The sequence below is a fragment of the Parasteatoda tepidariorum genome, chromosome 3 (genome assembly GCF_982258835.1).
Source record: "Parasteatoda tepidariorum strain Cologne lab strain chromosome 3, Ptep-v5.0, whole genome shotgun sequence".
Lineage (NCBI taxonomy): Eukaryota > Metazoa > Arthropoda > Arachnida > Araneae > Theridiidae > Parasteatoda > Parasteatoda tepidariorum.
In genome coordinates this window covers 56649219-56793397 of record NC_141757.1, presented here as the reverse complement: position 1 = coordinate 56793397, position 144179 = coordinate 56649219, and the positions used below count along the sequence as shown (strand labels likewise).

General features: G+C 28.6%; 1 protein-coding gene across 2 annotated transcripts; it reads left to right on the top strand.

The window, feature by feature from the left end:
* Window positions 1-29438: 29438 nt before the first annotated feature.
* Window positions 29439-124384, top strand: LOC107454516 (uncharacterized). Of its 2 annotated transcripts, XM_016071728.4 has the most exons (4): window positions 29439-29811; window positions 79032-79101; window positions 80524-81077; window positions 121936-124384. In XM_016071728.4, the coding sequence occupies exons 1-4, from the start codon at window positions 29743-29745 to the stop codon at window positions 121957-121959; spliced, it is 717 nt and encodes a 238-aa protein (XP_015927214.1). In that variant the 5' UTR covers window positions 29439-29742; the 3' UTR covers window positions 121960-124384. The 2 variants fall into 2 exon arrangements, with proteins under 2 accessions (XP_015927214.1, XP_015927213.1); XM_016071727.4 differs by lacking the exon at window positions 121936-124384 and having other exon boundaries at window positions 80524-82660.
* Window positions 124385-144179: the final 19795 nt, after the last annotated feature.

The window sequence follows — 144179 nt, the reverse complement described above, 5'->3', positions numbered from 1 at the left end:
TCTGTATTAATAATGATATATTTAATTATTATTATATTACATTATTATTGTATTAAATTATTATTATTATAACTACTACTATTGCTAATAATAATAATTTAGAAAAATACTGTTTAGACTCAAACCTGGTACCAGCCTATGCCATTGATCTTTATCATGCCATCTGTAGATTACTTTTTATTCGTATTATTTTTTAATTATTAAATTTCAAAATAATAATAATAATAGTAATAATTTTAGTGTTAATTAAATTTTTGCGTATTTTGCTGTATCTCGAGAACTTCTTTAGCGAATTGAAAAATTTTTGCACACAATTGTAAAATTCATTTATCCAAAGATTCCGTGCAAGAAACAACTTTTAGTAGATATTTATTATTTATAAAATAATGGTCAAAAAAATTTGAACTGTAAGGTATAAAATTTTTTACATCATTTTAAAGATTGCAATTTTAAATGGCAAAATACAAAATTTTAGTCAAATTGGTCGAATAGTACCTGAGATATTAAATTTCAAAAAAGTCAGATACTTAAAATTCAATTTCTAATTTTATAACGAAAACCCATAATTTTTAAAACATAGTTGATTTTGTTTTTAATTAAAGTGCCAGAATGATCTCTTCATTTAAAGTGCCAAGAAAATCTATTTGAAATTTATTTTGGAGATCAGGTGTTAGAAACCCCATAACTGAAAATGTCTCCAACTTAATATTTTTTGCAACTTTTTTGTAATAGTGTACTCTTATAAACAGTAATAACGATTCCTGGAATGTTATAAATTATTTCTTGTAGTTACAAAATATTTCTTTCTTTTTCTAATACAGTATTAGAAAAATATATCTTTCCTTATGTTTTCTGCTAAAATTATGAAATATTGCCTTTTCTGGCATACAGGATTTGAGGATAATCTTCTTGCATTTAAAGAAAATATAAATAATAATTTATTACCTGACATGAATTTACAAAAGAAATAACACGAAAATGGATATTGAAGTGAAGGTACTAACAGGCATCATCATGGCATCGTCATCAGGGGGACATATCATGTAGTCAGTACAGGAGCAGTTTCTGTGGTTGGCGTTGGTGGTAAGATACCGCAAGCAACCATATCTCCGACTGACCCAAAAAAGATAAGATAGAAACCAAAATCAAGTTAGAAACCAAAATCAAGTTAGGTGAAGATTATATACTGAGAAAATTAGCATCTTGGTGCTGTTGTGACCTGTAAATGAATATGTTTTACTTTTTTAATTTCTCAACTTTCAATCTTGTTTCATTATGTATTAAACTGTATGAAATTTTATTAAACTATGAAACTATGAACTATGAACTATGAAATTTTACTTAAAAAACCGGACAAAAAAAGGATATAATCTTTTCCTCAGCCCACACGACTATATCCGCAAAACAGAGTGCTTTCTGATATTGTATCAATAAAGCCAAAGCAAAATTATTAATACAATAGTGTGAGGAGCACTCAGAAATTTTTTTTATAAAAATTACAACAAATAAAATAGAACACAAAAAGAAAAAACAAGTAAAAATAACATGTAAAAACAGAAAATAAAATAAAATAAAAAGAAAAAACAGTAAAAATGGACTATAAAGCGAGTAGCGAAATCAGATCAACTTACATGGACGGGATATTTTTCAAGAATGATTTAAAAATGTTTTCGCAGAAAGATTGTATCACACTATTGTATTAATATATTTTGCTTTGGCTTTATTGATACAATATCAGAAAGCACTCTGTTTTGCGGATATAATCGTGTGGGCTGATGAAGAGATTATATCTTTTTTTTTGTCCGGTTTTTTAAATAAAATGTCATCCTTTTTTTTTTTTTTTAAACTGTTGTTTGTCATTTTTTTTCTTATTATTCCCCCCCCCCTTTTTTCACATTTGTTTTATTCTTCATTTCGAATATATATATATATATATATATATATATATATATATATATATATATATATATATATATATATATATATATATATATATATATATATATATATATATATATATATATTAATGATATAAATAAAATGTGTCTACAGGCAACTAAATATTTCATTTTATTTTACTCTCAAAATTTAATTATTTAATTCGAAACTAAAACAATAAAATCATATCTATTAATATAAATTATAAATATGATAAAGAAATATAATATACTTATAAATTATAATTTAAAATAATGATAAATTCTTCAAACAAGTAAAACGTAATAGTACATTAATTATAGGAACCCTAATTTGCCTTATAATGGGTCATTTTATTTTTCCTTTAAAACAATAAATCAGAAAAATGACCCTAAGGCATAAATGAATTCTATTCATAACTCTCAATTCATGATATTTTTATAAAATTATAAATTAGTACTTCGTAATATTGTTATAAAAAATAAATTTGGTTTCTGAACTGTTGAATATCAGAATTAAAAAAAACTGCTTTAACTAAAACTTTTTTCTTCTGATTTATTGCGTTTGCTCTTAAGGAAAATGAGAGATAATCTGTCTTTTTTTTTTTTATAAAAGGCTTTCTTGTTTAAAAAAATAGGATATGTTATAAGAGAGAATTTTCGTTCCCCAAATTGTATTAGAAATTTATTAATTGGTTAATTAATTTTGTTTCCTTTTCCTCTTTTTCTGACGTTAAAGATAATCCCCAATTTTATTATTTTGTTTTATTGCAGAAGATTTAATGAGAATGTTTTGTTTTAAAAAAAAGTATCAGAATGCTTTTAAACATAAAAGTGTCTGCAAAAACAAGATATATCATAATTTATCAGATAAAACTTAATATAGGTAAACAAATGCATAGTAATTTGCATGTTCATGAAGATTCGAATTATAATAGAGCTAAATAATTTATAATCATACCCTGCACAAATTAATTTTTAAATTTAAAATTAAATACCTAATTTTTATCTAATTTACTAATTGACCTACTTATTTGCTAAGTGAAAGAAGCAAAGGCAGTACATTCTTTTTAAATATGCTATTGAAAAGAATATGGATAATATATTCTTTTTAAGCATACTTTATTTATTTGTTCTGTTTAGAGCAAATAAAAAACAAGTAACAAGATTGTTTAAACAAGTTATGTGTTAAGCATAGATGAATTAATATTTAAATGAATTAATACATAAATTGAAAAGCAAATGCTTAAATTGGAAAGTAAAAATCTAAATTTCACCTAATTTTTTTATCATCCTATTTATTTACAAAATCAAAAGAATTGAGATAATACTTTCTTTTTAGGATGCTATTGTTTATTTTTTTTCTATTTCGAGTTAATAAATAAAAAAAAAAGAATAAAAAACGAAAGAAACAAGTAACACGATTGTTTACATAAGATTCCTTTTATGCCTGTATAATCTTCTTACATAGTTCTTTTTTTTTCTTAACAGTAATATGATTGCCGCAGAATGTGAAACTCACTTTTTCATTTTTACTTGAATTTAGAGTGATTGCCAGCGACCTTGTTCAAAAGTTAGCAACGTTGCCAACTTTTGAAATTGAGACTTTTAACTCTTTCAAAGAGAAGATATTTTCAGACTACAGGGGAGTGTTTTTCTTTTTGTTGCTTTCTTTTCTTGTTTACCAGCACAGGTGTTAAGTGAAAAATGTTATGGCATCTGGATTAAATCCCGAAACTTGAAATTTATGTTTTAATTTAAGCACCACCTAAACTACTTCCGTTTTTCACGCTTTGAATTGAAAACAGGACATGTATGAGACTTTTTTTTTAAAATTTATAAATCATGGTGAATAGAAGTAATGGTTTTAATAGTTTATACAAGGACGTCTGGTTTGTTTCAGAAATATTGAGAATCAGCAGATGATGGGGGAAAGAAAATTTTTTTTTGAAAAGCTCTTTTTTAAAATGTTCTAATTTTGAAATAACTCTAACTTGAAATTATACGACAGGAAACAAACATTTCTAAATTATTTTTTTGAGGTTTTCTTGTACGAGAATTAATAAAATTTCAACTATTCTCTATCACAATAAACAAAAATACAAACTGAAAAGAATTGCTATGCAATTTTATTATTAAATTTATAAATAATCTGTTTTTATTGCCTATTGTCACATTAAGTATAAAGCCGATTATACAGGGTGTTCCGCAATGACAGCTCTAAATATTATCAACCTATTACACAGGGTGTTCTGTAATGACAACTCTAAATATATATGCTTCGAATCCATGTTAAAATAAAGTAAAAATACACCTAGATCCTACTTTTTAAGGGTTTCTCTAACGCACTTTGTAAAGAAAAATAAGTTTTATAATAAAAGCAAAGTCTTTATTTTAAACTATAAATATTTTCTAGCTGGGAGAAAAATTTTCTAGAATATAAAAAACGCTAACATATTTTATTAAAAAAATGTTTAATTTTTTAAACAAAAAATCACCGATTAGGCGACATTGAGACTTTTCCACATTGAGGAAGAAAAATTAATATCACTGAATATTTCTTAATCTGTGTAAGTATTTATCAACCCAAACAAGGCAGTGTTGGGAATTAGTTTTAAATTATAAAAAAATAGATCATAAATACTTTTCCCAGAAATAAAAGATTTTGGTGTTTTTTTTTATGTAGCTGCTTTGCACTATTTTACTATTTCCATAAATAACGTAGAAAGCTAACAAAAGTATGGCCAAAATTACTAAAATATTTATTGTGTTTCTGGTTCTATGGGAACACCAAAAAACTCAATAATTTTTACCGAGGCACTTTGGTAATGAATTTGTTTAATAATCATGACAAATAGCATTAGAATATTTCATAAAATTTGGTAAACGTGGCAAAAATTTGCTAATTTTATCATGATACATGAGCATGGCATAAAAAACATTTATTGAGTTAAATTTAAATAAATAGTTAATATATGAAGGGAAAAATTACCAAATGAATGGTTTATAAATACCATATATTTCGGCATTAAAACCAGAATTATGGTACTTTTTTTTACCAGAATTACCATTACCGTTAAGTACGGTAATTTTACCAGAATTTTGTAGAGATAAGATTAATAAAACTTAATCAAACTTTCATAAATATATTTTACAAACTTACAATCGTTAAAAAAACATTAAAGGACTATTTTTTAGTTAATTTTTTTTTAAAAGAACATTCCTAATTTGTAAATATAATTTACGAATAAAGTATAAACTGATGTTTAATTGTTGGTCGATGCTATTTTATAACTATTTTATAAACATTAATTTGAAAAATTTTTCCTCAACTAAATTGAGATTTTTATTAAACTTCCATGGCATACTAGTACTTTATACGCAAACAAAAACAAAATTCATGTCACAAACTTTTAAATTAAATGGAACACACGAGAAGACGGCGTTCCGCTTATCGTAATGTAGATCAAAAAGTTGTTTAATTAATTTTGCAAACCTGTATTTAACTTTAAGTCTTTGAGTTTCATCTTATACATACTTTCACGCATTAAACGTATTCTAAACCGATCGTTTACCAATTACTAAACCAATCGAACCAATTACGTTTTGTTACAATTAATTAAACTCAAATTCGATTAGTTACATTGAAAATTTAATTTTTTGATCAAACTGAGCATACTTGGAATTTATAAAATAAGCATTGGAATCAAAGGAAAATCAAAATCAAAGGAATTTAAAATGATTTATTATGCTTCGTTTAATATCTTAACCTTGCACATAAGTTTCAAAATAGCTAAGCAAATTTTGTTTGGTAAATGAAAGCCAACTTTTGTAGCGTCGTAACTTAATTCCACGAGTTTTTTGGAAATAAATTAAACTTCTATTCATTACATACAAGTCTTTTCCGATGTACAAACCGTTAAATGTACGAATCTTAAAAGTTCAAGCAAACCTGAAACTGATACTTGTTTTTGTAAAAATTGCAGTCAAGTTGTGCAAACTAGACATAATAGAGTCCAGAATTTATTGAACAAGCTTAAGTGAAGCATAAAAACACTTTTCAAGTGGGGGTAATTACTTCAAGTTGTTAGAAGCTCTTCTGATTGAATAAAATGCGAAAAAGAACACAAGTCTTTTAACAGTTAAGACGTTAAATTGCAACTCCTTTTACATTATTAGCGAGTCGTGTAAAAACATGCATATCACAATTTGCGCTGTTTGAATCTTTGCTAAGCTAAATCGATCTGACGCTGTTGATTCTGCGAACGGTGTTAAGAAGTTGAGTTCTTGTAAACAACGAAGTGTTCTAATTGGAGTGCTTGTTTACCAAGCACATCTCATCAAACATGCTCTAGATGAAGTAAATTACAATTAAAGAGAAAGGATTTCAGCTACAAAATGACTTTGAATTGCGAAATCTATTAGTTCTATGCTTACTTAAGCGAAAAACGAAATGGTGTGGTGTGGACTTCGAACCGTGTAATTATGCTTCTACGTTTGTACGATGCAACAAGATTAAATCGAATTTCTCTAACATTTTCTTTTATTTTTCTGTTTGTGGTCTTATGTGGATTTAATCTTTTTTTCATTCCAAAAGCAGGGACGAATGCTAAACTCAATTACCAAGCAAAGAAGCTAGCAGAAAAGTTTGTTCTTTTCTACAGGCGCCGCCATATTGTTAATCCCGCAGACGTGCTCCTTCTTCCGTTTCGTACACTCTTTTTCCGGTGTTGCCATTTTTATTTAGGGAAAAGTTTATTTTTATTTTGTGATTCTTTCTTTGCTTTGCCATCGAGGCAGATTTAATACCGCTTTAGATGCTTGAGATACATTTTCTTGTTTAATGAGAATTCGTCAATTAGGAAGGCTTCCATTGTGTTCGGAAAGTTAAATCCTTGGAGAAATAAAAGAGAATTAATTCATTTGCAACATTATTATTTTTACGTAACTATTTTTCCTTTTCCTAGTTTACCGATGTAATACATAAGAGAGAGAAAGAAATCAGCTTTTATTATAAGTCTACCATTAAAATTTGCTGACATTGAACTAAAGTTTGCTTTCATTAATTAAAAAATGCTTTAAATGCAGTTGAAAGATTCGCCATTTTTTCCGCGATTATTTCAACAATAGGTTAGACCTTTTTAATACTACTAAACGTACAATTAAAATGAAGTATCTAACAATTTGTAAAAAGAAACGATTAAAAGAAGAGCTTGTTAAAACTTATTGAAATTTATTTTAAAAACTCATTTTAAATTAACTCTAGCAGATAGTAAATTAATTAAACTTTAACAGAGAATTTTTTATGTTAAAATGTTTTCAGAAGAATTAACAATTAAAAATTCTATAAATTAGTTTAAAAGTTTACTTTTAAAATCCGCCTTAAGTTAATGGTTTTTGCATATTTAAAATAATTTAATTTGAAAAAAAAATTGTCGAAAAGTGTAGCAATTAAAAAATAATGAAAAGATTAAGGAAAAAAAAGATGTAAGTATTATAATGTATTTGAAAAACTAAATGCCTTGAAATAGTTACTGCAATTTAATTTTAAAAGAAACCTCTATTTATAATTGAGTTTAATGAATTTAAAATAGCCTAATTTTGAAGAAAATAGGCAAAAAGGTAGCAATTAAAAATATTTAAAAAGTAAGGAAAAAAGAAGTAAATATTATAAAAGTTAGGAAGTTTTTCATGTAGTACGACTAAACAATTCTATATGATTCTAATTATATAAGTTTTTGATAGTCATTTCTGCATTTCTATAACGAAACATATTTCCATGTTAGCAGAAATATATGACTTAATTCGATGAAAAATCATGAATTATTTAAATGATATTGATTTTTGGCATACATTTCCCGATATTCTGTAACAAAACACCTTCATATGTATAAAAAACATTTAAGATCTAATGCGATGTAACAATTATATAAATATATGTAATATTGATGATGCGCATTAACGTTTGAAGCAAATTTAAAGTATTTTATAACAAAACATATAGCATGAAAATAGAAATTTCCAATCTTAAACGAGGAAGCAATTATAAATGATTTTAGTGATATAAATTTTTGACACACATTTCAAGATGTTCTACAATGAAAAATATTTTCTTGTATGCAGAAATTTGTGATCTAATATGATGAAACAATTACAAATGAATTTTATAATATCAAATTTTGATAAACATTTGGATATTCTTAAACGAAAGATATTCACTTATAAACTAATATTTATTTGTGATGTTACATACTCACTAATTTTGCTGTACTTGATTTTTGCATATTCTGGAAAATATTCTACAGCAAAACCTATTTATTCATCATCATGAATTTATCAGCTAAAAATATGGAACAATTGACTCATTAGATATGTATACTAGGTATTCGTATAGTCATGTTTATCGACAAAACAATAGTATCTTTTTCAGACAAACGAAATTAAGGGAAAGTTTTCTTTTCGTTTTATTTAAGTGATTAAGAAAGTAATAAATAAATAAAAGTGTATCGAAATGTGTTTCCCTTTTTAAACAATTTAGAGGTTGGAAATTTTCCTTAACGGTTTAAATTTTTGAGATTAACAAAGAAACATAAAAATTTTAGTACCTCATTTCTAAAAAAAAAAAAGAAAAAAAACTTTGGATTAACACGATAACATTTAGTAAGTACTATACTAAAAAATCTGGTTATTATCTGTAACGAGTTTCATAAAGTTGTAAATTTAAAACAGAAAACTGCTAAAAAAATAATAAAATTGCAAAATAAAAAAACGAGATGCTCCATTGAATTTTAAATCAATAAATTCATGATTTTAATGGATTAAAAATGTTTCAAAATTTATTCGTTAAATTAATTTGAAATTTCTTGATTGTTTAATATAACTTAAAATATAGATCTGGAGCATATGGTGCAGTTCAGTCAATTAGTTTTTTTTGAGACACCACGTTATTTCTTCGTATTGTACGGTAAATGATGAGATAATTTAATATCCAACCCATATAATGTATTTTACAATCTGATGAGAACGCAGTTACTCTGAATAATTTAGAATAACTGTTACTCTCCTATATAAACAGTATGCAACTTTAAAAAATGCATATTTATAGTGTTACTGTTATTATTTTATAATTATTTCTAAAAACCAAGAGTAAGGTACCTATTAATTCTAACTCTGATATAAATTCTTTCCAACATCACTTTTGCCGTTCGAGTGACTTTATGAGATCACATTTTAGAAGTGTTATGATTCAAAATCGCGTGGTTAAACAATTCTAGTTTGTAACAATTTTCGGGGTGATTTAAGTATTGCAATACTTACAACTATCTTTTTTAAGCCCTACTATTAATTACCTTGTAGAATTGATACTTATTAGTACTTATAATTTCCACGGTTTCACTATTTATTATGCTTAACGGAGAATAAAACATTTTTATATTCATCATAACAAGTTTTAAGTTTTCGAATCACAAAAAAAGTCAAAAGGTTAAGAAAAATATTTATTTGGCACAAAAAAAACTATTGTAACCAATTTGTAGCAATTAAGCAGTTTTCCCGATCAAATAATACTCACATCTTTAAAAAAAAATTAGTTCCCTAGATTTATATTTAAATTCATAATTCAACTACGTTTCTAAAGCATAACTTAAAATTATATAAAATTGCGAAAAACTACTACGAAAATGTGCAAAAAAGAAAAAAACATATTCTTATATTAGAAAACTTGCCAGCAATACGAAAACTTTACCGATTATCATGATAATGATTTTTGACATACACTCAAACATATTCTACATTCTTATACAAAACGAATTTATCAGTTCAGTAATACAAAAATGCAATTATTACTGATTATTATAATGATTTTTGACAAACACTCAAAGATGTTTTATAACATTCTCATATAAGAGGAATTTACCAATAATACAAAATCCCAATTATAACTGAACATCACGATAATGATTTTTGCTATACACTCAAACATATTCTACAACATTCTCATATAAGAGGAATTTATAGACAATATAAAAGAACAATTATAACTAATTATCATGATAATGATTTTTGATATACACTCAAATATAGTCTATAACATTCTCATATAAGATTAATTTATTAGTAATACAAAAATGCAAATTTGACAGATTATCATAATAATGGTTTTTGATATATACTTAAACATATTCTATACCGTCATATTAGAGGAATTTATAAGCAATATAAAAGATCAATTGTAGCTGATTATCATGATAATGATTTTTGATATACACTCAAATATAATCTATAACATTCTCATATAAGATGAATTTATCAGTAATACAAAAATGCGATCTTGTCTGACTATCATAATAATGATTTTTGATATACACTTAAACATATTCTGCATTTTCATATAAGAGAAATTTATCAATGATGCAAAAGCACTATCATAACTAATAATCAAGATAAAGAATTTTGATATACACTCAAATATATTCTACAATTAAAGACATATTTTCAAATAAGATGAATTTATCGGTAAGAGAAAGACACAATTATAACGGATTTTGATAATATTGATCAAATTTATTATTAATACAAAAATAGAATTATAGCTGATTTTGATAACATTAGTTTTTAATTCCTATCTTTTCTACGAAACACATTTAAAACGTCTCATATCTTGTATTTCTAAAAATGAAATAATTTTCCTTACATTTAAGAATGGGAAAGCAACACTCGTTTTGTTAATAAGTTTCTAAAATCATTTTTATAAAATCCGCGAAACAAAATAATATTTATTTCCCAAATATGTCGTAAATTTTCAATTTTCTACTTGTTCCTGAAGAATATATCTACCAAATAGGCGAAAAAACTTTTTTTCTTTCACATCAGTCTAAATTCATGACCAGGGTTGAAATTTGATGTAAAGAAAATCCTTATGTATACAGAAAATACACCCACTAAGAAAAGGAATTTATATGAAAGATCTGGGACAAAAGGAAGAACACTGACAAAAGCAGAGTTTCAAGATAGAAAAGAATACTTAGATAGTAACATTTCTGATGCATATAAATCCCTGTCAAACACAGGAATCTATATTATAATATTCTATCGCCCCTTTTCTTCAACGAGCACAAAATAAAATTGCGAAAGACTACAAAAGGAAATGAAACGAAAATAACTTGCTTTCATACAGAATTCAAAGATTACTATCATTGAAAGTATTACCTTGCAATAAATTGAAATCTTTATAGTAGTTAAGCATTACAAAGGAGTATATAATTATATTGAATTCAACACGTTATTTTCACTCCTATTTATAATGAAATAAACAGTGTAAATGTTTCCTGATGAATTTATTTATCGCAAGATATTATAAAGCGCATTTTATATAATGTAGAGTTACTCTGTGCGCTCCCCTGTAAATCAGTCGAATAGTTTTTGAAATATTAAAGCTTAAAAATAAGCTTTTTGCAAGTTTTATAACTCAGAAACTATTCAATCGCTTATTCAAATTCTGTAGTTTTTCATTTAAAATTAGATAGATTGTTTAAAATGTTATAAAAATATGAACTTGTGTAAAATAAAATGGTAATAATTGAAAAAAAATTATTAAAAATTATTTTTTCCATAATGCAATTTTTATGGTAAACAAGTTACATAAGAAGTTGTAAAAAGCTCTTGAACTGAGCAAGTAATTTCACAGGTATGACTAAAAATGCGAAAAGTAAAATTTCCAATAATAAGTCCTTATTTTTGATTTTTCTTCTGAACTAATATTAACACATTTTCCAAATTAATATTAACAAACCTCCATATTTTGATGGTCAAAAGTCCGAATCCTATAAAAAAAAAATATTGCTGCAAAAATAATGTATCAATTATGAGCGCTCCTTAGCTGAAAATTGCTATTGTTTTTCATTGCAGAAACTTACAAGAAAAAACAAGAAAAGCAAACGTATTATCATCTAAGAGGGAAAAAAAGGCGACCGAGATGGCCTGTTAAGTAGGACGCTGGACTCTTCTTCGTGAGAACTGGAGTTCAAATCCAGTCTGTCAAAGACTCCCTGTGTAATAAATGGGGACTGGTGCCTGTTAAATCTGTCGGGGTCTCAAAGTCCTCCATGTTCTCAGAACAAATTATATCTCTGAGGGCACTGAATTGGACATTGATCGTTTGCTGGTTCAGATCAAAATTGCGATTTGTGGATGAATGAAGGGATGTTTGAATGGGTCTACCTTATAAACGGGTGTGATATACGGGTGTGGCAGAGGTCGAATTCTTGGCCATAGATGGCACCACTGGAAAAACAAGAACAATCGTACCCCCTTGCCTTAATGGCTGAGGACTACAGCAACATGAGGGGGAAAAGGATTTATAACAATATGTTTCTTTATTTATGTGTTCTCTTATGTGTCGTGCTACTTTAAATGGAGGTTTCCTTCAAAATCACTTATTATTAAATTGGTTATTGTACGCAAATCAAAAAAGAGTTATAAAAATAATTGCTAGATACGAGTTAATGATAGGGCTGTTATTTAGGGTCTTTGCTTAAATTTTTAAAACAAATGTAACACCTATAATTTATCAGAATCAGAGCACCAGAACAACTAATAACAGAAAATGAACTAAAAGAACTTTTTTGAAGCACTGACTTACGCTCAGTTTGTCCAAAAAAATTCTTTTCTGTTTGTTTAGGTTACTATTTAAATTTATTTTTTCATTTTATTCACATCTTTGGAAAACAGGATTTTATGTTTATCAGAATATTAACTTTCTAGCAAGCTTGAATTCATAGGTCAACTCATAATCAGAATGTAAAATCCACCATCTTGAATAGTATTCTAATCATACTCCTGATCATACATTGTAAAAAAATAGCAGTAAGTATTTATAATAATAAAAAACATTGCATTTGTATTGAAAATATAAAGAAATAATGTTAATAACCTTTATTTTATTGTTTATTATTTTACTGTTTCTGCCAATTCATCAACCATCCCATTGTCTAAAAATAATCTTATTTTTTAAAAAAAAAGTGTACAAAGGAATAAAATATATTAAGAAAATTCAAAACAATAAAATAATTTAAACATTTTGATCATCATTTATGATAGAATTAGTATTCTGTGAAACACAATACAATTCCTTCCCTCTGCATATCTGTATTAATACAGTTTGTTTTATGCAGACAAAATTAGATTTGAATATACATTAACGATAAATAATAAATTCAATACAAATTCCCAGAATTAAATGTAAAGTGTATGCCATTGATAGTCTTCCGAAACTATTCTCCTAAAATATGTTTTCCACTTTTCATTTAAGAGATTATTTACTATCTAAATGTTAAATCCTACAATCAAATTAACAGCCCGCAATCTTCCATATAAATTCATTTATATTCGTCTATATATAGAGTTTGCTTCATTTAATTTTATCCACTTGAATGAAATTGGATTCGCACAGTCTGATACAAGTCTCTGTCTCATAATTTATCCCACTTCACAAGGCTTTATAATGTCAGAATAGAGATTATTATATAATCCTCATCATCAATATGCATAGTGCATCTCTCTGTGTGTAATAACCTTGAAGAATTGTGTATTGCTTTTGGGGAAAAGTTAATACACGCGATAAAATTTAGTTATTATTTCTCACATTTCGGTTTTAAGTTCCTGTGGTAATTGTGAGCAATGAAAAACTATAATTTTAAACCATTTTCTGATAATGGATTTATATATAATTATACAATAATTTCCATTCTTAATTCGTATTATATTTTGTTAGTGTTATCGAAAATAGGGTTAGCGGGAGAGCAAACAGAAAAACGCCTTTTCAGAATTTGGATAAAAATTTAAAAAAAAAAAAAAATTTCTACATTAGTAATAATATTACAAATATAAATATCTTGAACCGTGGTGGCTCAGGGGATAGAAGGTTCGCCTCACATTAGGCGACCCAGGTTTGAATCTCAGTGGTGGCTGGTTGATGTGAATTCAGCTCGGTGCACAGTGGTGGACAAATCATGGGTCAGAATCCCCATGCCGTCAAGCTAACCATGGGTGGTTTTCATTGTTTTCTTCTCCACTTAACGCAAAGGCGAGTTAGATCTAGCATATTGTCCTTCACGAAGGCTTGTTTGTCCATATGCTTGATCTAAGTGTTCCCTTGTCTTCTGGGTTGAGTGATTGTCTTCCGAATATTCCAAAAACTCTGGTTGTCTGCGGATTAATTCCATGAACGAAACATGGATTAGAATCCTCTTACCGTCGGGCTACCTATGGGAAGTTTTTGAGATTTTCGTCTCCATAGTACGCAAATACGGGTAGGTTTCATCAAATAGTCCTCCACGAAGGCCAGTTTCTCTCAATACTTGATCCAAGAATCCCTTTGTCATCTGGGTTGAGTTCAAAATGACAAGGTTTAGGGATTTAACATTGATAGTCATAAACTCAGAATCGGATCGGCTATCCAATGCCAGTTATAAAATAAAATGAAAAATATATATCTAGAGCCGCTGTGGCTCAGGGGATAGAGCGCTTACATCCCAATGAGGTTACTTAGGTTCAAATACCAGAAATGACATGTCGATAAGCATTCTACTCTCGACTCGCTCCGACCACAATGCTGATGCAAAATATCCTCAGAAGTAGGCATACGATGTGATTAGATCCCCTTTCTTTCGGACTACTCGTAGAAAGTTTAAGGAAACAAAAATCCAATCATATCTACTGAATAACTAATGAGGGAGGTGGGATGAATACATTTATGGTGATCGCTGAAGTTAAAGAACAGTTAAGTTATTTTTTGCTACAAAGTCGATGTCAACATAAAATGTTAAATCACAATAGGTTCTCATACGGAATCCCAGAATCCTCATGAAGTTCCAGAACGCATATCATGCCTAGAAGCTATTACACATGTAACTGGAAATACTTTCTTCTTCTTTTTATTATATAATGCTTATTCCAGTTGTATTTTTGAAACAAAATAATAATTTTTACTCTTAATTCTGTATTTTTTTTTTAATTCTTTCAGTACTCTCTTTAATTCTTTCTGTATTTTCTTTAATTCTTTCTGCATTCTTTAAGAAAAAATAAATGGAGACTTTCATGAACAAACAGGTTTTGATAATTTCATTCCGCCGCTCTCGCTTCGTACTGTGCGCTTTTTTTGCTTCATTTTTAACACGAAATTATATTTTTAAAATTCAAAACTGTTTATTAAAAGCTATTATTACGAAATCTCCCTTATAAATTAAGTAAGAGCATTTAAATATGAGACTAAAAGCTATTTTTACAATCCCTGATTTAAGCTAGATATAAAAACTAAAGATTAATTTGTAGTTAAAAATAAATCAATCATAATTTAATCAAGGGATAAGGAAATAAAATAATATTTCATCTCATCAACAAGTTGGATATAATACAAAAATGTTTTCAGAAACTTTATGAAATGAATAATGAAAGAACGAAAACTGTTTATTTCATTTTTACGAAGCGAAATATTTGCTCATCTTTTGTTTTAACCATTCCGAGGTGTATGGAATACTTTGTTTACTTAGGAAAATTGTAAAAGAAGAAAAATTTTGCGAGCAATTATTTTGATATCAAAACAAAATAACAATATTTTTGCACTTATTAATATAGGATGAATATCAGTTAACCAATTTTCGCAAACAATTTATTTACAGTTGTGTGTTTGATTTAGTCATGCAAAAAAACAATAATAATCTTTTATCTTATACAGAATACATCTCTTAAATTTGTTACTACTTTTCTGCCTCTGACTATAAACTTGTACTACAATTTATATTACTATTATTAAGGAAAAGAAGGTTTGCTAAACCAACTTATTTATTAAAATAATTTTTTAAAACCAATAGCAAGAAAAAAGGAGTAAGAAAGTACAGATAGAATTCGGAAGTAAAATATTAAAACTATAAATATAATTAAAAAAAGAAGAAGAAAAGATGTTTTCTCTGAAGAACTTTAAACAGCTAGTAGAAAACTGTTAGTTAAATTGTTATATTTGCATCAATAATGTTAGCTCGATTAAAACTAATCTCCAAACTATAATTTGCATTAATTTTATTTTTTGAAAAATATAATTATTATATATTTAACTTAAGATACTATTGATTTATAACTGTTAGCACATTTTATAATCATGTGAGAAATTTTTTTTTATTCGAATATATTCTCGAATTTGTTTAAAATAAAACTTATCAAGTAAAACAAAATAGTAAATAGCATTTTATGCTTGTTAAAAAACAAGTGTTGATTAAAATTCTTTGTACAAGCATTAATTTTTAAAAAAAAAGACTACCTAAAAGCATTGATTCGTCTTTGCTTCTTTGAAAATTAAATTTTTTCTTATTTACAATAATTAACTAATTTATTATTATTTTTAAAAAGATGAAATATTACTCTCTCCTTTTCTATGTGTCGCAAAAAATACTATTCGAGTTATTCAGTAAATTTAACCGGTAATTGTTAGAGCTTTTTTGTAATGATAAATTAGGCATATAAGGAAAAAAATAAAAAGTGATCGAGTTTGGAAATCTAATTAATATAAATTGAATTTTAATACAGGAACTATATAATTTATGGCGGTTTTTTTGTAAAGGTACGAATTTATTACGTCGTAATCTTTTTCACTTATCACCAAAAATTAATTTTAATTAAAACACGCATAATTTCTTCATCAAGGCATATTCTTTTTATTAAAAAGTTTTTTGAGTGCTCACAAAAGTAACAGTTCCCTGTAACAAATTCGTCGTCTCTTTGTTCTCTGATAAATATATATATATATATATATGTTACCGGCAAAGTTTGGAATCCGGCATTCTATAGAATGATTGGCGTTGTATATATTGCCTAAAACTAGCCGGCAATGTATGAAACGATTTATATTTCACACATTTCTTAGGCATTCTATAGAATGCCAAATGAGAAACCGGCAAAGCATAAAATACATCTCCAATTCATCAAAATGACATTCAAAAATGACAAATTCAAAACGTAATTCAAGTCTGTCATGTTACAACAACTAGGTTAATTTCTTATTTTTTATATGAAAGTTTTGTTTCCCTTAATAAGAAAGGCATAAATTATGTTTTGCACAAAGTTTTATTTTTCTTTACACATTTTGAATAAATGTTTTTTAATGGCACTCTCAGTATTTTTTCAGAATAACATTTTTATTTTTGAGAAATGCATGTTACTGTGAATGACCGAAATTTGGAGAATGTCGACTTTCACCGGTGAATGTCTACAGTCGCTTTGGTGAATGTCCGAAATATTTATTAAATCCTATTTAATATTAATTTATTCCTGGATATAATTACATTTATTCGATATTTTAATACTTAGAGACGGTAGATTAGAAGTTAGACATCAGTGTTTGGAGTATCGGGTAAATATGTACCGGGCAATGGAACTTGACCTTAAAAAGAATATCAGTGTAGGGTGTACCAGACAGTGGCACTGAACCTTAAATAGATAGATATGTGTAGATATGTTAGAATTCCAGAAATATTAGAATTCCAGCAAATTAAATCACTGACAGTAAATGAAAAATTACTTATTTTATAAAAAATAACGATTTGAATTTCGGACGAGTTTAATATCATATATAAATCAAGGAAGTTAGTTAAGGGATAAGTTAGACTAAATAGTGTTTACCAGTGTAATTCAATAGAATATATATTGTTTGTATTATCAATAAAATTATTAATATATTAAAATCAAAAATAAATCTGAAGCTATTTTGTTCTCAAAGTAGTGTAAAAATCGCTAATCTCTTTCCGTCAAATTTACATACTACCATACAATAGTAGAAGAGATTTTTCAGCTTTAGACTTTTTTTCTTCAAATTTCTCAAAAGCTTATGGAATTATTTTCAATTTTAGAGGTGTTTAGGTCATGCAATTTCTCATACATATCAATAAAGTTTAAGACTTTTAGATATTCTAGGGACCAGCAATAAATAACGAACTGAAATGATTGTGTTTGAAAACTTCGTCCCAAAAATTCTACCAATAAGTTCGTAATGTGAATCAATTATTTTTGTTATTATATGCAGTACAATAACTGCACAAAATTTCGCAAAAATAGCTTAAATATTCATTGAAACTACAATAAACTCATTTTTATCCTTACGTTTTCTGACAATAACTGTAGTAATTTTTAATGAATGAAAAAATTATATATAATTTTAAATTTAAAAAATACATTGAAAACTGTGCGAATTTAAAGTTTTTATTTTATACGCACTTACTTGGAAAGCATTTAACTTTTGTTCATAATTTTGTTCTGAATCGTATTTGGTAACTTATGAGAAAGTGCCGATTTGAATTTGTTGAAAATTTAAAAAGTTACTGGCAATTTTCGAAGTAGTTTTCATAAATTTTAAAGAAAGCTCTGAATGGGAAAGGGTTTTCCTTAAATTTCATTTCATAACAGAAGACAAATTTTTGAACAAATGATAATACCTACAATAATTGTCCGGGAAACTAAATTTGGTAGTAAAAGGGAAGAAAAAATAGAAAAAACATACTTTAATAAGGGATAGTCCTCTATTATACCAGTGCAAATTTAAAAGAAATCTTGTTTAAGGTACAAAATAAAATTTGTAGGAAACCCTTACCATTCAGAGCTGTCTTTCAAAATTTATAAACACTACTTAGATAACTTGCAAGAACCTTCTGAAATTTTGTAGATTTTCGAATCAAAATTTTTACATAAATTACCAAACATGATTCGGAACAAAGTTCTGAAAAAAAAGATAAATGTTTTCCGCTGATGCGCAGCTTGAAAGAATTATTTTAACAGCTTATATCTTGCGCAAATTTCAAATTTCAAAATAATACTTTTGTAATTAATTAAAATTCACTTAAAAATTATGTTTAAAATTGTGAGTATTTTTACAGTTACAGTCAGAAAAAGTACAGCAGTTTTTTTTTATAAAAATGTCCATATATCCATGAATAATACCCATGAACGTACCGCTTATGCACATAATAGCAAAAGTAAATAGAATGTGTTGCAAACTTATTGAAATGTTATCTGGTTTAAGTTCTTAATTTATAACGATATCCTCATACCTCTAAAAGCGATAAATATTATTGTTACATATGAAAAATCACATGTCTAAAACACATCTACATTTATAAAATTATTCTCTAAGTATTTCTTGAAAAATTAAAAGCGTCTCCTCCATTATTGCAGGTTGGCATATATAATTGATAACAAACATAATATAAAATCACTAATTATATAATAACTTATTTACTAAAATTTAAGCGTGTTTCTTGCCCATATGTAAACTGTAACCAGCATAATAGAAACGAAGTGATGGTAAAACCTTATGTGATATCTGTGTCTTAAATTTTTGTGATGGTTATATGCTTTCAAATTACAATTTAACAACATGATTTGTGAAATATACAGTGCTGTCGAAATTGCCATAAGAATTTTTTTTTGGTTGAAAATTTCTAGTTCACAATGACAGTTGCTAGCAATAATTCTATAATAAATCAAGATGCACTTTTAAAATGTTCATGTAGATGTCTAAAGGATATCTTTATCACTTAGTTTTATAACTCTATTTGTTGGTTATAGTGCTGAAATAGGTTAATTAAGTTTAATTCTGTACTAGAAAAAAAAGGAAATAATGCTTTCATTACATTAATTCGCTTTGTAAATATGAATTAAAGACTGAGAATAAAAATAAATTTAATCGAATGACAACCTTAATCCGGGCAACAAGGCCCCTACCACATATTGAAATATATTACAGCGAAACGTTAATAAATTATGTTTAAAAGTAATGAATTCTTGTTTGTGCCCATATTGCTAAACTGTTTTTAAAAAAAAACACACAATAATTCTTGATTGATTGAACAATTGATTCATTAATTATTAAAATAATTATAATTTATTGGCATCTTAACAGTATAATGCTATCAGTACTTGTAATAAATGTCAGTATTTTATTGATCAAAGAATATAGAAAGATTAAACAGATTGGGCTTATATGAATTTATATAAGTAACAGCTTTTTTTAGTTAAACATATTAATAAGGATATTAATTGCATATTTAGTTTCAAATAATATTTGATGTATTTTTGCGGTTAAAGTGCAATTAAACCAATACGTTTTGTGAGAGTTTGAAAAGTAAAAGCAAAGCTTCAAAAAAAGACTCGATAATCTACTCCAAAGAAATTAATTCCTGCTTACATTGAGAAATCCTATAATAAATACTGCTTAATTTCTAGAATGCTATGAATGATACTTTTCTTGCAATTAGATATTAAATAAAACTAAAATCAAGTTATAGAATATTTCATTTTTTTTAAAAATATTTTTTTTAAATATTATTTATAATTGATACAATATTTCATTTTTAGAAAGAACGTTGTGACTTATGGTACTTAATTCTGTTAATAAGTATTTTGCTATATATTTTGTACTATTTAGAGTGATTAAAATAATTTTTCATATATAATATAAAGGATAAATACAAAATCATTTTATTTATTATAAAAAGCATATCCCTTTATTAATCATACTTATATCACTAAATTTAAAAAAAAAAAAAAAAAAAAAAAAAAAAAAAAAAAAAAAACTGTTAGATAAAAATAAGAATCGTTTTTAAAATTTAATCTAAGTTAAATATAAATATTGAAGTTTTATCGCTCTTTCCGTCAATTTCATTTTTAAAATATTCTAAACGAAATACATAAGGATACAATATTTTCAGATCAGTAAAAAATTCAGACTAGTGAATACGGGAATAAGCTTAAGGGAATATAAACGAACTGAATACGGGGATAATTCTACAAAAAAACTCGCCTGTGAGTTGTTTTCCAGTCATGAATGTGCTCAAAAGGAAAAATCACTTTTACAGTTTTCTTAGGGTTAGATGTCCTCTACTCTTCGAAATTATAAAGCGTGTTACTTAGCGTCGGTATATTTAAATTGGCCCAAATGTTGTAATAACAGTCTTGATTTTCTTACTTTATAGTTTAACAGTGAAAAAAAATTGATTTAATTTTTAAAAACTGCAAACAAAATTAATGTCTTCGCGTGAATCTAATTTTTGCCAGTTTTAATAATTTTTATTCAATCATGTAAAATTTAAATTTTCTGAAACAATCCCTCGATAAAGCATTTGAATTTTTCACAAACATTTTTTTCACTTTAATTTAAATTCAAATTTTTAAAACGATTCACTTATAATTATGATCAATATGGTCCACAGATTTTGCACACTTTCGTAAAGTTTTAGGATAGGCTAATAGATGGCGCTGTAAGTCTACTTTTCGTTTTACTGGTGAAAGCAACTCTATCTGAAAGAGAAGCACATAGGGGAGAGTCGGTTACCCCCGCCCACTGTCAATTTCATACGTATAGAATATTTTTTCAACTCAATGGCCCATCGGACATTAATTGTTATATTAAAAAACGATTATTTTCAAAGTTTCAAGTATTTATGCAGCTGGTAACATGGTAAACAATAGTTTTGAAAATATGTTGAATGCAGTATTCATGAAATTAAGAAAAATTGGTTGAATGTTTTGATTAAACTTCCTTTTAATACTAAAAAAAAAATTTTTTTTCTAAACATACAGCATTAAAGTATGCAGTCTTAAGATTAATTTGCACAAAGAAAGAAGTTTATATGTGAAAAATTGTTCGAGTAATTACAAATTTACAAAAAAATTAGATTTCGGGTAGTCCCGCTCACATGATAGTCGGGTTTCACCGCCCAATTTTATTTCATCGATAAATGTACGGTTGCAAAGATTATTATTTTATTGCTTCAAATTTGAATGTTATATGCATTTATAACAACAAATATATGTTTTAATATTATATGAAACATAAATTTATATATTTAAAAATGCAAATTAAATATTTTTAAAATGTAATTGATATATCCAAATTAAATTTAATATCAAGAAATCATAAATATTATGATAAGCTATTCGCTTACTTATTTATTTTCACTTATTTGCGAGCGAATCAGTCTACAGAAGCATTTGAATGCAATCAAAATACAAAGTGAATTTGTAATTTTATAAGTATTTTATATTAAGTTTATAAGAAGAGATAAACCAAATAAGTTTATATTGAAAAACAACTATTTTTATTAATTATTGTTACCTAAATTAAATTATTTTCGTTAAATATTTAATATAAATATATATTAATATTAATAATATATTAATATACATTAATAATGATAAAAAGTATGACATTTGTTGTAATTAAATGATAAAATTCACTAAAAGTATATAAATATGTAATAAATAAAATAATTTTGTGATAAAAATGATAAATGAGGTTTATCTATTGTCAATACATTGGTCATTCTCATTTACACCTGAAAAAACAGTCAAAAAACATAATTTTTATAACTGGGCGGGGCTACCCGACACATTTTGAAAAGAGCTGAAAAACATATTTTTTTAAATTTCTATTTTTTTAAGTTAAACTTTTCTTTTTTTGGTTTATTCTTTTTGCATTATTTAATTAGATGATAAAACAATAGAAACATACAAAAATATTGATTATTACTCAATATTATACAGAAATATAAGCAATACTCTTTAAGTGAGCGGGGCTACCCGACTCTCCCCTATATAACAACTCTTTTAGAATAACATATACGATACAAATTAATGCAATTTTTCAAACTTTTAGTTTTTAAAATTATTTCATTTAAAGGAAACTCAACAGAAGTTATAACCTTTAAATCTCGCATATTATATGGCAAAAATATTCTATATTTTATTATATTATTATTTTTGTTTTTCATTTTCGACAGAGCTATTTTTTATACTTCTTCATAAAACAAATGCTAATTAGATAAATATTTTTTATAATTCTGTCAAATAACCTAAAATAAGTTTAGTTGTAGTTGCAAGTATTAAAAAACAAAAAAAATATAGAAACAATACATGCTATAATAAAACCAAATACCTTATAAAGAGAGGAAAGTTACTCAGTATTCACGACTTTTTGAGAGTAACACTTAAAACTTATTTGCTTAATTTTTCAAAGTAAATTTTAGAGCATAACTGTGCCTTAAAACAAAATCATATGCAATCAGGTTTGAGGTAGCTTTTCTTTTTTAATATACTTGCTGCTCTTTAGTTTTTCTCCTTTTTAAATAAATAATTTGAAGAAGCTAAAGAGGCATAATATTACCTGATTAAAAAATTTATTCACTCCAAATATATCTAATTAAGAAAAAAAAAACAGTTTAAATGCTTCAAGCACTCAAAAACAGGCGCCCATTTTCAAGACTTTCCAGACGTGAATGAGAAAACACTAAAGTGATTTTAAATATAAAATGTAAAGTTGCTACAGAAAAAGGAAAAAATGAAGATGAGAAACAAAAGTAGAAAAACCACAGTGGTCGAGAGAGAAAAAAGATTAGAAAAAATAGCGGAGAAGGGCAAATTAAGGTAAAATGCATTTTCACGAGCTATGGAGAGGTGGAGAGGCGTTAACAAGGGAATCAGCATTCATATAAAGATTCCAGAGCATCAAGATGAGCTGATGTGACTGGGATGGAAATAATTTTGGAATTGTGGAGATTGAATTATTTATAATTAAATCTGTTATTAATTAGTTAGAATTTATTCACTGTTAAATTAGAAATAAATTGCCATGCCAAATTGCCAAGTAATCGCAATGCAAAAATGGCTCCTGTTTTGAAGCATTTCGACTGTAATTTCATATTTATATATTTTTGAAGTGAAAGAAGTTTTTAATTGGGTAATAACTCATTTTCAATTTAATTAACTGCTCTCAGTATATAATATAGTCAAATGATTAAGATTCTAATCAATTGAAGAAATATAAAAATGCTTATTGCATTATTAAAATGACCAAATATGCAATGGAACCATGAAAAATTGTTTAGCGAATGAAAGTAAAACTAATGTATTTTTTCAGTCATTGAATAACAGTTACACTAATAAGGGAATAAGGGGATTCCTTATTAAGACAATTAACAAATTAAGAACTATTATAAAGACAATTAACAAATTTTTTAAAAGAAAAATTGTATAAATTTATTTAAAAAAATCTCGAAACATCGACGTAAAATTCAACCATCCCCCTTCGTTGGATTCTGAACCCCGCAGTCAGTCCAGTTATTTAGGGTCATTTAAAAAGTTTTTTGGTCACTTATTTTAAATTTTTTTACTTGCTTGGTTTGTTTCACAATACACGTATTGCCAATGAAATCCTTTCTGTTAATTCGACAAAATCTCAAAGCAAGTATTTTGTTATGTTTGCTGAATAGCATCAACTCATTTTTGATTTCGAAATCAATTTTATATTCTATCAGCTTCAAAAAAAAAAAAAAAAAAAAAAAAAAAAAAAAAAAAAAAGAACCTCTAAAGATGCAGTTCTCTTTCAGATGCTCTTTTTAGCAGTTCTCGAATCCTAATTGATCAAGATTCTTCCTATGGAAGTACATAAAGACAATTGTGGAAGTTTAAACTTGTAAAAGACCGCTTTATATTAAAAATATAAGAAAAATAGCATTTTTTTTATCGTTTTAACATTAATAATCTTGAATAAGGTTTCAGATCCGACAGTTAAATTCACAGTCCTGGAGCTGAATCAAGCCTAGTAATTAATTTGTTTTTGGCGTATAAATATAACCTGAAAAAGAATGAAGTAAGCAGAATTATGGTTTTCGTTGAAATGAAAACTAAAATGAAATTGTTATAAACGTTGAAAACTGTTAGTAGAGAAACGTATTTTTTTTATTAATAATCAAGTTGATTTATTTTGGTTTAGAAAGAGTGATTGGGAGTATTTATGTAAAAATTATAGGCATGTATGGGCTTCTCATAGTTTAAACAATAAATTGTAATTTTAAAAATTGTATATTTTTTTCAAAATAAAAATTGATATTTTTTATTGGCATTTTTAAAAAAAATAATAGCGTAAAAGAAACCAAAATATTAAATAAATAATGGATTATTGACTGGATCTAATTATAATTACTGGTTACAAAAAAGTTAAAAAAAAAAAAGAAAGTTCTAACTCAGAACCGATTAAAATTTTCTACGGAACCTTGGGGAACCGCGAAACACCATTAATTAATGAACCACTGGTCTAATTGCAAAAGAACATTCCTCTTTTATGGGGATGCAACTTTTGCTATAAGTCACGCTTGTTGTTTTGAAATCTAGAATCAAAAATTTAAAAAAAATACACTATGAGACTTTTCTCGTGTTGTAGTGATACTCGAGAAAAAAATAACTTTTTTTTTTCTGTTCAAATATTAATCGGTATATGTATATAGACATATGAATCGATAATATTAATCTTAGTAAATGAAGTAACTTACGTCAAAGGTGAGGCAAGGATAGTTGGCGGAAATGCCGGCCCCCTTGTGTTATAAGGAAAAGGATGTAACGATTGTTTTAAATAATTATAATTTTTCATTTCAATCTACGTAACTAAAAACAATTACCGCTGATTAAATAATAGAAAGATTTTTCTACTACCCTTTTGAAAAAAGAAAAAATTTTGAGTTAGTTATCTTCTTTTTAATTCTCTCTATCAGTGCTATATATATATATATATATATATATATATATATATATATATATATATATATATATATATATATATATATATATATATATATATATATATATATATATATATATATATATATATATATATATATATATATATATATATATATATATATATATATATATATATATATATATATATATATATATATATGTATATATATATATATATATAATTCTCAATTTTATAAATTAAAAAAATGAAAAAAAAAAAACCTGGGAAGAAAGGCGGTTATGCGTTACCTTTATAAAAACTGTTATATAATGATACATTATTTTTGAGAAAATACAAAGTTTCAGTGGCTGTTTATTTGATCACCTTTCTACAGTGGCACCATCACTCGGAAAGTAATCGATTAATTTTTTTCTTCTTTTGTGTGGTGAAACATTTTGTCAAAGCATTAAAGTCACGTATTAAATTCAAAGCATTTAAATCATTAAATTTGCTTACTCTCATTTTTTATAAATATAAATCAATTGAATGTAAAAATGTTTTAATAACTTTAAGAAAAATTTTTAAAATTAAAATTTAATAAGTTTTTTAAAATTTTAATTTGTTAAACAAAATGTTTATAAATATCACAAAAAGTTATTGAAATGAATTGATTTATGTTTGAAAATGATAAACCAAAACTCATACTTTTATAAAAAACAATAGTAATATCGTTGATTACTCCGTGTAACTATATTAATCCGTGTCACTATTTTACGGTATCACGAATAATAAAAATTAGGCATATCCTTAAGTTATAATTCATCCTTTAACTTAATTTAAAAAGATACTGTTCTTGTAATATGAAGTATTAAAAAATTCTAATTAAAATTTATAAAATTTTCAAAATCCAATCATGTTTAAACTGTCAGCTAACAAAGTGAGTTTTAGTTAGCTCTTACTTTAAATTTTTATTAAATAATTTTGCATCTTCATAATTAATTTTAATTCCATGCATTCATCATTTTTATTGAAAACACACACATCTAAGGCATACTTGTTTTAATATAGAAACATTCAAAGAAGCGAATTACAAAATTATATTTTTCGTGATATTTAAATACAAACGAATGCTTTAGAATGGAACTAAAGTAAAAAAAAAAACTTATTTTTTCTTTGAGTTGTATTGCTCACTTATTTATTTAAAGTTTTTATTAGTTATTTACTGCTTAAATATGTTTTGCAGTGTTTTAAGTACACTTATGAATATTTTAATCATTAAAATGCATATTCTAAATAAATAATAATATTAAAAAAAACTGAGAACTTTAAATTTATTACTATTTTTCAATTATATTAATAAAAGATTTTTATTATAAAATCCGATAAATTTTCGAGTAGTTAAAACATCGTCTTATTTTTCTTAACAGTCCGTTAAAGCAATTTATTTTAAATCAACACCATCAAAAATATTCATTCGGGCGGCTCGAGCAAACGAAATAACAAAAAAAGAACTTCCCACAAGAGAATATGCCGACCGCTCGGGTTCATTCTCCGTTACCTCCGTGCGGTATATCCTCGAACTTCTCTGCCTCCAAGCAGTCTGACTGTCCTGCTATGTACGCACTCATCCTCCATCCCTCTTTTTGGCATCCTGCCAACTCCTCCCCATCTTCCTCTATCCTCTAATGCAAACGTCATTGCTACATTTCGACCTTCCTTCATTCCTTACTCTCTCACGAGGAAAGCCTCTTATAACTAGTTAATGTTTCTCTTTTTCGACTAACTAATCCATGATACAGTCGCTTTCTTCGATAAGAAAACTCAGACGATTTTGAGGATCGAATGTTTTCGACGGAACATTTTTATAAAGTGGAGAGGTGGCGTCGATATTTAGTGGCTAATAAAAAAATGATTTTTTTATGATTTTTCATTTTATTGTATTTCTGTTTCTTTTCTTTGGGACTGTTTCGATAAAAACCATTTTTTTTAAAAAAAAATTCTTGGAAAAGTTTGTTAATGTCTTATTTTTGCAGTTGTCTTTGGCATGCTTTTCTTAATTATGTCGCTTGTTGGCTCCCAAACGATCTAAAACTTAAAAATTTGAGTGACGCTTATCATGTTTTCAAACAGCACGTTGCTAAACCTTGATATTTGAATGCTTTCAAATATCGCTTAGCTTGTTTTTAAACGACGTGTTGTTAAACAGGAAAATTTAAATATTTTCAAATGTCACTTTACATGTTCTCAATCGGCACGTTGTTAAACATGGAAATGAGAGTATCTTCAAAAATTACTTGACATTTTCTAAAGCAACTTGTTGTTAAACCTAGAAATTCGAGAGTTTTTAAACATCACTAAACATATTCTCAATCGGAAAGTCGTTAAACCTGGAAATTTGAATGATTTTCAACGTCACTTAACACGTTTTTTTTAAAGCACTTCAGTTTTTAGCTAACACTTAGAAAACTGAATCGAATGTACCCTAACATGCAATCAAAATTTTAAAAAAAAATATTTACAGAAAATTTGAGTAGTTTGACAAACCATTGTATTAAATCAATTATATAATTCGCTGTATGAGATTTTAAGTTGACGTTAATTTTTTGTGTTTATTTTCAATGCATCTACTCAAACATATTTAAAAACAGAGCAACAAAAAATTCTGTTGTGCATTTGTTATTGTAGTTGTGTATTAACATTAGAGCACACTGTATAAATAATCCTGCGTTTTTTAGAATTAAATGTTTCTTTATAGAGTAATACATAATAATTCTACAGTCGTGTTCACATTAAAAGTCATAATTACATTATTTATGTACAGGTGCAATTTTTTTGTTAAAAAAAAATATTGCTTTCAAACTTAAAAAATATTTTCGACCTCTAGGTTTTATATCAATTATTTTACTTCCGTTTACTTAAAACGTAACTTATTACAAACTAGTAAACACATCAACCGATTTTACAAAATAGTATTTATTTATTAAAAAAACCCACTTAAATCTGGCATAATTTAACTTTTTACTGAATTGTTAAGCTATGATCTTAGTAATAATTATTAAAAAAAATATGGTTATGTCTTGCATAATAAATTAAGAAACATTATACTAAGAATAAATGAATAAGTTCATATAAAGGAGATGTTCGTTTCGATGCTTTACAGCTATGCAAAAGAATTAGAATAAAAGCCAAGGCGAAGGTACTGCTGAACAGCACCAAAACGATCTTTTGAATCAGTTACTTGTGCTTACTTTCCTTATTCTTGTAGAAACAAATAATGTAATTAGTACGTGTGAGTAGGCTCATAAAGCAGACGATCATTTCAATGCTATACAAAAGAATTTTCATTAATGTCAAATAAGGTATTTCGGTACAGTACGGAAACGTTCCCTGCTTGTTTGTTTTCATTTGTTTACTTCCATTTATTTTAAATTTTTAATTCATTCTTATTTATCGATTTTTGTTTATTTATTTATAGCAATTTGTTCCACGACCGGCACAAATATATGGCTTATATGTATAATTTTTATTTATTTTTTTTTTTTGGAAAAAAAAATTAAAACCATATTAATTGAATTAATTTATAATCAGAAGTTGCATGAAAAAAATTACTGATAAATTTTTCTGTTAAAGATTATAATAAAATTTTGCTGTTAAAGACTTCACTGTTAAATTTTAACATGATTATTTACACTTAACCACTCTCTTAGCATTCATTCTTTCAGTAGGACTAGCAAGAAATATTCCATTAGATTTATAGAACATCTCTCGAAGAAAAAAAAAAGTGTCACCAGAATTCGAGTCAAATATATCCCCTTGAAACGTTGCCATTGAAAAGTAAATGGAGGAGACCCAACTCCTCTCGTAGTAGTGGAATAGTCCGCCACGGCTTCCGTTTGTGACGTCACACGCCGGTCGAGTAGTCCCTCGCCTCTCACGGAGCAGCGTAGAAATTTTCCCCTCTGTACTTCAGATGGACGAGAAACACGGACGTGTAAGGAGCAGTATCTACTCCGGTCCGCAATAAGCCGCTCTTCACTTGTAAATATCTATATGTAGCAGGCTTCTTTGCGACACTTCACTATTTTCACCAAACTGAATTCTCGAACTGCTTTTCCGAGATGGTTCTGGGAGCTGTTGCTGTTATTGTGGTGGTACCAGCTGGAATCCTTTAATGTTATACCTGCAACAGAAAAGGTGCTTTCTTCATACTTTAGAACCACTGAGGTATTTGACCGGTGGTTAACAAAAACTGTGATTTTGGTTTTCTTTGAGATGCTCAGATATTTAACGCACAAACTTCGCACACAGTCTTTGAATGAAAGTGAAATCTACCATGTCAAGGTAAGCAAACGATATTTTTTTTTTCAGAAATGAAAATAAAATCGTCTGCGAAGTAGATCACTGGATATTTTAGAATAAATAAAGAAAAAATATTGATATCGTTTTCTAAAACACGTTTCTGCGTAAGCAAACGATATTTATTTGTTACAAAAATTTTAAAGAAAATAGTCGTTTGCAAACAAGTGAGATTTCCGTATAATTTAGAACAAATAAAAAATAATTAGTGTTCTAAAACGTATTCCTGCGGGATTTTAAGGCAAGCAAGCGATATAAAAATGTGTTTGGAAAAATAATCGTCCTTAAACAAATGGGAATAATCATAAAAGCAACATTTTCAGTTAATTAAAAAATCATTCCTTTTGGGATAGCGATTTAATTACATTAAATTTAGATTTTGTTTTGCTTGATTTAGTTATAAATATTCGCTTGGTTTCTTTTGTGTTAGGAATTCATTTTCATTGCTGTTTCCTCTTCTTCGCTAATCGTGACTTAGAAACTAGATGCCACATTGATTATTGGATTTTTAACGCCAATGGTCGGTTGATAATCTGTCGACGAGTACTTTGGTCTTAGCTGTACGACAGCGATATTTAATTTCACTTATCTATCGTCTTTTATTTCGAGGTTACAAGTTAGACTAATCTAATTTATCTAACACGTACGGAAAAGTTTTATACTATTATACGCATCCATGAGATATATATCGTATAATTATAAATTATATTCCGATATCAAGTTGTAATGAATTAAAAGTTATTCATAGAATTTCTAACTAAGATATTCTCTCATTGAGTACTTAGTGAACGCAATCTGGTTCTCCAATTTTTTTTCTTCTTTCCGACTTAGTTTTTTATTTCTTCTCTTATCAGCTTATATCTGAGCATTTCATAAAACGTTTTGTTGATCTACTTATCTCAATTTTTTTCATTTATTCCGAGATAAAATGTATCTTTTTTATCTGGAAAACACAGTTGGATTTTTTTCTTTGAGTTTGCTGAACTCGATTATATCCAAAATGCACTTAAACAGTTTTTTTAAATTTTATGTTAAATGATTTTCACCCTTCAGTGAAACTTTCTTTTAATCAGCATTTCATAATTAGTTTTTGTGACTTTTTATGACAAATTTTAATTCTACATTCGAATGTTCACTTTTTTATGTGCGTTTTACTAGATTTAAAGATTCAACTTTTGTCCGAATTATCGTTTTTATTTTTTTGTGAATCTTTTGTTCGCATGCAAGTGCTGTAAAATGGAGGTAATATCTCATTTAGCAAATTTGTTTGATAAATCTTTCGAAATAATTTTATACATTTTTATTCCTTTAGCTTTTGCTACTAATTAGATCAGTTTTTTATAATTTTCTTTTACTAAACAAGATTGCGTTTGTGAAAAACTGCTTATAAATATAAAAGAAATCATTATATTATGATACGGTTCTTTTTTTAAAAAAATTAACACACATGTTAATTTTTAACGTTCTACTTTAACGCTTCTCGTAGTGATACTTTATATTTTGATATTATTTATATTATTTTTGAAGAATGGTATGAACTTGAATCGAATGCGTTGAAAACTGTCAAAAAATGTCTTCATCATTTTAATACAATTGGTTTTAAAAAAGATACACGATTTTTTAATTAGTTTTGTCCAACTAAAAGTTCTTTTTTTCGTTTCAAATTCTTACTTATTATGAATATGACAACAAAAAATCGCTGAATTCATAATGAATATTCATTGAATATATCAATTAGTGGAAAACAAAATTTAAAATCTCCAACTATTCATATACGTTTGGTTTCATTAGCTTATTTTTCGATAACTTTATCGCTTATTTGTACTAATATTACTTCTAAAACGATTGCTAAGCGTATTTTTTATAAGTTTACATTTTTTATTGAAACTATCTACAATCGATTAGTATTAACGTGTTCAGCATTTTGCTACTTTGTATCAAGTTCATTGAAATGCTGTTACCTCTATATTGCATTGTAGCATTTTCAGGAATAATCGTTTCATTTCGTGTTTCGAATATTGTTAGACTTTGTATTAAGTTTCAAGTATATTATAATTTAACCTAGCTATTTATTTTTCTTCAATTCATGATAAAATGGAACTTTCGTTGTATGAAACAATTCTTTTTACACTTGACTGCACTTCTCCTAGAATTTGCCGTTGTATTATTACGTACTCATGCGTGGAATTCGTTTCTAACTACTTATCTTGCAATTTAATCGATTCACGTGAAATCATTATTCATCGTGGTTTACTACAAATTATTATTTTCACCATTACTACTCATTTATTGCTATATTTTTAAGTTATATTTTTTTAAATCTTTTTAATTCTCTACATTTCTATCCCAGTAGCTTTCTAACACTTATTTTATATCGTAACTGTTTCACGATGTCAATATACATCGTATTAAGTATTTTAACTGTTATTATTCGACATTTTTTTTTTTAATTTTGATTTATTTTGATTAAGTTATGAATAATTTTTTTAAGAAAAGATATTTCTAGTTTCATTACTTAAATTTAATTAATTAATGATCTATTTGGATAATTTATTTGAATCTACGTAAAGAGATAATCTAGGCGAAAAACGTACTTCATATTACCGATATTTTGTTTAATAAGTTGCAATTCCCTGTTTTTAACATCTTTTGCGCCTGCTTATTTTCTAATCCGGGGGAATTTTATGATTTAATTTTAATTATTATTTTGCAACAATTTTTTTCTCTTTTTTGTCGTTTGAAATTTTGGATAAAATGCTTCATTGTACTAAGCACCTATTTATTAATGAATAATTATACTGTTCCAACGTTTTTTTAGATTTTTCTTGTCTTGAAAAATCAAATATTCATATTTATTTGTTCATTTACTCATGATGAAAGTCCATTTCAGCGTTGTGGCTTTTGAAACAGTTTTAAGAATTCGTAATTTTATCTGATCTGGTATTGATTCTAGGTGTTCAAATTGATTATTGTATCCTATCTGCATGATTGTGTAGTAGTTTTCGCCTGCACTGTGAAACGCAAAACTGCTCGAACTTATCGATACTTGAACTTATATTCATTCGTCTGTTACAATCCGTTTTTTTTCTCTTACGTTTTGAAGAATGCTGAATTTTCTCAATTAAATCGTATCTTTGCCGGTGTGATTAAAAATAATAACATTCCACAATTAACTACAATGATCTTCATTATTTATCGCTTTGATTTAGACTTATGTACATTGAATTTTATAACATTTACTGATACCTATTGATTTTTGAATTTTCGTTCTTATTTAGCTTAAAAGTACTGATTTTTCACAGTGTATGCAGTATGAGTACTTATTCGCAATGAATTTCATGGATAAATTCTATTAATATCCAATGAATTTCAAAAAGCTGACTTCTAGATTCATATACAGATTTTTAATTACTATGTATAGTCTTCTTTTGGAAAATATTGATTTCCATTAATTAAACCTCATCATTTTCATCGCGCTGTGATTTCTATTCTTAAGAAAATGTGGAGCGTGTTACAGTATATAACCATGTTGTGCACATTTACTGTAACCTTAATATGTTGCTAAGTTTAACCATATCATTGTACTCTTTTAACTTGGTGATTCGACATGGTTTGCAAAAACAGGGATAAATTTCACGTCTTAGTACGCTTGCCGTAATGGTACGGCTCAACGTAAATATTATTACTGATATCACTTTTTTCTTATTATTTAAAAAAGTGACTTTTTTGTATACTTAGTTATTATCAGAAATTAAAGTTTTGGTGCATTTTCATTCCGTTGGTATTTTCCATTTCTATTCGCTCTGGTAAAGATTACACCAATTCGGTTCCAGAAACAGCTGAATTCCACGACTTTATTCTATTTGGCATGATCACTTAGTCATTTTCCGTGATTTCGAATTTTCGGCTGCACGATTATCTATTTTACGACCGTTATTGTTCGTCACGCATGATGCCTCTGACGAATCTTCCCGATTGTAATTTGTACTCACGTTTGCTTGATTTTGGAATCTAGAAGCTGATGTTGTATTCATTATTTTGTTCGTAATGTTCCTTTTGCTGATCAAACGAGAATTCCTCTTTCTTTTCTTTCAAGCATTTGTTTACACAAGTACTGAAAAAGTTTTCATTGCAGTTCATTTTAATGTTTTCATAAGTCGCAATTCATGCCTTTCGTCTTTTTGTCTCATAATGATAGTTTCTTCCTATCTATTTAGCTGTCTTTGTTATTGCTATCTGGCAAATTTTTTTTTTGAAATCTTTATTAAATCTCAAGCTAAAATATTTCTCATCGAAAACATAATATTTCTCGTCTTGTAATTAAAAATGAAATATTTCGCGTTATTTATTTTTCCAAATTAACATACATTTTTAATTTTAAAACTTAGATTGTATTATTAATTTATATTTGTGGAATTTCTATTCATTCCTGTGAATTTATTTATTCCATTCCCGTGAATTTATTTATTCCATTCAAGCTTATAAGTTTGATCCTCATCAGTATCCAATTATTAAACATGAATTTATATTATTCCCGTGCATAAATTCAGTAAGCAACATTTAATAATATCCAATTGTTGTTTCCTGTGAATTTATATCATTCCTTTCTATGAATTTGAAGAAAAAAAAAGTATTTTCCAATTATTATTTTCCATGAGTTGAAGTGTATCATTCTCGAGTATGAATTCGAGCAATTATAGTATCTAATTATTATTTATGGTGAATTTATTATTGCAATAGCGCATCATAAGTTTTACTCAATTTCGTTCAACTAAATCGTGATTAAACATTATATTGATTCAGTATTAATGTATATGTATAATGTTTTCATTTAAGGTCTTAAAACGTTAAATCGTTTGGTAAAATAGTCATTCATATGAAGCAAAAATTTCCTTATTTTCTAATGAAAAGCATCATTTCAGCTACATTTTTATTTATTAACTTTATTTTTATGTAACGAACATATAAATTTTTAATTTTCAGTAATTATTTTAAAATTTTGCTGTGTAAACAAAATTTATATTATATATTATGTAATTTCAATTGGTTTTAAATTAATTTGCCTTTATTATGGTCTAGGCTTGCCTACTCTGATAACTTTTTGTGAAAATAACATTCATTAAGCATTGCAAATAAATCCTTTTAAGTTACATATTTTTTTATTTTTTTTAGTGTAAAAAAAAGATTTTAACAATATTTTTTTATAATTTTTTTATAATGATTATGCGTAGTTTATACGATATTTAAGAGGAAAACTTTCTCTTCTCCATTTTGAGCTTTGTGAATTTCGATAATTAAAAACTGAAAATTCACTGTTTAACCAATTTTTATCGTAAACTCCGATGTTTAGTTTCATTAATTTTGATTGGACATTAATATATTCAATATTATAATTATTCAAAACTGTTATTATAATTTGTCTGGAATTTTTAATTTTTGGTATTTCGTATCAAACTCTATTCGAGATCAGCAACTTGCTTCTATCAATTTAATTATTCAAGATCCTTAAAAAAACATTTCAAATAACTTATTTTGGCGATAATTTTTATTTATTTATCTTTTCATGTACTGTTATTATTTTATTTGTTAATGTATTAAATTTAAACTATAGTATTTGATTTATAGTAATTCAATAAAAAAAAATTACATTTATATTGTTAAAAAATGTTGTATCAAACATAAATCACAAACCAATGACTTGCGCGACTATGAATTTCCGCAGTAAAACTCGTTTGACTGCAATTCAGTTTTTCGGCGCATCATCTGAAGTAAACGACTTTGCCCCAATTATCACTTATTCAAGTCTTTTTTTCTTTATGTGACGAAAAGGTGCGATAAAAAGGGTCATCATCCATACCTGTAGCCTTTATCGTATTCTACTTACAGATACAATCATTCGTTTTTTTTTTCTCTCTTCCACCTACCTACCTGCGCGCCCGATTGTGCAATCGGTGATAATGAACCACGAGTAAGCAGAGAGAACGAAGCACCTGCCTAGTTTTGTCGCATGAAGTAGAAAAGGTATTCTGAATTTCGTAGTAAGATAGCATTCCTAGTAGTTGTAGTAAAAATTTTTTTTTCTAAAGCTAAATAAGGAATCGTCTGCTTTGTATCTCAGTAAATGAAGTTAATTTCCTCTCTTGAACTAAATGTAAATAATCGTCTGCTCCTATCGCAGCTGGCAGACAACTAACAGACTAATTAATTAATAGTTATCCTTTTACATTCAATGAGAAGCCATATATTTCTGATTTATTTCATAGTTTGTTGTAACGACTTTCTTCAAAATAAGTTCTTTAATTTCAGAAAGGAACTTAGTTGCAATTAATGTATTTATTAACTGTAACCATTTACACGTTCGTTTGCATTTTCATTTTATAAAGTTAACGGTTTTTGATTATGTAATTGAATTTAATATTAAAAGCAGTAATTGTAATCATAATTTATATTGATTTTATTTTATTCACTGTTCTTCAAACATTCAAAATAAAACTTTTAAAGACTTATTGTGTAAAAGATACCGTATCAAATTACGGTAAATTAACGGCACTCAGGCTGCAGGTACTTTTTTTAGGTAAATTCCATTTATCGATATCCATTATTTTGCAGGTAAAATCCATTTTATCTGGAACATGTTACGGAACAAAGAATCTGATACATTGTAATTTTTACAGTAATAATTATCGTAATCACTCACATTACTGAAAAAATTATCTTATAATATTTTACGGTGAAAATAGATTTTACGGTAAAAATAGATTTCGCGGTAAAATAGATTTTATGGTTAAATGGATTTTGCGGAAGATGCAGATACTATATACCGTAATTTGATCCGTAATTTCTTATAGTGTAGAGCTGAATAACATTTTCACATTAAAATACACTTTCAAGGGATGTATAATAATTTTTACGGATGACTTTTAATGACGATTAAATTTTCTGAAATAGATTTGACTGTTACGTTTTCTATTAGGTAAGGCGGATTATTTACAATTTGTTTCATTGTTTGACTAATTGAGTTAATTTTATTCTTAAATCAATGCAGGAGTTGAAACAGTTTAATAAATGGCTATTAAAATTACTTTTTAAAGTATTTGAGCCATTGTTCTAAAATGTTAAACCGTTACACTACTTTTTATCAATGAAAATTTTTGTCAATGTTATCGCTGATGAATTTTCGACGTGTTACGTTATAGGATGTTCTGTTTCCTTGTTTAATTTCCTTTAATTGCATCATTTTTACATACGTATGAATTTCTGTTATAACTTTATAGGCTTTTTTTTATTACCCTGCTGCTTTCCATAATTCGAGAGCTAATTTAAAAACGAGAGAAAATCAAGTAGCCTGATAAAAATTGGCTTTTTATCTTATTTAAAAGCTATTTGTATAATTTAAAAGCTATTTTTGAGAAATTGCATCTTTGCTGTGTTACTATTTTAAAAAACGTCGATATTAAATTTTATTATTATTTTTTTTATTATTACGAAATCAACCTAACTTTATTTAAAATAGTTCTCAAACTATTAAAATATGCTTAGACGAGTTTATTATTTTCTTTTTTTTTTCAAGAATTATTGTCAAAAATCATGTCCCATTCCCAATAAATTCAGCCTTCTCGTTTACAAAAATCAGGTTGCATAGCAAGCAAATGTATGAAACTAGTCTTATCGCTTGCTTATTTATTTATTTCCATACAAATCGTCTGGAGACATGAAGCATACACAATACGCCGGCCTTCATAAAATCGGACATAACTTCAAACGATATTTCGCGCTCTCAAATCGTGTAAATCCTCCCAGAGATTTCGAAGAATTCTATTTCGTACGAGATTTTTTATATCGAACGATGATCAAATTTCCTTTCCATATAACCCGGCCATTTTGATAACCCCCTAGTATATATATATATATATATATATATATATGTATATATCTATTTTTTATATCTTCTTTTTCTGTGATCCAGTTTTCCTCCACAGTACTGGTCCAAAAAATGTTAAAGTACGCCTTTATATCTTCTTGAAAAGTCTCATGCATCGAATACGTTCGAGTTGCTGCAGGATGGAACAAAGGCGCAAGAAAGAACGTGCTTTTTCTTCTCTCTCCCTAGTCTTTCTTCACTTGCTTTCTTTTTCTGAGAAAGCTTTCTTGATGGAAAAAGATTTTGTGAGCGGACTTCTAAACAAAATATCGCCGGAGGGTGGGGTGGAAAAAAAATCCGAGTTGCAATTTTTCTTTATTCAGATTTGAATATGTTATATGGCTTAAAAAAAGTAGGGACCTTTTTTTCCGAGTGTGATCTGTGGTGTTTGCGTAATAAATTTTTTTTCTTCTTGTTCTTTTACATTAGGTTCACGTTTTGGAGTGTCAGCGTAGTGAAATTGTAACAAGATCTCGGCTTGAAAATACCAATAATTGTTGTGCTGGCGCGTTGCCCATTTCTGGGTTAACTCTACGAAATTGAAAACGTAAACATGGATTAATTTTCTGTTTTTCGAAATAATGAGTTCTCTTATGTAATCTGAGTTCCAAATCGTGAAGACTGACCTCTTAAGAGCTTTTAAAAAGATAGTAAAAATTATTTGCATTATGGAAAAGTATTAACTATCTTAATTGTTTCAGTTTTCATATTTTGATGCACGTTTTGATTTGGTTTTGATATTTTGATAGCATCAATCATCAAAAATCATCATGGGTGGTAAAATAAAATACCGATATTTATGCAGATCATGGGTCAGCTGTCCATTATCGTCGCCAATTCTGATGCATTTTCGTAATTTCAATTTTGCTGAACCCAAATTCAGGTTTAAAGCACTTTTCTTAATAAATTGGCATAAAACTCTCATTGTCCTTTGTGTTGCGTTAGAAAACAATAATAATAAAAACAGTATTTAGTTGTCTTGTCCCTGAAAATCCAAAAATTTAAGCATTGGTTTATCTTAAAACGTGTAACATTAATAAAAATAATAACAATAAGTAATTTGCACTTAAATAAAACCTGCCATTCAATATATGTATTACTATTTAGTATCTATATAATATCTCATATTTCACCTATGACTCATCATTAATTAATAGCCTTAACTTCCCGCCTTAGGAAGAAAATATTCCAAATTTTTCTACTATTGTGTGAAAACAAATGATGTTATACACAAAAACGGGAAAAATTCATGCGGCTAAGACCTTGCTTAAGTATTAAACTGTATTAAATATCCGTGCAACCTAATGTAACGCGCATATTTTATTCACGGATATTGTGTCGAGGCGTAATTTTGTCTTGGCACTTTTAGACGCGAGATTTTGTCCAATATTTGTCACTACCTCTGAAAACTCATTTTTTAACAAGCTATATTTTTAATTACTCTCTTATTAGTATTTTAATTTAACGATATCCAGTATTTCACGTAGATTACAAATTACATTGTTTTTTTTGGGGGGGGGGGGCAGAAACGGCATCTTAGTTTTTTATCACCAAAATTTGGATAAAATATTTAATGGTCGAAAAATCAGGAAAATAAAACTTCACTTTTATATTGCTGCTATATTTTTAATTACTCTCTTATTAGTATTTTAATTTAACGATATCCAGTATTTCACGTAGATTACAAATTACATTGTTTTTTTTGGGGGGGGGCAGAAACGGCATCTTAGTTTTTTATCACCAAAATTTGGATAAAATATTTAATGGTCGAAAAATCAGGAAAATAAAACTTCACTTTTATATTGTAGAGAATTAAATATAGTTGGAACTAAAATTTATTATAATATCCACAAAAATTAAAATATCAGAGCGTGTATTTTTTCTAGCAAATTTTTGACGTAAAATTTTGCCCAAATGTTTTTCTAAATGCTCATTTTTTAACGTTTTGCACCAGTAATACTGCTGTTTATTAAAAACACACAGTTATTCAGCATCGAAGTTATTTTTGAATATAAATTTTAAGTGTGCTTAATAGCAGAGTCTACTCCTAAAGATTCGAATGACTCGCGTGACTATCGACTTTTTGCGATATAATTTTTTTTTCCTCTTCAAAATGAATCCGCTGTTTTTTCCCCCTTTTGGTTTAATAGTTTCACAATCAATCCTATAGCATCAGCTACTGTATCAGAATAACAATCATTATGCTAACATCGTAAGTTTAGTTTGTTTATTGGTCGAACAACCAAATGACATTCTGTTATTAGCCATTGAAGCATTGTAGTTATGGAAAAAATAATGCATTAAAAAAAGTTACTTTCATTTGGAAAAACAGAATAAACATATGCCTGATTTGTTTCTTTCATGGGTAACCCAATTAACGGTCGAGTTCTTCCATGCCTTGGTTAATCCATATGAGATTAGAACATAACGTCAGAATGCTTCACTTATTTCTTTTGCTCTGATTTGGAATAAAAAATTGTATACAAATCTATTCTATTGAATGGATATCATATGGGTTATTATATGCAAGTACCTAACTTTGCACTGAAATCGATTTTTCTTTTAATTAAAAAAATGATAGTTGATTCGTTTGTTGTCACATAGAAACTCTACAATACAGAATACATTTAGTAATAATGCATTATTGTATATTGCAGTTCATTTTTCTAAAACCTTACGAGTGGATTATCTAGGGTAGAAGTTTTCAAATTTATGTTACGGTACCACTAGTGGTACAGTAAAACCGTAGATGGAACTTGAAAGATTTTTTTTTTCTCACTTTGAATATTTTAAAAGATAATCTTTGTGAAATATAATTTTTAGTTGTTACTAGGTCTACAGTTATACCGTTTATTCATTTAATTTTCGTACCTTGGGTCAATGATCCCGATTAAAACATAGATATGGCAATATTTTTGTTAAAAATAAAGGAAATTAAATCTTTAAATTACTCGAGCTGTAAAGGGTTAAATATTAGTTTGCAATCTACCATTTGCATATCTTTTTTAATTTCCTTTTTAATAAAATTTCTTACAATACATATTAGTGGTTTACCATATGTGTTACACTATACTGTGTTAAACTATATTGTATTTAATGTTAATAGCATAATATAATTATATAGAGAGAATATGTATTTAATGTAAATACTAGTTGCTGAAAGTTAATAGAACTATAAAAAAAACAATAGAAACGTAATACTATAACTATAATACTACATTGGATCTAATATTTACGTTTGTAAACTATATTCAAAAAATTTTATATGTGTATATGTAACTAAATGTACATACAGAATGTGCAAAAACATAATTTTCAAGTCTTTTGCGAATAACATAATTTATTTTATTAACAAAATTACTATTTTCATTTCAAAATACGAAATTTTTATTTTATTCGCTATATAATAAATTTAAGCAAATATTACATTTGAAAGGCTCTAAACTTCTTCTCATAAACAAGCGTATGGTGTTCATGCAATAATAATGATTACTTAAAAAGTCATGATTAGTTTAGAATTCTACTTTATTTGAATTATAACTAGAGCGGGGAAAATAAACCCATTCGTCCTATTAAAAATTAAGATAATGTTAATTTATCAATGAATGTTTTATTAATTTTACGGGTTACAAAAATATAGCGTAATTCCTTAAGTGAATAAATTAATTATAAGCATCAAAATTTTGTTTCAAAAATTTTCAACGTGCCAATTCACACTGCCGTTATTAAGGAATTAACAAGACAAAGCTAATTGTTGCGATCTATTGTAATTTCTACTCTTATGTATCGCCATATTTACTATTTACACTCGTTACAAATTAACAAAAGAAGTATGTCCATTGTATATTAATTTAAATGTATATTGTTATCGATTATTAAATCTTACTGTATTGTCATTATAGATTTAAATAAGACGAAACAAAAACATTACTTGCCGACGCTAAACACGACAATTATATTCTCTTATCCTACTAAACGCGAAGAGTTTTTTTTTTATCTTTACTATTGACGATTTAGTGTTTGATTGGTAAATACAATGTGTTCTTAATCAACGCGAATGAAAGTTATAACAATCACTTTCTCAATCGTTTGCTTATATCGATCGTTTGCATCTCACAATTCATTCTATCAACGCAAGCGTAATGGAACAATAAAAGAAGGGAAATATTTTTCTTGCCAAATGATAATGTTTTTTTTTTTTTTTTTAATTTTTATTTTATTTTGAATAAATCTCAATCTCGTTTGTTGTTTTTATTCCAGAATAAATTATTCTTTTATTGTGATTTAATTAAAATAATTTACATGTGTATTTGTTTAGAATCCCTTTGAGTGCTATAGATTACTTTAAATATGTTGACTATAATTAAAGTAAATAATTTATTTTATTTCTTATACGTTAATTTTGTTTTAATTTTTCTTCTGCAAATGCACTTGTGTTAGCGTATATATTATGTTATCAACGGAGATCCGGTTTTCTATGTACTGAAATGGCATCATGAATAATTTATATTCTAATTTCGTTTTACCTATCAGGTTTTCTTTTGAAGACGGTTCTGCATTTTTGGTACCTTACAGGAATATTTTTAAATAATAAACCTAATTGGTTTAACAAATATAATCAATAGAGCCTGTGCTTTAAAAAAAAACGATATTCGTTGCCGAAAAAAAATAACTATACTTTATTAAAAATTAATTTAAACTGTTAATCTCCGTGGCAGAATTTTATCGGGCTTTCTACGACAAACCTCCCTAGCGTTAATATTTTTCTGCAAGATACTTTTAATAATAACAAATATACATGCGAAAAAGAAAACCAAAATTTTTTACATTATTATCTAAATTAGAAAACTTCTTTACTTCTTTATTTTCAAACTTCTTTTCTTCTTTATCATTTAGAATAGAAAAATCACGATAGCTTATTTCCCCCACCAATGCCCGAGGAAGACATCTTTTGAATATAATTCTAGCGGGAAAAAAAAGCTTTCAAAAATTTCTGCATAAAAGAATAACAAAATGAAAAACCAAAGGAAAAATCTCTTTGCAGGAACTCTGTAACGTTCTGCGACAATGTCGCCGTGTCGCCTCGATTCTACCACGGGGCTGTTAATGATTAGTTAATTTATTGATGCCATTTCAATGAGATCAAATTTTATCTTATTTTATAACCAACCTTGAAAAGCTAACCCATTTGTTAGTTTACGATCACCTATGTTCTACTTCGTAGCCTTATAATTTAAAAACCAACCCAGAAGACATGGGAACGCTTTGGATAAGCATTGCATCGGACTAGCCCATGTGACGAACCACGAAAACCTTCCATGGTTAGCCTTACGACAAAAGAAGTTTTAACCATCATGCACCACTGAATTGTTTTGCGTCATCATTGTGAGCTTAGAGCTTAATTCGTATCGATTAGCCATTGTTGGAATTCGAACCTCGGTTACCTCATTGGGAGACGAGTGCTCTATTCCCTGAGTTACCACAGCAGAATAAAATGATTGAATCGAACAGTTCAGACTCTGTAATTTGGAATAGAGAACGCTGAGAAAGCTTTGCTTTGTGTTCCTTTGCTGCTTACGATTCGATAGAATACTGACAGAAATTAACTCCACCGATAGAAAAGCGGTGGAACAGGATCACATTGTCATCAGGCTAACCCCTGGAAGTATCCGTTCCCCCCCCCCTTGGTACAAACGCGGATTAGTTACACTAATATGATCTCCCTCATAGCCCATGTCGCCCTATGCTTAACAAAAGAATTTCTTTGTCCTTTGAGTTGGATTCAAAATAGCAAGGGCACAGAGGATAATGTCATTGACACTTAAATTTTAAACATAAGTTGTACTTAACGTTTATTAATAGTTAATACTGTGGCTCCAAAAATAGGAATGTATTGATTTACATTTGATTTTATGCTACAAAATCCATATTGGTTATAAATTTGTGTAAATAATTCAGTTTACAATGCTTATAGTATAGCTTGTACGTTATTATAAGTATAGCTAAGTACCGTATCCATACTTTTGATTCAATAATATAAATTTGAAAAAATGCCCGTATGTATTTACTAAAACATTTAATTGAATTTCGTAACACTAAAACTTTCCAGTTTTTTTTCTTCCTTTTTTTTTTCAATCATTATTTACTAATTATACCGTTATATAAGCACAATCAGTTTTGGAATAATAAACAGTACAAAATAAACATCCCTATTATATAATTGCAGATTTATTAATTTTCCTTAGTAAAATACGAATAGCTGTAGAATTTCGTTATTAAATACATTTAATGGTATTAAGTATTTTGATTTATGTTTTATTTATGAGAGAATTCCATACAACTAAGAAATGAATACAGATGAAATTTTACGATACTGTTTAGACAAAAGCTGAATAACATTTTCGTTTATTTCTACTGAACTATTATATTAATGTTATTTTGCCCTAAAATTTCGTTACAGGACATTGGAAGGTTATTTAAAGAATCCCTGTTAAACCGGTTTTTCATAGTAGAGATTCACATCTAGCAAATCTTATTTATGCTATTCTAAGAGATGTAAGACGAGACCCTCTTTTCCACTCTTCTTAAAATTATCTTTCATAAATGGTTTAAACTTTTTGGCGATTTTTTTTCGGAGTATATTAAAGAAATAAAATTGCACGTTGCTTTGGAATATTCATTACATAGTATGTTATAAATTTACTTTAGTTATTTAAAATATTTATTCAAATTGAATCGTCTATTTTTAATATATATATATATTTTTTATAATTTACGGTGAATTTTGTTATAAAAGAAACCAGTTGAAAATAAAGTTAAAACCCAAAAAGCAGTTATGTTATTTCAATTTAGATTTTTCGTTCAATACTTTGTATTTGATATTTTTAATAACTATCATGTATTTTTAAATTTCATTTTGTATTATATATTATTTTTTAAAATTAAAACTATAACCTTTTTTTCCGCTAAATTGGAGAAAACTATAAACGTAAAATACAAAATGCATTGTTTAGTCCTTTATTTATAAAATAAGTTGCAACTGTAAACAATAGATGGCGCTCTAGAGGTTCTAGTGGAGCTGGTTTTCGGATTTGACTGAATTGAGGGGATTATTTTATTGATCATGCTTTTGGATGTGAAATGGGGAAATATATCTCTTCTATAAATTAAATAAAATATATACTTATATTTGGTGATTGTAATGAATATTAAAATCGTCAAATAGGGTTTTGAAGAAGTTTGAGTATTTGTTTTTTATTCAGAATTGGGTATTACTAAATTTCCACATTTTAACGTTACGCTTGCTGACTTTGCTTTTCGTGGAGTTCATGTTTTTGCTTTATTATACAATATACATATACGCAACGCAAAAGAGTGTGATTAAAGAAAACTTTCCGCTTCTGTTTTATTTTTTAAAACACTATAATCTTTAGAAATATAGAAGTAATATTCCTCTTCTACGTAAATGTAATCACTATAATATTTATGTAAAATTTTTCGATAGCAAAAAAGCTTACATATTCTTAAAGAGTAACAAGTAATTATTGCACTTTTATAGAATCTTAATTTTCAAATATTAACATTTAGTTTATTATAGACAAGTTTATTATAGTATGTATAAGTAATTGCAAAAAAATTTTAAATAAACATTTAACTTGCATTTTAACCATTTTAAACACAATAAGACTCTTTAGAGTAAAAGTAAAAATTTTACAAATTACCATTGCTATCTTGATGTTTAATACCACCTAATATAAGTTTCCACCTAATATAAGTTTCAAATTTGAGTATATCACTATTTATTAAATATTTAGATCTCATGTATGTTTTAGAATATTATGCAAAATATTTAGATAAAGTTATTTAAGTAATTAGGAACATTTTTCACAAAAATAAGAGATATTAATATTAATAAAAATAAATTTAATTACTTTAAATATTTTTTTAAAAAAAGTTTGTGTTTATTTATATAATATGTTTATCACTAAAAAAGTATTTATCGAATATTGTTAATTTTAGAAATGACTTCTAATTAACTGTATCTTGTTTCTTAAAAAAATATTTTTATTTTATTAAACGGCAATAAAGGATAATTTCATTGTATTTTTTTTAACCCTAACGAAATCTATTAAAAAAATCTTTCTTATTAAAGTTATAGAAATTTTACTATGTTATTTTTAACTTTCTGAATTAAAATAAATCAATAAATAAGAAAGGGTATTTCCAAATCAATTTATACAAGTAAACACAGCTGTCATATTGTAGAAAATTGCAATCTGACGGCTACAGTTTTGATGTCGACTTTTCAATTCGTAAAGACCACATTTGGGTACGCCACTTCCAATTTTAAATTCAATACTCGAATTCAAAGACTATTCTGTCTTATTTTATGACAAGAAAATTGCAGATCTTATTAAGCAATAACACCAAAATCGGCCGGAAACTGGGCAATTAGGTAAATTTCCCCAATGCGATTGTGACAAGTTTTATTTTTTTTGTCCTGGCATTCACAGTTCTCGTCAATTCTGTTTTGGAGTGGGCCATTACATTTTCCGCATCATCACCATTCAGAAAAGCAGGAATTAAGCAAACAAGCAGTGGCAACGCATCAGTAATTGTTCGTTGTTCATGCAGGTGATGCGCTCTTATGAGTAATGGTTTCGAACAATTGCAATAAAACAAGTTCGTCGTTCTCTTTGACATTTTTCACGCAATTACGATTCTCTAAACATCTTGCTTAATTGTCCCCTCACAGAAGCTCCCATTTCGTTACGGGCAGCAATCTCTTCTTCTGCGCTTCAACGAATAATAGAGCTTCTTGAAAGATCTTTTATATTGTGATAATTGTTCTAATTTCCCTTTCTTCTGCCAGAAAGACACTGAGTTTTGTGCTTTGTGGTTTTTGACAGTTGAAGTTAAGGAATTTTTCTTTCTAATTATGTAGAGAAATGATTTTTAACGCATTAGAAAGACAACCACTAGATATTTAAACAATTAAAAAACACATTGATGTCTATAATTTTGGAATTTTGGTTTCAGACAATTCTCTTCGTTAAAAACGTCAAAAGAAGTAAATTAGAGCAAAGCAATGTATTGCACAATACCGATATTTTGTACTGCAGTTGAATCTGTTTAGCTCAAAATTTCTAAAATTCCTTACTTTTCCTTTCTAAAATCAATGTATTTTCCATGTTAATCTCGATTTTTTTTTTTTTTTTTTTTTTTTTTTCAAAACCTGTTTCTCGAATTTCGAATAAGCGAGCACAAATGCCCATACAACATAACAAGCGAAGAAGGTTAGATGTCAAAAATCTTTAAAAAGATTATTCTCAGTGTTAAAGGAATGTTAAAAAGATTTTATGTAAATAGATGTATGCGGTGTAATTAATTTGCAGAAATGCCTATATTTTTCTACTAAAAACAATTAAAGCACTTTTAATCGAATTTCTTAATTAAATTTAATTTTTTAAAGTCCCTGTATAACTCGAAACCTCTATTTCAAATTTTTCGCCTTTCCTGTGAAATTCGAGATAAACAGGTCCGACTGTATTTCGAAAATAATATTGCATTTTGGCGATATATCGTGACTATCATCTCTGACGATAAATATCAAATGTATGATAATAATCATCAACATTAATATTGTGATCAATATCAAGCATACCATAATATTGCGAGCAACTTTTAATCTAAGATAATTATCAGCAACGATAATATCGTGACCCTTTTTAAAAATACGATAAAAATTCTAGTCAAACGTGTCAAAAGAAGTAAATGTAAAATAGACATAAGCAATATGTCATGCAATATCTATATTTCGTACTATTTCGATAACAATATTATATAAATTATCTTGGCGATATATTACGACAACCATCTATCTCTTACGATAAATATCAAATGAATGATAACTATTGACAACATTAATATTGTGATCAATATCAAGCATACCATAATATTGCGAGCAACATTTAATCTAAGATAATTATCAGCAACGATAATATCGTGACCCTTATTAAAAATACGATAATAATTCTCGTCGAAAGTGTCAAAAGGAGTAAATGTAAAATAGAGATAAGCAATATGTCATGCAATATCTATATTTCATACTATTTCGATGACAATATTATATAAATTATCTTGGCGATATATTGCGACTACCATCTCTTATGATAAATATCAAATGTATGATAACAATCGTCAACATTAATATCGTGGCCAATATTAAGCATACCATAGTATCGTGATCAACATTAAATTCAAGATAATTATCATCAACAATGAAATCGTAATTCTTATTAAAAATAGAATAATTAGCGAAAAATGGCATGGTCGTGATGATAAGCGATTAAAATAGTATCGTGCGTACTATCGATAATGGCAATCAACAATATTATTTTAAATTCACAGAATGCATTTAGATTTTTGTACTTATACAACATATATTTATCTAGTGTATGCAACAATGTACAAAGAAATATATATCACTAACACCCGATATAAGAATTATGGTATCTTTATAAATATAACGCGTGAGTACAAATATTGATGAATATTGGAATTTTAAAATTGCTATATATCGCCAGTAAATATGGATATTTCATTATAGATTGTGAAATTTTCCATATTAACCAATTTACATTGGTCAAAATTTTCGTTAATAAACATGAAATTTATCAACTCTTTTAATAATGTCATTATCGATGTAGGTCTTGGCATTATCGTATATTCGATAATGACCGTATTTTCGTTACTTACCGTAAGTCATGATATTCGCGATATATCTCTCGAAAACATTTAAAATAATCATTGCGATAATGAAGAAGATATCGATCTTTTACAATAAATCAATTTTATCTTCTGACTCCAGTGAAAGTATATTTTAAAAATGAAACAGCATTGGGAATAAGTATTTCTAGAGAAACATCTCATGAGTTTCAAATCTCTTTTAAAAAAGCGTTAAAATTGATGCTCACTTATAGTTTATTTTCTTTGCAAGATCGACTTCAAGAATATATTCTTTGGAGGGAATTAAAACCGCGCTGTGGGCGTGTATTAAATCATTTCCTTCTTTCTTTTGCCTTAACGACTTAGTCACATGTGGCTGCACGGTGGGGGTCATTCTGTCTAAATTTAACCTCGAACCCCCAACATTAACTTTTGGTTTGTGTGTCAACGCGGGATCAGTTTCTTTCTCCTGACGCGGGTTTTTTTTTTCTTCCGTTTTTTATTGATGTTAGAAAGAAGGGGAACTATTCGTAATCGTATTATTTTCAGTTTATTTTATAACACCCGATCTGTTAGTCGCATAATCTCTCCCACATTCACACTCGGTTTCTCAATTTATCAAAAACATAAAATTCCTTATAAAATTTTAAGCACTTTTCTAAAATAATCAATAAAAAACTTAATTACATTTAGTTATTGAAAATTATGTTATTTTGGAACTGTTAAGCATGAATTTAATATGACAAAATTAATGTAACAGAAATGGTGATAAAGTCTGTTTGGGATATATTATTTGGCCTTTAATTCAGCTAAATTATATTAAAAAAATCTGGCTGTCTAACAAATGAAAGCAACCAAGGTTCGAATCTCTGTGATGGTTGATCAATTTGTTTACTGCACTCGGTTAGAGCTGCCCTTTCAGTGCAAGTCGTATCATGGTTAAGATTTCTTGGTTAAAACCGTAGAAAATTTTCGTGGTTTTTATTTTCCCGTAACGCAATTTCTGGCAAATTTCAGTTAAAAAATCCTTTACGGAAGCACTTTAATCGAAAGTTCCGTTGTCCTCTGGGTTGGGACAAAAATTGCAATGCTAATGAGTTGATTCTTAGCCATTGTTTAACAGTAGTTATAAACTAAAATGAATTCACCATGAGATTACAATACCGAGTTGATCACAGAAAATGTACTCGAAGAATCATCGATTAGAATTCTATTTAGCTTGGAATTCACAAGGATGCTTCGCCAAAGTTGTCCTTCAATTCCATTACCAATGGTGAATCGTGATACCTGTTTTATCTCTATTTATAATTCATAAACTTTTCCTTTTGATTCATTTTTTATTTTATTTTTGAACGAAAAAAATTGATTCAGTTAATTAATTTTTTATAATTAAAATTGTTCGAAAATTGTTAATTTTTTTTTATTCCTTTGTTCGTTGGCTCTCCAAACAATTTTCGGAGACAAAGATACTGAAGCGGAATAAAATTTTAAAAGTAACTCTTTTAGCTCACATTTTTCTCAACAGTATCTTATTTGTTACGGTGGAATGATTCTAAGTTCAAATCTGACACTTGTTCTAATGCCCGGACTAAAAAATTTTTTTATTCCACATTCTCCCATTTCTAATTTTCTAAACGTTAAAAAGAGCAGTATGCTATAATTTTTTTCTTGTTTAAATAAAAAAGGTATTTCTCCGATTAGTAATATTTAGCGGTAGGTAAAAGTGGATGTAAGGAATAAGAACAGTGTTGCCGTTAAATTACCTACGTGGTAGTCTAAAAATTGCTGCTTGAAGAAAAGAATTTCCTGCTGAGAGCATGCTGCGTGAAATTGACTTCCAAGAAAACCTTTTCTTTCAAACATATTTCATTACTTCTTTTTTTTTTATTTTCTTGACCTCCCTCCTCTCTTCATTTCTTCCACTCTCTACTTAGAGGCAGCTGTTCGTCTTGTCTGCCACTGCCACCGCTCGTTTCTTAACTTTTCCTTGCATATCGTTTGGTGAGCAAGATCATCTTCCGCCATGTTGCTTTTCCACTTCCAGCCAGCTTTTCGGTTATGTGGGCTTAAAAATTTAAACCTCGCCGCTTTATTCATTTCGCCGTAGTATTTTTTGTACTTCTTTAAAAACTTTTTTTTTTCTCTCCCTCTCTCCTATCTCTTTTTGAAGCGTTTGCTCTTAGATAAATGCATAACTTCGAAAAACTGCTTCAAAGTATCTTTCAAGAGGTTCTGCTATAGAAGATCGTTTTTCTTATGCCTCGGCATACTTAAACCACGTTGGTAAGCTTATCTAGCTTTATATAAAAGGCAGGAATTTTCTGTTGCACTGTGTGTTGATGCTATTTGGAACGAAAAACTGAAAAAGGAAAGAAGAATGATTCTCTCAAAGATTCTCCCAAAATACTTCTCGTCCAACAATTTGAGATTATTAAGTTTTTATGTTATTTTGCATTTATATTGTTTACTAACAAAGAGACCTTGAACCATGTTACAAAAAATAAATAAAAATTTGATATTTACTCGCGTAATTTTTTTATAAAAAATTTTGAATAACTTTTTGGTTAATTTACATCGCAAACGAGTTCTCGTATCTTTTGTGTCTTTGATGCATCTTATAAAGTATACTTTGAAAGCACGTAAACATTTTTAACAAATGAGAAGTGTTTTAATGTTATAGTCAAATTAGAACATGATTTATTTTCCCAAAGATTTTGTTAGTTAACAACAAGCTTTATTAGAGTTTTAATGTTTATAAGGCAAGTGGATTATTATATATATATTTTTGTGTGGGTGTTTTAATAATCTTTATTTTTATCCGCCTATTCTGAGACATTCTTCATGCTTACCTGAAAATTCATTTGTTATGATAAAATTATTTTACTATTTAATCGTCTAATGTTAATTGTAAGAAAATAATTTATTTTTAGTGTATTTACTTTTGTTAAAATGCAATATGAAAGGTTTTTTCTGCAAACATACTCTTAACTTTTAACGACAACGTTAGCTTAACGAAAATCACTAATTTTTCTTGTTAGCAGTTATAATCCGCAATCTAAAATTTAAGTAAATTTTCTAATCACCATAATATAAAGTATTTGTATTTAACTATAGAAATAAATTAAATGGGAGCTAAAAAATACACTTACGTGTTTAAACAATAGTAAAACTTAGTGCCTTAATTTATCCTTAATAAGTGCCATTGCAGTATTTTGATTTCTAAGAAATACCCTCATGAGTTTAACATGACTGAAGAGACAAAAATTTTATTTTAAGTATTTAAATACAATTCTTTTAATCCACTGGCGGATTAGCAAATGGAAAGAATTATGAGAATGTTTCTCACTAATTCACTTCTTCCCCATTTAATAACATGGAAAAAATGGTTTTGCTATGCGCAGAAGACTGCAGATTTAAATACCACTTTTTACGTGTAAAACCATCAGTGGATAAAAGAATACGTTCTATTATTTAACCTTAGTTTTTTTTTAATTTCTAAATTATTTTTTGGATTACAAATGCAAATTATATTTAGTCGGAACTAATAAACTAAAAAATATTAAAAACTCCTAATAGAATAACGTGTTGATCCTATGGGGCCGTTAAAGTCTTATGCAAGCACTTAAAGAGCAATGGCTATATTTTTGCTGATAAATTGGTGATGTGTAAGAGAGACATTTTTGTTCCAATTATTTAAAAAAAAAATTCAGCTTAATTTTAAAAATAACTCTCTTAATGGAGGTAAAAAATTATGTTGAGAAGCATATGAGTTAAGATTCTCACCAAAACTATATGCTGAAATATCAATTAAACGACAAACGATTTTGTTATTTTATACATAAGTTAGGCTTAACTAGTAAATAATTTGAAGTCATTTCATCGAATGTTTAGCCTTTTATCTATTTAAAATTGTAACTACATATAAAGGAAGTTTTGGGGCAAAGCTTAAATAAACGGAAACTAGTAAAAACCAATTAGATTTTTAGATTATTTCAGAAGTTAGTCAACTTGAAAGACGTAATTTTCTCATCTAGAACAACCTTGACTAATCAATCTTGCCACGTACTGAAAGTGGCAGTTTCTAATTTGTTAAACTTTTTATCTTACCTCTTCCTTCTATGTTTTTTCTCTTTATTCCGATATTCCTACAGAAACACTGCCTGACATTTTTCTCAGATCTATGCACCAGTGAATTTTAAGTATTCATCTGGAGTATTAACACAGCGATAACAATTATATTTCCACCTAATTTCAGGATTGCAATTGTAGATAAGTAATTGCTTACTGATCGTTTGTCATGGATTAGTTTTTTCCAAACGATCAAAGACACCTTAAGGCGTTTTAGTTCTTTGGAAGAATGGTGGCTATCAATTATCAGTCCATGTTCTTTTTTGTTCAAATTTGTATACTGAATGAAATATGACCGATATCAGGTGTTTTTTTTTTCTTTTTACATATGCGCGAGTTGAATATTGATGAATGCAATTTGGAATTATCTGAAACCTAAGATAAAATCATTATCATTCTGTTACCATGAGCGAATTAGTAGAGTTAGCTTTTCTTATAGATCAATATTATCCGCACACGTTAGTTATTGTATTGTTAATATAACCGAGCATACGTGTTCAGAAAAATTGATGTTCATGCCACTACAATAGTTCATTATAAATACTCTAATTGAATCTATTAAATCATTTCATCAGATACTGTTCAATTATGCCGATTTGTTTACTATTATAATAGAGGAAATGATATTATCGTTGGTCATTTTATAATTTATAACACCTAATAAAATATTTTTATTGATTGAATCTCGCTATTTGTAATTTGGTTAAGTTATATCTCAATTCACGAGGTTCCTTGTGACAAATGAGAATTTAAACTTTAAGCCATAAGTTTGTGAATATGATGATTAGATCTAGTTGATATTTTAAACTACTCCTTCAAATTTTAATAGTTTCAGTTGAATATTTTTTTAATTTAAATGATATATTTCCTTTAAAATTGTTTTGTAGTAATTTTCATGTTCTTTTTTTGTCAACACTTCTTTTAAAGCTAATTAAAAATTGAATAATATTTCAATAACACTTTTGTTTCAATGAAGTTTTAAAAAAAATGAGCAACGTAAAATGTGAGCTTGTTTATTGCAAAAAATTCAATTTATTAAAATTTTGATGTGTAAAAACGAAAATTATTGTATTTGAGAAATATTTTATGTATCTTACGAAAATGTACGCAAAATAATTTCAAAGCACAAATCTGTTTTGGCTCTTTTTTTTCCTAATTTAATACATTCTTTTAACTTAAGTGATTTTAAACTTTCTATTACGTATTATCTCAGAATTCTATAAAACACCGGGTAAAAATAATCAATTTGACCTTTGTAAAAATAATACATTGTATTCTTAGTTTTGCTTTCATAACGACAAGCAAATGCAACATATAACTAACAGTTATTTGCACTAACCGTTATTTGCATTATCCGTTATTTGCATTAAGTTATTTGCATTAAAAATACCAAACAAATATCAGTTATGAATGCACAAATAGAAATTCATCCCCTTGGAAGGACTATGCGAGGTCACGCTAGGAATTTTTTTTTTTTTTTTTCACATTATCGTATATAATCGAAATGTGATGAAAAATAAATTTATATCTGTTGATGTAGTTGGGTTAAAAACGATAATTCAACAATGAATTCTTATTTGTATTTTCAATGGAGAACATAATGCTTTCTTGCAAATTTTTAGAGAACATAAAACTTACATCACAAGTGTAACAATAGAATATAACACTGTTATAAAGCAAAATAACCTTTATAACCTTGGTTTTATTCCTCAATGTATTTCAGCGAGCTCTTTTGGAGGCGTATTTTATAAACTTTATTTTGCAAACGATTTCAAACCTACTGTGACTATGAATTATCACAAATAACTCACTACCTTTAATACTTACTCACATAAAAGTCCTTCCCTAAAGCTACAACTGTAATAGAGGTCACGCTAAAAAACGTTTTACTTTTCTTTATACCTTCATCTAATCAAACAGAACGTTGTGTCACGAGTTTTATTCTTGGTAGAACGAAAAAAGAAGTTTCTGAATATTCTTTTTAAGCACCGCCTGTGACGTCATTCAAGGAAGTTCTGTAATGCAGAGAAAGTGTATTTTAGTGCCTCAACATGGCATAACGGATAAAGATTTGCCAGGCGAGAGAGTTTTGTTGCACTTGCTATGCCTAGGCGAAGGTCGTTTATCTAGTTGTGCCATTGAAAGTCAAGTTACTATACAACTCTACTCCTCGGGAAATAGGCGGGAAGTGAGGGCGCTACGGATGCTAGTGGTGCCATTGTAAAACGAAAACAACCGGGTTCATTATATTATTCTGTTTAACTAAGTGTATAAAGCTAGTCGATGGAGGGAAATTAAACTTACTTTTTTGGTGTTCTATACCCTGCAGTGTTTGTGTTTTGACCTAATTTTAAAACAACATACCGCACTTTTGCGGTTTTGGAATTTTTTTCCTATTTAATTCGGTGAAGTTATACGAGTCGTTTCGAATGATTTTCTTTTTGTTTTTGATTATTATGAAACATATTCCTCTTGTAACAAACTATGTAACAAGCAAATGATTTCTTTTGAATACTTAATTCTTATTCTGTGTGCTATTTAATAGCTCAGTTCATATTTTTCAACTAACCTAATTGTAGACAAAATTTCATCAATAGAAACGTGCTTAAAAATAAGAATATTTCTTCTTCCAGGAACTTTTCCAGAGACGTTTCAAGATTTTACGGGACTCTAAAATATTAAATTACATTTTTCTTCTTCTTTTAATTTTCTCTTTAAAAACAATCAGCTTAATGCTCTTTATTTCATTTATTTGTAAGTTATATACTATCATAAAATTTTCTAAATGATTTAATAAGCATTACATCATATAAGTAAAACATTTTGCGTCTATGTACCCATTTAAAAAAAATCATCTAAAATATCTTATTTTATTTTCCTAATTCTATAATTTGAAGTTCCTTTAATGATTTTTCTTGTTTGGGTGCATCTCAAATTGTTATGATTATTTCACTTCTATCAGATGCCATGCCTTTTGCTTATCATTAACTATGATTGCAACCAAAATAAAGTTTTTAAATGTTCAGTATTAGAAGCAAAAATTCTTGGCGTGGGGCCTCCATACAGTTCTAGCATGCAATTGCTATTAATATTGGCACCCTGCGAATGCCAATAGACTATTATTAATGCTATTTTTAAAAGAAAAAAAAAGTTCCACTGAATCACTGTTAAGTCCTCCACGAAGGAAAATTCTCCCAATACTTGATCCAGGAGTTCCCTTGTCTTCTGGATTGGGTTCAAAATTGCAAGGGTACGGAGTTGAATATACTTAACTGAAAATTCGGTCGGCTGTTCAACGGATGCTATAAAATAAAATAAAATGAATCCTGTTGAGTCGTGGTGGCGGAGGGGATAGAGCATTTGCCTTCCAATGAGGTGAAACGGGTTCGAATCCCAGCGATGGATGGTCGATACACAATCAATACCAGACTCGCGTCGACTACAAGTGCTGACGTAAAATATCTTCAGTGGTAAGAGGTAGTGGACTAGTCCACAGGCTGTCACACTAACCGTGGGAGGTTTTCGTGGTTTTCCTCTCAATGAAACGCAAATGCAGGCTAGTTCCATTAAAAAGTCCTCCACAAAGGCACATTTTTCCAAATGCAGGGACCAAAAGTTCCCTTGTCTTCTGGATTGAGTACAAAATTACAAGGCTACGGTGTTGAACATTAGTAGTCGTAAATCTTAAAATTGCGTCGACTGTTCAACGGTGATTATAAAATTAAAAATATGAAAGTTTATTACTTAAAGTTTTCTGCTGAAAAAATTGGGAAAAAATTTTAAGTTATTCGTTTTAAATTAATATTAAGTATTCATTTAAGTTAAATTCGTGTAAATGATAAGTTATTAGTTTAAGTTATTCATTTCAACGACGGCTATAAAATAAAATGAATCACCGTTATAAAATAGATAGTTGTAAAATTTATTAGACATTTATTTTTATTTATTTAGCAAATGTATTTTTATGAAAATAAACATGCCAACTTTGTTTAAGTTTGTCTAGAAGGTTCATACAAAAGTTTCTTTGGAGACAAATTGATAGACACCATTTGAATCTGATTGAGTTAGTGGAGCTCTATTATTTTACATAAATCAAAATATAAAGTTACACATTTTAAAGGCGGAATGAAACTTGGTGCAAATGTTTTATTACACCACTTAATAATCCTTTCCAAAAAAAGACAAATAGTTTTCTATAACAAATTCACGTGTAAACAGACGGTTGACAAAGAATTCCTCTCATAGCCCCAGTAGTTCCTTGTTTCTAACAAATGTGTTTATTGCTTATTTAATGTAACCTTGCTCAGGGTTGGCACACTCATATTTTAATTTTCTCTCTTCTTAGTCCTTCTTTCTTTTGATTATTTTAAGAAGACAAGTTGTTGAATGTGTTTACGGAAAACATCGGAATGCTCGTCTCGAATAACAACCCCATTTCTCATTTCAAATGCAAGACTGTGATAAGATAATCGCCCAGATTTTTCAGTTATTTTTTTTTTTTTTTTTTAGTCTTTTGCAGATGTGTGTTTGTTCAAGTAGTAACTCTATACTGTTATTTTTCATTTATTTTTATTATTTTTTAAGAATTTTAGATTAAATTTATATATTTGAAAACTCGTCGATTATATCATTTTGCTACCTACCAAGAAAATTGCTTTGATATTTCTATAGATTCTAGATTTTGCAGATTGCGGAAAAATTTCCAATCGAGATTCTAACGTTCGACGAGCAAATTCAACAGGCAATTCCCTTAAGGCAGTGTTTATCAAACTTATTACTTTTGTGTACCCTTTCTAAATTTTTCGTAAAGCTGTGTACCACTAATAAGAAAATGAATGTATTTTTTACTATAAAAAATTGCACAAAAGTTAAAAATCACAATTGGCTGTTGACACCACTAATTATTAACTGTTAATTCTGCAAAAAATAGCCAACAGAAAAATACGTAATCGTAAATTTTCATGGCTAGCTTTGTTTTTAAATAAATTTTTTTGAAATTTTCGTTTGTTGCAAGATATTTCGCATAAGAACGCGTACCCCCGCTAAACTGTTCCCGTACCCCTGGAGGTACGCGTACCACACTTTGGGAAACACTGCCCTAAAGGAACAAGAAATATCACATACTTTAGTTTAAATGTGGGAAAACACCCGTAATTGAATTTTTTTTAAAGTCATTTGCAGACATGTGCTTGTTCAAGTAACTGTATACAGTTATTTTTCGTTTATTAATTTTTTACTATATTAGATTAGGTTGGTATTTTTGGAAATTCGTCGATTATATTATACTGTTGTCTATCAAGTTTTTTCGCTATTTCTGTAGATTTTAGATTCTGCAGAAGGCGAAAAAATTTCTAATCTAGAATCTAACGCCTGACAAGCAAATTTAAAAGGAAATACTCTAAGGCAGTGGGTTCCAAAAGATCTTCCGCAGAACCCTAGGGTTCCGTGCAAGTTTTAAGAAAGTTTAATAAGTTATTATTCTTTTTAACCAGTAAGAAATTTTGAAAAATCTGATATTTTTTAGAAAAATATTCGTAGACAACGTTTTTTTTTAGAAGAAATTTGAACAGATTTTATAAAGAATAATCTAAAATCGTATTTTTTGCATAATACATTATTTGAAACATTTTTTACACATATTTGTTAAGTTTCTAAGACTTGGTAATTTATGTTCTAAAAGACAAATGGTAAAGCGAAACTTGATGAATTGAAACTTTATACTGAAGTAATAAGTTTTGTATTGCTGATTTTTAAAAAAAAAAATTTTCAGACATGAATCTTTCGTCATTTTTTCAACACATTTTTTTAAAAAAGAAATTAGAATTTGTTTTGTTAATTTCGTTTTTGTTATTTTTCTGTTATAATCATAGCGCAGCATTTTAACGAAGCGTTTCTTATAGACTTAATTCTTTTATTGTCACTTTTTTACTGTAGGATAAGACAGATAGAAGATTAAAAAAAAGTGCGATTTTCAACGTTAAAGTTGCATTTCAGACCTAAGAACAATTTTCTTCTTTTGTTTCACTTTTGTTTTTTTTATTAACTTTTCTTTATCGGCGTTTTTATTATGATCAGCGTTTTTAAAGAGCGTTTCTAATAAACGTTGTTGTTCTTTTATGGTCCCTTTTTTCTGAAAATACGGCAATGTGAAAAAGTTAAATTGAGATTTGTGACGTTTAAATTTTTTGTTTAAACATTGAGAATGATTTTTGTTTCGGTTTCTGTCAAGTTTTTTCTTTTTCTATAGGACGCGGCAGTAAAGAGGGTTTCTATTAGACTTTATTCTTCGCTTTTACAATAATTGGATAACTGAGATGTTGAGATTTAAAATTTTCTTTCTCAAATTAAGATCGATTTTTATTTTTTCTGTTTCTTTTGTATATTATCTTTTTTATGGTCATATTTATGATAGCACTGCATTTTGAAAAGCGTTTTTAATAGGCTATCTCTTTTAACGTTTTATGATAATTATTTTACCGGAAAATATTATTTTTAGCATTGAAGTTTTGTTTTAAGAATTAAGACGATATTTTCTTCTATTTCCCTTTTTTCAACTTTATTACTTGAGTTTTATTTTAAATCGCGGTTGCTCAGTTTTTGATTTATCTTAAATATTTCTAATTATCTTAGTATCTAATTATCTTTATTATCTTAATTATTTCTATTATACTTTTTTCCCATTACCTACCGCCAATAACATAGATAAGTAAATATCAATTTTCAGTAATTACTAAACTTATTTACGTGCATATATGTAAATAATCATCAATAATATCTATTAATAAAATAAATGTTGTCATTTGGCCAAATCACTATTCATTAACTTCCTCATACATATACTAAAAACAAATTCATAACTGGACTAGATATAGCACAAGGAATTTTTTAAAAATTTAGCCATCGGACATAAAACCTAATTTAGGAATATTTAAGATAAAACGATGAAGAATCTTCATTCTTCTAAGTGTTTGTTTTAAAAATAATCTTTTATGGTTCAGAACGTTCACAATTACTTTAATAAACTTTATTTATAAAGTCAGGGTTGCGTCGAAAAAATTTTGATTGTTTAAGGTGCCATAGAAGTAAAAAAATGGGAACCGCTAATCTAAGGGGTCAAATATATCAACAACATGCGTTTTATTGTTTGAAAACACCCTTATTTTTTCGTAATTGGTTATTTTTATTGTAATTTGATGTTGTGTGTTTATTTTTGTATCAGTATACTGATATATTTAAAATAATTTTAGTTTTTATTGAATTGATAGTTCTGAAAAATCGACGATTTTTATAAAATCGCTAGATTAACAACTAAGGATTTTTCGCAATTTCTTTAGTTTCTGGATTTCGTGAAGCACGTAAGTAATTCCAATGTCATATTTGGAAATTGGTCTTTGACAAGCAAATCCAGAAAATAAATCAGCGGAAGTCGTATAATGTCGTCTTCACGCTTTTTTTCGTGCATAAACACTTATCTTTACTAGTCATTTTCGTCAAAAAATAAATAAATATCGTCCAAAACACTAAGCGCGATTTAATCTATCAAAACATCATTGAAACAGTATCTCGCGCCGCAAGCAAAACGTATTTAAAAATTACATTTATTGTAGAATTACGTAAACGTAAGAGCTCCTCTTAACCAAAAATATGTATTTATTGCTTATCTGATTGTTGAACACTTTTTATCAACTATAAAGTAAAATAATGTAAAGCATTCCCTCAATAGCCCAAATGGGCATAGGGGTCACGGAGGTTAAGACTCCACAATTTCATGACCAACGGTATGATTGTGACAATGCTAAAAATTAATGATAACTTTTCCTTTCATTAAATTGTATTTGTTGTTATGATTAGGTTGTGTACATAATTTTAACGTAAATTGAAGCTTGATTGTGGGCCTCTATCGTTATAGTAACTAATACTCCCCTATAATAATTTATTCTTGTTAATTCACGTTTTAGTGTAAATTAAATATTTTTAGTTTTTGTTTACATTTGTTTTTAATTTAATAAACAATATTTACATTGGCATAAAGATTAATATAAACTTGTAAAGTGTCATACTTTATGCCATGTTTTAGAAGAAAAAAATTATCAAATGCATGGAAAATTTCTATATAAAATTTAACCATTTCACAAGAACAGTATTAGATTTAAATGCAATTTAAACTTATTCAAGATATTACATTTATGCGCAATCATAAACCTAATATTTGAACATTCAAAGTAAACAGTTAAAATCATCAAAGTAATGCATTATTCCTGAAAGAGATTTGATTTAATTAAGGATAAACACTAATTCATTTCATGTGTTCACTTTTAGTGTCAATTTACATGGTTGAATCGCTTTTGCTTACGTTTACTTTATTTTGGTGTATTTTCTAATGCGTCAACCCTCCTGTTGTTTACTAATTATCCTCTGTATTATGTAAACTTACAAAACTATTAAAAGCTGTCCGAGACGGTCAAATAACGGTCTTTGTTTATACAGTCGATGTAAACGGGGTGAGAAGTATTTGCTTGGGATCGCTGTAAACATTGTGACGAGATCACGCGTTTTCACAAAAGTTGCGCAACTGTTTTCGAAATATTTTGACACTTCCAGCAAAACTTATCAATCAACCAACTATGTTAGTATTTAGAGCGTGCGTGTGTTGAAAGAGATAAAAATTTTTTTTTAATTCTATCCTTCATCTTGATGAATGTTTCATCAACTTTTCTAAACATTATTTTTTTTTTAGATTAAGTTTTAAAAAACAATAAATAAGAGGGCTGAACTCTTTTTATCCAACTGCATATCGCATTGTAAACATATTATGCATCTTTGCAAATATTGTGTACAGTATAAATATGCAATAGATGATGCATACATTTAGTGATCTTTTAATCAAGTTCATAATTTTTGTTAAGTTATGACACACTTCAAAGTGGCTTTTCCCGATTTTGGTGATTTGGTTTATTCTTTTTAGCTCTTTATAAAGGTTTTCTTTTTTCGTGATTTTAAATGCCAGTACACATTTCAATCTCTGTTATATTTGTGTTACTTTGTAGCACTTGTTTCTGGAAGCTAGGTGTTTTGAGTTTCTAAATTAGGCAGACCTTAATCTTATCTCTACCTATAGACGTTCCGTTAAAACTAATTATGAAAAATTAAATTTTTATTGAAGAAAAATCAAACGTCATTTTAATTACTTGTAAAAAAAAATCCGGAAATTACGGTAAAAAGTACTAGCACTCAGGTTGTCTGTGCTTTTTACCGTAACATGTTACGGAGCATAAATTTCATTTACCGTAAATTTTACAGTAATAACCACCAAATTACTCTAATTAAATAAATATTAATGTAAAAGTTACGATATTATATTTTACAGTATAAATGAATTTTACAGTAAAAATAGACTTACGGATTAAGCACCCAAAATGCCGAGGCTTTATACCGGAATTTTTTACAGTGTATATCGAAATCCGTTTTAGTTCCAATTCTTCGCAATTCTATTAAATAGATTAAATTTTTTCACTTGAATTTTTACCTAATTAGGTGTTAAGATTAATATTGTGTTTATTCAATACAACCTTGCATGTACAATTTATTTTTCTTGTTTAAAATCCGTCAGGCATTTTAAAGTCCTTTAGAATAAACGTTATTAAATAGTGGGAATAATATAACGTCATTAAATGGTCTTCCTTAAAACTGTTCAAATTGAACAGTGGCACTTATTAATTTGTGCAATTGAATGGTTCGGATGGGTCTCCTGCATTAGGCATCTAGGACGTTCCATGCAACAAGCTGCTCCTAGAATATAGGATGATCAGAATTTTCTCTTTTCCTCTTGTTCCATCCTGAAGTTCGATTTGCACGTGCACCCCAAAGTAACTTGGCTGGTCGCCAATCCCCTTCCCTTTCAGAATAACAAGGTTAAATTATGTATTAACGTCTCCTGCTAAATTGTTGCGAGCCGCTTTTCCTGCAGCAGTCATTTGGTTCTCGCCATCATTTATTCTCCCATCGATAGAGTTGCAGTTACAGTTAATGGCCATGTTTGTGTGAGAGCTGCATGACTGTTAGCAGACGATCTGACTTACCAGAAAAGCTTTTATTCATTTAGGTACAAGTTGTAACGAATCCCAGCTTGTTTTTATAGGTATAGAGTTACAGAATATCCTAACTCTGGAAATGTACAAGAAGGGCTCAGGAAAAAAATATCTATTTAGCTCAAACTAGCTTGTTTTCGTATTAGCTCAAACAAAGCATTTCCTTTTCTATTTTTTTTTTTTTTTTTGGCTACCTTTCTCTAAATATTATTGCGTTTACTTCTTTGTTGTACCTTACAAGTTTAGTGTTTTGTAAGTCATCGAAGTTGAATTTTTTAGCTACTTAATTTTTTTCGTTTCTTCGAGCTTTCTTAGCAATCACGCTGTTTACTGAAGCATTGTGAGGCCAAAAATTGACAACACAACTGGTTAATCATCTGCATTTGCTTACCTCAAACTGCGGATATTAAGAGGAGGTTTAAATACAAAGTTAAGAAACTCCAGCTTTTATTTCTCATGAGAATCCGTACCTTGTTACCGATGAACCTTTTCATATAGTGGATTTAATGTAATAAACGTTCACTTAACAGAAAAAACGACAAATTTGTTTTTGCGATTTATTTTTAAAATGAAGGAAATCCGACTAGAAAAATATGAAAATATTTTTAGATTAGAGAGACGGCAATAGGACTTTTAACAATTATCCTTGTAAAAGTTTTTACTGAATCGGGATAAATACAACACTTCGTGCCATATCTGGATATAAACCAGGGTCACCTGGGTCGAAAGCAAACATTGATCAACTTTGGATCATCAGGGCTCTCCAATCGGTAAATTGTGATTGCGCAAAATTCGCGTAAATAATCACGATGTTTATAGGCGTGTCAAATACGTGTCACTAAGGCCAGATTGCGCTAATATTGCGTAGCTGAATTCACTTTCTGCCTCAGTTTTTCGACCTCCAAGCTTAACTCTTCCTGTTGCAGTGTATCCAGCCTGGCAAACCCAAGTCAACGAGTGTTACAAATCACTAGATTGTAAAACTAATTGGTATTAACGTTTGGCAGCCACTATTCTTTAAGAGTACGTCGCATCAATTAAAATGTATAGTTGAAGGTTGCACTTGCCTATGTGCAACACGACAAAAATGTTCAATCGAAATTTGTTGTTCCGGAGAGGGTTGAACGAATTATTGGTAAGGAATTCTGAGTGTATCTCATTTTCGTTGCCTCTTTGATATACAACTTCCTCCTGAGTTTCAGTTCAAAATTACGATGCTACGAAATGATAAAGTAAGATTGTTTGTCGAATACTGATAATAAACTGTTGCAGTGCTTCTGCTTTCCTGCATTGAGATTTTTCTTTCTATTTATTCAACACCATAGATTCGAAAAATGTTGATTTTTATACTCCTAAGATACGGAAATCAAATATTAACTTTTTGTGAAATTATGAAAATGTACTCATAATTTTGCGAATTCGTGAAAATAGTGGCTTAATTTTGTGTTAAATCACAATAACCAGTGATCTGTTCTGATTGTTTTGCAGAGCCTATTTTTATAGAAATGTAAAAAATCTACTAAAAGTTTTGTGAAAATAATATCTTGATTTCGTAAAAATTTATAAAAGCCTGTGACTTGTTCATACTTTTTGTAAAAGGTCTGTTTTTGAGAAATTTGGAAAAACCATTTCGTAGTTCTAAAAATCTTTTGAATGGTCAGTTGACGGACTTTTGATGTCTTATAAAATGACCCCTAAATAAGGAGGCAAATCGAGATAAGTCACCTAAATAGTTTGAAAAATTTAGCATTTACGGTTATTATATAGCTTTTGGTTACGATAAATATATGTTAAAAAGTAACACAAAAATATGCACTCTACAAATGCACGTAACTTCAGGCATTCAAAACTTTTATGGCTTCCTCAACGGCCCCGCACATAACAATCTAACAATGTTTATTTAAGCAGCCTATTCTCACCGACATTCGTCCCACTAAAAAGTATTGTGTAATTCTTCTAAATCTTGTGATACCGTCATAAAGTGTTGGGTATTACCATTTCAAGGTAACTCTATTGTGATCGACACAACACCCATAATGACAAGCTGCTCACTAAACTCATAATGATTCAATTGATCTCCGAATTGAATATTCGACAGACTTTTTGTCAGCCATTTTTACGACTTGTTCGGCGAAATACTGTGTGATAACATCGCTGGTCGTGTTATTTTGCCATTACAATCTAGCTCTGGATATAACATCAACGCTGTAATTTTTGTACTAAAAAAAATTTCAGTCTGTACTAAATAGATTTTTCCTCTCACGGATTCACATTAACACAGGGTTTTCAATAGTTTTCGCTTTTTCTGTCAATGTTCGTATATGTGTTTTATTTCCTGGGAAATTTATACGCGTTTTGCTTTTAGCGTGTCAGACGGGATTCCGTTAGATAATCAGAGAAATGTTTTGAAAAATAGACTTTTATTTTATTGCTGATTCAGTTTTATTTCTTCTAGGTTGTGTTCTACGGTTGCTGAAAATTGTGAAATAACAATCTGAAAAGGCAATGCGCGTTAATGTTTTTGCCTCCCTCATTTGTCATTAAATAAAAATAAAAGATACTGCCCTAAACGTAAATGGTGTTATTGCATCTAGGTAAGCATATCAAACAGTGATATAAGCTGAATTTGAGAAAAAACTTTTATTACTAGGGTCACGATGTGGCTTGATTACGTTTAGATTGATTTAAAAACATTATAAGGGACTAATAAGAAACAATATCCATGTGATAGGCTACGATTTAAAAGATTCGTTAGGACAGTCCCGGGGCCCTGCTCGTGACTCTAGAGCCAAAAAGAAGAGAAATTAACGATTAGATTTAAAGTTGAAGTATTTTATTTTAGAAGTATGACATTTAATAGTGATCTATCTTAAAACACCAGGTTTCTGTAATTGCTAATAATTTAATAAATGTAGAAGGGGATCTATTAATTAGATGTTAAGAAAAGTATATAATTGAGTATGGCCAGATCGATGTACTTAATAAGATTGTTATTTCTGTTCTTAATTTATTATGTAAAACATCATTATTTAAAAATAGTGATATGAAGAAATTGATATTTATTTTTATTTAAAATAATAGTTTGTAGCAAATTTTATCATTCCATATATATGAACGAAAATTAACATTAAATGATAAAAGGGCAATAAAATTCCCCCTAAAATAAACCTTTTATAAGATATCGCTTCTGAAATAGCAACATCATTGCTAAATGGCGCTGCTAAAATGGTAACATCAACTTGAGTATATTAATAGTTTGATTTGTTTTTTCTATAAAATTTTGAACTAAGAAATGGGTTACTAAACTGATGTCTATCTTGCTTAGCGCAAATTGTGCTTAAGATAATGTTAGCGTACTTAACAAAATGCTTGAGGTAGTTCTTTTCTAAGATCAAAATGCAATTGAACTTTACTTTTCTATAATTTTTTCAAATTGACTTTGCAACTTACGATCGAGTATTGATTTAAAATAATTTGTTACTCCAAAAACGTAGAGATAAACGTCTATGTATTTAATAAATTCGTTAAAAAAAGCTTTTTCGTTACAAAAAAAGAAAACTATTACAAAAAACTATTTATAGAATTGTTTTCCCACTAAGTTTTCTTCTTTTTCTGACTTATTAGGAATAATTATTATTCATATAAAGGCTATCTGGTTTACATGATTAAAAAAAAAGTTCGAATTTAAGGCATTTTTTTTTTATGTTACTGTTTTAAAGTGCACAAGATCGCTTGTTTATTTATGTTGCTTTTTAGTTGTCATTTAGTTTTATTGAAAGTAAAAATAAGGCCCTTCAATGCTTTATTTTATTCTAATGATCGCCACTCTTGTTTAGATAAACAATCGTCTGAAATAGTTTTTGTAATTGATGGTATACGTGACTTGCATCTCGCTTCTTGTCGCCAGTACCACTTGTTGATTTCAAATAGAATTTTCATTCCAACATTTCCTAATAAAGACTGTTTATCACTTTTTGTTCTAAGAACAAATCGAAATGCTCAAAGCTTTCGCTTACTGTCAGCAATCATTCCCTGATTGCATCTTCGAACTTTTGTCTTCGGAAAATCCACTTGACTCGACGTACAACTAGACGACGCCAAAATGAGCACTTTTTTTGAGAGAGCGCCACGCGCCCAATAGTGAAAAGTCTCATTTTAGAATCGTTACCAATGTGCTTAAATAATAATTATTCTTATAAATAGTCTGTCTGAGAGGAAAAGTGGAAAATTGTCTAAAAATGATTGATTCAGCTCTAAAGTGGTCATAAAAGGATTTAATAAAAGTGTAACCTCTACTACGGCTATGGCAATATGAAGTTTTAACTTCCCACTGCCTTTTCGTTTTTTTTTTTTCCCCCTACTTCTTTCGCAAAAGATTTTATATTCTTCCACTTGCCACTCAACTCTTAACTCTTGAAAAATTAACTTTTTCTCCTTGGGTGAAATGCAGTGACATATTAAAAATTTAGCAGAAATGTTCAAGGGCCTATTGTGGCACACTCTTTATTTCTTAATTTCACTTTCGGGGAAAAGGTATGGTGCACCAGGAGTTCTTTTTTTCTTTCTTCTTTCGTTAGATTTAAGCTCACTTTAACAAGGACGTCGAAGCACCGAGTATGAGGCCTGTCACAAACAATAGCAACTTCTTCTGTAATGAAACAGTTGATGAAGAAGACCTTGGTTCTTTTGTAATTATATTTTGAGCCCGCTCGTGTGTCTAATAGTTTATAATCGCTTTGCTGTTTACTTCAAATTTTTCTGCGTTTTAATGAGTTGCTCTCTCTTCAAAAGTGTCACACCTTTTCTGTTCTGCTGTCGGGAATTAATTGGAAAACTTTGCATTGTATGCTGTTTTTAAATTTAATGCTCTAATTGTCTACTGTCAAAATTAAGTTTTTTTCCTTCCCTTTCGTATTTTATTTTCTTAATTGCAATGTAGATTTTTTAAACATGATTCGTTTCAGTGATTTATTTATTTAAATTGTTAAAATAAGTAAATAAAACATTGATCATGGAAATTTTAAAATGAATTTAGTACCACTTTAACTTATTTTACGAAAATGTAACAATATATTGATTGAATTTTAGCTCATTATGTACATTTGACTGAAATTAACATTTTGAAACTTTTATTTTGAACTATATTTTTATTGGACCAAATTAGTTGGAAAGTTTTGCGTGGGATACCTTCAAATTTTCTCTTGTCGAAATGAATTTTTTTTTTTCATTTTCTGATATTTAATGTGAATTTTTAAATATAATTATCATGATTTATTTACTTAAACCGCTTAAATTTAAAATTTTTTTTTAATCTTTTTGAAACATAATAATTTTAAATATTGCTAAACAATTTCAGTGTATTACATAAAATTCCACCAAAATATAATTTTCATCTTTTAAAAGATAACTCATTTTGCATTGTTTACATTATTTTTATAAATTTTCCAAAAAATTTATCAATTAAATTTTAGAATATTATTTTCTTATGTTTATTACAAAAATAAAATTTGCCATTTGAGAAAACAATTGTGGAACTAATATTTATTAAAATATTTTTCAAGTTTGCAAAAGAAATCGTTCAGATCAGCTTCATGAAATAAAAATTAAATAATTAGTTATTGCTTTTGCATTTAAAAAGAATATAAAACTGTAAGAATTTTGAAAATATTTATTGTTAAGAAACAAATTGTTAGAATAAGTAATATTTTTTTCTCAAAAAAATTTTTTTTTTCAAAGTTGTTCAAAATTTTTATATTTATATTCAGGAAAATGAAATAAAATGTTCATTCAGTTTTTTTTAAAGATTTAAAGTCGGTTGAAAGTGACATGAAAGATAATGAGATGACGTTTCAATTTTAGAAAAAAAAATTAAAAAAACATAATGAAATTTAAACGTAATGTCATCTTATAAAACATACCTAAAATGCTTTCAAATATGACGTAAATTATCCAATTTTAATTTATCTTCTAGCTACAACTAGGTCACATTACTTATCAGATCAAAGGAGAATTTTATTCAAAATTCCTAGTTTATATTTCCTTTTATGATAAGAACAACTATTTAAAGTGCGAGTTAATTTCTTGCACCACGTTTCTATTCTTAATATTTAAAGAATAAAGCATAAATGATATATTATTTAAGATAAGAGATTCGCGACATTTTTCCACAATCATAACGAGATATGTGTACTACGTCATCTTTCTCTACACTCTTATATTCATGGAAAGATAGTTCTTTGGCGCCTTTTTCTACTTGGCATTCTTGGCGATTCTATATCAGAAATTTTCACCTTTTTTTTTTCTTTTTTTTTCTGAATCTTTCTCTCTCGAGATGTCCGATGCTTCCTCTTATTTTTCTTAATTCTTTTTTCGTTATCTTTTTATTTTACTTTTCTCACTTTGTGTCGCTCTTATTCCTTTTATTTATTTCCTGCGAATTGCTTCGATTACAAATGATTTAGATTCTGAGAGTGTGTGGCAGATGTTGCTGTTTTCGCTTTTTTTTATTTTATTTTTTATATATTTTTTTTCCTTAATAAAGCTGCTGCGAGGAATGGCCAAGAAGAGGAAAATGTTAAAATAAATAAAATAAAATAAAATTGCTTAAAAATGTAAACAGGCTAGTGATTTATTGTTTGAGCGGTATTGCAGTTAGAGAAATTAATGTTTTCTCCTGTTTTTTGTGTGCTTTGACTTCTAATCAAAAGTAGTGTTATTCTTATTGCGAAGTTCTGCTTTTAATCACGGTAATTTAAATCCCGCGTGTTCTGTTAACTCAACTAGAACTGTTAAATCGTTTTGAGTCTTGCCCAAAACGTTTTTTTTCTCCCTCAATCAAGCGTTGAAAGTTAACACTGTTTAACTTTATTATTAACAAAGTAAAATATTCTTTTTTTTTTCGATAATGAATTTTGTTTTGGTATGGCAACGATTATGAATAAATTAACAAATCTTCTAATGCGTAACTACTAACTCTAAATTCATAACTTTTTTTTTATCTGTACATTATTCTTTGGAATCCCCTCAGTGTTTCCCAAAGTGTGGTACGCGTACCCCCAGTGGTACGGGAACAGTTTAGCGGGGGTACACGTTCTTATGCGAAATATCTTGCAACAAACGATAATTTCAAAAAGCTTTATTTAAAAACAAGGTTTGTTATGAAAATTTACGATTACGTATTTCTCTATTGGCTATTTTTTGCAGAGTTAACAGTTAATAATTAGTGGTGTTAACCAGCCAGTTGTGATTTTTAACTTTTGTGCAATTTTTTTATAGTATAAAATACATTCATTTTTTTTATTAGTGGTACACAGCGTTACGAAAAATTTAGAAAGGGTACGCAAAAGTCATAAGTTTGGGAAACACTGCCCTAACATATAATCGCTCTTATAAAATATTTTCTAAATCCTTGTGCCAAACATCATGTATTAAAAATAATCAGATCGCACAAAAATATTTAATCGTGGAGAAAGAACAAAAAATGCTATTGAAACCTTAAGAAACACTAGTGAGGAAGGCGGGATTTAAAACATCAAATTTTTTATGAGTGCTGGAATAATAAGAATAAGTTTGAAAGGGGATTACTCTAATCAGGCAGTTGAATTGGTTTTGATGCTTTTGGTTCCCCTTTCCTTACTAGTCTTTTTTCAGAATTTGTTGATTTTTCCACGATGAAATATTAATTTACATACTTTTTATTCCTTTAGAAAAATACTTATTATATATTTTACTTATATACACTACTTATATTTTAAGAAAGGAATTAAAGGTCAGATAAAGTAAGAATTATATTTGTTTTTAAAATTTAAGCATTATTTTTCTACCCTGATAAATTTGTTTCACACAAAACTCATATGTTGAAGGTTAATACAGTAAGTATAAAATATACATATATAGATATAGTATATTATTTTGAAGTATTTGGTGATTGTTAAAACTACGCGGCAGTGTAGTTTTAATAATCACCTAACGTTAGTTAATAGTTTTAAGAGTATAAGCAGTTTTAATACCGATAGTGTGGAAATAAGCGTCTTATTAATCCTTGAAAGGAATATGTACCGGAGAAAATTACTTAATAGTGGTAAATTTTGATTAATTGACCTTTGAGCAATATCTTCATGACAAGTGATGCTGAATACAGTTAATCTCTATAGATGGGATAACTATAAAAATCGTGTTTTGCTTTTAACAAAAAGCAACCAGGAAGGGCGACAAATAATAATAAATAAATTAATTAATTAAATTTTTATTTACCACTGCTTAATTTTAAAATAAAATTTATTCAAGCATACTAATAACTAATTTGAATTAATTATTTTAAGATAAAAGCAAAACAAAAACGATTCTGTTACATTTGATGTATCCATATTGAGGCAACCACTTTGTTATTTTCACTGATTCATTAATACCCCAAAAATGTCACTTACTTGGTTCTTCCTCTAAGGTCTTCAATAGTGTCATTATACCCGTTTCAAATTTGTGCATGATTTTTTAGTGTTATTCAGTACTGATTAATTTTTTATTTTTTATTTACCCCTTACAAAAAAACGAGTATTATGCTAGTATATATATTTAAATAGCAAGCAAATTTAAAGGTCATTATTTTTTCTAAAATCAAAAAATTAAGTAACATTATTAACGAAACCATGCCATGGATCTGCCTAATTTTAGTTATCTTCTGAAAAGTCACTCTATTTCGGTTTTAATCCCAAGTTATAATTTTCTGTCCTCTTTGATTTGTTTAAATTCTGAAGTAACTACACCAGAACAAAGCTTTATACCAGTGATTCTCAACCTTTTTTTTGGTGCGGCACACTTTTAACGATTTCGAAATTTGACGGCACACAATAAAAAAAATAATTTTGAATGTGAAATAAAATAATATGTACAACAAAAGCACATTTATTAAGGGATTAATTATTTCTTTCGACCAATTTTTTATTAGTTAGTAACAGTTATTTTTTTGATAGTTATTAATTGTTAGCCTTTTTTCTATAGTTATTAACTGTTACCTTTTTTTTTTAACAATAACTGTTATTTTTTTATGATTTCTTGGTAACTAGTTTTTTTGCTGATTATTATTTGTTAGCTTAATTTTTGTTAGTCATCTTTCGTTAATTTGTTTTTTATATATTTGTTTTGTTAGTTATCCTTTGTTAATTTGTTTATTAATTGCATAGCTTACTTTAATGATTAGCTCTCAAAACCTTTTTTAAAATTGTGTGTATATACAATTTAAACAATTCCATGTTATTTTAAGATTATCAGAGACAAGACAATCGCCGACAAAGATGTCCACGCTGTTAAAGCGTGGAAAAATTACAAAAAGTATATATATATATATATATACTTTTGTAATACATTATATATATACATTGCCAAAATTATTTACTTAATAATTTCTTTGTTAATTTATGTAATTTTTCCATGTGTAAATCCATTTCGGGCAAATCCGTGGCTAAAATTATGTACTAAAATTTTTTCTTTATTAATCTTTCCATGTGCAAATCCATTTCGGGCAAATCCGTGGTTAGAATTATTTACTAAAAATTCCTTTGCTAAATAATTTCCCTTGTTAATCTATACAGTTTTTCCATGTGCAAATCCATTTCGGGCAAATCCGGGGATAAATTGTTTGCTAAAAATATCTTTATTAATTTATACAATTTTCCATGTGCAAATCCATTTCGGGCAAATCCGTGGTTAAAATTATCTGCTAAAAAAAATTTTTTTTTTCTTTGTTAATTTTTCCATGTGCAAATCCATTTCGGGCAAATCCGTGTTAAAAATTATCTATTAAAATTTTTTCTTTGATAATTTAAATAATTTTTCTATGTGTTAATCCATATCGTGCAAATCCGCGGCTAAAATTATTTGCAAAGCAGGCAATTTATGTTTCTCTTTTCTATTTTATATTTTTTCTTAAATAAACATCTATCTTCTAAAACTATTTATGATCAATTTTTAAAATTATCCAGTATAATATTACCTTGCGCACATCCATTTCGGGCCCATCCTTGGTAACTAACAAATCAAAACTCAAAATAACAAATCACTTCAGCAGTGCAGTAAGAACGACACTTTAAAACCCTCTTGTTACACTCTATTTGCGCTTTTGTTTTCATCTTTTGTTTTCATATTTTGTAATCTGGCAATCTTTCTGCGAAAACATTTTTAAATCATTCTTGAAAAATATCCGTCCAAGTAAGTTGTTATGATTTTGCTACTCGCTTTATAGTCCCCCCTTTTTAATGTTTTTACTTTTTATTTTATTTTATGATCTGTTTCTACATGTTATTTTTACTTTTTATGATCTATTTTTATGTAGTTATTTTATAAAAAATTTTTGAGTGCTCCTCACACTATTGTATTAATATATTTTGCTTTGGCTTTATTGATACAATATCAGAAAGCACTCTGTTTTGCGGATATAATCGTGTGGGCTGAAGAAAAGATTATATCTTTTTTTTTCCGGTTTTTTAATTTACATTTCACTTTTTTTTTTTTTTTTTTTTTTTAATAAAATGTTGTTCGTTATTTTTTTACTTATTATTTCCCACCCCCTTTTTTTCATATGTCTATAATTTTTCTTTGTTTTATTCTTCATTTTGAACTTATATATATATATATATATATATATATATATACACACTTTAATTTAAACTTTACTCATAATAAAAAAAGCATTATAATTTTTATCGTATCATTTCTAATATTTGGCGGCACATTTTAAGAATTTTGCGGCACACAAAAGTGCCGCGGCACAGTGGTTGAGAATCACTGCTTTATACAATAGCCGAATACGGAAAAGTTTTTTTTAAATTTTTATTGATTACTCCTTATTTCCTCTTTTTATATCTCTTATATAGTTATATAGTTATCCTCTTTATATGCTCTATCATATTATCCTCTTTATATAGTTATCCTCTTTTTATATCTCCTTACATAGGCGTATATATTGATATCCATTACGGCTTATTATAGACAGCAAATGCCTAAAACTTGTCGATATTAGCTTTATAATTCACTGAAGTTACCAGAAAATACTTTTCTAAACATATTAAAGTAACGAAAGTGACTGATTAAAATCTCCTTAGTTGACGTACTACCCATATTTATAAATTTTTACATGAATTTTTTCATTACTGATTGAGTTACGAAACTTTTTTTTTCTAGTTATTGCAAATGATGTTGTACTTTATTAATAAATATTCCGGCATTAGACGTAATTTCCGTGCTATGTTAGATAGCTTTGAATGTATTTTCTGATGAAAAGATGATTTTGAGTGAAAAGCATTTATTTAATAAAATTAGCTTCTTGGACTTTTAATTTTCAGATTTTTTTTACAATAATCACATCAATCTATTTCGTTCCGAATCTTGTTCGTCTGCTTTAAAGGTAAATTGCCCAGAAAATTTCATCATTTTCCCAGTTAATGAAAAAGATCGTAGATAAGTACGTGTATTTTAATGTTCCCCCTTTTTTTTAAATGCCGAAAAGGCACTCAAAATTTAAACGATATTTCCCCGTCTTAACTGTAAATATTGGCTTTAATCCATCACCGAATAAAAGTATAAAGGAAAGGGTAAAAACTGAAACTATTTATCCTACTTTTATTGCAACGTTTTCTCCACCCATCTTAAGTGGTAGAAGGGGGGAAGGGGGATAAAAGAAATTACTCATCCTGATGAAAGTGGTCTTTAAAATATTCCATTAAAACCTCTTATAACAGAAAGCTTTTCTTTTTGTGTTGTTCTTTATATTGTTTAAAATCTATAATGGATGGGAGACTGGCTGGCGATGGATTGTTTTAAGTAAAGCAAGAATTCAAGGTAAATGGTACTACATTGTTGGAGAATCAGTTATTCCATTTTTGTTCTGCTGGGGTAAAGTTGGCTTCGTTTTAGAACGAATTTAAAGCATCCGAATCCAATAACTCGTGAGCTTTTGCGATTGGAGTTTAATATGTCGATTTTAATGGTGAATTCTCAAGCCTGGAGCTTTGTGGAACGATGATGCTAATGTCTTTTAAGATTCGAAACTAGGATTTGTATTGGGAATTAAAATTGAAAACAAGTTTATAGTTCCAATTTAATGTCTTTTTTGCCATGTTAATCTGTTTTCTAGTGAAGTTTTTTTTTGGACATAATTATTATTTTTTTTATTTTGTATTTTAGTGTTATCTGAAACAAATGTTGCGTTTTAGAAAAAAAAGTTTATACAATGTTTGCTGCTTTAAAATGTTAGGTAGTTTGAAACGTTTTGAACAAATTTGGAATCTTGCCAGTTTTTTTTTTCTATTCGCTTGAATTTCAAATACGAATCGTGTCGTAATCATCGGCCTAAATATATATTTTTAGAATCATTGTCAAATAATCAAAGTCATTAGAGCCTACACAGGAGTATCAAATTAATACTAATCCAATTAATATCAAGGATCGCAAATTAATGACAAAGACTGCAAATTAAAACTTGTTAAATTAATATCAGGGATCGTAAATTTGTGCTCACCCTGATTAAAAAAGTGGTCTTTAAAATAATCTGTTATAACCTCTTATAACAGAAAATTTTCTTTTTGTGTTGTTTACATTGATTAAAATCTATAGTGAATGATAGACGAGCTAATAATTAATTATTTTAAATAAAATAAGAATTCACGGTAAATGTTTAATGAACACTGGATGCATTTTTTTCCGTTTCAGATCAAATTTTTAGAATCTGAATACCAATGACTCGTCTACTATAATACCGAAGTTTAATATGTTAATTTTAATGTGAATTCTCAGGACTTGTTCTTCGTATATCAAAAACTCCAATGTCTTTTATGATTCTAAACTAGAATTTATGTTGCGAATTAAAATTTAAAATAAACTTATCCAGTTGAATGTGGTTTTTTTCTGTTTTAATTTGTTAAGTGACATTTTTTTGTTTGTTTGGTATATTTTCCATTGTGTTTCCATGCTGTTTAGAGCAACAAAAAAGAGAGAAAAAAAGTGTTGCTTGATGCTTTAAAACATTATGCAGTGTGAAGTATTTTTAATATATTAGGATACTAATATTTTATGTTGCTTGAATTTAAAATACGGAATTTAAAGTTGTTTTTAGTTATATTTAAAAAAAATAATATCGATTTAACGCAGTATGATTCAGCTAAATTTAATAAATGAACTAGATTTAATCTCGTTTTCATTTATTTTTTTAACATCGTTTAACTTTTGGAACATTTGCAATTGTGATAATTCATTCAATAAAAACAAACTAAATGTGTCTTAAAAATTTAGGTTGTTTTTATTTTTTATTGAAATAAAATTAATGAACCGCAAACTTTTACTTCTGCTTGTTTTGCTACGGAGGCAATTTTTATAATTCTTACATATAAATATGATTCGTAAATCTTTGCGAACTGCTTAATCTAAAAGAAAAACGCAAATGGAAGAAGAAAAAAAATTAAATCAAAATGGGTTTTAGTCTTATTCCTCGACTGTTTCCCCCCTTTGAAAACTAAGCACGACGGAATTAGCTCAATAAGATTGTACATATTTAATTGACGAAACCTTGGGCTTGAAAGTTAGCCTCTTAATGTGCTCTAAGAAAATTTTTATTTTTAGGAGAGTGTATATTAGAATCATGTACGGGTCCGTGCTTTTGAAAGGGGATTATTGGATTATATTCCGTCGCACTTGAGAAGAGTTGAGCGGTTGAAGAAGCAGAAATCGCTTGCCAAACGATGTTTTTTTTCCACGAGTTTGTTTCTGTAATCCGCTTTTCTAACTAGATTTCGTTGTCTATCGTTGTTGCTGGGAGCTGTTATAAATGTTGTCTACCCAAGCAAATAAAGGGAAGTTAGAAATATTGTCTAAGGAAACTAATGAATTTAACTAAGTATGTGAATATTATTCCCCCATGTCCGAACTGTTGTACTTATTTTAACTGTTCTATTTCACGGTGCATTATTTAGGCATACAATTACCCATTTCGTCTGCGTTTGGGGAAAATAATGGTGTACCCGCTCCAATGCGCCTTCAGCTTTTACAGCAGTCGGAATTAAAAAGAAAAGTAAAATCTAGATCGTTTTTTAAAAGTACATTTATTTTATTGAAACCATTAGCTTTGAACGAAATTCGTTTTATTTTCAGAACTTTGCTCTTTCCGTTAATTTTTTTTAAAAGAACGGAATGGATGGCATAAATTTTTTAATTGGAAGTTAAATGATTTCGTTTTTATGGTCGAGTCCTAATTATCAACTATCTTACCGTGTAATTCTGTAAAAATCTAAAATTCTTTAATTTATGTGTTTATATGAAGTTTTAAATTGTGCGTAATTATGTTTGGCGTATTTACTTCTAGACATATATGTTTAAAGCAAAGCACAACTGTATAAAATTATATTTTGAGCAAGTACAATTACAAAATTTTTTCCTGCTTGTGCATTAAGAGTTTTTTTTAAATATACTTCACTATTACTGTATTGCAATTAAATATTTCACTTCAACTATTACTATAATTTACAGTTTTAAAAAATTTTAACTGGTCTGTTGTAGAAAACTGTAAAATGCCTATAAATATTGTCACTATATCGAAGTCTTGTTAATTGTTTAGTTCAAGACATTCACTTTGTCATTCCTTGAACTAAATAAATAAAAAATACGAAATAAATTAATAAAAAATAAAGATATCTATCTCGGGATGTAAGGAAATTATTATGCCCAACCATGTAATTATAATCATATTTAATTGGATACTTGTTAGTGACGTCATGCGTGTGTGCCGAATCTGATTGGCTTCTGAATCAACAAATGCCAAGATTAACCTACAATCACGTCATTTGCAAATATCCATTTAAAAGTCTTAGAAAAAGTTAGAAAAAAGAATCGTTTGAATCATTTGAATATCGTTTTTAATTAAGATACTGTGGAAAACTTACTTAGCTTATTATCATCGAAAAAAAAAAATTTGTAAAAGTTAAAACAAAAAAAAAATTTAAAAATGTGGTACTGTTTGTTTTTGTTGTTTGTGATGTTGTACTGAAAGCTGTTTATCTATTAAATCTCTCTTCTGATTTCTCAAATTGTGCTAATGTAAATATATAGGTACTATTTAGTGTTCAGCACGTTTGCACATTAACAAAATGAAATTTGCAAAAATTAAATTTTGTAAGATTTTAAGTTAAGTTGCAGAAATTAAGTTTTTCTATTTTCTTTTTAAAGTTTAAAAAAAATAAATAATCGAAATAGAATTAAATCAAAAGAATAAAAATAATCGAAACATTATTTTTTGATTAATTTAAAATAAAGAATGTCTCTCCTGAAAGAATATTTAATATTCGAATTCTGTATGTCGACCCGCATTGCACTGTGTGAATAGTATTTTATGTAAAAGTATTCCATTAATTCTTTGTGAAGAATCAGAAGGAAATACAATCATAAAAAATAGAATACCAAAAGAAAGACACATAAAAGAAAGAGAAAAAAAAGGGGGGATAAGAGACAAGGAAAAGAGGATACACAAAATCGGCATTCTGTTCGATTTACGTCCTTTTGTTGCGAAGTCCTATTCACTTAGGCTTAGCTTCTCATTATATTTCTAGGTTAAAAAAATAATACCCACAATACACTCGCAAAAATAAAATACCCCAAAAGAAGAAAAAAAATAATCCTTCAAATCTATGGAAGGAACAAAGGGCAAAGTTTTCGTATGCTGAGTCACAAAAGACATTTGCTTTTCGCTCCAATGGGGGGGAAGGTTTGGAAGAGAAGTTTGGAGAGCGACAGTTAAAGTAGCTTTGATTGAATAATTATGCAAAGCAGGTGACTCCAAGTTCATTAGCGTCATTGTTCCCGGCCACCCCTTTTCAATGGTGGACCACGGAAGCTCCGGAGAAGAGAAAAATTTGTGATGGCGGTCGCAGTTAGCTGGTGAACAAATATTTCAGGTTTGATGGATGTTTTAGGAAATCCAACAATAGCCCTAGCAGTGGAATTCATTTTTAAGTTCATTAAGCAATTCGCATTCAGTAAGATCGTTTGCAGCTTTCCTCATCGTTTGCGTTAGTACTGAGTTCTGAATAACAAATTTGTTAATTATCGAATAGCTGTCGCGTATATTCCTAATCAAGTTGCCATAATTTATTGGTTTCTTCTTTTTTTTTTCCCTTTCTTGTTTAAGATATTTTAATTAAGAATGGATAGATGTTTTTCTAGAAAAAACTTCTGTTAATGAAATTCTATTGAAGTTCTATTGTTTTACAGTTTTCTTGAAATTGTTTAAAATGTGTGCATGGTAAATTTCTATGAAACTGTTTTCCCTAATGTATTTTGTAATTTTTTTTTTGTATTTACAGACAGACGATGATCGAGATTCTGGGACCGAGTCAGATGATGAAGGTGCTGAAATTGAAGAGCTACAAAAATGTAAGTTTTCGCCAATAGTACTGATTTTTTGAATTATTGATATCAATGCATTTTTTTTAAATTGAAGCTGTGCGTGGGCAGTCCAATGATCAATCCGTTTGCCGACGTACTTTAGTTTGATCCCCCGCCCCCTAATTTTTTCTGATTTTCCTCTTTGCTTATCCAGCCACAAGTGATCTGTTAGTCTACTGTTAATTCTGAATCGGAATGTGGGGCAACCTTAATCTAAACATATATTGCGGTAGAATTTGGATGTTCTTACTACAAAAATCTGTAATGTTAGCGGTTAGTCCCTTGCATGAAAATTTAAAAAAAAAATTTGTGTTTAGCACACATTTTTTAACACACACATTTCAAATTACATAGTAAATTTCGGAAAAGGAAATCTACTTGAAACTTCACTGTTAAAAGATACATAAGTGAAATTAAATTTTAACTGCAACAAACTAACAAACCTTATTTCCTTGCTGCTTTTGATGCTGGAACACAGGAGAGGATTGAATGACAATTTTGCCACTAAGATAAAAATTAATGTTCTCCCTTTATTTAACAAACTGTTTGATTTAGTTATTCTCCAGAAGATAAACTAGTTTAACACTAGAATGTCGTTTGACGAAACGATTGTGTTTTAAAGCTGTTTCTTAGACTCCATTCACCAATTTTAACTGCCAGCTGTAACTCTGTTTTCGAGTTCAAATTACATGGTTTTATCAAGTTTGAAATGTGGTATAGCTATTCATTTTTCTTGTCATTCTAAATTCAAAACTAAGTTAGCTTTAAGATTAACTGAAGTTGAAATCAAAGAATAATGAAGGATTATATATAGTAGTTCCCAACCCAATGCGGACCAAAAATCTTGGAATAAACAACCTTGAAGATCACTAATTATGAAATGCACGAGTAAAAAACGTATGACGAAGTAATTAGTAAAAGCTACTATACGAGAAAAATAACAACTTGCGGGACTTTTATTTTAATTATTGGTTTCGGTCTGTAGAGAGCTATTGAATATCATAATACCTCACTAGGGTTAATGAATCAACCAGAAACATTGATATTGGATGGATCCCAAGATTCAATATTCGCACCTCGGAATATCGCTGTCTGTTATCCACTTGTGGCCGCGACCCATAAGTTGGGAACCAACCACTGGTTTTGGATAATTGGAAATAAGTTTGTATTATTTACTGAATAGATGGTCTGAAACAATGTATACGTAACCATCTCAGAATGCTAATCTGTATGCAGTACAAATATGCTAAAGAGAGTGTGACATCATCCAAATGGAAATAAATTTACTAAAATATAAAGTTTTTCAGAACTTCGATGATTAAGCGTGATTTTTAATTTTTAAAATTGCATGTGATGTCTAGAGTAGCTTGTTATGAAATTATTCTGAAAATTTGTTCGATATTCTTTCAGACATGGAGAGCATCATCCACATTGACAGCAACCACCACAGTGAGAAACGACGTTCCAAAAGACATCCACTGCCCCATCAGGTGACGAACGGGGATGAAGGTGGAGGTGGTGTTAGCCCCGACCCTCCGCCCAGACGTTACCACCACCATCACCACAGACGGAGGACGAGCAGCAACCGCTCCCCCGATGCAGCGGCCTTAGACTCTGCGCTGCCCTCGGACAGCGACCACAACTTTGACCACCACAGCTCCGAAGAGGAGCTGGAGGTGATCAACAGTACCAGTCCGCGCCTTCAGCATCCAGCAGCCGAGAAACGTAAGTGGGATTTTGGCGGTGGTGCTGATGATGAGGACGAAGAAAGTCTTTACTTGTGCTGTCCCGTTGAATTCAGGACTTCGCCCCCCGCCGACGTCCACAAACCGAGCAAGTGTCTGCGCCAGGCGCACATCCCCCCACACGAGCTGTGTTCGGTGTCCCCCAGGAAAAGGCATCGCCGGACCCCTACAACCAACGCCATCCAGCGGCCATGTCTGGACTTTGAAAAAATGCAACAGGTAATTGAATATTTACCTGTTTGTTATACGGGAATCAATTAAAAAAGTGATCCGCTTAAGGTATGGCAAGCTGTGATGAGCACATCTATGTAAATATAATTAATATCATCTTTGGTCAGATTTTTATTCTTACATGTGTTCGATGTTCTTATTTGCAGTATCTGATGGTTTGAGTAGTTCATTTGTAAAACGCGTTTAACATATTTTTTTACTCGCAGTGAAAATATTTTCTGTAAAAGAAACTTATTTCTTATCTCGTGAAAAAAAAATCTAGCAGGTTCACAACTATCTATCGTTTTTAAGCAGGTGTTTTCAATCTTTACACTGCCTAAATTTATGCTACATGATGCTAAATTTCATTATGCTGGCTTTCTGTTTTAATTGTTTTTGTTTTCTAGTCAGATGAAAGGGAATGATTAGATCTTAATAATGTTTGAACTATTACATTCCTATGAATTGAAGAATATGCTGGATCAGAATGAAAAAGAAAAAAAAAAGTGAATTCAGTTCGTTTTGAGAAACTGTTACGAAATACATTAACCATATACATAAACCTGATTTAATCTGGTATATGTATAATTGATTTGTTTTTATACACTCTTCGAAGTCCAATTATATTCAGTTGACACAAATATTAGACATGTAAGCTGATATGCTTGTAGATCAACTCTAACGATATACAAACCTTAGGCGCGTAAGCTGATATGATTGTAGATGAACACTCGGGTAAGACAAATCTTAAGCACGGAAACTGATGTTTATCAACGCTCAGGTAACACAAATCTTAGCCGTGTAAGCTGATATGATTGTAGATCAACACTCATTTAACTCAAATCTTTGGTGTGTAAGCTGATAAGATTATAGATCAACACTCGGGCAACACAAATCTTAGGCTTGTAAGCTGCTATGCTTGTGGATTAGCACTCGGGTAACACAAATCTCAGACGTGTAGGCATGATTCACTTGTTGCATAACTAGCTCTTGCAATAACACTCAGAGAGTACTAGATTCTATTTTAAAAGTTCGTTTGCGTTGGAAAGGAGTGACTAATTAACATTTCAGGCAAAAGGAAAGAACCCACATTATTACAACTGGGTACACCCAAAACACTGATATGCAAATATTGTTACATATTCGCTTTCCTTAAAATCAGTCGTTGCGAAGCTTAAAACTAAAAAAATGTAGTAAAAAAGCAGCCTATTAGATACTCGCGCTTCAGATACTGCAAAAACATCTTTAAGTTTTTTTTTCGATTAACAATGGATCCAAATTAACTACTTAATTATTCGAAAGAGAAAAAATACTTGTGATTAACATTTTTATCAAATTAGATTTCTGATACTGACACCTGGGCCTATTTCGAATTTGGCAATCGCTTTAACTTTGCTTAAGGAGACGATCAAAAGAGGATTTTCACAGGTTTGGCCAAACCTTACAGTTGATAATCTACTGGTGAAAACTTCACTCTTAAAGATGGATGATACTCTCTTTGCTTTAAAAAAAATATTGTGATGTACTTATTGTGTGTCTATATTTGTTTACATGTTTATAGTAATTATTGCAAATATATCAAATATTAGTAATTTACGTGTCATTCTTCGCATTTTCATCATAAAAATCACAAATGGCTGTTTCATCCTGAAACAAAGCTAGTCATTCACATTAGGTATCTATTCAATACACATAATCTTCCATAGTACTTACAACATTCTTTTACAGTTATATGAACAGTTGCACCTAATGTCCGGAAATTTATGTATCCTGTAAAAGTTAATAATACCGTATATTTTTTTAAATCTTAATTTACTTTTTCGCTTTAATTTTTTTCACGTTTTTTTTCTCTCTTTTTTAAGTCTTGCATGTTTTCTAGGGCTGTTTATTTTGTTCATTTAAATACGTATAATTGTAAGTTTATTTTGAGGTCGGTGCATAATAACGACATTTGGTTTTTATCCATTAAATTGTATGTGCATTAAATGTATTCCAATACAAAGAACCATTCAAATCTTACAAGATATACATTCATTGAATTGTTTCCTTACGTAGTACTCTGATTACGTAAACAATTTTTCACGAACAAAGTGTACATTTAGTTCAATCCAAAAAAATAATTTCAACAATCAATTTAAAGAATTGTTAAAAAATTTTTACTCAATAAATTATCTTTTTTTTTCTATGCAAGATTATATAATTATATATTGGTTATTTCACGGATTAAGTAGCTTTTCTGCTAGTAAGCATAATACAGGTTATTTACAAAAACTGAATGTTCGTTTTTTTTCCTTCCTTGAATAGAATTGTCATGTTTTTAAAAAGAGATTCAACATCGATTATTACATTTAGACTACATTAACAATCGCCCATATTATTTATACGAAAATATCCTTTTGACTTGAGAATCGTTTCTAGTATTTGCCCTTTTGAAAAATCAAGATATCACAACCCAGGATTTTCTTTTATTGAATACAAAAAGGAATATTGAAAGAAAATTGTACTTCGTCCAGAGGACATCATAAGCACGTCCAGACGAACTAAATATTACATCATGCGACCAGAATACCAAAAGCTACAATTTTTAAACTTCTTTTCCCTTTCTGCAAACTTGGAGAAAGAATACTGAAGTAGGTAGGGAATAAAAAAGTACGTAGAATATATGGAACTATTTTCTTACGCGAGTATACGTTAGTTTGTCCGAGCACGTACATATCGTAACTGAGTAAACTTCATTCCTTTAGATCAGAGATCTGAGTTTAGAAAAAGATGCCATTTTTTCCCTTTTTTATTTGGAAGGGATAAAGAACCCACTCCTTTCGGCGGTGGTGATAGAATATTTTGTTATAGAATTGGAGAAAAGAGGGGAATATTGGAATTTTGACAGTTCATGCGCGTATTTGCATGACAAAGAATTTTTCCCGTTCTCATTTTGAGAAGTTATTTTCTTCCCGACGTGTGTTGATAAGGAAGGAGATAGCTTCATCTATTTAGTAGTCACTGTTGCAGCTTGTTGACGAGTGTAGTTGTAAGATTCCTAGAATTACGATATATTTCCACCAAATTTCATCTCGTTTGTCTTTTTTTTTTTCTGTAACTTCAGGTGTATAATCAAAGAAATAAATTGTACGAAGATGTTGCATAATCTTGTTCTCATTCTAGCATGATTTTTGAATTTTCGAATGATTATTCTGCGATTTAATATCGTACTATTCTTTAGATCGTTTAGAAAAATTGAATTATTAATAATTAGGATTTTTACTCAGTTTTCCTTTGCGAACAAAAGCAAAAATTTTATCGTGTATTTATGATTTTTACTTTTAACAAAATTTTATCGTGCAAAAACATTTAATATTTTTTATGCTCATTACATTGTTCTATATCATGCACGTCTTCAGATTGTTTAGTATTCTATTGTTCATAATGCTATTTTGTTCAGTATCATAGATTGTAATCTATTCTTTAGATTGTTTAGAAAATTGACATTTTGAAAACGAGAGTTTTAACATATTTATCATTTCCAAATATATGCAACGATTTTAACGTGTTATATTATTTTAACATGTAACAACAGATATTTAACGAACAAAAATATTTAGTCTGTAAAACATTTCTTGTAAGAACCAATTAAAGTTTTTTTTTCAATTACCATTGAACAAATAATAATATAAAATACATCACGGTGTACAGTATTTTGTTCACTATTATGCAATATTTTAGATTATTTTGTTTTCTGGATTACTCTTTTTTCCTTTACAAACACATAAAATTACATTAACGTCATTTAAACGTTAAGTATTGACATGTAAAAATATTTCATTCATAGAACATTGCTTGTAAGAATCAATTATCGTTCCTTAAAGAATCAATTATCTTTCCTTTAAGAATAATTGGTGAAATTATCTTTTTAACCCGTTTTACCTTTTTGAGCACTTTAACAATTTTAATGTTTGTATTATGTTCTCATCTGATATTAGATTTTAAAATACAAAAAAAATCTCATTTCTAAAGCAATGCTTGTAACAATCAAAACTTTTCAATTCATTTTACTAATAAGGTTGAAAAAACTAACTGAAGTATGAATTACCTTATTTACAATTTTTCGAATCACAATTATATTAAAAATATAAATTAGCTTCGCGGGTTATCAAATGTATTATTGAATGTTTTCAAAAATATTCTAGCAGAAAAGCTACTTGCTTAAGGAAATTAGTTTTTCGTATGATTGAGAAAACCTCATATTAAAATATATCTAGTTACAAATTATATTGCATTGCTCTAAAAATAATTAACATTAATTTTATATTATTACTAGCAACATATTTGTTCTTTAAATTTAAGATTAAAAATAATTCAAATTATATTCACAAATATCCAGCATGAATTGTAACAGCTAATGAAATTAGTTTTTCGTAAGATTAAAAAAGCTTTTTCATAAAGTATGTCTAACTACGTATAGTTCCTTACTTAAAAAGTAAGAAATCCACCTTAATTACAGGAAATAATAATACTTTTTGTTTTTTAAATTTGCTGACGTCTTAAATAAGTTTATTGCTTTTCAATAACAAGTATTCAAGACGATATGCGTTAAATTCAGTAACTAAAATACATAAAAATTCTTTTTAACTAAATTTTTATCCATTAATCTTTTAATCGGTATTATACTACGTTTAAGCGTTAAAATTCCATCATTATTATGAAGATCATGTTAGTTTTTTCTTATATATATTCATAGATTTGTTTAAGACCTAAGATTTATAAAATTTTCATTTTATGAAGCGATAATTATTCGAAAAACGTTATTTCGGTTTCTCATGAATATACGGAAAATAACGACGTTTTTAATTATTTTCTAATCTCAACTTAAGCCTACTACCGTTGAAATGGGATATAAAGATGGAGTGTTAAACTATCATTTTTCTACTTTTACCATCCATTAATTATCACATTACTTTGTAAATATCAAGAAAGCTTTAGATTCAGCATTTTTTGGCGAATTTCAGAATGCTTTGCTAAGAGTTTCAATTGAGCTGAAATATTTTTTGTTAATTTATGTTTTAAGTTTTTGTTCCACGATTAGAAAAGAATTCAATGTGTAAAAAACGTTCTATTTAGCGAATATAACAAATTTTAATTAAAGCCTTTTTTTTCCAATTAACTAGTATTTTAATAGTTAATTAAAAATTTCTGAAATATTTTTGAACAAATTTTTAATTTAAGTGCAGGAATCAGTAAATATGTTTTTATAAAAGTATCGTAATACATGAAACATATAATTTAAAAACGAATTTTTGAATTATATGTTTCCTTTTATTTGTTAAATTATAAAGAAGCGGACGAACAAGGAAGTTTTTTTATTGTTATTTTTATTTGAAAATGAATCATTTTTAAATATGTGCATCATGAAAACCATTCTTCATTTTTAATATTTCCAAATCTTTTGCACGATCATGTGAAATTTTCAAAATCACTGAATGTAATCTTATTCAAATTTACGCCTCTTTCTCTTCAACTGTCCATAACGCCTTCAGTAATTTTGCAAAATTATCGAATGATATACTTCTTTGTTTTGCTACAACGTTTCTACTTTAATCTCGTGAAAAACGGAAAAAAACTCATTTACTTTTGGCAGGTTCTCTAAAATTTTTATTTTCTTTTCTTCGGTAAACAATTTGATAATGTATCTTGATCTTAACCCTAAACTTTCATTGTTCTATTGTTTATAATAATAAGCCTCACTTTTTCGAAAAAGAAATGCTTGAATTCAAATAAGTAACATTGTTTTTAGAATTAATTTTCGAACAATGGTACCAGGTTCGCCAAAATTGTTTACATTTCCTTAGGTGTTAGTAGAGCAAAAAAGAAAGAAAAAAAAGCTTTCTGTTTGCTAAATTCTCGACTATTATTTTTTCTTGACAGTAAATAAGTTATTTTGTCTTTAATTTTGAATGATTTATCAGCATTTGCGACTATTTTATTGTAATAGGAAATTGTAGCAAATATTAAATTACAGTTTTGTAAATGTAATTGCATTTCAGTAAGTGTTTTCGAAAAAAAACAACAACATATTTTTTAGCTATTGAACCTTCACTAAATACTAAAACTGTATTAGCTGGTACTACAGATTGGGATATTTTCTGAGATTTGAAAATATGATTACCACCTTGCACATTAAAGAATACGAACCATTCTTCTATTGTTTAGTTTAGGAGCTCTATCTATTTCCCTCTCTTTTCTTCTTTTTACGTATTTCTTCGTTCTTCGTTTTACGTAATCCATCACTGGGATATACCCTTTGTACTTAAAGTTTATATAATTCTTGGAATTCGTTGATAACATTCTGCAAATGAAGATTATTTTGTCAAGTTTTTATATTTCGCAGATCTCTGTAGTTGACGTTATTTAAAGACTATCTACAACATAAAATCAATTATAACTTTTTTTTATATTTTATAATGGGCGTTGAAAAGCCGTTCCAATTTTGAGTTAACGACAAGCCTTGCAGATTTGAGGAAGACAAGGGAACTCCTGGATCAAGCATTCTGACGAACTAGTCTTCGTGGACGACTGTTTGATGCGACTAACCCGCATTTTCGTTAAACGGAGAGGAAAACTACCTTGTAACTTTTAAACCAACCTAAAAGACAAGAGAACTCCTGAATCAAGCGTTTGGAGAAATCTGCCTTCGTGGACGATTTTTTAATGGAACTTACCCGCATTTGAGTTACATGGAGAGGAAGACCACGAAAACTTTCCACTGTTAGCTCGACGGCAAGAGAATTCTAACTAATGATCCGTGTACCATTGAGGATATTTTACGTCAGCTCTGTGGCTGATGCGAGCCGCGAGCAGAATTCGTATCTCTCAGCCACCACTAGTTTACTCAAAACCACTAAAATGTCATTTAAAACATTTATCCACCAAGGTTTTAAAATATCATTATACACTGTTAGAGATTTTAAAACCAGTTGAACCATAAGTAACGCTCAAATTTGCTTCATCCTAATCTGTTGCTAAGTTGGCCTCATTATTGAATTTTTTTTAAACTTGATTACACAATACAGTTCAGTTTGAATGAAAGCAACTCAGTTTTACACGTTTATAAGGTTGCAGCAAATTTCCACAATATTGTGGTTCAACGAATGCTTACGATATTATGGTTCACCAAATTTCACCTATTTATGGTTCAGCGAATTTCCACTTCATTATGCTTCAGAGAATTACCCCTATATTATGGGTTCAAGGTATTAAAACAATGGGTAAAATTTGAACGGATTTATCTGAGAGTGTATTTCATTTTATGGTAGTCTTAAAAAATATTTGCATTTAATTTGTCAGTTACGTAAAATTTTGCCTTCAAATGCAGTTTTCATGTATGTTAAGACTTATTTTCTTAATGTTCAATCAAATCTTATTTTTCTCCTGAAAAATGACTTCTTTTTTTTATTTATTTGTTGCCATTTCCAAATGGAGGAAACATAATTCGCTTAATAACTGTACTTAAAGCTCAACTCGAGCTGACGTTAACAATGATCTTAGTAGAAATGATAGATCTAGATTTTTTTTTTCCTTTTTCATTATGAGTGATTTGTGGCAAGCTGTAGTTTTCTACTCCCTGGTCACGTGTTATTCGGGGTTATTTGTAGATCGATTCTTTATTATCCCTGTCCTGTCTATTTTGGCGAAAAGAAAATGCTCCCTTATTAATTCTCGTTACATCCATTGCAACTTTCATCAAAACAAGGACTGAACGTAGTGTATTGTTTTCGAGTGTGCAAAAGCAATTAATTTTTCTTTCCACCCATTTCTTCAGGTCAATATAAAAGGTTTGATAATGGGCCTTTCCCCTATTTTTTCTAAGCCTAATGCTTTGTATTTTTGTTTTGACAAATTCATTAAAACATTGATTTATTATTGAACTTTTAGGTTATGAAATTGTTGTCAAGCCTTTTATCACCGTCCTATTCATTTATTTTAATTGTTTCATCACAAATACCCAATTTGATAAATGAACTTCATTTATTCATTTTTAATCGCTTCATCAGTAATGAGTCGTTTGAAAGTTATATATTTATTAATCTAACTGCGAAAATAATAATTATTTCATTATGTTATCCTGATCTTTTGGCATTGATCTCTAAAATATTAGCATGAAAACTACGGCTCTTGTTATATATTTAATTAAAATGTGAATGTAAAGTCATTTAATGTTTTATTTCATTTTTTTGCACTTAATTTTAGCTGAGGAATTGTGCATTGCATTAAATGTTTAGTTTAGATGCATACAGAATCATCTGCATTGTCTGTTGAGTAGCCCTGAGTGCATCGTCTATCGAGAAGCTTGAAAAAATTTCGAACTTTAACAGCCTCACTTTAAGATATACTTGCATAATGATATACTTTTATTCAAGCTGTTTTTACTTTATTTTGAACGCCTATTTTTAATTGAGGAATTTTGCATTGTATACAATGTTTAATGTGGATGCAACAGACTCATCTGTTTCCTTAGTTGACTTGTTCGAGGCACGTCATCGATTGAATCGTTCAAAGTGCTTTGTGTGTTGAGTTGCTCTTCGGCATAAACAACGTTACTTTTAAACAATTCATATAATCATAAACTTTATGCTGTTTTAGAGCAAGTCACTGTCATCAGGCAAATGGGAATTTTCGAGAAACTTAATTGCTTTCATGCCAATTCATTTCTGCTTTTCCGTTTCAAAACAACGAAATGTTAAAGAAACTTCCAAATGCATTTGAGACCTACTTTCACACTGAAAACACTGTAAGAATGTCACTAAGTGTACTCTCCATTAAGATAGCTGAAATTTAATGATTTTGCAAAATAAATCAATTTAGTCTAGGTATAACGATTAAAATAAGATCTCTCCCCCTGAAGTCTCAATTATTTTAAAAATGTCACTTAGAGCCTTCTTTCATTTAGGCCCTCTTCAATTAAAAACTTGTTTTTCTAAAGATAATTCCATTCAAAAACAATCTCTTATGAGATTTTTATTTTAAATTTGTTTTCTGAATAATTTAATATCTAATGTATGCAATGTTTTACGTAACATAATAAACTGTAATTTTAAATGACAAAATCCAAAAAGCTACATTCATGACTATCAATAAATTAGTGAAATCCATCATAATTCTTCCTAATTAGTTTTACCTAAAGACCACAACATCATTTATACTTGGAAACATTCAAAGATAATAGAAATTGATCTTAGAAAAGTTTTTCCTCCCCAAATTCGGCGAATTTTAAAACTAATACCAGTTCCATTAGTATTCTCTTTTGCCGAACTAATCTAATATTGCGAAATAATTACTTATCTGTAAATATGGAGAATTAATTTTAAATGGTCTTAAAGGTTAACAGAGTCTCTCATTAATCAACCAAGTAGGATTCCTCTGCAAGTTAAAGCAGCTTTTCTCTAGAATTGGGCCTTAAGAAGACTTCGTAATTAAATGTTAATAATGTATAAATCTGCCTCAACTGAATCTACTATTTCGACGAGGATATGGATTAATTTCAATTGTTGTGGTTCGGAAAATTTCTTGCTTCGATGGAAGTATGCATTTGCGAACGGGTACGAATTTAATTACGAGTAGTTTCCGTTCCTTAATTAATGAAGGCGTGGTTTTCTTTTGATGATCAGGAAGTTTTTAATGATTGAATTTTAATTATTCATTATGTTTTTCAAGTATAAAATAAAACTAAATTTTAATTTTTAAGATGTTGGAATAACCAAGAATGTGTAATGCACGTCTTTAACACCGGTGATAGATACAAGTATGTTCTTTTGGATTCTTGAATCATAAAGATCACGGTACTATGCCATGAAATATTCCGAATTGTGAATGTATCACCTAATGATACAAAATCGCACACAAATATGCTTACTTTATACTTGAACGAACCCTTATACATCCAATCATCGTGCGTATTTGATGTAACTTTAATAACGAATTAAACTAAACCATTGTTTAAGTTCAACACAAAACCAAATTATTGGTACTTTTAACCAAAATGTATGCTGAAATTTTAAAGAAAACAATTGAACCATGTCTTTGTTTACGATGAACCATAGTATTATGTAATAAAATTTAACTAGGATTAATTTCAGACATTGAAGCTAAGGTTCCAGCAAATCTGCTGGTTGGTAGGGTTCAAAGCACCCCTGAACTTCTTACATTGTAATTGTTTGTTTCAGGCTGCTCGTTTTTGTTAAATCTTCGAACAATTTTATTTTTAAAGCACTACATTCAAACATTTGTGTGAAGCAAACAGCTTAACTTCATGCAAAAAAAAATTTTTCTTCTTCATTTGGCGAAATATTATGAGGTTGGGAAAATAAGTGAATGACCGCATGAGGTTAACCCCAACTGACTCTACTATTTCATCCAACATCGCCAGTTCAGAAGATTATTTCGAACCATGAAATTAAAACAAATTTAAATTGCACCTATATGCACTACTTCTCTATAATTAGGGTTATCCATTAGAATGAAAAATAATTAGAAACAACCGTATTGGACTCCTGGAAACATTTAAGAGTGTTAATCAATCCACAAATAGAGAAGTTGAACTTAGCTTGACCGTGACCGTGGCTGAGACAACTCATTCCACCATGCCCAAAAGCTGATTTGTTTTTCTAAACCAAAACTACTTCGGCTGGCAAGGTCACTAGTTCGGTCACGTTATTTACAGCTAAAGCTGTTAACCATAAATACTATCGGATCACGTGACATAATCGTTTATTCTTCTAGAAAACTGTATTCAATGGCCGTGTTTTTTTGAAAGCTTGAATAAGGTCGTGTATTTTGTAATCTTAACAGCCGAAGGCAATACCACATATCCATGATTTGAGATATTAATAAGTGGTAAAAAAAGGATTAGAAACGGGTTTGTCATTTATTAAAGAACAGCTTCACAATGAGTAATTTGGCGTTCTTTTTTTTTTTTTATCTGGCTAAGAATCAGAAGTTAAAACTGAATTAAATGATCACCTACGGGTATCAATTGTGAAGAGAACAATAAGTTTATCGTTTCGGCTGCTGTAGTTAATTCAGTATTTAATGTGTTAACATTTTTTTATTATATAAATCCTTGTTAGATTCATTTTTCTTTCTATGACTCAAGGTTTAAACGTATTACTATATATTTGAAATTTAATTTCGGGTAATCTTATTTGTTTCAAACGTTATATATTTTTGAAGGGTAGAGTCACAAAAATTACTAATAAAATATTTGAATAATGATTAATTTGTCATAAAAACGCACTTTTTAGATAATACAATCATTTACAGTTTCATAAAATAAAAATGGGTTAATCTGTGAAAATACTTTTAGATGTATTACCAATTCATCGAAACTATAAACACTGTCTTACCATAACAATTAACCATTCACAATGTCTTATAATTCGAACATATTTCGGCGAATTTGCACTAATGTCCTATTTGGAAAATGGCTCATCAATATATTGCTTAAACTCTTCAATTATAAAGATAAATCTTGTTTATTAGAAGAAGTAGGCTAAGTAGTAGACTAAGAAGTAGTTGTAATTGTCAGATTCACCCGATATTTTATATTCATTTTCAGCCAATAAAGGCTCCATATTCACTCCGTAAAGACCAATATTGGCCCTATATAGGACCAGTATTAAAATCTAGGCCTCCCAGTATTGGTCCCTTAGTGCATGTACATAAGGGACCCATATTGAGCCAAACTGGAGCCAAAATAAAATTGTGGCTAGGGCTATGATGTTGATAATAGATGTATTATTAGCATTTTTCGTTTTTTTCCCTTTATAAGGCAGTATTCTCTTTTTTTCAAGTCATTTTTAAAAATATAATTTTCCGTTTTTAGATAGTTTTTAGGTTTTATTAAGTTTTTATTTTTAAAGGCATTCTTAGGAATTTTAAGGTCTTAATCGTTGTTGCCCTATTTATTAAACATTTCAATCATCCTATCAAAAAAGAAGTCTAAACTCTGCTTTAAAATATATCTTTAGGTATATATTTTGTATGGGCCGAAAAATAAGAGGAGTAATTGCTTATATTTTTATTTTTAAAAGACTAAATTTTATTATTTTAGAAGCAATTCATCGCCATCTCATTTAATTTCTCATTGTATCACTTTTACGAATTGATACTTTTACGAATTGATACTTTCATAACAATGCTTTACAACATCACTGCACGCTCGGCAAAAAAAAAGCGGAAAAACTTCAGACATAACAAAAAATACCTTGACCTACGCACCCCAACTTCTGAATACCGGTGCAAAAGTTAAAAAATAAATAAGATTTAAATCAAAACATTCGGGGCCTTTTTTATCCAGCCCACACTTTTTGCCAGACCGGTTTCAAGCGGTGCTTGAAGGTGACCTAGGGCTTATATTTCTACAAATATATAGTTACTGTCCCATTTAGTATTTATTTTATATTTCTATCAGACACTAGAAAAAAGAATCTTATGATATTTTTTATATATTTTATTTTGTGGAATTTCTCAAAGAATGCAGTTATATTCTATATCGTGATATTCCCCGTTTAAAGATTTGTCTGTTTTTTTTTCTCGTCGAAGTAACTGTCCTTGAGTTTGCGAGATTATTATTTTTTGTTCTTGTTATTGGATGTGAAGAATATCATTAATTTCGTTCGAGGAAGAAAGTGTCATGAATTATATCATGATTACAGTAATTTTGCTCCTCTATAGCCACCGCCTTTTTATAGAGGGTAGATTTAGATGTATCGAATAAGAATTACGACTTTAGTGAGAACTGCTACAAAATTTTAAAGTATATATTCTTCGTTTGAATGATACGATAAAACTTTTCTACTCGGAATCTTCTTTTTTTCTTCATGCAAATGTGATTCTTTAAAATATTTAACTGGGAAAGTGGTCAGTTAACCAAATCCCGCTATTGTTTTTCTTTTATTTTTACAGGATACACAGAAAACTAAATTCACATTTTCGTTGTTCATAAGAAAATCGTACACGGAGAAAAAAAAAATTGTAGTAAAATTACACTACTGTATGGTAATGACATTTCTAATAAAACAAAAATCTGGTCAATCAAACCAAAATGTACGGTCTTTTAACCATTCATTTAGTAAATTTTCCCCTTTATATGCTGACAGTTTACCGGAAATTTTGGTTTTCAAAATCTAATTCTTAATACGCACATTTAGAAAAAAATACAAAACCGACAATTTAACAGAATAAATGGTTTTTATGCCATGCTCTAAGGTGTCATGATAAAACTGCCAAATTATATCCTGTATTATAAAATTATATTTTATTGTTTTATTTTCCAAAATCATTACCAAAACGCTTCGCTAAAAGTTACTGAGCTTTTTGGTGCTGATATAAAGCCAGAAACACTGTTAATTTAACCAAGTTTTGGTTGTTATGCTTATGTATATTAGTTTATATATTAGTTTATATTATTAGGTTATATTATTTATAAGTTTGGAAACTAATGCAATTTTTTAAACAAATGATCCGACACAAAAAACGCTTTGAATTTTCGAAATCATTAAATATAAACCCAGTTTCATTGTTTTAAAACTTTTATTTTGATGTATAATAAAATAAGATTTTTGTAACCGAATACCGGGTCTTTCGGAAATTTTTTATTAAAGCAGTTATTATTTAAAGATTTATTATTATTTACGATAACTATATTTGATATATGAAGGACTTTTGTTTGGTCTTGTTTGTTTATAACCTTGCAGGGATGAGACAAGACTAAAGTTTTTTTTCTTTTTTTTTCCCTCGGAAATTTGGAAAATTCTCAACTATAGGATAATTCATGATTTACTTTTCACAGATTTTTCAGACGGTATGTGAATTTCTCCTTTTCTATTGTGCAAATAGTTTCAACTATTTATAATCGTAATTGGCTCCTTGAGTTTTGTGGGGGGGGGCGTTACATTTTTGGGTACTGTTAAATAAGCAATGAAACGATCATGAGGAAGCAAATTTTTTTAAAAAAAAAAAGATTGGGATTTCCTCAACGTGGTAAATGTTATTCCCAATCATTTCTTGTCTTTCTCTTTTGTTTAAAAAAAATAATAAAAAAAAATAATAAAAAAAATAAAACATAAATATTTTAAAACGTGTTTTTAAAACTTTTGAAGTTCAATTTAATAAATTTTAGTCTATTAATAACTGGTATCATTGTTTTATTTTTGGAAGTATGTTGATAATTTTCATTTTTAATCGTCTTGTACGTAAACTTTTATTTAATAATTGAATACGATACGACCTGCAAGCGGAATTGCATATTGTACAATTTACAACGCATTTGGCGCTTGTACAAAGTGAAGTTATATAAAATATAAATTTTAGTATGCTTATAACTGTTATCAATGCTTTATTTTTGGAAGTATGTTGATAATTTTCATCTGTAATCGTCTTGTACTTAAACTTTCATTTAATAATTGAATATGATACGACCTGCAAGCGGAATTGCATATTGTACAATTTACAACGCATTTGGCGCTTGAAAAGAAGTTTGGCTAAAGATTACTTGGAGAAGATATTTGTTTTGAGCAGGCGCGATAGGTAGCGAAATCTACCTACTTTTCATTTAAACACAAATGGCGATTAAACAAAAGCGATTGCCTGCACTGTGCTTTAAAACAACGCTCAAAAAGAGTCTTTCATTTCTCTCCACTGATATCTGTGTAAAATTGTAGTCTTAAAAAATGCTCCTAATTTCCCATTGGATCAGACAGCCTCCTAAATTCTTCAAACACTTCGAATTTGCTAGTGTTATCCGCTTCAATGGCGAAGATTTATTTGCGAGAATTTATTGCACTCTCATCCAAAACAAGAAAGATGTCTAGAAATTATGAGCGCAAAAATACTGTTAGCCCGTTAAAAGTTCATTCACTCGCTTTTTGAAAAATAAACAAAACTTGTCTTTAAAAGCGCTCTTAAAACGCCAGGAAGAAGAAGGGGGGGCACTCTAAATTATTTGTAGCTTCGCCATTAATCTAGGTTTTATTTCCTTTCCATCTGGTCCTCTTCCCATTGCCACAACACCATTGTGAGGCTTCTTAAATGCCTTCTTTTTGCTAGCTTTTTATGTTTGACAGAGCTTTGCGCTCACGCAGAGACACTCATTTCACGAGTGACCCTGCTTTTTTATTTATTCACTAGATGCGATGGAAATTAATGAAATCTAACTTTCGGTCGAAGCTATCGAATTTAATATATTGAAAAAAGATACACGCTGATTACACAAAGGACCTTTTTTTTCATCCCTATTTGTATTTATCTATATTTAACGGCAAGCAATGTAAGGTGCCTCGATTCTCTGATCCATTTTCAGCCAAAAACATTCATTTAAATAACTTAATTTATATGCTTGATTAAAGAAAATTGATAATTGAAAGGCTTTATCAATTTTATTATTGGGCATGGTACCACAATAGGCCAATCAATATTCGATCGAAAATCTCCGTTAATAGGATTTCATTAAAAGTAACTGAATTTTCATGGTTGATCATGGAAAATATGATAATTGAAAGGCGTCGGTAATCATCGGTTTGGTATCGGCAATCATCGGGTGGTCCAATCCGTTTTCAACCGAAAACGTATTTAAATAAAGTAAATTTTTATTTAAAATATCTCATTTTTGTGGTTGTTTAAAGAAAATTGATAATTCAAAGGTTTCGGACATATATCATTGGGTTTGGTACCTCAATTGACTGATTCATTTTCAGCTAAAAACATCAGTTAATTAAAGCAGGTTTTCATTTAATGGAATTCAATTTTAATGGTTGATTAAAAAAAATTTATAATTTTCGGCACTATATCATCGGGTTTGTTACCTCGATTGTCCTATCCATTTTTAACCGTAAACCGCTGTTAGTTAAAGTTGATTTTAATTTAAAATAATGAAAAAAAAAAATTTTATAAAATAAAATTTATAATTGAAAGGAAGAAATATGATAAAAAGTCACATATGCAAATTGTTCAGCAGATAATTTTTAGGAACATTTTGGGAAGAGATTAAGATTTCTGTGTGGGTGATAACGTTGTTTTGATTTAATGCGAAAATTCTTAAGTATGTTAAGTACATAATTAAAAATCTACGGAAATAATTTATTAGAATATCACAGACTTTTATTAATAAATCTACTTCATTAATTCAATTTTCATTAATAAATTTACTATATTAATAATATATAATTAATTCAATCAGATTTTGATATGACTTAAAACTAAAACAAAAAATTTTTCCCTCCCCAGCATTTAATATTTTTCATTTGATTTCAAATAAAAATTCCCCAATTATATCAACCGTAAATTTGCCCTATTTGCAATTCTCTTTCGCGGGGAACATCAAACAAATGTCCACTATACACTACACACTCATCCACAACGAAATAATATTGAATCCACTCCAATTCCACCCTACTAGTTCGATTTCACTGACATCATTGATAAGTACGTACCCTTCAATTTCGATTAATCGAAAATCGGACACTGACAGTTTTAGCATTTTAACTAACAATAGCCCTTCGATCCCACATCAATGAGTGTTGTGTGAAGTCATATGTATCGAACTGGGGTTTGAGGATAGGCATGCCAATCCTGATTGGGTTGACGGATATTGGCCTTTTAAGCACTCATTTCCGTTTTGTGGAGAAGGAGGGGGGCGTAAGAAAGCCCCTGTCGAAAATCTAATAACAGTTTAGGGATGCAGCTGACACTATAGAGATAGGAAATTGAAGAGGAATGCTAGCTGAAAGGGTCGATTTTCATCGATTTGTGATTTTCGTTTGGCAGGGATTGAGAGCTGGGGGGTGAATACTTTTCATTTGTTTAGTTTCTTTTAGTAGATTCTTTAACTTATTTCCCTTTATTGTGTATCGACGTTGTGATGTGCTCAAATACTATAATAGTGGACTAACTTATCGTTCAAAGTTGCCTTAACTTTAATTTTATGCTGAGTTGATCCATATTACCACGCTTCTTAAAATTGATTACACTATTTATGTCTTATTGAGGTTGTAACGTATTATGGTTTAACTTTGAACCGATTTTTTTTTTTTTTTTTAGCACCTGAAATGAAGCAGTTGAATGTAAATGTGTGATTATGTAAATAGAAATTTGATAAGCCTTCGAAAGTGTGAAAAATAAATAATATTTTATTAAATACTTATTATTATAAAAAAGAAGAATATTTACAAAATATTTAAAAACTCAAATGAACTAATTCAGCTCGAAATTGAACTGTGTTGTGGACTTAGTGGGACATATAGTATTCAAAATAATAAATAAAAATTCACATATAATGGTTTCATAATATTAGCTTTGTTATTCACATATGATGTTTTATATGTAGAAATATAAATAAAACACAAGTTACTCGTGAAAAAAGAGTTTAACGAATTGAAAATAAATAATTAAAAATACATGGATATTCATTTAACTAAGTTCAGTTTGACGCCTTTAATTTATGAATGGAATCGTCTTTAAATTTTAGAACCTAAAATACTAATTTTTTCTGGTTCCAGTTCTATTTGTGTGATCATGATTATACGGAATACGAGTAGATATTTTTTAGTGGTTTGTTAAAAAAAAAGATTTTAAATGAAGTCTAAAGTATTTAAATTTTTGCAGACAGTGCATCGAAATATTATATTTTTTGCTAAAACAATCATGGGTTACATAATTCTCCTTTGTGTCTAAGAAACACACACGGCGCTTTATACGCGACAAAACAGTAACAAAATAATTTATTACATTTTATAAATTAATTACTACATTTAAATCATTTCTATAAAAACATCTAAAATTAAATGAAGGGCTTGAGAATATATCGTTATAAGCCACTTATTTTTTTTAAGAAAAAGGTGACGTGTTTAATTAAAAATGTTTCTTGGTAAGGTTTCCAGATGGGTACTTTAAAAAAATCCCAGAAGTTTTCCATAGATAACAACCCAATACACTGAAACATCCATTTGTCTGCATGGACCGTAGTGGTAATTTTAACCAAACTGACACTCCTGAACTAAGTTTGATAATGTGACTTATCATTATATTATCTTAGACAGTCGAAATATTCAGAAATTGCAAATCATAGCAGATTTTTTTTAACGCCATTAAAATTGTCATCAATTCGAAGTTGTTGCTGAAGTCATAAGATTTAATAAGTAATCCAAAAGAGTAAACGTTATTTTACATTACATTTTACATTATTTTAGCCCAGAGGTGTTAACTCTACTGGATTTATCAGTAGACTACTGTTTAATAAAAATTCACCTAGTTTGTGTACAATTTAGGAAAATTCCTAAAATTGGGTAAATTTTTTTAAAATTTTTTTTCTATTGAAATTGGGTTTTTACGCTATTTATTGCTTGCTTGAATATTCAAGTAAGTACTATTACTAATACATAATGAAGTGAGCCTCATTTATAGTTATCAGCTTAAAGCTCTTCTAAAATTTTCAGTTTATTTTAATTAAAATTTATAATTAATTTAAAATTAATTCCCTATTATAAATTTAAAAAAAAAATCTATTAAATATCAATAATGAATTACTTGTCGATTACCATTTAAAATTATGAATTTACATTAAAAACATTTCAAATTTTAAGTTCATTTAATGTCAATCATAAATCGGATACATTGCAGACCAATTATAAATATTAGTGTAATCAAGTTTTTTGTTTTTTTACGACAGTAAAAACCCTTGAAATTCCCTATATGTAAAATATTTAGTAAATTACTCACTAGTTATCATGAAATTTATATTATTCGTAAAATCTCATTGATTTTTCCTATCCTTGTTGGCAGCTATTTTTTAGCTTTTAGTGCTTTTATTATGTTCAAATAATTATAAATATAATCCCCCTAAAAGTAAATTGTACACGATTTTTAATAAAAATAATCATTAATTTAAACTAAAAGAGAGCCGATAGTGCTTTTAGATCACTTGCCTTTCTCTTTATTAATTTACATCTGTAGCCGATAATGGCAGTTTAGTGAACTGGGCGTTGACGGGTGAGGAGCAGGTCATGTAATTGTTATGATGACTGTTTCATATGGGATTGGCTTATTGACTAAAACTGGGGACGCCTACTTATTCTAAATTGTCCATTCATTTAAGAGCAGAAGAAAAAAAGAACATTAAATATATCTATCAAGTGCTATGCTATATATGCTTTTAACTCTTTCTCGAGTGCTTTCTTTGGAGTAAACAATGTATTTTTAACCCATTGAACCTTTTTACAGAAAATCACTCTTTACGGCCATTGTATTTGTCATAAATGGAATTTTTTTCATTTTTATTTTTTCGTTTACGCCTTCAAAGTGTAGGTATATTAGGAAATGACTCTCGGCTATTGAACGCCCATTTTTACTTAAATTAAGCGAACTAAATTAATGTTCTATTGCTGTATTGTCTGTGTAATAAAGAGAAATTTATTATCATCATTCGGTGTTAAATGTATGAAGAAAATAATTCTTTCCGCTTCACGGGCTGGCGCTTTCAGAAATATGATTTCTATTTTTTTTTTTCACCCTTGAAATTAATTCTGCATTATGTGTGATTTATTTAAACGTGAATTTTTCTTCTATTATTTGGTAAAAAGATTTTCTGTTTACCTGTTATTGTTTTCGTGATTTTAGTGTAGTTTGTATAAACGGCGTTATTTATGTAGATAATGTAGAATACCACTATAGAAGTACGAGTTTGTATACCCGGAAAAATATTTTCATTTTCTCAATGTCACATGTCATTTATTTGTGCGTGAATAATAAAATTAGTAAAATTTTCTAATAATTTAAAATAAAAGTGTAACTATTGTTTAGTCATTGATATATTGTGGGGAAAAAAGTAACTTTTTTTATAATCTCTATTGTTTGTTTTGTAGTATCAAAAAAATTTAAATTGGATTTCGCATTTGGTGGTCCGAGTCTGAACAATTTTAATCCTAGATTAAGATACATAGAAATATTTAAAGACCAAGTCCGCCCGAGCCCAAGATAAGCGTCTTAAAGAAAATCAAAGCCTTAAGCTAAATAAAAGTCATTTGACAATTAGTATTAGCCTCCCAAGGCAAAAGCAATCAACAGATGTTGCAATTAACAGTTTATAAATTTTACATTTTATTTAATTTTATATCCGTCGTTGAACAGCAGGTCCAATTTTGGGTTTTCGACAACTATTGTTCAACTCCGTAGCCTTGCCTTTTTGAACGAATCCAGAAGACGAGGAAACTCCTGGATCAGTACCCCTCAGAGGTATGATTTGTTATGAGAACATGGAGGACTTTGTGACTCCACAGATTTAACGTGCATCAGTCACCATTTACTACACGGGGAGGGAGTCTTCGGCAGGCGGGGATCGAACCCACGAACTCTTGGACATGAGCCCAGTGCTATACCAACCATGCTATCCCAGCCTAAATTTTGCATGTTATGTTTATTGGCTCGGCTGTTCAACGACGGTTATAAAATATAAAATATCTTAACCATACGTTTGTTTAAAAACAGTGAAAAAAGTGTATAAAAATTTTCATCATGAGTCCGAGCCCGTTGCCCTAACACGAAAATTTCTTTCAGTAAACGAACCAGAGTCTGCGTCGGGCTCAAGCTAAGGCCGTCTCATCTCTAGATACGTCACTTATTAGCTTTTGAAAAAAATTTTGCGCGAATGATTGTAAATCTCAACAATTATGGTTACAACGCCGCTTTATATAAATGCCTCGTCTTGGAAAGTTATGGAGTTAATAACTAGTTCAGATAAATTTTGATTTTGGTTAATTTTTAACTGCAAAATTTATCACAAAGTAATTATAAGCCATCGCTAGATATGCAATTAAAAATTTTGATGCATGAAAAAATATGCAAATTGCAACTATTTTTTTTTTCTTCTCCTGCTTAAGAAGTTTTGAAGATTAATCTTAATACAGTGTTCTATGTTGAGCCATATTATCCAGTATTTCAGCGTGCAGAATATAATTACTGAAGGTTTAAAAATATTTTAACTGTTACCTAGATTGGATCTTCTGCTATGAAGTACTAACATCAAATTTAAAAGTTATTTTTTGACTTTCCGCCATAAGTTTCATTAGTTAAATATGCTTTTATCCATTATTGAAACCAAAATACAGTTTGTAATTTCTTACATGATTTGGAAAAATTTTATTTACAAGATGGTTTGAATTTCGAAAAGTATAATTTTTATGCAAATCTTCTTCCCATACTGACGTAAAAAAGTAGTAACATCCCCTTGCTTTTTACTTTACTGTACAAGTAAAATTTTAAAATTAAATTCAAATAAAAAAAAAAAAACGTTTTATAATTCATTTTTATATTTTGAAGAATAAATTAATTTGCAATTTTTCCATCTATGCTCAAAGATCTTGACCTCTAAAACTACCTGTAGAATTTTATGACTGACAATTATGACTTATATTTTAAAATTTAAATTTTTCAAAGTGTAATTTTCTTTTTAAATATTTTTGTTTTTGCTTGATGAGATTAAAAAAAAAGTTTTTTTTTTTAATGTGAGAGGATTTTAATGACTTACATGATATATTGTAATGTCATGATTCACGAATATGAAAACATTGCTTATATCTCTTCTCTCCCTCATCAGACAAAATAAGCAAAACGCATACCTTCTCCCTTATACCTTATATTTGATCGGCCCCATATAAAATGGACTGATAGATTTTAGTTTTGGCTCTCTGATAAAAAATTTTCTCACCTGCCAAATTAAACCATCAACACGCATTGTATTTTTACTCGAATTCTGAAAAGTTCAATGCATCATCCAAAAACTATTGCAAGTGATTCACTTTATTTATTAATTATTTTAAATCTTCTATTCATCATTTCAAATAATCGCATGCAACTTTCAAAATGGTAGTTAAGAATTCAAATGATTTCTATCATAAATAAATCTGAATTACAGCATGAATATTTATTTAAAATTTCACAGTCGATTTCCGATAATAAACTACCATCTACATCTTCGCCAAAGCTTATACAACACTTAACAAACGGCGTCGGCCTACTTTTCCTTATCAAGTCTATTTGGCGATTAAATCTTAAATTATTCCTTAGCTTCTGAATACAAAGTACGTCATTTGTCTAGTATGGTGAAAGCGAGATTTCATTAGTAGCCAAAACAGAGCCAAACTGTTAATGGCTTTGAACAGCTTCATATCCATAATTTTACGCCACTGTCTCGTAGAATTAATATTTTTCGATAGTTTATTAAGTTTTTGAATCTTTTTAAGGAATGAAAACTAAATTACAGGGAAAGGCTGTACGATTTGAATATAAAATTAATGAATTATTATTTTTATCCTTGTGATTTGGCTGTTAAATGATGACGTTCGTCGTAGATACAAAATTAAATTTTGAATGAGTAAAATTAAATTTTGAATTAAGTTTTTAATGAGATTTCTTATATGTTACTAACCTTGAAAAAGACATTAATTCGACCAGAAATGGAAACTTATGATCATACATTTCTGCTAAGTAATTATTGCTACCATTTTTTGACAGCTTTAAGCTGCTTATCATAGAAAGTCGACAATCATGCCTAGGTCTGTTGTAAGAAGAAAAAAAATTACCGTGTAGGATGCAAGAATGATCAAACGATTTTCCTAGAAAAAGTTCAATGATAATAAGGCTGGAGAACTTACTTATTTTTATTTTCTATCAAATATAAATTAAGACTGATTTGTGGTTTCAAATGGAGCAGCCATTGATATATTCAATTAAAAGGAACATAATTGGTCACGATTTGTTCCAATTTTGCGCGGTATGTCGAAAACAGTTTTGTGGTTAACTTATAGTTATAGCTTGTTATATAATCACGTGAACATGGATTTATTGTATAACGTAGCGTTCGTGTATAGAGATGTTCGCGTAATAACGTTCGTTAATGTGCGAATTTTAATATCGCATTGTATTGTTAAAAAATATAAATACTTAATAATACATATCGTGATATATTCCCCATAACAAATTTTTGTTAGTTTTACATAGGTCAATATCTCTGTTTCTCAAATAAAATTTATCAAACATGGCAATAATATCGTATTCAATAATTATCGTATAATATTTCGATATTATCTTTCTAATTTGTTAACTCATCGATAAGGATCGCGATATTATCGTTTTCGATAATTATAGTTATCAATGATGATCCCAATGTAATCGTATTCGATATCGATTGTTCATGATTTCGATATTGTCGTATTTGATACACTTATGTGTATCTTTGGTAGCCGGTGACATTCGTACATAAAAATCAGGCTTTTTAAATTTTTTATTTTTAGACTATTTAAACTTCAATGTCCCATTAACAATTAGTACCGTTGTCAGTTTAGTTTAAAAATAGTGCAATATTTAATTTCGTTCACTAGGATATTTTTAAAAAAAATTATGTGACCATATGATTTTATCAAACATTAAATTTGCCCATGCGAAATTTTTCGTGGAATATTTTTAACTGCCATTCACACAAGGTAATTTTATAAGGCAACGAAGTAGAATCAAAAAAATTTATTTGTTACACAATGCATTTGTTTACGATGTACTTGTTTGCAATGTATGCGAAAATGTATTTGTTATAATGTATTGCTATTTCTGAAATATGTTCTAAAAATTTGCCATGCTAGATTGTAAATTAAATATGTTACAAAGTTTTTTAACTTTATTTAACTAGAGCAACATGGATGAATTTTTAAAATAAATTTTACGTAAATAAATTTTTCATTTAAGAAATATAAAATAAAATTCTATCAGAAATATATTCCATATATTTTAGTTATTTTTGAAAATAAATTTTACTTTGAAAATAAATTTTACTTTGAAAATGAACTTTGAAAATAAATTATACTTTGAAAATAAATTTTACTTTGAAAATGAACTTTGAAAATAAATTTTACTTTGAAAATGAACTTTGAAAATAAATTTTACGTAAATAAATTTTTCATTTAAGATGAAAGATAAAATAAAATTCTATATGAAAATCGGTGAATTCCATATATTTTAGTTAACTTATACTACTTAGTAACCTAAGTTAGGCATGAAACGTGATTGCTAACAAATGTCAAAAATTTTCACAAATGTTATGTCACAAATTTTCTTGGAATTAATTAAATTTTAAACCTGGTAAAAAGATTTTAAACTTGAAGATAATTATCAAATAAGTTTACTGAGATGATAGATGTGCATTTGAATTTTGTTTTGGGGAAAAAATATCTGCCATTAAAGTTAGATTATTTGCTAGATTTCGCTCATATGTCGTGAGACAAGAAATTGATCTTTGGTTAATGCATAAACGTAGCAGTATGCTTGTATATTTGACTGATTTCTCTTAACTAATGTCAGAAAAAAAAACTAAATAAAAGGGGCTAAAATAGAGGAGAAAAACAGCATAAGATTGTTGGGGTAGTTTGTGAAGGGAGGGAGCTCGGTTGAGGAGCGACGTGACGTCCGATCTTTCTCAGTTCGGAATTTCCTCTTCACAGACGTAGGAAAAGAATGAAGAAAAAAAGTGCTTCGCCAGCTTTTTTTTTTATTTTTATTTATTTTTTTTTATTTCTATTCGCTTAGAAAAGAAAAAAAAAGGAGCGGAGTATAAAGATGGAAAAAAAAAAATTCCACGCAAAGTTGAAAACAAGGTTCCAGCTTATGATGATGAGCGTTTTCCTATATCCGCGGAATGACGTCGAAATGCCAAGCTCTGCGTGTGGTTGTCTGTCATTTATGGTCATCCGGAATCAATGAAAACGCGCGTTTTAAGAACTTTAGTATTTGATGTAAAATGAATGTGCAGAATTGATTTCTGTCTACAAGATACGAATTTAAATTAGTTTTTGACAGCAATTCTGTATATATATATATATATATATATATATATATATATATATATATATATATATATATATATATATATATATATATATATATATATATATATATATATATATATATATATATATATAACACAAAAAATAAATTGAAAATTAATATAAAGAGAAACTAAAAATGGGGAATCCAATAGTCGTTATCAAGGCACATCTATTGGTATAAATGCGATATTTCTGAATACGGAATAATTATCCTAAGATAAAAATTATATGTGTCGATATCGATAGATCATGAAATAAAAGAAAAATGTAAAAAGTAATCAAACTTACCGGCGTGTAGCAAAATACGGTTTAGGTTTAAAAGTACAATAATTAAACAGTTTACAAAATCGCGAAGATATATATATATATATATATATATATATATATAGTTGGTGAGAAATGATATATTTTGTGGTTATTGATCATAGTTTTGGTTGTAAATTAAACGAGTCTTTAAAATACCTTAATTTGGTTGCCATTGTAACATTTTTAATTTTTTCTCCCTTTTTCTCTTTAAAATAAATTTAATTTTCTACCTACGACACATTTTAATGGTTTTAAAACTGAGATAGTATCTTCAGAGTAATTTAATTTTTTTAAAGGTATATAATAAATTTATTTTGCATTGTAAATACATTTCTCCCACAACGAGAAATTTTGAGATTTATTTTTTTATATTTTTAATGTCACAAAAGCGACAGAGCATATACTTCGCTAGAAGACGTTAATATTTATAAGCTACCTACAGCGATGTTAAAAAAAGCCATTTAATTTCAAATGATAACAACCTTACGCATCAACTTATAAATATGTTTATACATGTCCATGCCGTGAACGTTTTTACCCCAGAGTTATAATATTTTCAAAATTTATTTTATTTTTTTTTTGTTTACATTTATGTAAAAAATAATACAAGTCGAACTCATCTAAAATCTGTTTCTGTTAGATTATTAAGAGGACTTATACTCGATACTTTTCTCTCTATTTAGACATTGTGTTAAGAAAAAGTTATCTTTGTACGAAATATTAAACTTTAATATTAAATTTTATTATCATCGTAAGTCTGTTTTAATTTATGAAAATTTGAAAATTTTTAACTAATAAAATAATATAAATAAAATTATATAAATAAAATTATATAAACTGTCGAATTAATTGCAAAAAAAATCGTAAAAGTACATAAGTGTAGATAGCGTATACATATATCGTCCACCACAACGTAAAATTATTATTGTTAAATAAACAAAATATTTAAGACCCCCTTTTACCTTTAAAAACTTGTGGTCTTCTATTTAAAAATATTTCAAATTAATGTAGTTCTTATGACTGGAAGCATTATTGCACATTGTTCAAAAAATAATGTATTTGGCAGTGAAGTAAATTGCTGGCTTTATATTTTGGATACATTTTGGTTACATTTATAGGTAGAAATGACTACACTTTTTTTCAATATGAATACATAAAACTTAGCATATTAAAAAGCTAATGATTATTTAAAAATATTTCTGATTAATATGATGCTTATGATTACCTTGTTGCTCTTGCTTAAAAAAATAATGCATAGAATTTGCTGCCAATAAAGTGTCTATTTTGATTATATTTCGAAGTAGAAGTAATTTATTCTTCAAAAACAAGTTATATATTTCTTTGAAGTAAACATAATGGATAGTTAAGTTTTATATTCACAAAAACTTTTAAAAATGGTTTACAGAAATTTAAATAATATTGTATTAAGGCTTAATAAGTTTTTTAATGATTTTATTTTGGTTTCTAGAGTTTCCCTCAATGCTTTATTCGTCGTGTATTTTGTGCTTTGATGTTTGCCTGCATAATTCTTTTTGTTTTTATATTATAACATGATTAATAGCTCCTGTCCATTATTGAAACTTTAATCTAAGTTTCAAAATCAATGTTTTATAGATATAAAAAAAATATATACAAAAGCCAAACTTACATGAAATTCGTCGTTTTAAGGTAAAATATAGATTACCACATACTTGTCTCCTCTTTTAAGTAGAATTTGTAAAATTAGAAAAAAAAATTGCAACTTATCATTTCTTATTTAAGAGCGGTTGTTTTTATAAAATTAACGTAATATTTTTTTAAAGGCTAGGTTAACTAATACGTTTAATTTACATTAGATTCCCTTTCATACATAATTTTAATTCTAATGTTTACTTTTCGCACTTATGTTAATAAGTGACATTGGTGTTTAACTTATTTGCGAGTGTAACTCTTATGCATCACTCTAATCTATTTTTTGCATATATTCTCATATAATTATTATATTGTTAACTTGTTTTAAATGCAAAATATTCCATTGCTTCAGCTTGTTCACGTGGTTAAACATGGCGTCGATTCTTTTCTCTTCCTGGCTCTTCGCCAAAATCGCCAACAGTGTTCTCAATGTTTTCTTTGTAAGATGCTCACACGTTGGTCTGTTGGTTGCTTTTCGAATCATTTTCGTTGTGAAGCGTGTCACTGCCTCAAAAGAAATAATAAAAAAAGCTATTTCTGGCTCAATTTTATTATTTTTTTATTTAGATTTTCAAGGTCAATTGTTTCTCTACTCTTTACTGAAATGAAATTTTTTCCCACACGGGAAAATTACTCTGATGTCACCCCCTTCTGAATTAGTGAAGTTTAGTCTTTCAAAATTGCTTTAAATACTTGCTGATAAATGATAACAAATTTAGGATAAATTGTTATTTTTTAGATACTTTTAAGATACATCATTCTGGTACATCAAAAAGATAATATAACATCTTTCTCTTATAATTTTATTGCAAAATAGTTTATAGATTTTTTAAATAAATTTTTTATATGCTCTAGCGAATTGGAATGTTCATAACGTAATAATTACAAACAGTGCTTATTTAGTGTCATATTGTATTTTCTCCTGTTCTTAAACTGAGCTTTTAATTTTGCGTCTCTAAATTTAATGTTATAGTTTTTTTTTTTTTTTTTTTTTTTTTTTTTTTTTTTTTTTTTTTTTTTTTACCTTTGCTTAGTAGAATATATATTACAAAATAAATAAATATTTAATCGAAAATTAAAATATTAAAAGACTAAAGAATTCAGTTTTCCCCCTTTTTTTCAAATAATTTGAATGAAACAAGATTTAAATTCTTATAAATTTAAATTCAATAATACTAATATATTAAGAATATTATTTTTAATATAAGTATTATTGATTTTGAGTTCAAATGTTATAAAAAGATATTACTTTTCTCCCAAAAAACGTTAGTTTAATGGCTTTTATAGAATATTTGAAATCCCGTAATATTTTTGATGCTCTAATCTAAAATAATTTTTGGAAATAAAAAAAAGGAATGTTAAAACAGAATTTTTTAAAAACATTTTAATGAATATTTTCCCTAATTTCATCACACTTCAGAAAATTTCTGCGAAAATACGGGAAATACGGGCATAGAAATATTTAAAAACTATGGCACCCTTTAGAAAATTAAAACTGATGTATTTCGTTCCAAAATTAACGAAATTACTCTGTACTTTATCTTAAATTTTATTGTGATTTACTTGGGTTCATATCATACTTCAAGTCTCATAATTATAACTAAAACTTGAATAGTACTATTCGTAAAATAACATTTAAAAATTAAGCATTGCTATTATGATAATTTCTTACCTAATATGATTACTTAGTTTAGCAGGGCTGATTGTGCTCCGGAAAAAATTCGGATTTCCGGATTTTTCGCTAAAAGTTATCCGGAAGTTTCCGGAGATCGAAGGTCCAAACGTTTCAAAAAATCATTGATCACAGAAGTTTCCGGAAATCAAATTTTCAAAGGTGGAACTTAAAAACACAGTTTATTTTATTTGTATGTAAGGGAGAGCCAGAGAGATACTTTATAAACTTATATATTCATGATTAATATTCATTTTTTATTAGTAAATAGTTGTTATAATCATAACCTTAAGAAAGACAGGCATATTTGTAAATTTTTATTACTTCTCCAGGTCATCATAGGTATGTGTAAATGGTATAGGTATGTGCAAAATTTTAAATATATTTTAAGTAAACTAAGAAATATTGAGAAAAAGGAAAAAAAAACCTTGTTTAAATTTTTTTCTAATTTTTAAATTTAAACCGTTTTTTTTTTTTTTTTTTACTCAAGAAATTTTCCGGAATTTTGACTTGGACTCACAATCACCCCTGGTTTAGTACAGGAACAATTTAAAATTCTATTTACAAATGTCACATTCCAAGATTGCGTTAGGAATGTAATTTTAAATATCTAAATTAGGTTTTACATTTGAAGATGTAACATAGTTTTTTACTAAATTTTTTTATTCGTTAACGTCCTATACCAATTAATAATCTTCATTTACTTTTTGCTGTTTTTTTTATTGTTCCTCTAAGCAAAGAACAACAATACTTGTTTTCCAATTTTGCGCTATTTAAAAAATCTGTACGCAATTCAAATACCCAAAATACATTAATCTTTTCTTTAAAAAATTTAAATTATTTTAAGAATTGCATTTCTTTTTTAAAATTGAAGAAAAATCAAAATTTAAAATAATAAATTCGACGCACGTAAGAAATAAAATAATTTTCATGCTTAATTAAAAAAAAAGAAACTATATTTCTTTTTTTCTTCTTCTAATTTTATGGAAGTTAAAATGAATTTCAAACTGAAGCAAGAAACTTTAATTTGTTGTCACGGCAATTTAATCTTTTACTGATAAAATGTTCAATGTTAATTTATTGATAAATGATAAACGTTAATTTTTTATTGATACATGTATTGATTCAAAGCCTCCGCTGTCCTGTTTCTTGTACGACAGGTGCTAGAACCATTTAGCAAACCTGCTTGCGTAGAAGAAAACACTACGAAAGCAGCTAAATGACCGTCGACTTCCATGTACCACTATAAAATTCGTTTTTTATTCCCGTACCAGTTGTTGCAGACGACAATATATTTCTGCATCTGGCAATGACAGCAAACATTCTAAATATACATGAAAGAAGTCTTAAACAATTTCCAACTATTAGCAAGCATGCATCAGTGCAATTTTTATGTCCTCTCTACGAAAAAGAGTGCTATCTTTCCCAATAAAACAGAAATCCGCCAGGGGAAACAGAAACGACTTTTTAGAGCCTTACTCCCTCATATAAAACGGATAGCTAATTTTCGTCTCTGATTTATTGTCGTTTTCATGACGTTTTTACGAACTTTTGGGGGTTTCTTTGGCCGCGCATGAGTTTTCAGCCTGTGGGAGATGCTTTTGCAAGAGTTGAAATTGTCTGGCGCCTATAGGTCTCTTTGGAGAGTACCTAGAAAACAGAGAAAGTTCTGTTTAAATTAAGATTCATGCGGATAAATCAGATAAAATAGGAGCACTAAAAATAGGGATGTTTTCTGTTTTCCCATTTTCTTGGTCGATCGTTAAAAATTGCGGACTCTTTAAATTTAAATGGAGGCATCATAATAAATTGATGCATTAATCTTTTGCACTAAGATAAGAAATTGTTTACGTCTGCAACTCTCTTAGTCGCTTTATTAATAATTTAAATGAGTCATTAAACGAATCTGTTTAGAAATTTAATTATCAGTGGAGTTTAAAGTCACTGGGTTCTAGTGTTTTCTGTTATTCACATTTACATTATCACGGTGTTTTCTGTTATTCTTATTATTTAGGGATAATTCTTTGTAATATTTTGGATGTAACAGAAATTTGTTATGATAATGCATTTGTTTCGATGTTAACATATTATCGCTACGGGTATGTTAAGTCTTAACCTGTAATTCGATTATGAATTGATAAATTGTTTATTTATTTGTTTGTTTGCTGTTTATTTATTATTTTTTTATGTTCTTTTTATTAATAATTGTTTTTAAAAATGTAAAAATAGGAAGTATATTTATCCATTATTTAAAAATATATATATTTTGTGATTCATAAACACTGCTCTGTTAATAGTTAGTGAAAGAATGCCTTCTGCTACCTTATCATTCTCCCAATTAGATGATGCATGAAAAACTAAAACATCTCCAGATTCACACCAATTACAGTTCTAAAATAAAATATCGGTAGTGATACACTGATCATGGATTAGAAATCCCTTGTTTTAGGGATAACCAGGGTGGGTTTAACTTTACATGCAATGCAAATGTGAATTGAATTGACCCAAGAAGTCCTCTACGGAGGTGAGTTAGTCTTACTACTTGATACGAATTCTGCTCCAGGCTCGCATCGACCACAGTGCTGAAGTTAAAATATCCTCAGTGGTAGGGGGATTACGGATTACAATCCTCTTGCTGTCGGGATAACTGTCGGTGAATTTCGTGTTTTTCCTCTTCATGTAACGCAAATGCGGGTTAGTTTCCTTAACAAGTCCTATACAAAAGCTAGTTTATCCCAATGCTTGATCCATGAGTTCACTTGCCTTCTTGGTTGGGTTCAACATTACAAGGCTTCGGAAGTCGTTATATGAGAATTGGGTCGGCTGTTCAAAGTCGGTTATAAAATGAAACAAAATACTTGATCTAGGTGTTACCTTGTCTTTTGGGCTGGGTTTAATGTTACAAACTACGAAGTAGATCATTATTGAACGATCGAACGGCTGTGAACTATCTATTACCTCTGAAAAGCTGGTTATAAAATAAAATAACAAATATTATTTCCAAAATGGAGGAAGAAAAAAGTTTCGCAATTGAAAAATTAGAACTTAAAATTTATATACAGAAAATCCCCAATGCATTAGATTTTAAATATTGAAGATCTTTTTTTTTTTCATATACATTTATAATGAATCTATATTTTTCTAATAAAATAAGGCTTTTTTTAAAATTATTTTACTTTTTTCTTTTATTATTTACAACCATATAAAATTATTTGTTAGCTGTTACTCAAAGGTGCTTTAAGTCATTATTTTTACAAAATAAGTCATGCAAGCAAAAGCGCAATAAATAGTAATCTTTCTATTAAACATTCAAATTATATCATAAATTGTAACAAATCATTTTATTTCATGCTTCACTATATTTTAATTGCGTTTTATTAGTTTAAGAAAGGTTCATTTATTCCAAATTTTTTTTCTTTCTAGCCGTCTTGATCCATATTTATCGTTAGGTTTGTGACGCAATGGTTCATGCTATCTTATTATTAAAATTAATTGCTCCATAAATCCCTCCATAAATTGTTTTAATTTACAACTGCCGCTTCAGAAAAATACAAGAAAAAAAGATAGCCGGGGAAATAAAATGCCACGCATATTGTTTTAAAAGCTCAGCTGCGCTGCAGCAACATGAATGTTGCAAAAATTTATAGTTACGGGATTAAAATGAACTGAAATCGTAATCCTAATTACCGATCGTAAGTGAAATTATAAAACCTTGTTAAAAATGAAATAAAATTTTAATTAAGTATGTGTAATTATATATGTTCTTTCTATTTCATAAGCTCGTGCATTTTATTATTCTCGCCGTTGTTCTTTATTCTTCAAAAATTAATTTCTTTCCCTCACTTCAATTCATTGAAATAGCGAGGCTCTTTTTCTTTTCTCTTATGTTGAGCCTTTTTTAAAGTATGATTTACCTTGTAGTATAAATAATAACAGGGACTGAATGGCAACTTGCATTTCTTAATTATGGCTATTAAAACCACAATTTGAATTTTAACGTTTAATTAAATTATTGTGATATTTTTTATCGCCTGCTTCTTTCAGTACGTTCTCCGGGTTAAAGCTATGTTTATGTTTTCTTAAACCCAGCTGTCTTTAAATCTGACGGAATTATTGTCATTGAATTGCGCTAACATTTGAAATAAAATAGAAAAGAAAAATGTCTCGGTCATTTTGTTGGTAGTAAAATTATTTTTAATGAAAAGAAATAGAAAAAAAAAGTTCCGAGATCTAAAGAAGGTAAATGGAAATAAATTTTCGTTTTCATTTTAAATGTTCCATTTTAAATGAAATGAATATCTCAACATTATCAAGCGAAAACCTTTTCCTAACTTAATGAAACACGAGGAAATGTTTTTCCAATTAATTTAAATTTCTTCCAACTTTGAACAAAGTCTGGTTTCACCAAAGATTAATGCTTTACCTTAGTTAACGCAATTACAAACCATCATTTTAGAAAGTGCAAGTGCGTTTAAACGAAAAAGAATTTGAAAAACTATCAGTATTCATAGCATATATTGCTTTCTTAACTGTACTTGCGTAAAAATTTGCTAGTCTTATTTTGGAAGTAATCGTTGTTATTTATAACTATTATTTAACTGAGTATTTTTCTCGCTAAAATTTAGTCGCGTTAATGGATCCTAATTTTAGTAGTTCATTATTAATGATGTGGATTCTTTTCAATTTGCTTTCCTTCTAATGTTTTGAATGTTTGCTTTTATTTACTTCCTAAGTTTTAAATGAATTGATTATTGTTTAAAGGGGACTTTTTACAAATTAAATTTATTTAATTCAACCCAATGTAGAGCTTTAAATATTTTTTTCAAAGTTAATTTACAGTAAAATGTACATTTTCTTAAAAGTAATAAACATGTTTACTGTTTAATAAACATTTTCTTTATATTTTTAGAACGTTTTTAATTTTGATTAGTTTTAAATATATTCAGTATTTTAATAAAAACTCCGTGTGTTGTATGGATTAATTTCGAAAATTCATTCCAGTTTTTTGTGGCTTTCCCCAATATTAAAAAAAATATCATTAATAACCAAATTTATTACTCAACATAATAGTTAATGCTTTCCTACAATTTCTGTAATGTTTTAGTTGCATAATTTTTACAATGTGTCCAAAAAACTCTAAGAAAAAATATAAATTACGGAAAACAGGAATGTAAATCTGAAACAAATATCCAAATCACTTAAAATTATACTGTTTTAGGCTAAATTATTATTTATTATTTGTTTACATAATCTTAAAAACCTCAGATAATACTTAATACCCTGAGATATAATCTTAATACCCGAGAATCTTAAATACTCAGCTTTAAAAAAGGTTTATCGTTTAAATAATTTTCGAGTTAGCGATGAAAAAAATTATTCTGTTTGAATTAGTATTTTAGTAGTTTTATCTGTGTTTAGAAATGTATTCTGTCAATTATATTCCCAAATATATCAAGATGATTCTTTTAAAGTGTCTCAATTTTTATTGAAATACTTAGTTTTCTAAAAAAAATGAACATAACTTTAAATGATAGCATATGACTTTCTGAACTACATCTTTTGTCTTTTTTTAAAAACTCCATTAGTATTAATTTTAAGATCATTCTTTAAACATTAATCTTTTTAAATCATATGTTGTTTTTATTTTTTTCCCACAAATTATTCTTTGTGATGGTGTAATTGTAATTTTTAATAGATATTGTATTTATAATTGTTAGAAAAAATTTACAGTTGTGAACTGCAAATGGAATATTCGTTTCATGCAAAGCCTCACAACTGTTAAAAGTAAATGCCTCGATACTTTGGCCTCTATCCCATTTATACAAGTTAGAATAAACAATCTTGAAAGAAAATTTATATACTAACTCAAGAGCGAACCACAGGCTATTACGTTCGAAGTAAGAAAAATAGACCCTCTTTTATTTCTTATTCTATCATTATTACTATCAGTTAATAGTAATTTATTTTAAAAAATTTTATTTTTCAAGTAACAAATTTAACCAAGTATAATTTCTCTAAAAGGTATTGCAGGAGCATCGTATCTTGATTAAATATCTAAATTTATAATTGAAATTAGGAAAAATGTAGAAAGACTGAGATGAACGAGGCAATTTCCCTTAAGAGGCATTTGTGCCATTAGTAATCTAGAAAGAAGAAAAAAAGGCTAAAAATTTTCTGTTTTTCTAAAAAGACATTTTTAAAATTAAACTTTCGAAAGCCTTTTTTTTTTATATATATATATACTGATCAAAAGAAGGATATAAAAAATAAAGCAGTATAGTCTCCACATTTTTGGCGGCAAATAAATTTTGTTTTAACGTTTTTAGTTGATTATATTAGTTAGACGCTTATATGCCACTTCTGAGAACTGCCAATATTGTTAATATGAAATATGAAAGTTTATTACTTAAAATTTTCTGCTGAAAAAAGTGGGAAAAAATATTAAGTTATTCGTTTTCAGAAATATAATTTTGCAAAGGGGGATAAAATCACATTTAATTCAATAATATAGGTAAATACTTAGGGTCTTAAATGAGTCACATTCCTAGGGGCACGGCAGGAATTAAAAATACTTAAAGGATCTGCAAAATCCAGCAATCGTTCTGAACTTTAATATTTAAAAACAAAAATTCAATGTTATCTTATCTCACTTGAAATTGAAAATATATAATCTTCCATGCAATGTTATAAAGTATAGGTTATATTTGAATCTATTTATAAATATACTGTTTATATAGAACAATTTTTACCTTTATATTTACAAGAATTAAAAAAAAAGCAAGAAAATGTTAGCCATCTGTTGTTGAAATAACGTGATAGCATCACTGGCATTCATCATTCTACTGGGGCATCGTTTGGCATTTCACTTGAGCTCCATCTGGTGTCATAAAATTGCATTTCGCGTGACTGAACGTATAAGGCACGCATTACCTTATGCTCATCTGTACTCTGATTGAATCATTACTCTGTTCGACGTATTAAATTGCCAACTTGTAATCACTTTTCATAAAGTACGTACCTATGGACAGAATCGATTGAATAGATCTCGTACCTAATACAGGCTTTTCTGAATAATGTTTCCTTGATTTTGAGTATTGTTCTGACTACTGTAAAATTGTTAGGGGGAAAAAAAGAACATTATACATAATTTAGTCAAATAATTGATTGAAAAATTATTCACCCTTTGTTTCATTGAATTATACGAGGTTTTTGGATTATTATGCTATAAAATGTGCTTAATAAAGTAATTTTATTTATTAATTTATTATTTTTATAATAATCACCCTTGATGATTATGGAATTATTATTTATTTTTTTCACAACATATTATATAATATATAATAACATAAGGTGTTTATTACATGTAGTGTTGCGGAATCAAGTCGTTCATAGCTCAGATAATTAAAAAAAAATCACTTTGGCAAATTAAAAAGATGGTCAAATTATGTTGCATAACTAATTGGCAGATTTTTTCCATGTTTTTTTTCATATTTTCTAAAAACAAAATAAATTGTATTTGGAAATTAATTAATTTATTTTCGACAAAGATATTATTCTGAGCCGGGATAGCCTGTTTGGTAGATCACTGGGACCATGTCATTGAGATCGTGGGTTCGATCCCCGCAGGCCGAAGACTCCCCTTGTAGTAAATGGTGACTGATTCACTTTAAATCTGTCGAGTCACAAAGTCCTCCATGTTCCCATAACAAATCAATACCTCTGGGGGTTCTGATCCAGGAGATCCCTTGTTTTCTGGATTGGGATCAAAATTACAAGAATACGGAGTTGAGCATTAGTAGTCGTAGCAGTTATTTTAGTTAAAATTTCAATCGGTAAACAGTTAAACTATTAAAAAATTGTTTTTAGCTATTAAAATTCTTTTTCACCTTAAATTTTTATTTTTAATTTTATATACTATATTTTACGCAAAGTCAAGGCTTCTCTAATAGTAAATTTCAAGAATCTGCTTTTGATATGAATATTCCTCTTATAATTGTGTTAATTTCTATTTTTAATTGAAATGAAGTTAAAAATAAAAATGGGAATTAATGATAAATATTTTACCTATTTCTCATAAATGCAATAATAATTTTTCATAAATTTACGTCGAAATTATCTCAGTAAACATCAGAAATAGAAGATTCGCATCTCATTTCCTAGGGGGTTTGCCTTTTTTCAATAAACGTGAATCCCGAAATATAAAACGGGAGCTCTCTTCTTTTATTGTCAGAGTTAGTTTATAACACCGTTTGATCGTCTTTCCTTTCATACGTAAAGTCGTTAACGTATGTAACGTCGTAAACTACGTAATAACTGATTCCAGCTCTGGTATTAGTAACTGTATAACTTTTATGCACCCTTATTGAAGCGATTGAGATTATTTCAACTGTGCTCATTTTTAATTTACTTAGATAAAAAAAGTAAATAACGGTAATCTTGTGTAAAGCACTATTTTCTTTAAAAACTGAAGTCAAAGAAAAACTAGCTGGCTTGATTTGAAGATAGATAAGACTACTTGTCATATTTTTACGTACTTGTATATTTTTAAAAACGTATAAGTTATTTTAAAAGTAATGCACAAGTAAAGAATGGATACTCAAATCTCACAAAATTTTCTGCGTTTTTTGACAAAAACATTTCCTGATTTTAGGGATAACAGGAAGGCTGGTGTCGCCTCTTTTTGCTGTTTTATATATTCAATAGCACTTTCGATAGCTTTTAGTTCATCTGTATGGGAAATTTTTATATGTTGATTTTCATCGTCACTGTCTTTATCATCTTCGCTAGATTCATTTTCATTATCGAAGATATTAACGATCATTTCATCGATAATTTCGTATTGTTCGTTAGCTTGTTTTCCTGAGTGTTTGGAGGATAAAATTCAGAATTTTTTTTCCCGGCTGTAGTTTTAAAAATAAACTAAAAAAAAAAAAAAAAATTCCTTGAAATATTTGATAACTCGGTTAAAGTGGAAATTCAAATAATTCGAATAATCGGGACTCTATTTGCTAGTAAGAATCAAAAGAGTATTATAATTTTACCTGTTTATTTCTACGAAATTATATTATACTTAGCACCGTCTTTATTGAGTTAATATATACATTCGCATCCATATGACAGAATTATATATTATTCATTTGTATATCGTGATACTAAGGTAAAGGAAATTGACAGTAATCGATATGTGCTTTTTAACAACCGATCGAATATGATAGGTGAAGGCAATTCAACTTCATCGCGTGTTCTTTACGGTTACAGTTGACCCATTCATCTCGCCTGGGCCTCACGGAACTGTCTGTGATGAAATAGTGTTCTTCCGGCCTGCAAGATCACTGACTTTTTTTTCCTTTCTTTTTTTTTTTCTTCTCGTGATCGCTTTTCACGCTCCCTCACTGATAAGACGCTGATGCAGCGCTTGTCACTACATGAAAGATTATTTTCATCAAATTTTTATCTGTGTATGTCCCACATGTGTTTTTGCCTTGTCCTCACTTGTTATTCGGCTTTTGTATGTAAATATTCGATATTGATTTTACCGAAATTTGTGATGCTGAAAAAGATTAATCTGAGGTATTTCTCTGACTTACAGTTATTTTAGCAGTCTGAAAAATAGATAAGCCATCAACTATTGTGTATAGTATTTTGGTATTATTTATTATCTGTTTTTCCTTTGGTGGGGTATACTAGTATCGGTAATATAATATGTAGTTCAATTTGAATATTGTGGTTCAATATTAAAGGGAGATATAGGGTCATGATGTAATACATAATATTGAATGCGAATTTTCTCATTTTAATGCTATTGTATTTGATGAACATTGATGATTTGTTTTAAAAAATTAGAACTAACTTCATCCATTAGCACATCCAGTTTTTAAAATGTCCCATAATTGCTCCTAAGCTCATAATTTTGTTATTGTTGACATATTTCTTAAATATCGTATTAAATTTTCCATTCTTTTAAATTCTATCAATGTCATTACTACAGTGTCAGTAATTACGGTTAAAAGTACCGGTACTCAGGGTGCCGGTACATTTTTCCCTGAATTCCATTTTACTGGAACATGTTACGGTACAAAAATCATACACGTATAACGTAATTTTTACAGTAATAATAATCGTAAAATCGAATCACTCTAAAAATATTACTTTAAAAATTACGGTACATAAAATATTAAAAACGGCTTTTACAGTAAAATGGACTTTACGGATGAAGTCCAAAGTGCCCGTACTTTATACCGTAATTTGATCCAGAATTATTTACAGTGTATCATTTTATGCTGTTGGTTACTTATTCAAGCTTATTATAAATGAATTTTTTAATTTTTGTTTTAATAAAAATTTATCGTATTTCTTTTGTACTTTTTCCCATTTTCTTTTGTTTTTTATCTCCTTTCCAAATAATAGTCTTCTCTAAGTTTGCTTAATTTGTGAAAAACATTTTAAACATTTTCTATACAAAATATTTAGTATAGATGTTTGTCGTTTTTAACAAGCTCCTTTAACTTTTTCTGGTTTTTCTAAATAATATTTTTATCATGAAAGAATTATAATTTTTCATTCAGCTTCTTTTTTCATATTTATTGACGTTAAAGTTATTTATTTTGTTATATTCTGTGTTATAGTTACATTTTATGTTTTCTATTATTTTGTACTGTCAATAAAAATAATTGTCAATAAAAATAATTGTCAATAAAATAACTGTCAATAATTTTGTTTGTCAAATAAAATTGGTTTATTAATAAAGTGACATAAAATACCGCCTCCCATTCTTCATACTGTATGATGAATCTCCAAAAATAAATTTCTTACACCAAATTTGAAATCCAATCACTTTAAAGCCATTTTCATTCCATCCTACTCTATTATTTGCCCTCTTCTTCGTTTCCAAACGATTCTCTCTTCGAAATGCCTTGCTGTTCAACAGTGAACAAAAGCTTCGAACCATTCATTTATTTAGGAATCGTCTGCAATGACGCGACGCCAAACTTCAGTCTTGCCAGAATTTCCAAGACTTTTCAAACTGGCTATTCAAAAAGTGGAACATATTTGCGGATTATTCTTTTTCTTTTTTTTCTTTCTTCCACGTCGTCGTCACCAAGGATAACTTCATGTAAAAAGGGAAAGAGAGGCTCGGGGAATGGAAAAAGTGCCTAATCTAATGGAGCGTGAACTGTCAAAGAAAGCTATCGGACCATTTACTCTAAAAAGAAGATTCATGTTGCTTTTTTTTTAACTCTTAATTCAATCTTCCAGTTTGCAACCCATTCGTATTGGACTAAGAGTTTTCGGTTAAGCTGGATGCATTAAAAGCGTTACTTTGTTGCTATATAAATGTCTAATTCTTTTGTCGTCAAACCGGAGGACTTGCCAACTAGATAAACATTGTATAATCAATTAAGTTGAAGCATTAATCTTAAAGATTGATGCATATTTCCAATTTGTAATATCAGCAGTATACAGTTTACTTTTTTTCTGATATTATTAAATTTAGTGTTTTTTATTTGAAACTAAAAAACGAGCTAAACGTTGAAATTTATTTTATTGTAATTCTAACAAAATTATACATAGTAAATTTATCGTCTCACTGCTGACTGTGAGGAATTTTACTGTTTTACTGTTATCATGCATACTGTGTTTTACTGTTACAATGCAGACCTTGTGTCACCACAGTGTCATCTCCTATGTATGTGTCGTACGTATATTTCGTAGATCAATTGTAAAACCCGTCTCTTTGCAATGCACTTACAAGTCTCACAGCAATAATAAGCCCGATTTTCTTATTTGTTTACGACATATGCATTTATAATCACAGGTCAGTGCCATAACCACAATGCCACTTCGGCTCTTTTATAAATGTCATAGGTTACTTGAAAAGCAGAATCTTTTCAAACCACCGATGTCTGCTTGCAATGCAACTATATGGTTCACTGCAATATGAAGTCAGTTTTCCAATTTGTGTACGACACATAAATTCATAATGACAACTCAGTATCTTAACTGCAATGCCATCGCGACTCTTTATGTGTGTATGTCGTAGGTTAATTGTAAAATTCTGTTCTTTGCAATGTATCTATAGCTATATTTTTCAATTAGCCTACGACATGTTCTTGCATGAATTATGTTTTTTCTCTATTCACTTCAGTTCTGTAAAATAGTTACTATTGTACATTCTATACTACAATAGTTACTAGTGATATTTCTTCGGTGATGTTACAAAAAAGTTTTGAAACTTATTAATCGGAAATGCATGTATATGATTCTAACATTAATAAAACATTAAAAGAAGTATTTTTTGTCTTTTCAGATCAATAGGGTACGACTGTTGTGAGGTGATGTGTTGACCGTCTTCTCTTTCTGCCTTCTTCAACTGTACTTCTCTGATTCTCTTGTCGTTGTAACGTTCCGCCGCGATGACGTCATCCCACCAGGGGACTATTTTACTCCGCTTCGAAACAGCAACAAGAAAAAAAGAACCCAAAGCCAACTCTTATGTATTAAGTGTATCGCGCGCGTATGTGTGTTTTTTGAAACAGTTGGCCTGCTGCCGACTCTTAATCGAACTTCTGACATTTTTATACTTTAATTGTTTTCCAATTGACTCTCTGCAGTTGGTCAGCTAATCGGTGATGACTTCACAATAACTACAGACCACCGGATTCTACAAGATGAATCCAGGATTTTAAACACAATTTGTAGTTAAAAAAAAGTAAACTGGTAAATTAAATATATACATCAAATAATTAAATCTACTTGCTAAGCAACTTCATGAGTACCTGATGAATTAAGATAACAAAGAGCTGCTTGTATGAATGGTATTTGTCCCTTTGGATGATATGATAAACTAGTCGATTCCTTTATAGCGATTTTTGTTGTTAATGTCATAAATATATTTGGTTTTATGAATCTATTTTCTGTTAAGAAAAAAAAAATCAATTTTAAAATATGTTATTTCAGTTTATTGTACTCATTATAAGCTGTTGCTGTGTTTAATATGTATCTATAAGAATATTATTATGATAAAAATGCACTTACATTACAAATGACCTTTTCAATCGGCAAATTTCTATGTAAATTAATGTCCAATATTTTGTTTCGAAAATGTCGTAAGCTACCGCCATCTATCGACGGCTTTAGTAATAGTACATTAAAAAAAATTTTGATTTAAAAAAATTTGATTTCTAAAACAAAATGAATGTTTAGAGAAGCATTAAAAAACAGCTAAAAACGTTTAAATGCGGGCATTAAAATAATTACATTGAACAGGTTTTGTAATGTAAGTGGGTGTTAAGATATATTAAGATATACATTAGCCATTCAAGGAATATTTATTATAAATCTCAAACGTCTAAATGGCGTCATTTGAGGACAGTGATATTAGTGGATATTCCCTGGATGGCTAGTTATGAAATATAGCAGCACTAGTCTTTCCGAAGATGGTTAAATGACGTTTTAAAGAGGTCTTTTAGGCTTCTTGTGTCACAAACCCATTTGGAGTTTCTTTTGCAACTATGTACTCTTTAGCATTTTGTGTCCACTTATTATTTAAAGCATTTTGCTATTATGAAGTACCAGTGATTAACCAAAGGAACATAGTACACATTTAGAAGTTTAAAATACATATAAGAAGCTAATGGACAACCCCAATAAAGTATTTTTTCGCAAAAAATTAACAACTCTAATTAAACTAGTTTCTTATTCATTAAAACCATATTACTCGATTAACCTAAAACTAAAAGGCATTCCCTGTGCTGAAATCTGTTCATTTTCGTCTCGATTTTTAACTTTGTTGGTTTTTTTTAATCAAATGATCAAAAAGACTAATTGCATTTTTTAGACTACAAAGCATATACAAGGAAAGAAAATAATTTTAAACTTCTATCGAATGCGTAAATTAATTTAACAAGATTCAGTTCATAATCATTTCTAATCGACAGTAACATTTTTCAAACTGTCTCTTCTAAATTTAACTACTCATGAGTCAGGAATTTGAATTCTTCATATCTAATGTAAAATAAAACTATTTTGAAGATTGAAAAATAAATGTAATTGGTGTAAAAAAAACAACACGAATACCTTTTATTTGTAAAGTTTAGGTACTAATAGTTCAACAACCCAAACGAGCTTTTAATTTCGTTTTAAACGGGTTCAAATCATTACTTTCAGCATAAGAACGCCATTCTTAAAAAAAAAAAATTATAAATGTATAGATAGATATTAGAGACGTTTAGAGTTGAATGTTTAGAGTATGTTACATGAAGTTTTCAGTCAAATTTTGATTACTTTCACATTTATCACGAATATACACAAAACAGTCTTTTTTGTGATATTTGTAACGATGTTAACAAGTGGTCTTAATTTCCTTGCCTTTGTTTATTTTTGATATTACTGGGGAGAGGATATTTTTTGCTTACCGTTGGTAGTGCCTTCTAATTTGGGGGCTTTTTTTGTATTCTTCGATGACAACTGGAAATGATTAGTAGAATTGATTGGATATCAGTGGGAAAAAAAAAGAAGCAAGCTATAAATTACTTCAACAACGCAATATATCCACCATATATCTTCTCCCGTTAAGCTTTATGATAGTGTTTAGATGTTAGAAGATATATCTTGGATTCTTAGCGTGAAGAGGTTATTGGATTAAATAAGAAAATGGTACAGCGAAACTAAAAATGTGATAAACGTCTTGAAGTGAATGCTGTTGGATGATTTAAAAAAATGAGTGCGTGTTGTTAGTTTGAAAAAGAAATATAAAATTTAAATTTTTATTCCTCTAACGTTTTCATATTATCAAGTATACAAGGTGCACACTAAACCCAGTGTTAATCCTCTTAACTGCTAAACAGCTGCAGCTATAGTTACAAAAAAGATATTTTGTTATAGTAAGGTGGTTATGGTATAAAGGATAAAACTTTCTACAGCGCCATCTGGTGTAGAGTTTGCGTTTCTATTTCAAAAACTGTTATAACGTATGGTAAGGAAGACAATTTGAATGTTGTTTAGTATCATCGATTTAGAGCAAATAGACTCCTTGTAGGTATAAATACATGGAAGAAGTTTTGTTCTCGAATTCGTACAGTGTGACGTGACAAAACGATCTTATAACGAAAGAAACTTTATTTTCGATGTTAAAAATTATCTTAAGCTTTTAGCATTGAAATTTAAGGTATCTTTTTATAGCTATTGTTATGTAAGCTTGTTTCGCTGCGTCATTGTGTGAAAAGAAGTGTTTAGAGCATTCGTTGTTGGCTATCTTTACAGTTTTTCAACAGGTGGCGCTGTGAGGGGTTTCCTCTTTTAGCGGTTAGCTACTGTACTATGCTTAGACACGACTTTCATTACTGAAGTTGCTATCGTTCAACAGTTAATTGGTTAATTTAATGTGCACTTTGTGTTATAAGTTTAGTTTAACATATCTAAGAGTTATCTTCAATGAAAATATACTCATTTATGTTTTATTTACACATTATTTTTATTCATCATCGCATTTTATTTTTACCCTCTTGCGCAAAACATATTTTTTAAATATCTTACTGAAATCATAGTTTTAATTAATAATAGTGTTTCACAAAATAAATGAAATATTTGGCTATGTTGTTTTAAAAGTAATTTACATTAGCAAATATTTATTTAGTAACATATTTCTTAAAAATTTCTTCTTCAGTATTTTCACCTAACTTTTATTGACCCTGGCGTGCGTTAAATGTGATGATTGGTTTTATAATTAAAATTAGAATGAATCTTCTTATAATGTTATGTTTGGAACGCACATTTTTGTTTATTATAGTTGGTGTTACCTTTTGCCAAATATTTTGAAATGAAAACTGTCTCTAAACATATTGCTTATTTTTTCGAGATTACACAAGTCGCGCTGGATCAGTTTTCATTTTCTAAAGTTTGATCTCTCTAATTTTTATTTTATAATAATTAGAAAAAAGCAATTACATTCTAATTTGAAAATTCAAATGGCTTTATTGGGAATTGTGTACAGATTCAAGTGCTTATGCTAAGAGCTGTTTCTGAACTAATGTAAATAAATCTGTTATATTTTTGAAAACTGTATAGAATTGTATATGAGATTTGTAGTTTAAGATGTTTATTTGTATGATCTAGAATTTCAGAGGCATCTGAATTCATGCTTAATAGAAAATGTAAAATATTACACCTATAAGCTTTTTTATATTTTTTTCTTTAAATCATTTAACGGAAAAAAAGGTTTTGAAATAATTTTAGTTGCTAATTCCGATTTGAATTTATTTTAATTTTGTATCAGATCTTTTTAGGAAAAACAATGTAACATAACTTAGTTATTATTTACTAAAATTCGTGATTATTTATATCATCAGTTGTGACAAATTTAAAAAAATTTAACTACTGTGTTTCAAACTGCTTTAAACTATTATACTGTTTTAAACTATTATAATGCTTGGTATCAAAAAACATAATAAAACAAATATTATGTTTACTTTAGTTCGTCATTAATTAAAGATATAGAAATAATTATTAAAATTCATGTTTTGTAACTTATAAACGTATTGTGGATAATTTATACGAACAATATTACAAATGTAAAAATAATAAAAACAGACATTATTATTATGTTTGTAACATTTTTACTTTAAATATATTATCGTATTTTACATATATTTTTACTTTAAAAATAAATTGAACTTTAATATTTAAAATATAGCTTTATTTATTAATAATCACATTTTATGATTAATTATTGGCAATAAAGAGATTTAAAAAAATATTTTTTATTTATTTTAAACATTTAATTGCTTAAAATTAACCGATAAATATCCAACAAAAAATACTGACATTGTTTTTCCTAAACTAAAGTTACGATTTTATTTTATCATGAATAAAATAACTGTGTTTTACAGTTTAAAAAAACAAACAAACATTGCAATGGTATTTTCTTCAAATGTTAATGACCTTATTGCGTGAACTTAAAATATGCATTCAAAGCAACACAAATGAATGCTGAATACGAAATTGAGTACTATTTTGCAAACCCAAATTTATTTTGAATATTTGCTGTACATTCCAATATAAAATTTTATGAAACATGTCATATCTTATGAGCTATCTCTGTAACTAATGTAATGAAAAATATTATGTCTCACCTTTTAAGTGTGCTGTTGTAATTTTGGTTGGAAAAGAATCTTCTATAGAACTAACGTCAGAGAAAGTTCTAGGATCGTCGTGTTACAGATGATCCAACTTAAACTCGTATCGAGAACATCCACAGAATACACTCCGCTTTTGTTAATATTATTGGCACTCATTTTCACAACACTAAGATATTCTCTTTATAAAGTCAAAATTGAGCTTTATTTTACACAAGTATTACTTTTATAACGTTGAACCACGAAATCTTTCAAATTTGCTGCAACTTATTTGTGGCGAAAAGTTTGAAGCATATTACTATACTTTAAGAACTTGTTCATACGATGCTATGATTCAACTTGAACGGAAACATGTTTCAATTTGATCCGATATTAAAGTTTCACTTAATTTGCTCCGTATTATGCTTCAAGGTACTGATACTATTGTTCAACTGAAACAGAAACATGTTTCAGTTTGATGCCTTATTAAAGTTGCAAAAAATTTGCTCCAAATTATACTTCAATGTACCGATACTATGGTGCAACTTGAACGGAAACAAGTTTCTATTTGATACCTTATTAAAGTTGCACCAAATTTGCTCCTCATGCTTTTAAGTACCGATACTATGATTCAACTTCAACGAAAACCTGTTTCAATTTCATACCCTGTTAAAATTGCTGCAAATGTGCTACGTTTTGTGCTTTAAAATACTAAAATGTCAAATTGAACGACAACGCGATTCAACTTTTCACCTTATTGAAGTAGTTGCAAATTTACAACGTTTTATGCCGGTTTCAACGTTTTACCGATGTTTCAAATAGCTTAAACTTCACTTTGAATTTCGGAATGAAATTTGACCACACTTATGTTTTGACTTCAGATAAGTCAATCTCAACTTCTAACTAGATAACTTGAATTACTTTAGTTTCAAAATTCACTTAGGCGTAATAATTTGCAGTATTTAATACATCAATTTAACTTTTAATGCCAATTAAACGGGCAAAAAATGTACAGTTGTGGATATTCTCGATATGATTTCTTTCAGATAACTGAATGAGTTTGTTTTAACGTACTCATATTAATCGCTAGAATTTTAGTTGCAGTATACTGTTGATTTAAAATTCTTAAAGCCTGTGATAAAACAATTACATAGATTAAAGTGAAACCGCCTCTCCTTATGTATTGGTGCTATGGAGAACTAAGCTCAGGCTTATATTCGAAGAATATCTCAAAATGTTCGAAGAATATCATGTAATGTTATCGTTTTCTTTTAAAATCATGAAATTTCAGCAGCACATCTTTAAAGTCATTACCTTATATATACATAAACTGTGTGTCCATTTTTTCCTACATTGCCTCAGATTATGAAAATGAAGCAGGGAGCAAAATATTACTATAAAATATTGTCTATCACCGTATTAGCTGGCCAAATATGGCGGTTAAGTGTGAACGTGTACATTTTCTCGTGTGTATGTGTGTATGAACTGTGTGAACGAAAACAAAAGAAAAACACTCTTTTTTTTGGTTCAGTTCTGTTTTTAATTGTTTTTTAGGTTATTATTTTTTTAAATCCGTCTCGTCCGTTTCAACCACTTCATTGGTCAACACTCAAAGAACTCTGATCAATATAAAGCCGCTAAGATGCACAAGTGATAAGTTTTCTCAGCCCTACCTAAGAAAATGGAAAAAAAAATAAAAATAAATAAAAAAAAATATATTGCGAATCAATATTGTGGATTGACGGATAAACCGTTTTCATTGCTAAGTCTGCGACAGATGTATTGTTATATATATATTATATATAAATATATATATACATGTCCGTTCTGGGTCAGTTTAATGTCACCTGTAGCACTTAGCAATATTAAACACATTCAGTAGTAAAATTGTGTCTTGTGTGCTTATTTTATTTACTCTCTATTGAGAAATAATCAATATTTTACACATATCTTGACTATATTTTTTATATTTTTAATGCATGATATAATATTACACATAATTACAGATACCAACAATAACAAAATTCAGTTAACTGGCAATTTCCAAAGTAGATCACGTTCTTCAAATTTAATGTTATTTCAGTATTTTGAGTGCTCCGCTTATACTTTAACCTCATTGATAACCATTAAATAAATTTAATAAAAATTTCTGCCTAAACCTTTTTTTAAAGATACCATTGGAAATTTTTCCGAAAAATATAAAATATAAAGTTTTTTTCGCTATTCGACGATATAGCGAACAATTATTTTATAATTTTTTTTAAACTTTGTAATGCATAATAAATTATTTTTTAAATATACAATTTCCCACAAAAGCAAAATTTAAATTATTAATTTCCAAATAATTGCATTTCCGGTTTTAAAACCGGTTCAGGTTACCATTTTTTAAATTTAACCTTCACAGTTTTTTAAATGTTCCGTTTATGCTTAAACCTCATTGAGTTTAATAAAAAAATTACTGTTCCCTTCTGTATTTAATAACAAAAATAAAAACGATTTACATTTCTATTAAAAGGGACATTGAATCGTTGTTTCGTCGGATGACAGAGTCCTCAAATATATTAGTGGACTATAAAGATAATTATTTTTTAAATCAAATCTTGCAATTAAGTTACGAGCAGTTGAACTTTGTTTTTTAAACTTCATCTATTTAGTAAATTTTCCAGTCATAGCGGTTGCTATGAATAAACTAAAAATTGGTAGTTAACAATTCCAATTAGAAGTTGTAATTGCGTTTCTCCGAAATCTCTTTTCAAAGCATTCCAATTTTGATTTGTTTATTCCTTTATAGAATTTCCTACTAAAAATCGATAATATCTAGACAGCTTTGTACCATTTAGACTGGGATAAATGCAATAAACTACAAATATTTGCTTGGTTTGAAATTAAATAGGTCTTATAAATGATAAACGGTTCAATACAGTTATTTTTATTATAAACATAGCATCATGATATTTAAAGTAAATTAATATTTGACCTAGTGATATTGTATGATTCTTTATTCACTAGACTACTTATTAAACAGAAGAGAGATTATTAAAATTTTATGTATACAATTATTATTATATTTCGAAGTATATAAATTCTGCTAATTAAGATAAACAAAACATTTATTCCACCTAAATATTTGCTCTTCAGTTGTCCTTTATAAATTTGTAATCTAATAATAAAATGTAACGGAATTTTTTTTTATGCAATCATAAAAAAATTGCAAATTTCTATAAAAACTTGTAAAACCCGCTTAAATAAAATAAGTATTATTTAAAGATGTGTTAGGATTCTTAAAATCAAATTTAAATTGTTCAAACCAGAACAGAATTACAAAAGCTATGTTATGCTTTTCTGAAATATAACATTTTAGTATATTTTACCACTTTTTACATTTAAATGCTTTGTGTCTTTTCGGTAAGGACAAATCTTGCAATCGAAATTTCGATCATTTTCCGAATAACTAAAGTGTATGGAACATCAATTGAAGCTTTATGTTGGAGGACAATACTAATTACGAGATTTCAATAGATTGCTTATCACTGCATGCAGGATTAATGACAACTTATATAGCAATCAAAATTTGGACTATTTTACGAATAACTAAAGTGTATAAAACCTTAACTGAAGTCTTATGCCGGATGACAGTACAGATTTCAATCAATTGCTTATCATTGCATAGAGGATACATGCCATTTTATAGGGTCAATAAAAATTTCGACCATTTTCGAAACCAACAACTAAATAAACACAAAATGAAGAATGCCATCAAAGTAAAAAATTTAGTCATATTTAGGTAGATTTATATTCAAGCGTGGAAAAAAAGCTTTATTAAAACAAAAATATGGAGCATCCTGTATTTATAAAAAAATGGAGGTACACTTTTAAAATGAATAAATGTAGGGAGTTATTTTTTATTTACAATAAAATAGTTATTTGTGATGGTTATTTAACATTAAATTTAACAAAATAAATTCACTTAATTATGTAGAAACAAATGCTAATTAATTTCAAACAAATTGAAAACTAATGTGTAATTACTTTGTATTTCCTTGCTTCCTGTTGGATAGGAAAATGAATAAAATATTTAATTATTTTCCTAAAATTAAAATTAATAATCTTAAAATAAAAAAAAAACTAAATATATAGGGTGCAAATTTATTGTGTTTTAATTATATGTAATGTTAATGATGCATGGCAAAGACATCGTTTGTTAAAACCTAATAATCGGAAGATAAGGGGGAAAAAAAACCTGATTCCTTATTGTTGCCACTCGAGACTGTTACCAGTGAAGCAAGAATATTAAGAAGAATTAAGGTTTCGGTTTTTACAACCACACACATGAGATAATTCATATGCGCAATAAGTCTCTTCAGCAAAGTTAGTATTCAAAAACGCATTCAAATCTGGCATTCGTAATTGCCAGGGCAAGGTTATTCATAACCAAAATATTCTTAAAAAATCCATAAAAAAGGTCTTAGAAACTATCAAAAATAACTTGATTATAAAAAATTTTTAAAAGCGTGTTTTATGTCTTTTTTATTTAATATAAAGCGTAACTTGTTATTATAAATTTAATAGGAAAATAAAGTAATTACTAAAATAAATATGCAGTTTTTGACTAATGCATAGTTATTTTAATAATTACTGTAATGTAAATAAATTAATGTGAATAAATACCTGATGAATAAGAATTCCTTAACATTTAATACCTAACTTCAAGAGCACAATTTATAAAATCAATTCTATGCAGAGATTTTGTTTTTTCTAAGCAAAACGCTTACTTGTGATGGTTTTTATAATAAATTTAATAAAATAAGCTTGTTTATTTTAAAATAAATGCTAATTAATTGCAAATAAAATTAATAATTTTTATAACTTCACTTCTAAATATCGAGTTTTTACAAAAAAGTAAAATAAATATTTTTCACAAATTTTCTTCTCTCTCTGTGTATATATATATATATATATATATATATATATATATATATATATATATATATATATATATATATATATATATATATATATATATATATATATATATATATATATATATATACACCGAAGAGCCATTCCATTATGACCGCCATGGTAATAACAAGTAGTACCACTGCATTATGATCTCAAAATTGCTAGCACCCGCCGTGGCATTGATTCCACAAGGTGCTGATAGGTAGTCTGAGGTATCTGGTACCAAGCGCTCACCAACTGGTCCTGCAATTCCCTCACATTGCGAGGGGGTAGCGTGGCAGCACGAGTTTGATTTTGCAAGTAAGACCACAAATGCTCGATTGGATTAAGGTCAGGTGAATTTGGGGGCCATGACATGACGTGAAAGTCACTGGAATGTTCCTCGACGCTTATGACATGGTGCATTATCCTGTTGGTAAACACCATCCCCCGCAGGAAAAACTGTTGCCGTGAATAGATGAACCAGGTCTGCAACTATGTTCCAAAAAAAGGGACCTCCTCAGAAAAATTAATTCTCAGGATATTTTTTTTTGGACAAAAAGCTTTGTTTTGCTATTATAAATGATACTTGAAAACTCCTCTACTCTCCTCTGTATGTTTCTACCTTTTTTTGAGAGAAACGTATGTGATTTCATCATCATCCTCAATTACTCGACAGCCCAGTATGGGGCTTAGGCCTTCTCAGATAGTTTTTACAGGATACTTCCTGCTACCGTTTTCTAGTTTTTAAGATAAAAAGGTATTTTTCTATGGCAGCATCTATTCATCTCAAACTCGGCCAGCCTCGTTTTCGTGTGCCAACTGGTCAGGCATTTAAACCTCTTTTTGTCTTCATTCAGTTTGATAACGTGACTTGCCCATTTTATTCTTTGTCGTTTTCTGAAGTAAATAATGTCGGGTTCATTATATATGAGATATTGTACATAGGAAACGATGTATCACTTGTCTGTTCATTTTAAGATACACAATTGTACAAAATTGTATTCTTTGTACGCATAAAACACTCATAACTTTTTAGTTACTTGTTTAATCGTCTCAATGTTGGTTTCATTCAATTTAACGGGTAAAATTACCTCAGAAAATTTATCTTTCATATTCAAATAGTTCCTAAATAGCAATGTAAATATATACATGTCAAAAGTTTTAATTTTTTTTTTAGATAAGAACTTTTCCAAACTATCTTTTATTTTAACTTGTGTAGAGTTTAATCAATAAAAAATACGCAGCATAAAAAATACACAAAAACAATGTCTTACTTGTTTAGGTAGCAATATCAGATGGGTATATAAATACAAATTTGTACTTTTTGTACATGAAACGCTTATAACTTCTTAACTGTTAGTCGGATCGTCTCGAGATTGGTCTCATTTGGTTCAACGTGAAAAAAATACATCTGAAAATATGCTTCAATTGCTTGCATCGAAAATATTCAATTTCCCCTTGAAATTCCCCCATTTTTATTCAAAAAGCGTACAGAGGAGACTCGTTAGTTTCCAGGTATCATTTATAATAATATAACAAAGCCTTTCGCCCAAAATTATCTTGAGTATTAACTATTTCAAAAAAAAAGTCTAATTTAACTGGACCACCATTATTAATTTAGAATTACTAATTTTTGATTAAAAATAATTCAAAATATATTTAAGTACGAACAAAAAATTACCTTAAAATTTCTTTTGTATATTTTTTTTTAAAAATAAAATAAATATGTGAAAATTATTATGAAATGAAAATTAGACAGTTTTTGGTTGAAAATAATTTAATTCATGCAAACAAATATATTATGCTGTTGCCAATTACATATAGCAATAATGAAACAAAACAAAGACATCGTTTATCTCAAATTCTAAAATCTAATATTCAGAAGCGAAGGAGAAAAAAAAAAAAAGTTAATTCCTTAAAAGCTACCACTCGAAGCTGTTACCAGTGAAAGAAGAATTAAGGTTGCTGTTTCGCCTAGCAGACAAATCTTAAGATGATAAATTCACGTATTAAGTCTCCGTAGCAAAGTCACTATTCAAAAGCTCGATAGTTTCTTGCGTTTGTCATTAGGGCCGTTCGACGGTGTCGGATTCACTTATGGTAAATCGACCTTATCCAGAAAAGAAAACAGATAGCTGGATTCTGATGGAGTCGACGTCTGTCGCTCGCAAATAGCATGTCACTTTCCGACAGAAGCCAGTGAATTCAAAATGGCAGTTCTCTACGGGTTGGCATCCATCTTAAGGAATGATTTTCAGCGTTCTTTCATCGGAGGAACATTAATTGGTAGTCCGACATTATTCAATGGGACATTGCTAGATTTGGTTAAGGGAAACTCTTGGATAAATGTTATTTATAGTTACAGTCTTACTTTTATATCCTCCACTCTTATCTGCGCTTCATTAAGTGAAGTATTATATGTTTTACTATAAATAAACTATGCTGAGATAAAGTCGACAAAATCTTAAGTATGAAAATCTTTCATATTGAAATATTCGTGAGAGTTTCTGGTGAAGGATTTAATAAACTATTCTGAGATAAAACCGACAAAGTATTAAGTATAAAAGTTCGAAATATTCGTGGAAGTCTTTATTCGAGGTAGAAATAAGATAAGCTGAGATGAATCCGACAATATCTTAAGTATATAAATCCCTCATATTGAAATATATGTGGGAGACATGATCTATAATAGAATAAGAGCTGACTTCTAAAATATACCAATAGTTTAGGAACTGTCTGAATTAATATTTTCTATAAGAGATATGATACAATTTGACTACAATGTGTTTGGATAAAAAATTATTTCATAGTACACCTTGGATTTGCTTTGACCAGTTTTAAACTTCTAGTAAAATTTCGTGCACTTCTATACCAGTTAGAGAAAGGAAATGATTTTTAGACTGGGCTTAGAGAAAGTAGAGCAAAATTAGGAAATTTTCCTACTCGCCATTCGATTAATTCTTAAAACGTGTAGCTACTTTTTTGAAATAGGAAAACTTTATGCGATTAAAAAAAATTTGAAATTAATAATGTGAGGTATTTCTTTTGAAGCATATCTCAAAACACGGTAAACATTTCAAGGTTCATTTTTAAAATGAAGAAGTATTTTAAGAAGCAAGCGTAAAATAAAGTTATTTCATATTTTTAAGATATTTTTAATAATCCGTATTTATTAAAAAATAATAACAAATTGCAAATGTGGTGCATTTTCAACGAAAAAAAGACGATTGGGTGGAAACAGATAGACAATTTTTTAATCGCCATATCGTCATATTTAATCGCCCCATGGGCAAGGGTGAGTGTTAATTTTGTTCAATATAGACAAGACGTTTAAAGAATGGTGTTTACATATATATTTATTGATTTCTTTTCAATAAAAAAAATGAGTGTTCAAAGCTACTCTTACAACCAAGGCAATTTTCACCACTAGATGTTAATTATTGAAAACTGCCTTTAAAGTCAACTTTAACCTTAGAATGGTTAAAAAAATTTTTTTATTGTCATTTAATAAACTATGTTTATATTAGAAGCGTTATATAGCAAACTTCTATTAATAAAATTTTAGTAGACAACTACAGAAGAAGTAATTATAACAAAACAGCATATATTTTAGTATGCAATGATATTTGAAAAAATCTTGAGAAAATTTCACAAAAAGAAAATTTGTCTCACCGTTTTTTTTGCAGTTGGAATTCGGTTAAAAAAAACTGTATTAATCTATTTTGTCAGGAAAAATGTGCGAATTCTCTTTGTCTGAGATAGAACAAATACAAATGTATAAATTTTTGCTAGGAAATATTTCAAACACTTTTTCCCAAGAAATTTCGCAACTATCTATCATGTTTCTCACTTGCAAGTTCAGGGATTCATCGATTTTCAGGGTTTTTTTTTTTATTGCAAATTTTTTTTCCATCTGAAATGATTGAGTCATGAACTGAAATATCAACATGCTCACGTTTATACAATGCCAAACTTGCTTTTTTGACACTTAGTGACAGTTAGGGAGAAGTAATCAAAGTAACCCTAATTTTTATAGGATCTTGGAAAATAATTAAGGAATTAAAATTCCACAATAATATTTCTCTAATGGTTATTATATGCAACACAAATACAGCAAACAACATAATACAAATAATATGGAACTCTTACCAGTTATTGCTGTGGGCTTCATGGGCCAAAGTTGCTCACTCAAACACTGCTTGCTGAAAAATCACTTTGCAAGTTAATAACTTTCATACTGAGAAACTGTTACTAAAAGGAAATACATTTATCTCAATCTTGTCAAAATTAGATTTTATAACCATCGTTGAACAACCGACCTAATTTTGGGCATTCGACTACCAAAGTTCATCTCCGAAGCCGTGTAATTTCGAACCCAGTTCAGAAGACAAGGGATTTCCTGGATTAAGTATTGGGAAAAAATTGCCTCCGTAGACGACGTTATGATGAAATTTATCAGCATTTGTGTTACATGGATAGGAAACCCCAAATTCTCTCATGGTTAAAATGACGGCTAGGAGCACTCTACAACAAGATATGACTACGGCTGAGGATATTTTACGTCAGCACTGTGGTTAGTGCAAGCCAAGTGCGGAATTCGAATCGACCAGTCATCCCTGGAATTCGAACCCGGTTAACCTCATTGAAAGGCGAGAGCTCTTTCCCTATAAGTTACCATGATTCTACCTTAACACCATTGTAGCTTACAGCCTAGATTATTTAAAAAGCTCACAAAGGTCAAAGTAACTGTCTTTCTATCCAAATTTGGTTTTAGAGAATGACCGCAGCTATTCGAATGGCCAATAAGTTAGACGGTGTATAGTGAAAAGGAACAATAGATAAGCAAAAACTAGCAATTCACAGAAAAAAATGTGTAGGAAAAAAAACAAGGAAGAAAAGCAACGGTAAAAAGCAATACTTTAACAATCAGGGAAGAGTTCTGTGCTTTTGCACCAATTTTAAATTTTTATTTCTTAGGCCGAAAATAATAATTAAAATAATTCAGAATTTTGGGATAAATATATAAGTTTGTCTTTTAATCCAACTTTGAGTTGTTACGAACGAATTTTGACTTACACTACAGATTTCTTAATTTTTTTAATAATGAATACTGCTCCCAGGTACAACATAGTGTTGTACCTCCGGCTACGGGTCTCGGGTTATGTTGTACCTCGGATTTTTGGATAATACTCATTTTGATTTTTTTTCCTTTGACACTTGTTAGCTGAAGAATTTGATCATTTACTGAGACGTATATTATCTTTTATGTTTCAGACTTATCTGATATCTGTCATTCGGTTGCTTCGGAGATTCATAAGCAAAGCATTATGCTTTACTTATATATCGCCGAAATAACCGAATGACAAACATTAAGCATTCTTGCAACATCACGTTGTTAGCCAAAGGGGTCATGGAGGTTAAGGCTCTACAATTTCATGACCAACGACACGATGGTACCAATGCGCCCTGCATCACTCAGAGACTGCTTTTACTTTTCAGACAAGCTGGATCCCTCTATCTTGTGTAAGCTGCCAGCCCCCTGTTGGGATCGAACCCCAAGTTCTTCAAAATGACATTTTAGTGCATTAACCACTGAGCCATTTGCGAGTTATAAATATTTTTATTTTATCGATCTATTGGAAATCTTTGAAGAATTATAAGTCTTAAAATAAAATGACTTAAATCCGCATATTGTTTTCAAAAAAAGAAAGTATCAAATTGGTCACTTTGCTTTATCATAAAATAAAAAAAATATATCAAATTTTTTTTCTTTGATTAAGTGTAATTATAGCTGCTTTATCGACATCTTTCTAAATGGAAGAATGGAATTTTCTTCCATCAACTTCTCAGACAGTTCGTCTTGAAGAGAAATATATCTTATGGATTATCCTTCCAGATTGCTGAAAATTACATCTTTTTCCCTTTCGCCTCCAGATGAGTATACTAAAATCCCCATTTTTGCCTCTCACTTCATCCGAAAAGGAAAAATAAGAAGAAAAAGTATATATATTTTGCTGCATGGAAGAATATCTCATCTCTGGATGAAAGCAATGGCTTCTTTTATCGTCTACCCCTGCAATTAGGATGCCTCCATGGCGTGGGAGGGGGTTCTTCATTACGATGCCACAGTGGCCCCCGATGCATCTGATGACCCTTAGTCGTGGGCCATTAGAGATGGAATACCCGGGTAGGCCCTGCCCCCAAAAAGCTTTATTGTTAACAAGGAGAAAAAAAAAGATAGCCACCAACTTCCATCCAGATCCATGATGATCCAACTGACGTTGTTGACACTACTTGAGAATACGGTTGCAGTTATGTTTTCTGATTCTTTTTTATTTGTTGAAGGAACTATCCCATCAAGACACCGATTCCGGAAAAGAGGTGGAAGAGTATGGAGAGCTTTTATGAGTATAATTCCGTGCGGCTATTTTCGTTTGAAGGGGTGGATCAGATTGAATGTTTTGTTCTCATCGAATCGGTGTTTATATCGTTGAAGCTGAAGAATTTTTTTCCATTAAGGAACCCGATATTGAATGATTGCAAGGATGAATATTTCCCCTTAATTACAGGATATAGTAAACTAATGTCCAGAATGGTTCAGTGTGTTATCAACCTGATGTTGAGAGAAGTCATTTATAATCTAATCTTTTTACAACAGATCTACTTAATATGATTTTTAAATTTAGCTAAGGTTATATAATTAGATTTTAAATTAACTATGTATTTTCCGTTTCCTAGATTTTAGCTTTTGCAATAGCTCTCCTGCTGCAGCGGTGGTTAATACTGTCGAAGGTATTTAACAATAAACATGTGGGCCTTAGAGGTCTGGGTCACTTAATTATTTATTAATTTTTGCATTATTAAAATTTTAAAAAAGATTTCTAAACAAGTTAGACATTTGTTTGTAATGTAATTCATTTGCAATGAATTTTCAGCAAATTACGTATTTTGATACGAAATTTTGGCATTGCTTATTCTTGTATTTTGACAGAGGTATGGACTGAATAATTGATGATGAAGAACAAGCATTAAATTTTAGTTATATATTAATTATATCGGCTATGTAATTGAATTATCATCATCAATTTTAATTATATCAGCTGGTTTTCTTATCAGCTTGTTTACTTTTCATTTCATCAAGCTAAATAAGAATGATTTAAAACTTAATTTTAAATTATACAGTTAATTAATAAAAAAAAATTATTGTGGAAAAAAAATATCTGAACTTCAAAATTAAAAAATGGCCGAAATAATTGAAAAAAATATTAAAATTTCTTTAAAAGTTGACATTTTGAAGAGATTTTTTGGCTTTTAATAAAATTATTTAAACTAGTTTTTCAATGACTGTTAATATTTACATATTTTTACGAATATAACAAGTTAGTGTTAAAAACTGTGGCTATTTTTAATTCCAGCATACGATATGTCGGCATGGACCTTAAAAATCTTAACCTAACAATCAATTATGAACGAATTGACTGAAGTTTCAAAAATGGCATGTTTTTTTTTCAATATTGACTGTATAGTTTTCGAAGTATACATAGCATCAAAATGAAATATAAAAGAGTATCTAACTCTTTAACAACTAGAAATTTTAAATTTGCTTACTAGTATCTAAAAATTTACTTCTTTTTAATCAAAGAATTAATTAAAATGAAAAACTATTACGATTTCAGGCAGTTTCACTTCTTATTTGTAAGATTTCCCCACCCCCAATTCATTTCTAATGATTACGCTAATTACCTTTTATTCTTTAGTTGCTCTATCATGAAATCATTTAAACCTATTCTGTACCATTTGGCATTGTTCTAACAGAAAACGGACCATCATTGTTCTCTGCAAATTAGGCAATTCTCAAAACAAACTCCTCAGCAAACTAAGAGCGGAAGTAATTGGTCAAGTTCATTCAAAAAATCAACTGACCAATTTAGATGACATTAAATACGGAGGGAGTGCCATTGATAATTCCATTCAACCCTTTCGATCTTCTACAACCATAAGGCAAGACAGATATTTCTGTGCAAAAGCTTTTTCCAAGAGGTCACTATCGTATGCCATTGTTCCTGTCAGCAGTGGGCGTCATATAACAATAGCCTTGGCTCGTTTGTGTGGCACATAATAAAAAATCGTAGGACCTTTGGTGAACTTTCATCACACTTAATAGTCAGTGAGCATACGTTTGAGTTTTTGTAGGGTAAGGTTCATAGAATTATTGTGATTAGTTTCTCTCTTTCATTGCTTGGTTGTCCTTTGTGCCAATTAGATATCATTGGCATTAAGGTGAAAGGGCAAGTTTTGTTTTCAAAGTATCATTGAAAGGCAATTTTAATGATGAACTATTTACGGGCCATCTAAGGGATATTTCAGGAATAAATGATATTGTCTTGATTGACTAAGTTTTTTTTTATTATTATTATTTTTTTTTTACCGTAGCTTGAAGATACAGTAAATCATTGTGTACCGTAATATGGACGAGGTGAATTTGAGTTGAAAAACAGTTTTTGAAACGATTTTTAGTTACATGATTTTATAATTGTCAGAAAAGTAATTGGTTCTATAAAATAAAATAAAAAAAATAATTGATAACTGTTGTTGTTTGTGAATAATTCGTAGGAGAATATATTTTTTATTAATCAATCTATTTTTCAAAGACTTTGTTGTCGTGTCGAAAAATGCTCTTTTGAAAATAAAAATGCTATTTATAACTGTAACATTTCATTGTTCGTCACATTTATTCATAACTTGTAAGTTAAGTTTTTCTTATCCATAGCCAATACCATAATTCTAATTACGAAAATAGCCCAAAAATATATTTAAAACTGAAACCAGAATTTTTTAAAAACTGAAAATCGTTTCTGATCTAATTTTTTAATATTTAAGAAGTTACTTCAACGCAGAATTACCTAGGTTTATAAAAATTTGAAAAAAATTGAGAAATATTCATTGATCTTGATAATTTCCATTTATGAGGAAAAATCTAACCAATCTGGCGATTTTTAAAAAAGTTTAGTAATTTTTAAAAAGTTTAAGTCAAAAGCCCTGATTATTCTTTGGACAAGATATTCTATTTAATTCAAGATTATAGCTTTGCCTTAAGAATAACACACTTAAATTAGGTTTTTTTCCATGGCGAAAGTGCTTTAGTAAGCCAACACTGTTGAATAAGTTTCACTCAAAAAAATTTGAAAGTTTTGATGTAGTCAATAAAGAACAACTCAAAGTTGATGATAAAAAACTATTACTAATCAAATGCAGGGTGTTTTCACAATCTCCGTCTTTAATATACATTTTTTAAAACCCTTGTCAAAAGAGTATAGACATCAGAAACCAAAAAATGGTATTCAAGCAGGTAAAAATACCCAACAAAATTGTGGTTTGAATCTATGGAATCACTTCTGAGGAAGACGGTATGAAAACAGCAATATCAATTTTATTGGCTGATAAAGCTTGGGGATGTTTCTAACAATCAACTTCAAATTCACATTCGTTTCCTTTGGCAATAAAACAGGTTTGATTTCTTCAGTTTCCCTTTTTTTCAGCGGTAAATTTGTATATTTCGATTGGATTTTGTTCCTTCCTGTCTTAAATATTAGTACCCAAATTTATATTCTTTTGACTTCGTATTTGTCAAAAATTCTGAAAATATTTATTATGGTTGGTCATTACACGGTAAAAATTTTAAAATCAAATTACTTTAAAAGTACCATCATTCTGGGTGTTGGTACTTTTTTCTATAGAATCCATTTTTACCGAAACATGCTGCGGAAGAAAAAAAATGATATACCGTAATTTTTACAGTAATGATTACCATAAAATGACTGAATTACTCTAATTAAGAATATTATGGTGCAATATTTTACAATAAATATGGATTTTATGGATGATGTATCCAACTTACCGGTACGTACCGTAATTTGATCCTGAATTTTTTTACAGTCTACGGTACATCTTGAGGTTGCATATGAATGAAACATTATAAATAAACTAGCGCAATTTTGCTATCAGAAACTATTATAAAGAAGTATTGTAAATCCGAAGATTGATTTTAGCAGTAAAACTTAAAAAATTTTTGAAGTTTTCAAACATCATCAAAATTCCTTCAAAATTTACCGCTATATTCAATGTCCTACATTATTTATTTCCCTATTCTCAGCCATTGCCTATGACTTTCCGCCGTAATATTTCTCCCAAATCTTCCGTTCATATATCAGTGAATTAAGTAACGTTTTCCCAGAAAAACTAGCAAACTTTCAAATCTGCTAATGAAGGATGTACTAAAGAATAATCGCTTACGAAAGTGGGGCTAGCAAGATGATTAAGAACTGAATCATTGATCATAGCCCTCGAGGATCGAAGTTTTCGATTTTGTCTGAGCCTATATATAACTCGACAAAAACTTCATAACTACGCTCTTACAAATATCGATAAAGCATTGTTCCTTCAACCTATCATATGGGATTGGTTTTAATTTTTGGTAATTGAATATTGGTTAATTTCTTATTTATAATGCTCATTGATTCGTAGATATTTGTATTTGCATGGAATGCTTAGAAAGATTGAAAGTTTAAGACTTTTTCTTATTTAGCTTTTTAAATGAATATCGTGAGTTCAATAATATAAAATGGTAAAATTCCACTAAAATAGCATACTTTTGCAGTTTGAAGTGATTATTTATTCCTTTTTCACCCACTGTTGTCTTTTAGCAATATATTTCTTGTGGTTTTTTCTAAATTACCTACTTAATTTTCGTTGACTTATTCTTGAACTTAACGCTGCTTTTCTGTTAAAATTTATATTATTAGCCTTTAAATAAGAAATATTATAGACTTCAAAACAGAAAAAAAAATCAATTATCGGTTATAGGGACTATGAATCCAAGTTCGCCAACAAGTAGAACTACACCAGGTAGGTTATAAACGACACCGAATTCCGATAATACATGTAGGTGAATCGAGAATATTATACATTTTAATTACCTACTAAACGCGTCAAATGAATGTAACTATTAATTTCAACTTTTTTAGCATAAATACTCCGTTACTCGGTTGCACTATATATATATATATATATATATATATATATATATATATATATATATATATATATATATATATATATATATATATATATATATATATATATATATATATATATATATATATACACCGAAGAGCCATTACATTAAAACCACCCTGCTAATAACATGCAGGACCACCTTTAGCCCTCAAAACTGCTAACACCCGCCGTGGCATTGATTCCACCAAGTGCTGATAGGTAGTCTGAGGTTATCTGGTACTAAGTGTTCACCAACTGGTCCTGCAATTCCCTCACATTGCGAGGGGGCAGTGTGGCAGCACGAATTTGGTTTTTCGAAGTAGGATCACAAATGCTCTATTTGATTAAGGTGAGGTGAATTTGTGGGCCAAGACATGACTTGAAAATCACTGGAATGTTCCTCGAACCAATCCATGACGATTCGACCCTTATGACATGGTACATTATCCTGTTGGTAAGCACCATCCCCGGCAGGAAAGACTGTTGCCATAAATGGGTGAACCTGGTCTGCAACTATGTTCAAGTAGCTTACAGACGTCAGGGATTGTTCTATGAGGATTATGGGTCCTAATGTGGCCTAATGTGACGAGAAACCATGAAAACCTGGGCGAGCCCATTGTTATAGATGGAGGGTGGTCATAATGTAATGGCTCTTCGGTGTATATATATATATATATATATATATATATATATATATATATATATATATATATATATATATATATATATATATATATATATATATAACCTTTTAATTACAAATTCACCAATGATGTTTACCCATGTTTTTCAATTCTGAAATGTACCCTATTGCGCCATACATCTGAAAATGCAAATATGTTAGAGACAAAATATTAAATCCGCTTTTATTTACGCAATATGAATTTATACTTACCTATTCTCTTGATTTTTGAACGATTTTAAATTTAAAAATACTTTAAAGTGTTTTTAATTAAAAAAACAAACTAACAAACAGATTTGCTGGTCATTGAAGGTGACTAGAAATTAATAAAAATAACATTATTTTTATTTATTTTTTTCATAAAAACATCAAATTGTTTTGCTGAACGGGAAATTCATGTTTGGATCTATTACCCCTATCATCACATGAGGAAAATCAATAGCATTTCTTAACCACCATTCATTCAATACATTTTAAGAAAAGTAAAATTAATGGTATCCAGGTATTACATAACCGAAGTAATAGGAAAATCATGCTAAAGCAAATAGCATTGAACTCCCTTAACTATCTACAATGTCTTGCATATCGTATTACAACACAAGAATAATAAAAATTGTCTATGTTCCAAAAGTAATTGAATTTCTTATATAATCCCATGACATGACAGTGGTCTTTTATTTTGATTATAATTTTTTCCTTACAAGATAAAGATTGAAAAAAAAATTCTCTGATCACTTATATCTAAGGACATATGAAACG

Coding starts and splice junctions, on each gene's coding strand:
- LOC107454516 (XM_016071727.4), top strand. CDS start 29,743: ATGCTCAGATATTTAACGCACAAACTTCGCACACAGTCTTTGAATGAA. Junction 29,812..79,031: donor GTGAAATCTACCATGTCAAG/GTAAGCAAACGA, acceptor TTGTATTTACAG/ACAGACGATGATCGAGATTC. Junction 79,102..80,523: donor AATTGAAGAGCTACAAAAAT/GTAAGTTTTCGC, acceptor ATATTCTTTCAG/ACATGGAGAGCATCATCCAC.